Source organism: Notamacropus eugenii, chromosome 1 (genome assembly GCF_028372415.1).
Source record: "Notamacropus eugenii isolate mMacEug1 chromosome 1, mMacEug1.pri_v2, whole genome shotgun sequence".
Classification (NCBI taxonomy): Eukaryota; Metazoa; Chordata; class Mammalia; order Diprotodontia; family Macropodidae; genus Notamacropus; species Notamacropus eugenii.
This window is the reverse complement of record NC_092872.1, coordinates 472391053-472535231: the sequence shown is the minus strand read 5'-3', so window position 1 is coordinate 472535231 and position 144179 is coordinate 472391053. Positions and strand designations below refer to the sequence as shown.

The window sequence follows — 144179 nt, the reverse complement described above, 5'->3', positions numbered from 1 at the left end:
ATTATTTCTTTGATACCTACCTTGGGAAGACAACAAACCTCTTTATTGTTCTTAGGTTCACACAGGGTTACCTCAATACCCTTGAGCAGGCAATCATCAACCATTATCATTCTTTGCTTCTTTCTCTGCCCAATCCTCCCACCTGATAGCTTCTATAGCTCTATTGTATCATTCCTTAGATGCTAGACATCTTCATAATCCTCAAAGCACATAGTTCTCTCATTTTTAGGAAGACCCAGAAATCTTTTTTTTTAAGTTTCCAGGTATGCAGCTATTTCTTCCCTCCCTTTGCTTTGTATAATATTCTTCTGCTTTCCATTCTCCTAACAAGTGTCAACACATCCTATTAAAATTTTGTTCAATCTTATTTTCTTATACCCATGTATGATTTTCTTTTGTCCAGTAGATGGCATCAGTATCATAGAAAAAAAAATCATTCTGGTTCCCATTTAGTTTATCCAATGCTTATTAACTGTCTCTGTGCTTTCATTGAACTTATATTCCAATAAGGGGATAAGACACAAACACAAACGAAGATAATACAATGTGATAGGTGGCTATTTCACTAGAGAAGCATAAAGTGCAAAGTAAAGTGTGGTGGAGTTGGTGAAAGTAGAAATAAGCAGTTACTGAGTTGTGGAGATGTAAGGAGGTATTTCAAAATGAAGCATTTTATGGAAAACTTAATAGTTAATATCAATATAACTTCTTAAACTTGTTATAACCACTTAGACTTTAATTAATTTCAGTGAACAAAATATCATAACATCCTTCCATGTCTTTCATTTCCAGTCATCCAAACTATCTCCCCATCCTAAATAGAAAATTTCCCTTTTCACAAATATATATAATCAGACACTGGCTATATATAAGAAATCATATCTAGTCAGGCATCCCTTGTCTATCATCACATATCTGCCAAGAGGCAGAAGATATATTTCATTATAAAGCAATGATTGTTTATTCCTTTGATCAGATCAGTGAGAATTATTTCCTTTCATATTTTTCATGGTAAATGATCATCTGTTTTCTTGATTCTGCTAACTGTATTCTGCATTACTTCATCCAAGTCTCTTCATTTTTTTTATGAATCTATCATAATTTTCAATTTTTTTATTGCACCTCATGCCTCAAAATCCATTTGAATAAGATTTTCTTTCATTGGTGGAAACTGGTTACTCAATATTCCAATAATAGTGTGAGGAGAGGAGTTGAGGAGAATCAGAAAGAAAGAAACCCTGGTCTTCCAGATTCTACCTTTGAGAAAAAAACATATGGTTCCAAATTCTATTCAGGGCACTCTGGGAAGAAGTCCATACGTAGAAGAACCAGAACCTCAATCATGTTCTTAACCTCCGTTTAGCGTAATAGTCACAGATAACAGCTAATATTTATATAGTACTTGCAATGTGTCAAACACTGTGCTGACCACTATGCAATTATTTTTGCATTTGAACTTCATGATAACTCTGGGAAGGAGACATTATTATTATCCCCATCTTACATTTGAGGAAATTGAGATAGATAGAAGTTAAATGGCTTATGCATGGCCACATAGCTAGTATCTACTGGAGGCAGAATTTGGGCTCATGTTTTTCTGACTGTAAGCCCAGCATTCTATCCATTGTGCCACCCCTTGGGTGAGATCTGACATTCTCTCTTGATTGAGTTGAGAATCTTGTTCCCGATGGAAGAACTAATTTGCAATATATGTTTTCATATATTATCAGATGTTTACTTTTTTCTGATTTCTGTTTGCTATCAACTTGGATAAATACATTTTATTTGCTATCTTCTACATGTGTTCTTTGTTGAACTGGCATTTTGTGAGAAGACAGTTAAATCTTGGATACATAGCTTGGAGGTATGTTTTCACTTTAAGGGAGAGCAAGTAAGAGCTCAGCTAGAACCTAAAAAGTACATATCCTAGACTAACAACATTTAGTGGAGCACATAGATGTAATTCTAGTCTGGTGTCCCTCTCTTTTGGAAGAAGAGCAGAATGGCTATCTTCTTGCTCCAAAATTTTGCTTTGCCTCTTGGTAGAAATCAAACTTGAAGAAGTTAGGCAGAGGAAACTCTGCAGATATTTGTTCATATGTCCCTGGGAGTTAGATCCACAAAGACTTGTATAGTCACATACAACCTACATAGACAATATAAAACACTCTCCTTACCAGTGCTCATGGAGAAATAAAATTCCATTATGTTCATATACTCTTAATTTCTTGGACAATTCCCCAGTTCATGAACATTTATTTTCTTTAATAGGTAGCATTTGAGCTGTGTTTTAAAGGGCAGATAAAAAAATCAATAGGCAAAAGTGTTGTGGTTGTGAGGAGAATTATTAAAGAACTGGCAACAATTGGAGAGATCACAGAGGCATCCATTCATTTATTTATTAAATGCCTGTTGTGTTATGGACTACGGCTATGCTATAAAAAACAAAGAAACAAACATATATTCCCTGACTTACAAACACATATTGCATGTAGAAAGACATACAAAATATTTGAAGGGGGAAGTCATTACAAATTTGTGAGAGGGAAGGAATCAGGATAGCCCTCATGTAGGTTGTGGGGTACCTAAGGTGAGTCTTGAAGGAAGTAATGGAAAACAATCTGTGAAAATATGGACACAGGACACAGAATATCATGTATGGTTAAAATTCAGTAGTTTCACTGGCTTGTCCATAGACAATATGGAGCAGAGTACCATTCAGTCAAGGCATCAAGTGAATTAACACTTATGTGCCAGATAATTTGTTAAAATGGGGATACTAAAAAGGGCAAGAAAACTGAAATGAAACAAAATAAAACAAAACAAAACAAAAGCCAAACTTACACACACACACACACACACACTCACAAAAAAACTTCCCATTCTCAAGAAGCTCAGTCTAAATGAGACAACATGCTAAAAACTATGTAAAACAATCTGAGAAGGAAGTAAGTAAGATTAGGTGGGCCTGGAAAGGTAAAACTTTAGCTGAGGTTTCAAGGAATCCAAAGGCACCAGGAGGTAGAGATGAAGTAGAAAAGTTTCAGGCATGGGGGTCAATCAATGAAAAGATATGGTAACTGAGATGCAGTGTTATGTGTGAGGAAAGGCAAGGAGGTCAATGTCCCTGGATCACCAAATGTGTGTGGGGGTAGGGGTGGGACAGGTCAAGAAATAGATGGAAAAAGGCAGATAAAGTATGAAGTGATCAAGCTATTTCTGGGCAATAAGATTAGAAAGGGCATGGAAGAATAAAGTAGGAGTCCAGTACTTTGTGAACAGTATATTTTAGACAAAATGGCCACTTGGTCTTCTCTGAAAGTGGTAGGTCATTTCCTCCTTCCATGCCTCTGTACAGACTGTCCCTCTTCATCTTTCCTTTCTATAATCCACTGTTTTCTTCACAACTTGGTTAATACACCATCTTCAGTGGAAAACCTTAAAATGAGCGTAAGATATATTATATTATCTTGAAGTAGTAGTAGTCCAAAGGGAAGTAAAATAGCTTCAAAAGCAGTCAATCTTTATCAGAGATCAAATGGAGCTGAGATGGTTGTGATGGAAAAACTCTTCTATAAATTTTACTGCACACAATATTCCATTTAATTGTTGATCAGGAGAGAAGTAGAGAATCTCAAATAGAAAGATTAATAACACCTATAAACAGATAAAGACTTAGTTGGCAAGAAAACTGATGAATAGAAATACATTCTTGAAAATAAGTGTGATTATATAAGAGAGTGATGCCTCCTCCACATAACTGTTTCTTCGTAAGACCAAACCCCCCATCTTTCTAACTTCCCTATTTGTGTTGAGAGCCTTGATATTCTTTGAATCAACTGATATGATAATTTTTAGAGTTATAATTGATTCTTCCTTTTCCCTTACTACCTACACCCAGCCATTAGTTAAGTTTTAGTTTTTGTCTATATTCACTACATATCATAGTCTCCCCTTCTTTCCATTCATAACTTTATCACATCAGTTCAAACCAGCAGCACTTCTAGCTTAGAAAACTACAGAAGATTTTCTATTGACTTCCCTACTTCTAGTCTTTCTCCTCATCAATCCGTCACCACACAACTGCTATATTGATAGTCCTAAAGCCCTGATGTATCCCTGTCACTCATATGCTCAACATTCAACTAATTAGTGTAGTGGTGTTTTTGAAAGGTCTCGTTTGTTCCAGGTACTGTGCTGTGCACTAGGGATACAAATACTGAATTGAGATAGGTTGTGATCTCACAGAAGTTGTATTTTCTTAAAGAGTTACGGTACCTTTATAGATAAATAAGTAAGGAATATATATATATATATATATATATATATATATATATATATATATATATATATATATATATATATATATATATATATATATATATATATATATATATAATGAATATGCAGTGGTTTAGAGAAAAGAATAATGATAGCTGAAGGAATTAGGAAGGTGGTGGTGCTTCACATCACTCTTAAAGAGAGATTCGATTCTGAAAGGAAGAGCATAAAGGGCAACTTGTGTAAAAGTGTGGAGGGAGAAAGCAGAATGCTATTTAGGGACAAATAAGTGGGTCATTTGGGCTACATCATAGAGTACCTGAATTAAGGGTGATAATCTATAGTTATTGTGGGATAGTAGATTGGAAATAGACAGTGAAGGATTTGAAATGTCAAAGGCATTTTTATTTAACCCTACAGTCAGTGAAGAAACACAGGTTTTCTTGAGCAGGACTGTTATATAGTTAAGCCTATACTTTAACAATATCCATTTGACATCTTTTTGGAGGAGAAGAATGAGATAGGAGACAAGGAGATCAAATAAGAGATTGTCATAATAGTACAGGGAAAAGGAGATGAGGAGTATTGGGAGAGATGCTAAGGAAGTAGAATCTACAAGAGTTGACAAATGATTGCATTTAGGGGTGGAGAGCAAGGAATTGAAGATGATGACTCTGGCGTTGAGAAGGATAAGATTGTGGTGTTCTACACAAAAATGGAGGGGAGGAGGAGGAGTGAGTTTAGGGGAAAGATGGATTTTGTTTTGTACATGTTGAGTTTGATATCCATAGAATATTCAAATATAGAGGTTCAAGAGGCACATGGAAAAGTGGCAATGAAACTCAGAAAAAATGAAGGTGGCTGTATAGATTTGAAAGATGTGCATAGATATGACCATTAAATTTATAGGAGACTATAGCTTAACTGGGAAAAAAAATAAAGAAAAAAAGTGGACCAGAGTAGAGGTCTTCAGTACATAGTGTCAGAGTTAGCTCATAAAGGACAACTATGCCAAAATTAATGAGAAAAAGTAATCCAACAAAGTATGAGTGAATCCCTTTTGTTTCTAGAGTACCATACAGACTCCTTTGTTGGATATAGAAACTCTTCACAATCTCCAGCCTATATTTTCTAGACTAATTGCATATCACTCTGCCTCATTCCTTCCATGTTCTAGCCAAACTGGTTTATTTGCTCTTCTCTGTAACTGAATACTCACTTTCCTGCTGCAGAGTTACTTTTCCACAGGTTTTTCTCCTTTCTAATTTCTGTCTCTTGCAACTCATAATTTTACTCAATATTAAGTTCAAATTTTGCTGTCTACATTACTGAATCCCCTTGATAGAATCCCAATAAAGCTACCCAGAGCCCCAATATTTTAATTTCCTTATGGGCCTCACTGAACAACTGGCATTTCCTGATTTAACCACATAATGTGGATTTAACCACACTACAGGCCAACCTGCAGCCCCAGACTCAATCAAAAGTCTTACAGAACATCAGGTTCGCTACCCCAACTTAACTCCTGCTTCCCCATTCCTAACTCAATGTTCCAAAAAAACAAAAATAATAACTGGTGTGTCCCTGCACTCAACCACAACCATCTAACCTCAGACAGGACCACAATAGTCAATAAGAAATCAGCATAACCAGGATGCTCAAACAGTTTGTGGACATCAAAACGATAGACAGGACTTTCCCTAAGTAGGCACCTGCACAGTAATAGCAAAAGTTGTCCTTTAGGCTTTTTATTGGGGGGAAAAGCCAAGATGGCAGAGTGAAAGAAGGATTCACCTAAGTTCTCCCATAAATTCCTTCAAATATCTCTAAAAAGTGAATCTGAATAAATTCTAGAGTGGAAGAATCCACAGAGTGACAAAGTGAGGCAAATTTTCAGCCCAAGACAATTTGAAAGGTCAACATGAAAGATGTGTTGCACCAATCTGGGAAAAGAGTAAAATCTAATGTGTAGCCTGCACCAGTGCAAACTCATATGCTGTCATTGATGCTTTCACACATCTCAGCACAGGACAGAGGTCTGCCACAAGTGGGTTACAGAGGAGCATAGTTCTGCACAGGGCCTGTGGCAGTGGCAACAGTTAATTCTGGGACTGTTAGCCCATAGACTGAATGTTTGAAAATCACATATTTAAATTTCCAGGAGCCAAGATAGCCCAGTAAACAGCAAGTCACTCTCACTCATCCCTGTTGACCTTGGAAAACCCAGAGAGTATTGCCCCAGGAAAAATCTTGGAATAATAGAACCAGTAGAAAGATAGGGTACTCAATAGAGGGTTTAATGGGAAAGGTCATTCTTGCTGTGACTGAAGGAGACCAGTATAGGATGGGAGGCATCCCAACAAGCGAGCAGCAAGTAACTTCTCAGAAGAGGGAGATCCTGCCAGCAAGTGCCAACACCAGGACCCCAGGTGTGCCTTTGGATGGATGTGTGTCCTCTAAAGGCTAAGCGCTCGCATTCTCAAGGGTAGCCCAAGGAGAGGCGGAGACTTCCACTGGTTAGACAATTCCTCCCCCACAACTCATGCCATTAGCTTCAGTATAACCCCCAGGAAACATAGAAAGACCTCAGCATATACCAGTCAGCTCCAATTCAGGACCAGGTAACTTACAGCAATCTATAGCTTTCATCTGCCAGACTCAGAGGCCATAGCACACAAAGTCAGTAACCAGGCTGCAGTCTCCAGGGCCAAAAGCTTAGGACAGAGCCTCCTATGCCCCAGAATTCAAGATCCACTTCAGAAACCAGGAAAAATGCAATCACAATGAGTAGAAAGCAATTTAGAAAAGCAAAGATCATAGATTCTTACTGTAGGCACAGGGTCGATCAAAATATGAATTCAAAAGAGGACAACATTGACACTATACTCACCATCTGAAACCTCAAAAGGGATTATGAGCTGGTCTCAAGCCTCAAAAGCATTCTTGGAAGAGCTCAAAAAAGATTTAAAAAGTCAAATTAGAGAGAGAAGAAAAATTGATCAAGTCTTTTAAAAATACAATTGACAAAATGGGGGAAAATCACTGAAGAAAACAGTTCCTTAAAAAGTAAAATTGGCAGCACTCTCCTGCTGACACCACCTATGGTCTCATGGGAAATGCCCCTTCATGGGATTGTAATAAATTCCTTTTTGCCTTCTACCTTGAGAAGCCTCTGAGCGGGGGCAGAGACAAGATGGGGAGTGAGAGCAACTACTCACCTAAGCTCTTGGAAAACTCCCTCAGATAACTCTAAAAAGAGAATCTGACCAAATTTTGGAGGTACAGAATCCAATAGGAGACAGACTGTGGCAGTTTCACAGACCAGGACAGTCTGGAAGATCGACAGGAAGAATCTGTTCCACAGGGGATAGAAGAGCACACAGGACACAGCCCAGTCCTGTGTACAAGGACTGAGGAGGAAAGCCCTGGAGTGAACTGAGGAAGTGGCAGCATGATGGGATACCAGCTCAGGGAGAGAGTCAAGTGGAGCTGAGTGCGTGAGCAATATAATGAAAATCATAATTCTACCTAAATTAATTTACTTATTTAGTGTTGTACCAGTCAAACTAGCAGATAATTGTTTTCTAGAGCTGGAAAAAATAATATCAAAATTCATCTTGAAGAAAAAAAGGTCCAGAATACCAAGGGAACTAATAAAAAGAAATGTTAGGGAAGGTGGCCTAGCTCTATCAGATCTCATATAGTATGATAAAGAGGCAATTATCAAAACCACTTGGTACTGGCTAAGAAATAGAATGGTAGACAAGTGGAATAGGTTAGGTACTGAAGACACAATGCATATAGCAATCTACTGTCTGAAAATCCCAAGGACCCCAGCTTCAAGGATAAGAACTCACTGTTCAACAAAAACTGTTGGAAAAACTGGATAAGAGTGTGGCAGACACTGGGCATAGATCAATGCTTGATACTGTCCACAAGAATTAAGTTCAAATTGGTATATGACCTAGGTTTAAAGCAGGATTGTTAAAACAAATTAGTGGAGCAAGGAATAGTGTATTTATCAAATTTATGGTGAAGGGAAGAATTTTTTTTACTAAAAAAGAGATAGAAAGCATTACAAAGTGCAAAATGGATAATTTTGATTACATCAAACTGAGAAGTTTTTGCACAACCAAATCAAATGCAAACAAGATTACGGAGGAAGCAGAAAAGTGGGAAATAATTTTGGCAACTAGTGTCTATGAAACAGGTCTCATTTCTAAAATGTATAGAGAACTGAGTCAAGTGTACAAGAATACAAGTCATTCCGCAATTGATAATTGGTCAAAGGATATGAACAGACAGTCTTCAGAGGAAGAAATTAAAGATATCTATAGTCACATGAAAAAATGCTCTAAATAACTATTGATTGGAGAGATGCAAATAAGAACAGCTATGAGGTACCACATCTCACCTATTAGATAGGCTAACAGGACAGAAGAGGAAGATGATAAATCTTGTAGAAGATGTGGGAGAGTTGGAACAGTAATTCATTGTTGGTGGAGCTGTGAGGTGATCCAAACATTCTGGAGAATAAATTGGAACTATGCCCAAAAGCCTACAAAAATATGCAGATCTTTGACCCAGCAATACTGCTTCTAGGACTGTATCACCAGGTGATCATAAAAATGGGAATGGGCCCCACATGTACAAAAATATTTGTACTGGCACTCTCTGTGTTGTCCAAAAACTGGAAATCAAAAGGATGCCCATTAAATGGGGAATGGCTGAAAAAAATATGGCATATGAATGTAATGAAATACTATTGCCATATAAGAAATGATGAACAGGAAGACTTCAGAGAGGCCTGGAAGCCTTATTTGATCTGGTGCTGAGTGAAAGGAGCAGAACCAGGAAAACTTTGTACACAGCAACAACCACAGTGTACGAGAATTTTTTCTGGTGGACATAGAACCTCATTGCAATGCAAGGAGTTAAAAAATTCCTAATGGTTGTTTAATGCAAAATGCCTTCCAGAAAGAATTATGGAATTCACCTATAGATTGTAGCAGATCATTTTCTTTTGTATTAGGTTTTGTTTTGTTATATGATTTCTCCCATTCATTTTAATTCTTCTATACAACATGACTATGGTGAAAATGTATTAATAGGCCAACATAATATAATAAAAGTGACAATTCTACCTGAGTTAATTTACAAATTCAGTGCCATATCAAACAAAAATTATTTCTTAGAGCTAGAAAGAATAAGATCAAAATTCATATAGTGGAACAAAAGGTCCAGAATCTCAAGGGAATTAATGAAAAGAAATGCTAGGGAAAGTGGCCTAACCTTCCCAGAACTTAAATTGTATTACAAAGCAGCAATCATCAGAACAACTTGGTACTGGCTAAGAAATAGAGGGGTAGGTCAGTGGAAGAGGTTTGGTACACAAAACAGAATTGTCAATGACTAGAGCAATCAATTGTTTGATAAACTCAAATACCTTAGCCTCTGCGATAAGAACTCACTATTTTACAAATACTGCTGGGGAAACTGGAAAATAGTATGGAAGGACCTGAGCATAGCCCAGCATCTGACACAGTATACCAAAATGAATCCAAATGGGTACAAGATTTAGATTTACAACAAACACATCAGGGAGCAAAGAATAATTTATCAGATTATGAAGAATTCAGTAATTTATGACCAAACAAGTGATAGAGAACACTGTGAAATCCAAAATGAAAAATTTTTATTATATTACCTTGAGAACTTTTTTTGTACAAACAAAGTCAATGTAACCAAGGTAAGGGGGAATCAGAAAAATAAGAAAGAATTTTTCCAACTAGTATTTCTGATAAAGACCTCATTTCTAAAATATATGGAGAACTCAGTCAAATTTACAATTACGGGTCATTCCCCAAGTGACAAATCGTCAAAGGATATGAACAGGCAACTTCCAGAGGAATAAATTAAAACTATCTATAGTCATATAAAACAGTGCTCTAAATTATAACTCAATGGAGATATGAAAATCAAAACAATTCTGAAGTACCACATCACATCCTTCTGATTGGTTAAGATGACGAAACAGGAAATGATAAATGTTGGAGAAGATGTAGGAAAGTTTCAACACTAATTCATTGCTGGTGAAGCTGTGAGCTGATCCAACCCTTCTGGATATCAATTCGGAACTAGTCCCAAATGACTAGAAAAATATGCATACCCTTTGACTCAGCAATAACACTTCTAGGGGTTTATCCACAAGAAGATAAGAAAAGTAGGGAAATGGCCTACATTTACAAAAATATTTATAGCAGCTCTTTTTCTGGTGGCCTAGAACTGGAAATTGAGGAGAGGCCAATCAATTGCAGAATGGCTGAACAAGTTGTATATGAATGTAATGGAATGCTATCATGCTATAAGAAATCTTTGACAGGCAGACTTCAGAAAAACCTGGAAAGACTTATATGAACTTAGGCTGAGTGAAGTGGGCAGAACCAAGAGAACATTGTGCACAATAACAGCCACAGTGCTCAATGTCTGACTTTGGCACACTTAGTCCTTTTCAGCAATTCAAGGACCTGAAACAATTCCAAAAACTCGTGATGGATAATTCCATCCACATCCTGAGACAAAACTAGTGAATCTGAACACGGAACAAAGCAGATTATTTTCTGATTTATTTTTACTTTCTCAGAGTTCCTCCCATTCCTTCTAATTCTTCAGTGCAACATGAATAATATGAAAATATGTTAAATAGGAATGTATATGGGGAATCTATATCAGTTTGCACGCACTTTTGGAGAGGAGGGGATGGTAGGGAGGAGGAGAAAATTCAATACTTACGGAACTGAATGTTGGAAACTAAAAATGAAATTAATTAACTTCAAAAGAAAAAAGAAATAAAACTGCCATTTAAGTGAATTTATGATATGAAAAGGTTTACTATAACATCATTATTGTACATATATCCCCCTGAGTGGGTATATGTTATATGCATTGTGGGTGATTGCATGCACAGTTTACTGAGGTCAAAATCCTGTCTCTAGTACCTTGACAAACCCTTCCTGTCTTTTCAGTACTAATAATATATGTTGTGTAATCAGCATCATTACAATATGAAATTGACTGCTTTAATTTAATGAAGTTGACAGTTCCTCTTGGAAATCAGCCCTCTGGAGACCATAATCCTCAATATATTCCTTTTCTTGGATAAGAGATAGTATGAGTCTGGGAATTTGTTCAAGATGACCCCCACAACACACTATGAAACTGAAACTTCCCCATATACCAGAAAGGATTTTGTAAAATCATTTCTTATGTTTATTTTTTTATTTTTAGTTTTCAACATTCATTTCCACAAAATTTTGAGCTCCAAATTATCTCTCCATCTGTCCTTTCCCCCCATCCCAAAATGCCATGCATTCTGTTTATCCCTTCCCTTTATCTTCCCTCTTTTCTATCATGTCCCTCCCTTCCCTTTTCCCCATCGTCTCTCTTTTCTTGTAGGACAAGATAAATTTCTATACACGGTTACCTGTAGTTGTTATTTCCCAGTTGTATGCAAAAACAATTCTCAACATTTGTTCCTAAAACTTTGAATTCCAACTTCTTTCCATTCCTCCCTCCCCACTCATCCCCACAGTGAAGGTAAGTAATTTAATATAAGCTATGCATGTGTTGTTTTGCAAAGGACTTCCATAATATTCATGTTATGTAACACTAACTATATTTACCTCCATCCTATCCTGCCCCCTATTTTTTCTTTTTTTTTCTTTTTTTCTTTTTTAATGTTTAACAATCACTGCCATACAATTGAGATTTTATCCCCCCCACACCTATCCCCCACCACCCCACCCCCTCCCCACGACTGCATACAGTTCTGTATAGGTTCTAAATATACTTTCTTATTGAGTATATTTTCACTATAGTCGTGCTATGTAGTCAGACTAAAATAAATGAAAGTAATCATATAACAAATCAAAACATGATACACAAACACATACACATACACAAACATGATCTGCTACATTTTGCGAATGACTTCCATATTTCTTTCTCTGAGTATGGAAGGCATTTTGCCTTGAGAACCACCATTGGGATTTTTTTTTTTTATAAGAAGTTCTTGCGTTATTACAAAATTCCAAGTCTACCAGAAAAAACTCTCGCACACTGTGGTCGTTGCTGTGCACAAAGTTCTCCTGGTTGTGCTCCTTTCACTCAGCATCAGGTCATATAAGTCCTTCCAGGCCTCTCTGAAGTCTTCTTGTTCATCATTTCTTATGGCACAATAGTACTCCATTACATTCATATACCATAATTTATTCAGCCATTCCCCAATTGATGGACATCCCCTTGACTTCCAGTTTTTGGCAACTACATAGAGTGCTGCTATAAATATTTTTGTACATGTGGGACCTTTTCCCATTTTTTTGATCTCTTGGGGATATAGTCCTAGTAGCGATATTGCTGGGTCAAAGGGTATGCACATTTTTGTAGCCCTTTGGGCATAGTTCCAAATTGCTCTCCAGAATGGTTGGATGCACTCGCAGCTCCACCAACAATGAATTAGTGTTCCAACTCTCCCACATCCTCTCCAGCATTTATCATTTTCTTGTTCTGTCATGTTTGCCAATCTTATAGGTGTGATGTGGTACCTCAGAGTTGTTTTGATTTGCATCTCTCTAATCAAAAGTGATTTAGAGCATTTTTTCATATGATTATAGATATCTTTAATTTCTTCCTCTGAAAACTGCCTGTTCATATTCTTCGACCATTTATCAATTGGGGAATGACTTGTATGATTACACATTTGAGTCAGTTCTCTATATATTCTAGAAATGAGGCCTTTATCCCCGAGCTTAGCTGTAAAAATTCTTTCCCAATTTACTACATCCCTCCGGATTTTGGTTGCATTGGGTTTGGTTCTGCAAAAACTCCTCAGTTTAATGTAATCAAAGTTATCCATTTTGCATTTCATAATGCCTTCTATCTCTCCTTTAGTAAAGAATTCTTCCCTTCTCCATAGATCTGATAAATACACTATTCCTTGCTTCTCCAGTTTATTCATGGTATCAATCTTTATAGCTAAATCATGTACCCATTTGGACTTTATTCTTGTGTACGGTGTCAGGTATGGGTCTATGCCTAATTTCCACCACACTGTTATCCTGTTTCCCCAGCAATTTTTGTCAAACAATGAGTTCTTATTCCAGAAGCTGGGGTCCTTGAGTTTATCAAACAGAAGGTTGCTATATTGCTTGCCTACTGCATCTTGAGTGCCAAGTCTATTCCACTTGTTTACCTCTCTGTTTCTTAGCCAATACCAAGTGGTTTTGATAATTGCTGCTTTATAGTACAGTTTGAGGTCTGGTAGCCCTAGGCCACCTTCCCAAGCATTTCTTTTCATTAGTCCCTTTGATATTCTGGACCTTTTGTTTTTCCAAATGAATTTTGATATTATTTTATCCAGCTCTAGAAGATAATTGTCTGATAGTTTAATTGGTATGGCACTAAATAAGTATATTAATTTAGGTAGAATTGTCATTTTTATTATATTACCACGGCCTACCCATGAGCAACTACTGTTTTTCCACTTACTTAAATCTGACTTTATTTGTGCAAAAAGTGTCTTGTAATTGTGTTCATATAATCCCTGGGTTTGTTTTGGCAGGTAGACTCCTAAGTATTTTATACTGTCTACCCTAGCTTTAAATGGGATTTCTCTTTCTATCTCTTGCTGTTGGACTTTGTTGCTAATATATAGGAATGCAGAAGATTTGTGTGGGTTTATTTTGTAACCTCCAACTTTGCCAAAGTTGTTTATTATTTCAAGTAATTTTTTACTTGAATCTCTGGGATTCTCTAGGTAAGTCATCATATCATCTGCAAAGAGTGATAACTTAGTTTCTTCTTTGGCTATTCTTATTCCTTGAATATCTTTATCTTGTCTAATTCCTACAGCTAACATTTCTAGTACCATATTAAATAATAGTGGTGATAATGGACATCCTTGTTTCACCCCTGATCTTATTGGGAATGGATCTAGCTTATCCCCATTGCATATAATGCTTGCTGAAGGTTTTAGATAGATACTCCTTATTATTTTATGGAAAGTTCCCTTTATTCCTACGTTCTGCAGTGTTTTTAGTAGGAATGGGTGTTGTATTTTGTCAAAAGCTTTTTCTGCATCTATTGAGATAATCACGTGGTTTTTGTTAGCTTTGTTATTGATGTGATCGATAATGCTAATAGTTTTCCTAATATTGAACCAGCCCTGTAATCCTGGTATGAATCCTACCTGATTATAATGTATTAATCTCGTGATAAGACGCTGTATTCGTTTTGCTAAAATCTTATTTAAAATGTTTGCATCTATATTCATTAGGGAAATTGGTCTATAATTTTCTTTCTTTGTTTTGTCTCTTCCTGGTTTAGGTATCAAAACCATATTTGTATCATAGAAAAACTTTGGGAGGACTCCTTCTTCCCCAATTTTCAAAAATAGTCTATATAGTATTGGAATTAACTGTTCTTTAAATGTTTGATAGAATTCGCTCCTGAATCCATCTGGCCCTGGAGATTTTTTCCTAGGGAGTTCATTGATGGCTTGTTCAATTTCTTTTTCTGAGATGACGTTGTTTAAGTATTCAACTTCCTCTTCTGTTAATCTGGGCAATTTGTATTTTTTAAAATATTCATCCATCTCGTTTAGATTATCGAATTTGTGGGCATAAAGTTGGGCAAAGTAGTTTCTAATTATTGTTTTAATTTCCTCCTCATTGGAGGTGAGTTCACCCCTTTCATTTTTAATATTAGCAATTTGATTTTCTTCTTTCTTTTTTTTAATCAGGTTGACCAAAGGTTTATCAATTTTATTAGTTTTTTCATAAAACCAACTATTGGTTTTATTTATTAATTGAACAGCTTTCTTAATTTCAATTTTATTAATCTCTCCTTTGGTTTTCAGTATTTCTAATTTGGTATTTACTTGGGGATTTTCAATTTGTTCTTTTTCTAGCTTTTTCAGCTGCAAGCCTAAGTCATTGATCTCCTCTTTCTCTATTTTATTTATGTAAGCATTCAAAGATATAAAACTTCCCCTAATAACTGCTTTTGCAGTATCCCATAAGTTTTGGTATGTTGTCTCACTATTGTCATTCTCTTGAATGAAATTGTTGATTGTTTCTATGATTTCTTCTTTAACCCAACCCTTCTTTAGAATTAGATTATTTAGTTTCCAATTGATTTTTGGTTTCTCTTTCCATGGCCTTTTATTACATGTAATTTTTAATGCATTATGATCAGAAAAGGATGCATTGATTATCTCTACCTTTCTGCACTGTATTGTGAGATTTTTATGTCCTAGTACATGGTCAATTTTTGTAAATGTTCCATGTACCCCTGAGAAAAAGGTATATTCCTTTCTATTCCCATTTAATTTTCTCCAAAGATCTATCATATCTACCTTATCCAGAGTTTTATTTACTTCCTTAACCTCTTTCTTGTTTATTTTGAGGTTAGATTTATCGAGTTCAGAGAGGGGGAGGTTGAGGTCCCCCACTAGTATAGTTTTGCTATCAATTTCTTCCTTCAACTCCCTGAACCTCTCCTCTAAGAATTTGGATGCTATACCACTTGGAGCATACATGTTTAGTAATGATATTGCTTCATTGTCTATGGTGCCTTTTAGCAGGATATAGTTTCCATCCTTATCCCTTTTGATTAGGTCTATTTCTGCTTTCGCTTTGTCTGAGATTAGGATTGCTACTCCTGCCTGTCTTACATGAGCTGAAGCACAATATATTCTGCTGCATCCTTTGACCTTTGTCCTATGTGTATCCCCCCATTTCAAATGTGTTTCTTGTAAGCAGCATATTGTTGGATTATGGCTTTTAATCCATTCTGCTATCCGTCTTCGTTTTATGGGAGAGTTCATTCCATTCACATTCGCAGTTATGATTACAATCTGTGTATTTCCCTCCATCCTCTTTCCCACCATTTGTGCTTTTAGCTCTCCCGTCTCCCTTCCTCTCCTCAATAGTATTAACTTTTCTCCCCCTCCTCCTGCAGCCTTCCCCTCCTTCTTTTGACCCCCCTCCCTTTTAGTCCCCTTTACTCTTATTGCTTCTTTCCTCCCTTTTAGCCACCCTCCCCTTTCTTCCCCCTTCCCCTCCTACTACCTATAGAGCTAGTTAGGATTATCTACTTAAGATTATTGTTCCCTCCTTTAAACAAATCAGATGAGAGTACCTCTCAAACAATGCTCATCTCCCTCCCCTCCTTCCCTCTACTTCTTCCTGTGATATAAATTGCCATTTTCTGCTTCCCCCTTTTCACACCTCCTGTTACAATCCCTTCTGATACTTAAATCATATTTTTGACATGACATCATTTACTTTATACCCGTTCCCTCTACATATATCCCTTTTATCATAATAGCTGCACAGTTCTTAAGATTAACAGGTATCATCTTCCCTTATAGGGAGGTAAACAGTTTGCCCTAATTGAGTAGCAAGATTTTGTTTTTGTTTTTTTCCCCCCTGTTTACCTTTTTATGATTCTCTGGAGACCTGCATTTGAAGATCAAATTGTCTATTGAGTTCTGGTGTTTTGGTCAGGAAGCTCTGGAAATCCCTTATTTCGTTGAATGACTTTCTCCTTGCCTGAAATGTTATGCTGAACTTTGCTGGGTAGTTCATCCTTGTTTGAAGTCCCAACTCCTTTGCCTTACAGAATATTGGATTCCAATTCTTTCGATCTTTTAATGTAGAAGCTGCAAGGTCCTGTGTGATCCTGACTGTATGTCCTTGATATTTGAATTGTTTCTTTCTGGCTGCTTGTAGTATTTTCTCCTTCACTTGATAGCTCTGGAATTTGGCAATGATATTTCTTGGGGTTTTGAGTTTGGGATCCCTTTTGGGAGGGGAACGGTGGATTCTTTTGATGACTATTTTGCCCTCTGGGTCTAGTACTTCTGGGCAGTTTTCCTTGATGATTTCCTGGAAGGTATTGTCCAGACTCTTTTCTTCATCATGGGTTTCTGGCAGGCCAATAATTCTTAAATTTTCTCTCCTGGATCTATTTTCCAGGTCAGTTGTTTTTCAAATTAAATATTTTACATTTTCTTCTATCTTTTCATTCTTTAGATTTTGTTTGACTGATTCTTGTTGCCTCATTGAGTCATTAGTTTCTACTTGCCCAATTCTAATCTTCATCGTATTGTTTTCTTCAGTTAACTTTTGCATCTCCTTTTCCATCTGACCAATTTTTCCGTTTAAGGAGCTATTTTCTCCATTTAATTTTTGTACTTCTTTTTCCATTCGACCCATTTTCCCAGTTGGGTTTTGTGTTTCCTTTTCCATTTGATCAATTTTCCCAATTAGGTTTTGGGTTTCCTTTTCCGTTTGATTAACTCTTCCTTTTAGGGAATTATTCTCTCCAGTTAATTTTTGAACTTCCTTTTCCATTTGTTCAATTTTCCTTTTCAGAGTGATGTTCTCATCAGTGAATTCATTTTTTATAATTTTAAAATCATTGGCCAGTTTTTCTTTTATTTCATTCTTCAGCTGTTCCAGGTAATCTAGTTGAGCTTGTGAGAAATTCATAGTCCCTTCTGAGGTTTCAGATGGAAGTATAGTCTCAGCTCTGACCTCTTTGGTGTTTGTGTTTTGGTCCTTATCCCCATAGAAAGATTCTACGGTTTTTTCACTTTTCGCCTGCTTTTTCCGATTCATGATGTTGGCTGAGTGTTGTAGCTTCTGGTTCTTTCAGTTAGAAGGTACAGATCTTTAAGGCTAAAAGCAGGCTTTTTTTTTTTGTTTCCCAGATCAACCCTGGGATTAGCTTGTTAGGTGTGTGGGCGGGGTGGTCTGGTCTCAGGAGATCTCCTCAGCTGACCTGAGGCAAAGGCAAGGTCAGGGGATGGTGATCCCAGCTTCCCTATTGTCTTCCCTTTTCCCCTGAAGGGCTGGGGCACGCCTAGATGCTAATGCGTGTTCCCACCCCTCCTGGGGCTCGTCTCCCAGCTCTGAGGCTTGCCTGGGTCTCAGTGCGAATTTTCTCTGCCCTGGGTCGTCTGTCCTTCCAGATCGCCTCCGCTACAGTAGGAAGAATCCCCCTTTGCTATTTTTCTAGCCTCTGGTGTTACGAGACTATTTGCCCCCTTCTGCTGTTCCCGCTGATCCAAGATTTATCTGGGGAAATATTTTATGGTTCTTTCACGGTCATCAGGGGGGAGGAGAGAGCATTTACTGATCACTCTGCCATCCTGGCTCCCGGAAGTTCAAGTAGGTGACTTACCGAAGTTTAGTCTTCAGACTGAAGGTTTCAAGGGCTGCTGTGCTGATATCTGGCGCTCAGCGGCTCTCACCAGCTCGGTTTGGCTTGTCTCCTGCTCTGCTGGTTTCGCCCGCCACTCTCGGGCTTCCCAGGTCCCTTCCGCCCTGCTGCGCTGACCACGCTGCGCTGTGTGCTTGGGGCTTACCCCCGTGGAACAGATCCTTCCTGTGGACCTTCCAGTCTAACCTGGGCTCCGAATCTGTCAAAGTCTGTCACCCACTGGATTCCACACCTCCAAAGTTTGGTCAGATTCTCCTTTCAGAGATATCCAGAGGAGTTTGTCCAGGAGCTTAGGTGAGTTGTTGCTTTCACTCCGCCATCTTGGCCGTGGCCAGAAATATTAAATCCACGGATCAAGCTTTGGATTTCTGGATCTATGTTCTGTTTTTTTTTTTTCATGATTAAATAAATGCAAAGTTATTTTCAAAAAGAAAGAGATGTATATAAGTTAAAATAACCCAGGGAAGACTACTTGAGAAAGTGGCCCTTAAGCTTGATCTTGAATGATGAGGAAACAACATATTCCCACATATTCCAATTTCTCCCCATGGTAATCTTTTAAAATGCACTTGTTTTGTACAGTAATGCTTTTCTATATTTTTGACCATACAACAATTTTTTTTTCTGATATTCTCATCTACTTTGCTGAAATCAGTTGTAAGAAAGCCAGAAGTAATTGATTCAAAAGCAGCATTTCACTGGTGACATAAAGACAGTGTCCACAATTGTCCTTGCAATTCGGACGTTTTTTCTCTCTTGACCTTACCAAAGAATAAGGAGATGATGTGCCTGCATAAGCTATATAGAATTGACATAAAAATGAATTGGTTCTGGGTTGGGGAAAACATTCTAGCTTTACTACTATTTTTTTTTCTTCCAGAAATATGTGTTCCAACCTACAGTTTTGGATGGAGTATTTCCCCCCAAAAGTCCTAACGAGCTCTTGGATGAAAAAAAATTGGTGGCATTTCTTTCATTTTGGGAATCACCAAAGAAGAATTTGGTTGGTCTCTTTCAACTGTAAAGCATCGTGTTTCATCTGGAATTTTGTTTTCTTTTCTCTCCAGGACCAAAAATTCCCCATTAGTTAAGCTGAGAAAAGGCTCCATTCAAATTCCTCTGCTGCCAACTCTGAGTTAGCAACCCTATACTTCTCTCCCCCAGCACAGTCTCCATTTGTAAGGAACTGTTTCAGGCAGTTGTTAAGTTGTTGCAGAGGTGAAACTGGTGTTCAGCACTCTCATATTCAAAGAATCTGAGAACATTGGAGCTGTAAGGCATAGAGTCCAAACCTCTCATTTCCCAGAAGACATAACTAAGGCTCATAATGAGAAGAGATTGCCTCAGGTTGATGCACTGAGTTAATGTCAGGACAAGGATTAGAGTCCAGATTTTCAAATCTTTTTTATTTTTTATTTCACCCCATGACCCATAAAGTGTATACTCTCCTTGTTCTCCCTCGAGATTCCTTCCTGTTAAAATTTAAAATGTTTTTATGAGCTCCTGGATTTGACCCTTCCTGTCTCTCTCAATGTGGAACCAATATGACACTGTGGGAAGAGTACCAGATTTTGAGAAGAGCACACATGTGTTTGAATCTGTCACCAGCTCTTATGTGACCTTGTGTATACCATTTAGTGCTCCTCTGTGAACTTCCATTCCTTTATCTATAAAAGGATTGGTTGGACTAGATTAAAGAACTAGGTTAAGAAAATCTTGTGATAAATTAACTCACTGGGATTTGGATGTTAGCTATTCATGTGTAAATAGATCAAGGTTCCCTCTATTAGCGGGATCTACATTCTAAAAGGTGACATCCAAGTAAACTAATGGAATACGATTCAAGTATCAGTTAGCTCCCCTTTTGGTCTTATTGCCCAGTCAGGAAGCTAAAAGATGACCAACCCTTTGGTAACTATGAGAATCCTCGTTCTGTCTTTGTGGAAGAAATGACTCAAGTGCTGTTTTAGGAGTTGGAAAAAATAACATTTTTCTCATTTTTTCACTTGTCTGGTTTCCTGGGACATTTAGTGAACCAGGTTAGTCCATTGAACTAACCCCACTCAACAGAGAACTTTACTTCCAATTTGAAGATCAAATAAAATTGTTTTCCTCATTTGTATCAAATAGTCAGTTTTAATTTCTCTCCTTAAGTTCCAGTGTTTTATGAGGATCTTGATTCTTTTCTTCTCAGGTGATGGGATATCCTGTGTCAGAGGATGGATTGGATCATGAGACAGAAACAGCACTATTATGGAACTCCTATCCAGTTGTTATGAGGAATTTAGAGACATAGAATGTAAGATCTAGGACGAGTTTAAAACCTAAATCGCCAAAGTTTAAAAAAATCTTGAGAACATAGAATGTTAGAACTTAAGGGACCTCAAAGCCCATCAAGAGCAAAGCCCTCTTTTGACATATGGGGAAACTGAGTCCAAGAGAAAGGAAGCAATTTCCCAAAGGTCACAATCTAGCCTGTGATAGACTTGGGACTTAAACCCAGATTTCCTGATGCCCATTTCAGTGCAATTTCCACAGCAGCATTATTCTTTCCATCTCAGGGTACATATCAAAGGTGTCTCTTTAGGTTAGAAAACTGAAATCTTTGGTTTTTGTTTTTTATTTTTAAAGCAAATTTTGGCAGTTAAATATTCTAGCATCATAAGGGTCAGAGGACAAAATATTGTAAGCCATAACATTAAAAAACTAAATGTATTACCTGTATAGGAAAAAAGAGGTGTGATCCTCTCACCCGTGAAGGAACACCAATGAAAGAATGCATGTAGTGAATTCATCATATCTTCTCTATCCAACACCTCCACTAAGAAGTATTCTTGCTCATCCTGGAAGCAGTGCAATAGGATACTGTTTGTATCTTTTTTAGACATTTATCAAAAAATACTTTGTGCTACACTTATGTCTTGCTCTTCTACTTCTCTCTTACATTATAGGTTCTAGGAGGGCAGGATGGAGGTAGGGCTTGATGTGTGATTTCACTGGAAATTCCTGATGAGAAAAATTCTTCTACCAATTCAGGTTGGCAACTTGTCAGTTACTAATAGTTTTAGAGAAGAGCCTTTAGCATCAAGATGCTAAGTGACTTATCCAGAGTCACTAAGCCAGTGTGTTTCCAAATGCAGGATTTGACCCCAAGTCCTGCACCCTATCTATCATGTCATGCAGTAGGAAACCTGTCTCCATCTCTATGTACCGATAAATGTCTAGCACAGGGACTCAGAATAAAGTAATAGTACTTAAAATAGGCATTTTCCTCCAAAATCAAGAGTGTATTCCACAAAACTAAAATTTATGATGAGACATTTCATGTTTACTTAACATAATAAGCAATGTTATAAATAAGATATCTGCTTAAAAATTTATGACAGGATTCAGTAACACTATGAATGGTCTTGTTTATAATGCATTCACAATGTTGTGAAAGATGTCAGTGGGAGGAACTTTAGGTAAGACATCAACTCAATGGAGAGATGAAATGATGGATAAATCATCAAAATGAATGAATGTTTTCTTAATTGTATTTCACTCCTTTTTCCATGGACTATTTCAGGGATTCCCCAAAATCTTATTGCTGTGGTAACTCAGGAGTATCTGGAAGGGATGGATGATCCTGTCAAAACAAGTGTGTCCAGACTTTTTCTGGACATGCTAGGAGACTTGGTGTTTTGAATCCCAATTGTGATTTTGACTCAATATCATAGGGGTAAATTTCTGAGGAATATGAAGGAGGAGGGTCATGATACAACATAGTATATCCCTTCCAACTTTTAGTCCAAGATATTAGCTCATTCCATAGCTACTTGGGACAGACTCTAGGCAGAGGCATTGCAAACACTTGCGTATATAATGAAAGGAGTTAGAGGATTTGAAGGCCTGAATTCAAATGCTTGCTTGAATATTTCTTCAAAGGAAATGCATAGCATGAGGACATGAAATTTATCATGGAAAAGATATGAACAGATTGTGAGAAAGGGGCATTGCTTAACCTAGACCAGGGACATTGATCAGCTGAGGAGGAGGAGCACTCTGAGCAGCATCCCAACCTTAGCCATAGTTGAGAAATACTTTGTATTTGATATACAGTTTATTCCTTCTACATAACAACTTTCCACACCATGGTTTTGGTATATCATGGATAGGCATAAGAAATTAAATGGGAATTTGGGGGAGTTTTGCGGAAGCTGTAGATGACACAGGAAAAGTTTAGAAATTCAGAAATGCAGAATTATATATGTATAATATTATAAAATGTCACTTCAAATTTTAAAATAAGGTACTATAAACATCTCATAAAAAATAAAACAAAACAAAACAGACTTCTTGTCTGGTATGAGGGGAGGGCCAAAATGTTTTATTTTCTAGATCACAAAGGTAATTTTCTATATCACAAGATAGCTATACCCATTACCCCCATTATGTGGAAGGGATAACTATATAAGATTTTATAGCTGGTAGGGTTCATGTAGTTGAGTACCAGCCCTTTACAATTTGGGAAGCTGAGAGCAAAAGAGGAGGTTACATAACCTTCCCAAAATTATACCGGTTATGTGAAAAACTAGATCAGCCTGGCTTTATCAAGCATTGGGTAGATGACTATGTTGGACAGTAGCAAGGGGATTTCTACAGAATATAGAAGTCTGAAAACAGTGGCCTCAATGCTCATAGCCAAATCTAAAATTCTACATCATTAAGGCAGGGCACACACTTTTAGTGAATTACTTTGGGATAAATAATAACTAGAAATAACATATTTTATTCAAAGCAGGCCACTATGCTGCATGCTTCCACTGACATTTCCAGTTATATCATGTGCCCTGGACCTAGGCTTTCCAATTACTTAAAATGGCTTAATGTCCCAGAACACAAACCTTTTTTTAAAAAAAAAAACTTTCCAAAGGGAGTTTCAGGAGTTCCTTTTATGATAAAATATTTTAGAGGCAGCCAGGTGGTGCAGTGGATAAAGCACCAGTGCAGGAGTCAGGAGGACCTGAGTTCAAATCTCACCTCAGACACTTGACACTCAGTAGCTATGTGACCTTGGGCAAGTCACTTAACCACAACTGCCTCATCCTGGGTCATCTCCAGTCATCCTGAGGAATATCTGGTCACTGGATTCAGATGGCTGTGGAGGAGAAGTGAGGTTGGTGACCTGCATAGCCTTCCCTCACTCAAAACAAAGTCAAGTCCAAGTCATGTCATCATTTCATTCATGGCATGGTATTCTTTGACAATGAAGGAGGAACACACACACATACACACACACACACACACACACACACACACTCTAGAATTTTCCACTTTGTTTATCCTTTCAGATTCAGGTGCACTCATCTACCTGTATGAATTTCAGCATTGGTCAAGTATTTGGAGAAACATGAAACCAACTACAATCAATGCAAACCATGGGAATAATATCTTCTTTATGCTTAGGTTTCCATTTTTAAGAGGTAATGGATCTTTACTACATAAGCTTCATAAAAACATATATACTCTCCTTTTCTGAAAAATAACCTTTATTCCTTACATGTGTTCAACACCTTTAGGTTACCAAAGTGCCTTCCTATTTTTTATCTCATTTGGTCCTTACAACAACCCTGTGAGGAAGAAAGGGTGATTTATTATCCCCAGATTATAGATGAGAAAACTGAAAGGCAGAGAGTGAAGCAACTTGAGTAAGTTTAGTGTTACAACTGGAAGTAGAACAACCATCTGGCTCTTCACTAAAAGTACCTAGATGACCACTTGTGAGGAAGGTATATGGTGTTCTTGTCCTGGGTGGATTGAATTAGAGGAATCTGAGATTCTGGTTCTGAGATTCTCTGTTTTTGAGCAGAGGAGTCTTATTTCCTTTAATGGCTGCCTTGCATAGGAATGAGGTTAGGAGAGCAAAGACTCTCCTTCAGAATCAAAGAATTTATCAGTGCTATGAAGTTTCAATCTGTGACCAGGTGATTTCACTTCCTTCCATTTTAGACTTTTGACCTCTACACTTTTCTCCAGTTTTCTATTCAAGTACTGCAGATTCTCATTGATTTCATGATGATACCCAAAGATTCCTAAGTATTTCTCACACATGGAAAAATAATATGTGAGACCATTTTTCTTTTGATTATACTTTTTTGTTGTGAGTGCCATAAATAACCTTCAGGTAGAATGTTAATACTATTGATTCCTAAGGTTTAGATGCATAGCTGGAATTTAATATAATGGCAAGAAGGATGGATTTGAAGTTGCATTCAAATCCTAGCTCTGTTACTTATTTGATCTTAGGAAGTTCATGTAACCTCTTCTTTGGTTTGCAGATTCCTAAACTCTAAAAGGAAGAAACTCAACTAGATGAACTCTACCAGCTTTACAATCTTATATATCAAATAATCAATGTTTGTACACCATGGATAAGACTAAGGTGCTGTCAAGGAAGAGCACAGAGGAAAGAGGCACTGTGTAAAGGGGAGGCCCAGAAGTTTGGGAGGAGAAGAGAACTCCCAAAAGGCAATAAGATATTAAAGCAAAGAAAATAGCGTGGGCATTGAAGATCAACTTTGCAGTTCTGCTCATTAACATCTTCTAGTTATAGTCCTCATTATAATCCTCATTTTTCAGGTGGTTTCTCAAAAGAGGAGAAGGAACTTGACAGGAGGATGATGAAATATTGGGGCAACTTTGCTTGGAATGGGTGAGATTCATAACATAGAAAAGGAAATAATTTAATATTTTTTCTTGATATCTTTTGTTTTTATGTCACCTATTATTCCCAATGCATCCTTCCTTCCTTCCTGTCCCAAAGACCTTTCTCTGATAATTATCACAAAAGAAGGGAAAATATAGTTCAGCAAAATTAACCAACTCATGAAACTTATATGACATTAAATGATGAAATCCTTATTCATAGTCCCCCACTTCTACAAAATAAGAAGCAGATAGGTAAATTCTTACATCTCTTCTTTGAAACCAAGCTCAGCCTTTACAATGTCACAGCATTCATTTTCATCAGTCATTATTATTCTTTCCATTTACCTTTTTGTAGCCACCATATAGATTTTTTTCATGGTTCTGCTTTCTCCATTTACATCAGTTCATGTCTTCTCAGGTTTCTGTATATATATCATACTCATTATCTTTTTTTTTTTGCCCAATAATTGATATTTATTTAGAGAAACAGGATGGTTCAGTGTTGGAAAGTGCATTGGAGACAGAAGTCCTTGGCTCAAATTTTATCTCAAATACTCATCAATTAATCTTACAGAGCCTCAGTTTCCTCATCTCTAAAAGGGAACACTAAAATTTGCATTAATCATCTCACATAGTAGGTATAAAAGTGTTTTGTCCACCTTGAAGTACTATATGGATTGTGATTTATTAAGCACCCCTCCTATGCAGTAAGCACCAATGGTAGAGAATCAGAGATAAATACCAGTTATTAACAATAATAACAATGTAATAATAGCAATAATAGCTGACCTTAATATAATACATAGAATGTCATCTCCTTAAAAGTAAGGATTGATTCATTCTTTCTCTCTGTCTCTGTCTATATATACCTATATGTGTGTGTATGTGTGTGTGTGTGTGTGTGTGTGTGTGTAGTACAACACATATTAACCACTGAATAAACATATATTCATTGATTGTATAAAGATTTGCACAGCATTTTACATATTTGAGCTTCTTATTTGAACTTCAAAACAGCCCTAAGAGATAGGCTTTATTACAGATAAGGAGACTGAAGCTCAGAGAAGTTGAGACAGGTGGTAGAGGTTAAGTGATTGCAGTGTGCAGAAAGAGTGACAGACCTAGGATCAGTGAGACCTGAGTTTAACTCAGGCCTCAAATACTTACTAGCTATGTGACCTTAAGTAAGTCACTTATCTTCTGTTTACTTCAATTTCCTTATCTGAAAAATAGAAATAATAATAATGGCACTTGCCTCCCAGATTTGTAATGACCATAAAATGAGAAAATATCTCTAAACTGCTTTGCTAATCTTAAAACATTATATAAATGCTAGCTGTCATCATTGTCGATGGTCATACAACCTGCAAGCCTAGTAAACAAGATCTGATTATAGGTCTGTCAGACTCCCAGTCCAGCACTCTATTCACTACGTTAAATCATGTGTGTATGTAATGGAAAGAGAACACATCTGTTTATTTACCAGATATATAACTGATATATCCCATATCTGAAGTCATTTTTTCAGCAGAATGTGGTTCTTGGGTTTTAAAAATGTCTGCAAAACTCTACGTATTTAAATCATATTACTAATTCATAAGCTCTACATTCTAACGTCTGCCCTGTTATGCAGTGCTTGTGCAAGCTTTGAGGAACCACATTTCTGATCAACCCCCTGGTTTTTTCCTCTATAAAATATGAACAATTATAATCACCTACCTGGAAAGTATGTGTAATGAAACTAGATAATGTCTATAAAGTGCCTTGGAGGGCAGTACTTTATTGTCATTGTCTACTTGATTAATCTTAAAATAATTGCAGTTAGGGGAATTTTGTAGATTTCTTTTTCCATCCTTTATCAGATCTGCTTCTGCCAATCCTTTTCATGCTTCTCTTGATTCTTATGTTTGAAAGTCAAATTTTCTTTTCAGCTCTGGTCTTTTCATCAAGAATGCTTGAAAGTCCTCTATTTCATTGAAATACCATTTTTTCTCCTGACATATTATACTCAGTTTTGCTGGGTAGGTAATTCTTGGTTTTAGTCCTACTTTGTTTGACTTCTGGAATATCATATTCCATGCCTTTCAATCCCTTAACATAGAAGCTGCTAGATCTTATGTTATCCTGATTGTATTTCCACAATACTTGAATTGTTTCTTTCTTACAGCTTGCAATATTTTCTCCTTGATTTGGGAACTCTGGAATTTGTCCACAATGTTGCTAGGAGTTTCTTTTTTTGGATCTCTTTCAGGAGGTGATAGGTGGATTCTTTCAATATTTATTTTGCCCCCTGGTTCTAGAATATGAGGGCAGTTTTCCTTAATAATTTCTTATAGCTCATGACTTTCATGTACCACAACATATTTCACCATTCTCTAAAATTCTTGTTGGAATATTAACTTTATCCACCACTTCTTTGCTAATACCAAAAGTCTTACTATAAACATTTTTTTTTTTTTTTTTATGTTTTGGATCCTTCTTTTTTGTAATTAACCTACTGGAGACAAATGACTAGTAATGAGCTCTTTGGGTGATAAGACTATAAACATTTTGCTCACTTTATTTCTGTCATTCCACATTGTTTTCCAGAATTCTTGGAGCAATGTGCAATTCCACCAATAATGCATTAGTTCACCTATCTTTCTGCAACCTCTCTAATATTGATTGCTTTCTCCTTTTGTCATATTTGTCAATTTTATGGATGTGAGCTGAAACACTGGAACTACTTGGATTTGTATTTCTTTTGTTATAAATTATTTAGTCTTTTTCTTTGACTATTTATCATTTAGAAACTTTTTGGAGCATTATTCATATTCTTTGACCATATGTCTATTAGAGAATAAATTTTAGTCATATATTTGTGTTAGAGCCCTATGTATCAAATATTTATCAGAAATATTTGAAAAAGAAAGTATTATTTTCATAAACCTATGACATATTCTGTCATAAATGCATATGGCATTTATATGTAGAATCAGCACAAATAGCATACAATGGTAGAAAACTAGGGAAAAATACAGTCAAGACTACTCATTACACCAGTATTGTTAAGCTTCAATGTCCTTTCTCTCATTTGGAGTCCTCACAAATCTTCCACCCTATGCATTCCATCTCTGCTGGATATATTGTTGAACTGGGGTTCCAGGGCTACTGAGGACTATGTCATCCACAGGCTCTGAGGAATTAGTGTCACAGCCTCCCATCTTCTGTCTTCTGTTATAGATTTCTTTCTAGTAAACTCCTTTGTTTGCATTCCTTAAGTGGGTTTTGATTTCCTTTTAGCAGATGGTGGGAAACAAATTTTGGAAAGAGCAAGTACCTGGAGGAGTACCTCTTCTACATATCCAGGTCATTCAACATTCCCCTCATCCTCCACATACTGATTCAACATCTAGGAATAAAATGAGTCTTTGTTTGTTTGTTTGTTTGCTTTTTTTAATGCTCTAAGAATCTACACAAAAATGAATCAATAATTCTCTTTTCTTCAGCTTGATCCTTAGCCAGGTAAAATGACCTTGTATTTTCTGTCCTGGTTCTCTCCTCCATTTCTCCATGACCCTGCTAATGACTTTCCTCTACTGAATTTGACTAATGAAATAAATAAACCGCAGTACAGGGGTTCACTACATTTATTTTTGAGAAAACCATCTATCTAATGAAAAAAAAAACATTAAGCAAAAAATAACAACTCTTAAAAATGGAGACCGGGTAATCTCTCTCTCAAGAAAGGAGAATGAATATAAGAAAGAATGAGGATATAAAGTATTACCAGCTCTTTTCTAAGCAATCTGAAGAGTTCCAGCAACTCACTCTTTGATCCATGTGCCACCTATATTCCTTGGTCATTTCTTGTCTTGGGCTCCAGTCATTCACTCCTTCTGGCTCTTGTTTACAGTTCTCTTAGTACAGGTTATTGTTCCCAGTGATTTCTGGATCTCTACTTATTTCCATGCTAAGTCAATTACAATGGTTCTTTCCCCACTGTTGAGTTTAAGGGTGCTTAGGGCCCCAAAATGCCTACACACCAGGTACTTCCTGAATGAATTCAATTCAAACCTTCTTTCAGCCAAAGAAAAATAAAGTTTATTAAAGATCCACCATATTGGCCACAGTCTTAAGAAATCTCACCATTGACAAGAGTCTTAAGGAATCTGAGCACCTTCATGGAAACAGGTTGGGTCTATACACAGAAAGACTGCAGGAAGTATCTGGGGATGGTCTAATAATCTGGGAGGAGGAGTCTAGAGAGGGTCTTGATGGGACTGGGAGTGACTAGAAGTCAGACTTCTGGAACCAAAAGAATGGGATTAAGGGTAGGAAGCAAGCAGAAGCTACCTGGAGATAACAGACAATAGAGGGCTAGGCTCTGTTAAGGGTTTTTTGATAGATGGGAAGCAGCCAGATGCAATCTGGAGGTAACAGACAATGGAAAGGTAGGCTAGGTTAAGGGTAACTGATTTGGACATGAAAAGACAGATTAAATGGGAAGATTCAAGGATAGTTCAAGGGAATTCTCAGAGCCTATAGCCCATTATTACCAGTATTATCAGCAATTTAGTATTTTTCCTCCCTTCCAGCCCATGTCAAGTGACTCCAAATTTGATTTCTATCCTCTCCTCTTAGGATTATTGTGCAAGCTTGACAGTACAGGGGAAATATTAATTTATGAGGGATCAAAATGAGAAAGCTAGAGGATTTCCTTGTTCACCAGCAAGTGATCATTTCTAGCATCCATATCTTTCTGGAAAAACTGAGAGGCATTATAATGGAATTCAATATCATGTTCCCCATAAAAAAGGAGATCGGATTTGTTGGGATTGGAAGCTCAATTCCGTGTGGACAGTCTCGGGCGGGTAAAGGTGGGAGCTTCTAAATCTTAGAGCTCTCACGAGACCCTCCCAGGAAACGGCAGGGAATAGAGGTGAACCGAGCTATCTCGAGTAATTCTGCCTCTTCCAGTGAGAAACGTGATGGGAGAGAGATCTCCCCGCCCTCGAGATGGTCCCGGATCTGGGCACCCTATTGTTATCTAACAGCATGGTATTGAGAAGAAAACTGTGCGGCTGAAGGTTAAGTAGGATTGAGGAAGCCTGAAAGCTCTCTTAGCACGTGAGGAGCCAAGAGGACAGTAGGCTCCGTTTCTTTTCTTTCCTCTCTCCCCTCCCCCTCTCTCCCCGCTTGTACTTCTACTTCCAATCCCTTAAGATCTTAGCCTCCTTAGGAAATCTCCCCCTCTTCCTCCTAAGGAAGACCCCTCCTGCACTTGTAACTAGACCCTGAAATAAAGCTCAACCCTTGCTCGACTCTGGAACGTCCTTTCTCTCATATGAGCATTCGGTTTTGGCCAACCGAAGACCTCAGAGGTGAGGTAAGAAGACTTGGGGAGCCCACACAGGCCTCTAGGCCTGGCACGGATTGACTTCTTTTCTTTAGCTACCTCTCCTTGATAATTGTAACCAACTATATTCTTGCCCAATGTAGATACTAGGGACTGTGAGGAATAATACCTACTTTCAAGGGTGCTGGACATAGATATAATTTAAAAATAGGATATTAGAGCTAGAAGAGACCTTAGATATCATTTATTCCAACCTCCCCATTTTACAGATGAGGAAACTGAGACTGGGAAGGAGAGTTACTTTAGGGTATGTAACATTAGAACTAGAAGAAGCTTTGGAAATATTAGTGTTGGAAATACAATATAGGATATTAGAATTGGAAGGGAGCTTAGATGTTTCTTCCACTAACAAATGCTGAAGCCTCTACCATATTGAAACTTGTATATGTTCCTTTATTTATACAACAGTGTATTTTGCACATGATACACCTAATTATAAGTGCCCATTCATTCATTGAAAGCAGTAGCCCTGAAGGGTGAAATGACTTCCCCAAGGTCATACAGCTAGTTAGTAAGTATCTGATGCTGTATTTGAACTTGGGGTTTGTAAAAATAAAATTTTAAAACATTCTCAAATATTACCAAGATATTTTTTCTCAACTTGATGCTCCTACAATTTTTATATGGTAGACGAGACAGGGTTTTTAATCTTTACCTTGACACAAGAAGGCACAGAAGTGCTAAAACATTAAATTTTTTTTGAAGGTTATATGGCTAATAATCATAAAATTTAAGTTTAAGAATTAAGATCTTTTAAGCCCAAATAGCGTTGTGATGTTCCCTGCCCTCAATATATATATCTTCTGTCTTGCCCCCACCATAGCAGTGTCATGTTTCTACAAGTTTACAACCCATTTTTTCCTTATAAATCTGTGACATAAGTAATTGTGAATAGAATTGTTATTCCCCTTTTACACTGTTGACCAGAAAGTTTTGTTAAAGAAAAGGCAACAGGCTACATGCATACATTTTATGATTTAATTAATTAAATAACTCCCTTAAGGAAAAGGTAATATATATGGAACAAGAGATTATTTGACTACCAGGCAGAGAAATCTTCTGGTTTAAATACATTTTGCCATGAGAAAGGAGCTCCCTTAGTTGAACAAACCATAAATTTAGTAAAACAAGACAATTAACAAAGTAGTGTCAGTTGAGTTTTATGATCCCAAACTGTATGAATTTTCTCTCTGTATTATATGACTCTGTGACATACAATAAGGAGAAAATCCCACCTGCATCCTGCTGACACAGGAAAGGGTACCTTTAACGAAGTTTCAATTGAAATTACAACCCAGGACATCTGTGTTTTCCATTATCACTAGCATGCCACAAAAGAGTCTCCTAAGGAAATTACTAAGTCAGTCCCCTTTACTTTGCTGAGGCATTTTCTGAGTTTACTTAGGATAACAAAAGAGACTATTAGGTCCAGACTCTTCTTAATTCAAGCTTTGGCCCTTATTAAAGTCAAGAATTCATATTAAATATTATAAACATGTAGAAAAACTGAGTCTCAAAGAGGAAAATTTGCTCAAGGTTACCCAGATTGTATTAGGTAAGATTAGAACTCAAATTTCTAGAATCCACCTCACCACACAGAGCCATAGGGTAGACAAGGGGAGGAGGCATCTCATCATCTTTTCTCCAGTTCTATAAAATCCTTGTTCTCTCCCCACCTTGACTCCAACATACTCAGACCTTCCTGTCAGTTGTAGATGTGATTCAAGCTTTTAGGTAAAATCAGTTACTTCCAATTTTTTAAAACTTGATACAGCTTTAGTCAATATAGAAGCTGCAAAAAATCATAGGGACAAGTTGTGGACAATCAGAAGAGTTTTCTGAGAATATGGTGTCATTGTTTTCAGTTTATTTAATATGGGCAAGTTCTCTCAACTTTTTTCAAAATAGATACTTTTTTATTGTAATAGTAAATTTTAATCTTACAAAAGATTATTTTTGAAGAATGACTTTGGTCTCTACCTATCCTATAAAAATGGAAATTTATTCTAGTCAAGGAAGAATTCTGTCTGTTTTCAATATGCCCAGCAGAGGACAGTAGTGTTGGGATTAAAAAAAAAAGTTAATCTCTTCTTTATATGATTATTAAGTACTTGTGAACAAAGTACTGAGATTATAGATGTATGTCTGGAAGGGATTTCAAGGGACATGTAGCCCAATTCTTTCATTTTAAAGATGAAGTCCTGAGAGGTTAAGTAATTTGCCCACAGTCACACAGGTAGTCAATGCCCAAGCATGAATTGAACCAGCACTTTATCCACTGTATTATGCATTTCAGTCCTTGGGGACTGCATGAACAATACATAGAACTGCAGGAGTACAATAGGAATTTTGACATGGAAAGTTGTTCAATTCAGATGGAACAAAGAGCATGAGAACTTGAATTATATGAAATCAGGATGGGCAAATATGTGCAAAGGAAAGTGAAAGAAAAAAATAACTGATTTACAAGAAGACATACGTAGTTATGGAATAATGGCAGGAAATTTTAGTTTTGAAGAAATCTAACAGAAAATCAACAAATGGGAGATACAGAGCTGAAAAAATTTCTGGAGAAACTAGAACTAAAATACTTAGTATACCTATGTTCCTCAGTACTATGGAACTTTGAGAAAAATTGACTGTGTATTAACACAGAGATATTCTATACATGTATATGTTTGTATATGATGTGTACAAACATATACATATAGATATACAAGCAGAAATAGTAAATATATACTTTATAAACCACAATGCAATAAAAAAAGCTTTTTCTTTTCTTTTATTGTTATAATACATGTTAAATTATTATATAATTTAAGATATATTTATTATGTATTTCTTAATTATGCTATTTCTTATTTTTATTTTTAAAAATTATTTCATAGAGCACAAATAAATCTTATATACTTGGAAATCTTACATTAAAACCATAAATAATTTTTGGGTCAAAAGAAAAATCATATAAAAATATTTATCTGAAAGAAAAAGATAGGCCAAGATGGTGGAGTAGAAAGACGCACATATGCATAGCTCCGAACCCACAACCCATAGAACATCTGTAAAAATTAACTCTAGTTGTGCTTGCGAGAAATTCATAGTCCCATCTGAGGTTTCAGATGGAAGTACAGTCTCAGCTCTAACCTCTTTGGTGTTTGTGTTTTGGTCCTTATCCCCATAGAAAGATTCTATGTTTTTTTCACTTTTCGTCTGCTTTTTCCGATTCATGATGTTGGCTGAGTGTTGTAGCTTTTGGTTCTTTCAGTCAGAAGGTACAGATCTTTAAGTTGAGCTGATGTGTGTCTAGGCTAAAAGCAGGCTTTTTTTTTTTGTTTCCCAGATCAACCCTGGGGTTAGCTTGTTAGGTATGTGGGAGGGGTGGTCTGTCCTCAGGATATCTCCTCAGCTGACTTCAGGCAAAGGCAAGGTCAGGGGATGGTGATCCCAGCTTCCCTATTGTCTTCCCTTTTCCCCTGGAGGGCTGGGGCACACCTAGAAGCTAACGCGTGTTCCCGCCCCTCCTTGGGCTCGTCTCCCAGCTCTGAGGCTTGCCTGGGTCTCAGTGCGAATTTTCTCTGCCCTGGGTCGTCTGTCCCTCCAGCCGTCTCCGCTACCGTAGGAAGAATCCCCCTTTGCCACTTTTCCAGCCTCTGGTGTTATGAGACCACCCGCCCCCTTCTGCTGTTCCCGCTGATCCAGGATTAATCTGGGGAAGAATTTTATGGTTCCCTCACTGTCATCAGGGGGGAGGAGAGAGCACTTACTGATCACTCTGCCATCCCAGTTCCTGGAAGTTCAAGTAGTGACCCACCGAAGTCCGTCTTCAGGCTGAAGATTTCAAGGGCTGCTGCGCTGATGTCTGGCACTCAGCAGCTCTCACCGGCTCGGCCTGGCTTATCTCCTGCTCCGCTGGTCTCGCCCGCCACTCTCAGGCTCCTCTGGTCCCCTCCGCCCTGCCGCGCTGACCGCGCTGCGCTGTGCGCCGGGGTCTTACCCCCGCGGAACAGATCCCTCCCGTGGACCCTCCGGTCCAGCCTGGGCTCCGAATCCGTCAAAGTCCGTCACCCACTGGATTCTACACCTCCAAAGTCTGGTCAGACTCTCCCCCCGGAGATATCCAGAGGAGTTTTTCCAGGAGCTTAGGTGAGTCGTTGCTTTCACTCCGCCATCTTGGCTCCGCCCCCCTAAAAATTAACTCACAGCGAACTCTGGAGCAACAGAGGCCACAGAACAGTGGAGCGAAGGAGATTTCTGTTCCAGAGGGACCTGCAAACCTCTCGCAAAAGGTCCGTCATGCTGCGGAAGCAGAGCCCAGCCCAGCCCTGCCACGGCCCGGCACTGAGAAGAGCAGTTCCAAGCGGGCTTCAGGGACAGGATCTCCAGCAGCTGCATGGGTCCTGCCTTCCACAGGTGACGGGGGTCGGTGAGAAGGTATCTTTGGTGGGTCAAGAGGGGAGTGGGGTGCCCCCATAACTCAGGTTCCCTCGGGAGGCAACAGTGGAGGCGGGAGCAGACCGAGGCTCCCCAAACAGGTAGGAGCTTGGATCCATTGTTGAAGGTCTCTGCATGAGCCCCCTGAGGGAACTGAGCCCGTGAGGTGGCCCTATCCCCACCTGAGCACCTAAACTTAATCTCAGACTGAATAGCAGCCCTGCCCCCGCCCAAAGCCCTGAGGCTGGGTAGCAGCATTTGAGTCTCAGACCCCAAGCACTGGCTGGGGAGGATCCAGAGGCAAAGTGGGGGTAAGGAGAATATCCAGAGGTCAAGTCACTGGCTGGGAAAATGCCCAGAAAAGGGAAAAAAACCAAGACTATACAGGGTTACTTTCTTTGTGAACAGGTTTCTCCTCCCCTCCTTTCTGATGAGGAAGAGCAATGCTCACCATCAGGGAAAGACACGGAAGTTAGCACTTTTGTATCCCAGCCCTCTCAAGGGGATCAGACCTGGGAAAAGCTCAAAAAGGGCTCAGAAAATTTTGAAAATTATGTTAGAGGACTGGAGGAAAAACTGGAAAGAGCAATCAAAGACATGCAAGCAAAGTATGAACAGCAGATCAGCACCCTGCTAAAGGAGACCCCAAAAATGCTGAAGAAAATAACACCCTGAAAAATAGGCTAACTCAATTAACAAAGGAGGTTCAAGAAGCCAATGAGGAGAAGAATGCTTTCAAAAGCAGAATCAGCCAAATGGAAAAGGAGATTCAAAAGCTCACTGAAGAAAATAGATCTTTCAAAATTAGAATGGAACAGATGGAGGCTAACGACTTTATGAGAAACCAAGAAAACACAAAACAAAACCAAAAGAATGAAAAAATGGAAGAGAATGTGAAATATCTCATTGGAAAAACAACTGACCTGGAGAATAGATACAGGAGAGACAATTTAAAAATTATGGGACTACCTGAAAGCCATGATCAAAAAAAGAGCCTAGACATCATCTTTCATGAAATTATCAAGGAAAACTGCCCTGAGATTCTAGAACCAGAGGGCAAAATAAATAATTTTGGAATCCACAGAACACCTCCTGAAAGAGATCCAAAAAGAGAAACTCCTAGGAACATTGTGGCCAAATTCCAGAATTCCCAGGTCAAGGAGAAAATACTGCAAGCAGCTAGAAAGAAACAATTCAAGTATTGTGGAAATACAATCAGGATAACACAAGATCTAATAGCCTCTACATTAAGGGTTCAAAGGGCATGGAATAGGATATTCCAGAAGTCAAACGAAGTAGGACTAAAACCAAGAATCACCTACCCAGCAAAACTGAGTATAATACTTCAGGAGAAAAAATGGTCTTTCATTGAAATAGAGGATTTTCAAATTTTCTTGATGAAAAGACCAGAGCTGAAAAGAAAATTTGACTTTCAAACACAAGAATGAAGAGAAGCATGAAAAGGTGAACAGCAAAGAGAAGTCATAAGGGACTTACTAAAGTTGAACTGTTTACATTCCTACATGGAAAGACAATATTTGTAACTCTTGAAACATTTCAGTATCGGGGTTCTGGGTGGGAGTACACACACACACACATGCACATGCACATGCACACACACATAGAGACAGAATTCACAGAGTGAATTGAAGAGGATGGGATCATATCTTAAAAAAATGAAATCAAGCAGTGAGAGAGAAATATATTGGGAGGAGAAAAGGGAGAAATGGAATGGGGCAAATTATGTCTCATAAAAGAGGCAACCAAAAGACTTATTAGTGGAGGGATAAAGAGGGGAGGTGAGAGAAAAACATGAAGTTTACTCTCATCACATTCCACTAAAAGAAGGAATAAAATGCACACTCATTTTGGTATGAAAACCTATCTTACAATACAGGAAAGTGGGGGAGAAGGGAATAAGCAGGGTGGGGGGGATGATGGAAGGGAGGGCATGGGGAGGAGGGAGCAATATGAGGTCGACACTCATGGGGAGGGACAGGATCAAAAGAGAATAGAGGTAATGTGGGACGGGATAGGATGGAGGGAAATATAGTTAGTCTTATACAACACGACTATTATGGAAGTCATTTGCAAAACTACACAGATTCAGCCTATATTGAATTGCTTGCCTCTCAAAGGGAAGGGGTGGGGAGGGAGGGAGGTAAAGAAGTTGGAACTCAAAGTTTTAGGAAGAACTGTTGAGTAATGTTCTTGCTACTAGGAAATAAGAAATACAGGTAAAGGGGTATAGAAAGTTATCTGGCCCTACAGGACAAAAGAGAAGTTGGAGACAAGGGCAGAGAGGGATGATAGAAGAGAGAGCAGATTGGTCATAGGGGCAATTAGAATGCTTGGTGTGTTGGGGGGGAGAGGACAAAAGGGGAGATAATTTGGAATCCAAAATTTTGTTAAATGAATGTTAAAAGTTAAATAAATAAAAAAAAATAGGGAAAAAAAAAAAAGACCAAGGAAGGGACCTCAGCCAACAGCTTGCCTCTCCACACGATCACACTTCAATGCAATGATGTTTTTGTCTGAGAAGGTTCTTCCTGCTTTGAGTCCTAGCAACTTTTGAAAGGGCCTTTGGGGACAGAATTTCTTTTGTTTCTCAAATGCCCTTTTCAGCCTTTAGAGCCTATATGACCTTGAGCAAGTCAATTTTTTTCTGGCTCTTAGCTTCCTCATCTGTAAAAACGAGAGAGTTGGGCCAGGTATTTTCTCCCAAACTCAGGCACGATGTAATTTGAACATAACTGTTCAACTCTCTATGACCCCATTAGGGGGTATTCTTGGGAAAGATATTAGAGTGGTTTGCCATTTCCTTCTCTAACTCATTTTATACTTGGGAAAATGGAGGCAAACTGGGTTAAGTGACTTGCTCAGGGTCACACAACTTGTAAGTGGCTGAGACTGGACTTGAACTCAGGAAGATGAGTCTTTCTGACGCCAGGCTGGTGCTCTATGCACTGCAACATTTAACTATCCATGGCATTATAAATGAGATAATATTTGTAAAGCACTTTGCACAGTGCCTGCAACATAGTAGATACTATATAAATGTTTATTTCTTTCTCCTCCCTCCCCTCATTCCCAGTCTTGAAATCTGGAACATTTTAATTCATATCCTGCTCTTAAACACTGGGCAGGGAGTGGGCAGCTGTGAGACCCTGGGAAAGTCACTTCACCATCATGAGCCTCAGTTTCCCCATCTGTAAAATGAGGGTATTGGATTCAATGGCTTTTAAGGTCCTTTTGAACTCCAGATTTATGATCCCATGATCATTTATGAATATGGTTTTACAAATCACTTTTGTTTCTTCTTTTTATAAAAGAAAGTACCTGAGGTAAGGGAGAGGCAGTGAGTCCATAACTTTGTTCCTACCTCCAGCGTTCTTTGATTCTATCAAAGAAAGGTAGCCCTTTTGTGGAACGGAATGGAGAGATCACCCGCATGGAATCCAAGGATCTGATTTCCAATTCTGCCCTTCTTACTATCTCACTCTCTGGGTCTCTGCTTCCTCAAGTGCAAAATAAAATGATTGGATTATATGAAAAAAAAAAGATAATGAAAAAATATAAAATTTCTTGGATATAGTTTAAAGCTTTCAGGATGAAATCATGACCCTATAAATATGCATTAAGGAAATTAAAAAAGGAGAGGACTAAGTAAATGAATGTGCATTTGAAAATATTATAAAGTCTACATATTCAGACCTAAAATAATCATAAAAAGAAAAATAACGGAAAAGAGAGAAATATTTTGTGTGAAAGAAAAATAGACTGCAGAAATGACCAAGTAATCAATCTTATTCGAAAGAAAAGGACAGAAGAAGAAATCAGAAAAGCAAATGATCAAGGCAAAGTTAAAAAAAAGTTAGATTAGAATCATAAAAAAAAAAAAAAAAAACATGCAAAGTTGGATGGTACCAAAACTGAAAAAAAATGGAGAAATAGTTTTTTCATTTGCTTGTTTTGGAGGGGGATGGCAAGGGAATTGAGGTGAGGTGACTTGCCCAAGGTCACCCAGCTACTATATGTAAAGTGTCTGAGGCTGCATTTGAACTCAGGTCTTTTTGACTCTAGGGCTGATGGTCTATTCACTGTGCCACCTAACAGCCCCCAGAATATTTTAAAAAATACAAAATACACAAAGTAGGAGGAGATCTGGAGCAGTGGGGTAGCACAGTTCCGGGCCTGAAGTCAGGAAGATATATCTTCCTGATTTCAAATCTGGCCTCAGAGTATTATTGGCTGTGGGACTCTGGGCAAGTCACTTAACCCTGTTTGCTTCAGTTTATTCATCTGTGAAATGAACTGGAGAAGGAAATGGCAAACCATTCCAGTATCTCTGCCAAGAAAACTCCAAATGGAGTCAAAAAGAGTTAGATACAATTAAATGGCTCATTAACAGAGAGAGAGAGAGAGAGAGAGAGAGAGAGAGAGAGAGAGAGAGAGAGAGAGAGAGAGAGAGAGAGAGAGAGAGAGAGAGAGAGAAGAGAGAGAGAGAGAGAGAGAGGGGATCCAATAGAGATCTTTAAAAAACTAATCTCCCAAAACCAAAACAAACAAATAAAACTGTGAAGAAAGTATGAAGTTGAAAAAAGATCTTAATAGTATTGGATTCACAGGAGAATTCTATCAAAATTTTTTTTTTATTTAATTAATTTATTTAACTTTTAACATTCTTCTTCACAAAATTTTGGGTTGCAAATTTTCTCCCCATTTCTCCCCTCCCCCCACCCCAAAACGCCGAGCATTCTAATCCTCCCTATCACCAATCTGCCCTCTCTTCTAACATCCCTCCCTTCCCTTGTCCCCATCTTCTCTTTTGTCCTGTAGGGCCAGATAATTTTCTATAGCCCATTACCTGCATTTCTTATTTCCTAGTAGCAAGAACAATACTCTACAGTTGCTCCTAAAACTTTGACTTTCAACTTCTCTTCATCCCTCCCTCCCCACCCATTACCTATGGGAAGGCAAGCAATTCAATATAGGCCATATCTGTGTAGTTTTGCAAATGACTTCCATAATAGTCGTGTTGTATAAGACTAACTATATTTCACTCCATCCTATCCTGCCCCCCATTGCTTTTGTTCTCTCTTTTGATCCTGTCCCTCCCCAAGAGTGTTGACTTCAAATTGCTCCCTCCTCCCACTGCCCTCCCTTCCATCATCCTCCCCACCCTGCTTATCCCCTTCTCCCCCACTTTCCTGTATTGTAAGATAGGTTTTCATACCAAAATGAGTGTGCATTTTATTCCTTCATTTAGTCGAATGTGATGAGAGTAAGCTTCATTTTTTCTCTCACCTCCCCTCTTTTTCCCTCCACTGAAAAGTCTTTTGCTTGCCTCTTTTATGAGAGATAATTTGCCACATTCCATTTCTCCCTTTCTCCTACCAATATATTTCTCTATCATCCCTTAATTTCATTTCTTTAAGATATGATCCCGTTCTATTCAATTCACTCTGTGCTCTGTGTGTGTGTTTGTGTGTGTTTGTGTGTGTGTGTGTGTGTATGTAATCCCACCAACTACACAGATACTGAAAAGTTTCAAGAGTTACAAATATTGTCTTTCCATACAGGAATGTAAACAGTTCAACTTTAGTAAGTCCCTTATAACTTCTCTTTCCTGCTTAGCTTTTCATGCTTCTCTTCGTTCTTGTGTTTGAAAGTCAAATTTTTTTTTCAGCTCTGGTCTTTTCATCAAGAATGCTTGAAAGCCCTCTATTTCATTGAAAGACAATTTTTTCCCTTGAAGTATTATACTCAGTTTTGCTGGGTAGGTGATTCTTGGTTTTAGTCCTACTTCGTTTGACTTCTGGAATACCATATTCCACACCTTTTGATCCCTTAATGTAGAAGCTGCTAGATGTTGTGTTATCCTGATTGTATTTCCACGATACTTGAATTGTTTCTTTCTAGCTGCTTGCAATATTTTCTCCTTGACCTGGGAACTCTCGAATTTGGCCAAAATGTTCCTAAGAGTTTCTCTTTTTGGATCTCTTTCAGGAGGTGATGGGTGGATTATTTCAATATTGATTTTGCCCTCTGGTTCTAGAATCTCAGGTCAGTTTTCCTTGACAATTTCATGAAAGATGATATCTAGGCTCTTTTTTTGATCATGGCTTTCAGGTAATCCCATAATTTTTAAATTGTGTCTCCTGGATCTATTTTCCAGGTCAGTTGTTTTTCCAGTGAGATATTTCACATTATCTTCCATTTTTTTCTTTCATTTGGTTTTGTTTTGTGATTTTTTGGTTTCTCATGAAGTCATTAGCCTCCATCTGTTCCATTCTAATTTTTAAAGAACTATTTTCTTCAGTGAATGTTTGGACCTCCTTTTCCATTTGCCTAATTCTGCTTTTTTTTGGTTTTGTTTACTAACTTCTTGATTTAACTTATAGTCTCTTTTCCCTGGACTCAATTATCTCTTTCAATGAATTATTTTGTTCAGTGAACTTGTGAAACTTCTCCTCCATTTGGCTAATTCTGCTTTTTAAAACTTCCTTCTCCTCATTGGCATTTTGGACCTCTTTTTCCAATTGAGTTAGACTCTTTTTAAAGCTAATATTTTCCTCAGCATTTTTTTGGTTCTCCTTTAGTAAGCTGCTAACTTGTTTTTTGAGATCTTCTGTTTCCTGAGTCAAGTTTAAGTCCCCTTTGGAGGGAGGGCCCTTGACTTCTTCTGACAGTATGCCTTGTTCTTCCTTATCTGAAGGGATGGGGGGAGATACCTGTTCCCCAAGAGAGTAACCTTCCATGGTCTCTTTTTTTTTTCCTTTTTCTGGGCATTTTCCCAGCCAGTTCCTTGACTTATGAGTTTCCTCTCCACATCTACCTTGCCTCCAGTTCCCCCCAGCTAGCGCTAGGGAGCTGAGATTCAAATGCTGCTTCCCAGCCTCAGGGCTTTGGGTCAGGGAGGGGCTGCTATTCAGTTTGAGATTAAGTTCAGGTACTCAGGTTGGGGCAGGGCCACCACAAGGTACTCAGTTTCCTCAAGGGTTTTATTTTATTTTTAAAAGGAGACCTTTAAAATTGGATCCTTTAAAAGCAGGCTCCTGCTTTGGGAGCCTTTGTCCACTGCTGCCTCCACTGCTGTCTCCTGAGGGGGCCTGAGTTATGGGGACACCCTGCTCCCCTCTTCGCTAGCCCAAAAGACCCTCTCACTGACCTGTGCCGCCTATGGGTGGAGGGACCTGCGTGGTTGCCGGAGATTCTGCCCCTGAAGCCTGCTGGGATCTCCTCCTCTAGGTGCCATGTGGTCAAGGCAGGGCTGAGCTCTGTTCTGGGTCTTGTGCATGACAGACCTTTTTTTTTAGTTTTTCATGTCTCTCTGGAACAGAAATCTCCTCTGCTCCATTGTTCTGTGGCTTCTGCTGCTCTAGAATTTGTTGGGAGTTCTTCTTTACAGGTATTTTATGGGCTGTGGGTTCGGAGCTAGCGTATGTCTATCTTTCTACTCCACCATCTTGGCTCCTCCTATCAAAACTTTAAAGAAAAAATATTAACACTGCAAAAATTATTCTCCAAAATAGATAAATATAACGTACATAGGGAAGGAAGCATTAAATTACAAAATAATACCAAGTAACTTCTAGAAGATGAGAGTATTAAGAACCTGAGGGATAACAAAAGTTCTTACATAGGAGATGGCAACTGAGCTGTATTGTGAAGGAAGATAGGATGGATAATTGGGGGTTAGGGAGATTAAAGATAAAGACTGAATTTTGTTCCACACTTTCTCCACAAAGCCCCTAGCAGAGTGTTCTTCCTCTGGCAATCTGAAGAGGACAGGACTGTGAGGAAAGGTCAGGTGAGTAGCATGAAAAGATTCCAGACCATTGTGGTCATCAGATGTCACAAGAAAGGCTAAAGGGACCAAAGGGGAAGTTGAGCTGCCCTCCAAATTAACTTCAGATTTTTCTGTTAATCTGGCTGTATGTTGGAATAATGGAAAGAGAACTTGATTTCAAGTCATGAGACCTGGAAATTCAAGTCCTTTATCTGCTACTTCCTATATTAATTTGAGTAAATGAAAGCTTCTGAAATAGCCAGTTTCTTCATCTGAAAAAAATGAATAAAAATAGTACTTGCCCTATCTGTATTAAGGAGTTTTGGGGAAAGTGATTTGGAAACTTTAAAATAGTTGAGAAATGTGAATTATTTAATTCTGTTGTTATTTGTAATTATTTTCCTTCTTTGAGTGTTTTACCCTAATAAATTTTTCCATTCTCAAAGTTACACACTTGCTCTTCTGTTTTCTTCCTTGATCCTACTTAGTCTTCAATCAGCATTTAATATGCCTTGATAAAGGCATTTTAGAGAAAAAAAGATATTTCTTTTCTCTAAGAAACTAGATTGCTTCATGATTTTTGCACTGATGAAAAACCAAAAATGACAAAAAGATGAGAGTCCTTCAAGGTCACCCAGAAAGCCAGTGGGGTCTGGCAGTCAATGCAGTCCTTTTTAAGCCCATAGTTTGCCCACTGGACCTCATACTAAGCTGCATAACTGACATTGTGTATACTGAAGATAGTAAATTCAAACTTCTTTCAGGGTTAAAGTACACCTTATGTAACACTGCTGATGTGGGTATTTAGTTTTGTCATAAAAGCACATTATGATTAGGGTCGCTTGAATGAAAAGGATTAGTGATTTGTGGGTGGAGGATCAAGACACCAATCTTGGCTCTCACTAGGGTAAAATTTGAAGACTAATTTCTCGCTGGTGTTTCCCTGACTTGGCATTTCTATGATCCAGCACAGGGGTTAGTCACTCATTCAGATTATAGCTGTGAAGCACAGAAGCAACCTCAGCCTTTAGGACAGCACAGATTCCTGCACCAGACATGTGTCAAAGAACTGCTCTCAACAACATATGGCTGATTTCCCTGGTTCTCTGCTCCATTATTGTGTTTACCACATGGGGTAAGATTTGGGGTTTTGATTTTGTTTTAATTTATTTCCCCTTCCAAAAAGAAAAGAAAAAGAGCTACTTGGAATTCTTAGTGGTATTGACACAAAAAAGTCAGCAATGCCTGGTTAATTTTTTTAATTAATATTTTAAAGGATTTTATTATTAATAATCATACATATTTCAATATACAAAAATGGGTACCAAACTGATCATTTCAGCTATATAAAGACTGGTCTTTCTGAAAGAGTTCCATATCTTGAACTGACTTTTCTGTGCTTTTCCATTGAAATAAGATGCTGATTTTATGAATTCTGCAGCGGGTAAAGGGAATTGACACTGTGGGCTGGCTCCTGAATTCCAGCATGTCTCACTTAGAGCAGCCGCAATGGATTTGTCTTGTCAGGATTAAAGTCACTTAAAACAATAACCAAAAAAGGGAAAATCAAAATATTCTCTGTTTAAAGACAATGGGTCTAAGACTATGAAATGGAAATATTTCAGCAATTTTTCAGCTCTTTCAAGACAAAATTATAAAAATGCCCTTAATTTAGATAATTGAAATTCTGGAATGTCACGATTGGAAAGCATCTCAGAGATAATGTATTTCAACATTCTTATTTTATAGTGAGAACTAAAGCCAACAGAAAGTAAAGGGAAGGTCAAGTCAGTTGCAGAGAGTGAACTAGAAACCAGGTGCTCCATTTATAGCCTTTTTAGTACTAATCCATGCTGACTCTATCCAGAAGCCATTTCAAAAACTCTGTGTGTGTGTGTGTGTGTGTGTGTGTGTGTGTGTGTGTGTGTGTGTGGACTATACTGTTTAATTATATTAAAGGATTGGGAACTTGAAGGACATGTGGTCTTGCTCAATAAGGCCAAGGAGTCCAGAGAAGGGAGAGAATCAATGTTAATTGGTAGAAAGGAGAAGAGGACATTAGGAACAGTGCTAGGAGAGATTCCTGCTGAGAACCTACAAGCTTCCTCCCATGGTCAAATCATTGGCCCAGGAAGACTTAGAGTAGGATGAATGAGTGGGAATTTAGGGGTCTACCATAGACAGGTCTTAAATGTAAAACTTTCTGCTTAGAATAAATATGTAAACTTTCTGCTTAGAACAAATATGTAAAACTGAAATAACTGCCTAGAGAACTCATATGAAAAAGAAACTTGTCATTTGCTTATCTGAGTTTTGTGCTTCTCTTTTATCTAATTTGGTTCTTCAATTTGTGTATTAGTATGCATGGAAACAGATTCAGAGTTGGAGGTTAGGGAGGTAGAACAGAGTCCATTCCTGCCAGTTTTCAGTTCAACTAAGCTATCTGCCACTTTCTTTGGGAAAGAGGAAATAAGGGTGTATGAGGCCCTCTGAAAGGAAGTTGTTGGACCAGTCAATCAACTTGGTCCTTTCCAGATCTGTGTATAAGGTTCTCAGGGAGAGAATGGAAGAATCAATGCTGAGGAGAATGCATTTGGTGTTCTAGGAGGAGATCAGCTAAGAGAAAATCTTCTGGCCAGGACTAGAAACCTTTAAACATTTTCAAGGAAGCAGCATAAGTTAAGAAAGTTCTGACACTACTAAAATGCTATTTTCTGATCCAAAGTGCCATCTTTTGTATCATGAGGGAATTAGAAATCATGATCCCAAAGGTCTCTCACACTATACATTTTATGATTTTATGACTTTATTGGTCCTGGAGTCAGAACTAATGGGAACAGAAAAGCAAAGAAATGTTTAAGGTATAGGCTAGCAAAAAAAGATCTCTGAAGAGTCTTATTTTTTAATTATAAATTTAATAATCAACAAGACACCAAAATTTTACAGAAAACCCATAGTCTTTAATGAAGCAGACAAAAACAACTGAACAAGCAAAAAAAGAAAAGAAAATGTTTTTGTTCTGTTTCCTTCCATGTATGCCTTAAGTTCCTCTACCTTGGCCGTTTTCCTTCTTTCTTGTGTTTTGCTTTGTTTTGTTTTGTTTTTTTAAATACAGATGTAGTCAATAAATGTCTGATTTTGGAGAATGAAACCCATCTTAAGTAAAATCAAAAGTATTTCCAGGCCAACCCCTTTTAGAGCTCCAGGCTTTGTATTGCTCAACATTAACAGTCCAAGACCAGAAACTGCAGAAATGTCTTAGGTAAGAGAGATCCTATAATCTTCAAAATTGATAGAAGCAGGAGTTCAGCAAGAGGGAATAGCATCCAAGGAGCAGAAGGTGTCGGTCTAGGGTGGAGCTCTGATGAACTCCAGATCCAGAGACCAGAGAAAGACCTTATGCAAAGGCCAGCCAGAGGTTTTTCTGAAGCTGTTAGATTGCAGTATGAAAAAATAAAGTGATATTTTTTCAATATATTTTATTTATAACTATTTCTCAATTATATGTAAAGTTTTTGAACATTCATTTAAAATTTTTGAAGTCCAATTCTCTTTCTCTTTCCCCATGGTCCCCCTTACACGAGAAGTCAAGCAATTTGATATCAATTACATATGCGAAGTCATGCAAAATATATTTCCATATTAGCCATATTGCAAAAGAAAACATAGATCAAAAAACCCAAGGGAAATAAAGTGTAAAAAAAGTGTACTTCAATCAGCATTCATAATTCATCAGTTTTTTCTTTTGTTTTGTTTTGTTTCGTTTTGCTTTGTTTTGTTTTTGCCCCCCCCCCCCCTTCCCTGGGAGGTAATGTCTTTCTTCATGTCTTCTTAAGAAATATTTTGAATTGTCTTCATCAGAGTAGCTCAGTTTTTCACAACAGACCACATCATTATAATATTTCTGTTACAATGTGTGGTGTTCTCCTGGTTCTGCTCATTTCTCTTTGCATGAGTTCATTTAAGTCTTTTCATTTTTTTCCTGGTCATCATTCTCATAGCACAATAGCGTTCCATTGAAATTATAGACCATAAGATTCAACCATTCCCCAATTCATCAGCATTCCCTCAATTTCCAATATGATATGTGCAGTCCTGGGGAAAAAAAAAAACATCTCCATATTAGCCATGTTGCAAAAGAAGACACAGAATATCCCCTCCAAAGAAAAAAAGAGAAAGAGAAAAATAAATAAGAAGTATACTTCAGTCTCATTCACACTCCATCAGTTGTCCCCACGCCCTCTGGAAATGTGAACATTTTTCACCATAAGTCCTTCAGAATTGTCTTGGATCATTGTATTGCTATAAGGACTGAACAACTTGTGATATATTATTGTGATGGAATAGCATCCATATTATTATTGTGATGGAATAGCAAGTGAATAGCATGCTATAAGAAATGAGGAGCTTGAGGATCTTAGAAAAACATGGACAGACTTGCACAAAATAATAGATAGCAAAATGAGCAGAACTAAGAATATTGTGTACAGTAACAGGAATACTGCTTTAACAAGAACTTTGAGTGAATAAGTAATTTTGACTATTATGAATACACAAATTAATGACAAGGGACACAAGAAGGAGGCCATCATCTGCATTCAGAGAAACAACTGATAAGTAGAAGCATGTATAGATCCTATGATATTTGGTGCATGTAGATTCAAGATTGACAATGCTTTGTTGTCTATAGTATATTTTCAAGGAAAGGGCATAAGTTAAGAAAGTTCTGACACTTCCTAAATGCTGTTCTCTGACCCAAAGTGCCATCTTCTTTTATCAAAGTGTAGTTTGCATGTGAATGTGATGGAATACTATTGTGCTATAAGAAATGATGAAGATCATGCTTTCAAAGGAACCCTACAAAATGTAGTTACCCTGTTCATCCCTATTAATTAAATCTATTTTAGCCATAATTTTGTCTAAGATTGTGCTTGCTACCCCTAGCTTTTTTTTTTTTTTTTTGGCAACAGTTGAAGCATGATAAATTCTACTCCAACTTTACATTTTAAATTTCATTCTTAGATGTGTTTCTTGTAAACAACATATTGTTGGTTTCCAATTTTTAATCCATTTTGCTATCTGTTTCCATTTCATGGATGGGTTCATCTCACATGTATTCCCCTCTATCTTATTTTTACTCACTATTGTTATTTTCAGACTCATTTTTTTATATTATCCGTTACTGTATCATTTCCCCTTATCCTCCTATTCCTTATTCTACACCTAACTCTCTAAAAGTTCCTCCCTTATTCTTTTCCCTACCCTCCTAAATCTGAATCTACACATCATTCTAAAAGTCCCTCTTCCCACCTTTGCAACAATCCTAACACCTCTCTACAAGTCCAGAAGTCTTCTACACTTCTCCAGATGTTGCTTCTTCTTCAACTCAGATCTAAGTAGAGTAAGGTTCCAACATTAACAGCCCTCCATCTCCACATATTTCTTCTGCATTAGTTCTTCCTTTCATGCTCCTCTTCAAAAATGAAAGATGAACACAATTGTTTCATGCTTCAGTTTTGTGAGATAATTGTTCCTTTTCACTTTTACTATCCAGTTTTGTTATTTAAAATTATCCTATCATACACAGCTCAGCTCCAACCCTTCTTTCAAATTATCCCAGTACTGATGACAGTTTTAAGAATGTTGATTACATTTTTCAGGCATAAAAATTAAGAGTTTGACCTTAATAAGTCTCTTATAATTAGTTTTTGATGTATTCCTTGTATTTTTCTTCTGGATCTTTTACATCACATTTTCCACTGAGTACTGGTCTTCTTGTCAGAAATACCTGGAAGTCTTTCAGTTTGTCAAATACCCATTTTTTTCATTAAGGATTATATTTAACTTTGTTGAGTAAGTTATTCTTGGTCACAACCTCAGCTCTTTTGTTTTTCGAAATATAATGTTCCAAGACATATGGTCTTTTATTGTAGAAGCTACTAGCTAGGTCTTGTGAAATCATGATTGTATTTCCACAGTATTCAATATTTTTCTTGTTGCTTGCAATATTTTCTCTTTAACCTGTGAGTTTTGAAACTTGGCTATGACATTCCAAACCTACTCTTGACTGAAAAAGGAAAAACAAGTGAAACCCGTTACAAATATCTATAGCCAAGCTAAACAAATTCTTGCATTAGTTATGGCCAAAATAAACAAACAAAAATGCCTCATTTTAGTCTGAGTCAACCATCTCTCAGTCAAAAAGTGGATAACATATTTTATCATAGTTCTCTAGAGTTGTCTTTGGACCTTGTGTTGATGAAAATTTCTAAGTCTTTCAAAGTTGTTTGTCATTACAATATCATTATTTAATATTATTCTCCTGGTTCTACTCACTATATATCTTCTCAGTTTCCTTTGAAAGCATAATCTTCATCATTTCTTATAGGACAATAGTATTCCATCACATTCACACGCAATAATTTGCTCCATTGTTCCCAGTTGATGGGCACCCTTTAATTTCCAAATCTTTGCTACCATGAGAAGAGGTGCTACAAATATTTTCTTCCCCCACATTTTTTGATCCTTTTGTGGTACAGATGTAGTAGTGGATTTCTTTGGGTTAAAGAGTATATGAAATTTAATAATATTTTAGGGCACCATTCCAAATTGCTTCTAGAATGCTGGACTAGCTTATAGCTTTACCAGTGGTACATTACATTATCTGTTTTCCCAAAGCCACTCTAGAATGCATAATTTTCCTTTTGAATAGACTTTACCAATTGATTGATGTGAAGTAGTACCTCATATTTGTTTTAATGTGCATTTCTTTAAATAGTAGTGAATTAGAACAGTTTTTAAAATGTAGCTATTGATAGTTTAGCTTTCTTCCTCTAAAAACTATCTATTTATATCCTTTGACAAACTATCAAATGAAAAATGACTCCTTTGAAGGAATTAGAATAGACAAGGAAGAAATGAAACTATCACTCATTGCAAATGATATAATGGTGTACTTAGAAAATCACAGAGAATACAGCAAAAAATTACTTGAAATAATAAATTTAACAAAGTTGCAGGACATAAATGCACAAATTATTGGCATTTCTATATATTACTAACAAAGCCCAACATCAAGAGATAGAAAGAAAAATTACATTTAAAGTTCCCAAAGACATTATAAAATATTTGGGAGTTTACTTGCAAAAACAAACCCAGAAACTATATGAACACAATTACAAAACACTTTTTCACACAAATACTGTCAGATTTAAATAATTAGAATACTATCGGTTGCTTAGCTAACATAATAAAAATCACAATTTTACCCAAATTAATTCACCAAATCCAGAGAAGTCTTATTTCCACTTTTTCTGTTTTAATTTTGTTTGTTTGTTTGGCTCCTCCCCTCCTTTACCTTCCCCTCTCCTCTGCTCTCCTCTCTATCCTGGGTGCTCTACTCCTTTGGGTTTACTGGCTAGATTTTTTGCTCAAAGACCAAGTCTTAATCCCAATTTACTCTGGATCTCATAAGTTGGACAACAGGTCCCTGCCCACATAGCACAGAGTGAATGTAAATACTTATAAGCTACTGTTTCTCTTTTACCCAGGAACTCTGAAGGTCTTCCCCTCACAGTTTGATTTTTTTAAGGGGGCCATCCCTTCAGCAACTACTTAATGTGGTCTATTTATTGAAATGGTGCATCTTATACAAAGTGAGAATATGATAAGACCTTAGCCTAAAATTGCAAGGGTCTCACATTGTATTCTGGTTCATCCCCAGTCATCCTGATGAATATCAGGTCCCTTGACCCAGGTGGCTCTGGAGGACAAAGTGAGGATGGTGACCTTGCACAGCCTTCCTTCACTCAAATCAAAGTCAACTGCAAGTCAGGTCATCATCATGATGTCATGGTCCTCTTCAAGAATGGAGGACAAACACAACTATTTTGCTTGGTGATCTCGTCAGTTATAGTGATCCAATTGTCATTTCTAGGCTGATGATTCTCAGATCCAACTCTTCAGTTATCCGGTCCTTGCCTCTCTTGACCTACAATGTCACATATTCATTTGCCTATTGGCTATCTCTAATAGGATGTAGCATAGACATCTTAAACTCAGTATGTACAACACTGAACTTATTAGTTTTCCCCAAGACCTCCGCTATCTCTAATTTTCCTGGTAGGTAAAAGGCACTGTCATTCTCCCAGTCACCTAAACTCAAAACCTCAGTGCCATCTTCATCTTCTCCTCATTTACTTTCCCCATATCTAATCAGCTGCTAAGTTCATTTGTTTCTACCTTCACAATATCTGTCTTCTCATCTCATCTGTTTTCTCATCTCATCTTTGACACTGCTGCCATCCTGGTATGGATCTTCATCACCTCATCTCTGGACTATTACTATGACCTTCTTTTTGCTCTGCATTTCTCAAATGTCTCCTTACTTCATTCTGTTTTCCACTCAGTTGTCATATAGATCTTTTTGAAACATAGATACATAGAAGCATCGCTCTCTTACTCAATAAATTCAAGTGGCTCCCTACCATTTCCAGGATTAAATATAAAATCATTTGTTTGGCATTCTAAGCATTCTATAAGCTTCACCCATCCCACTTTCCTGTTTTCTTACATCTTACTTCCCTTCACCCCCTGCCTCCAATACTCTGAAATTCAGTAACCTTGGCCTCCTTTCTGTTTGCTGTTATGAGACTCTCGATTTTACAACTCCAGTAACTTTCAGTGTTTGTCATCCATGTCTGGAAATCTTTCCCTCTCTGCCTCTTCCTACTAGCTTCCTTCAACTCCCAAGTAAAATCTAATCATCTACAAAAAGCCTTTTCAGATTGTCTTAATGTTGATACCTTCCATTTGTTGATTATCTCCACATATTTATTCCATCTATCTATCTATCTATCTATCTATCTATCTATCTATCTATCTATCTATCTATCTATCTATCTATCTATCTATGTATCTATCTATCTATGTATCTATGTATCTATGTATCTATGTATCTATGTATCTATGTATCTATCTATCTATCTATCTATCTATCTATCTATCTATGTATCTATCTATCTATCCATGTATCATCTATCTTTTTTTTGGGTACATAGCTGCTTTCATGTTATGTCTCCCACTAAACTATGAATTGTTTGATAGCAAGGATTTTTTTTTTTGCCTGTCTTTATACTTCTAACACTTAGCACAGGTTTGACACATTGTAGGCACTTAGCAAATGCTTATTGACACATTGACTTGTTGATTGAATGACTTTACATAGACATATGCGCGTATGTATTTATTTGTATATATTTGAATATACACACATACACATACATATGTATGTGTACTTATCTGTATATCCATATATAGATATATGCTATAGTGGATAACATTTTGGGTGTGATGAGACAATATGGGTTCGAATCCTTCATCTAAGTAGCTAAGTGACCATGGGTAAATCATCAGTTTATCTGAATGAGATAGATAGATTAAACTGCTTTTCTATTATCAGAGCAAGAACTCAAACCTAGCGCTGCTATCTCAAAAGATAGCTGCTAGCCCAAAGATGTTCTTACCAAATTTTACTACCTCACTATTCCTTGTTCTTGCCCTCTACTTGATGGAAATACAGAAAAGAATTTTAGAAGAGTATACTTAAAATAATAACTTTTCAAAAATGGAGTTTACTACCCCAGGACCTCCACCGAATCTCTTCCAGTAGTGGCTGGATGACTTTTTTTTTTTCCAGCTAATGTAATGAGGATTCCATTTAGTGACCTGGATTGGACTATATATATATAGTTGTTGTCCTTCAACTTCGAAGAGGACCAAAATGACATCACCAGGATAAAATGAAACCTCAGTGTGTCCAACTGTGGCTGATCAGACCAAAATGAGCTCAGAATGCTCTACCACAGGTTGGACACAGATAGTCTGTATGAATTTTGGGGGTGGATATCCCACATTTTTGCATCCTGAGTTTACTTTGTGCTGTCTCGATTCTGCTTTACTCAAAGAACGCAGCATCCTCTCTGATGTGGGCATGCCATGCTGAGCAGTCCTGTGCCAGTGTCACCCATGTTTCACAGTCAAATCCAAAGTTTTTGAGAGAGACTTTGATAGTATCCTTATATCACTTTTTCTGGCCACCATGTGATTGCCTGCCCCATGCAAGTTCTCCTTAAAATAGTCTCTTTTATTTTGGCATGTGTACATTTTGCATTAGAACAACATGGCCAACCCATCAGAGTGGCACTCTCTGAAGCATAGTTTGAATACTTGGCAGTTCAGCTTGACCAAGGACTTCAGTGTCTGGTAACATTCTGCCAGGTGATCCTCAGAATCTTCCTTCAAATGGAAGTGATTCAGTTTCCTGGCATGGTGTTGGCAGACTGTCCATGTTTCACAAGCATATAACAATGACGTCAGCACAATGGCTCTGTAGACCTTCAACTCTTCTCTCTCAAATGTTTCTTTGGAGCCTCCCAAACACTGAGCTAGCTCTGGCAATGTGTGCATCAACCTCATTGTCAAAGTGTACATCCCTGGAAAGTACGCTACCAAGGTAAGTGAACTAACCCACAGCATTCAAAACTTCTCCATTTGTTCTAATTGATGGTTCCACATATGGATGGTGTGGTGGTGGCTGATGGAGCACCTATGTTTTCTTAGTGTTAATTATTAGGCCAAAATTAGCACAGGCGTCAGGGAATTGATCCATACTTTGTTACATCTCAACTTCAGAGGCTGCATTGAGTGCACAATCATCTACAAACAGAAAATCATGCATCAACACTCCCTCCACTTTGGTTGTGGGTTGTAGCCTTTTCAAATTGAAGAACTTACCATCGGTACAGTAGTTGATCCTGATGCCATGCTTATCCTCATTGAAAGCATTTGTCAACATGGCTGAAAACACCATGTTAAAAAGCATGGGAGCAAGCTCACAGCCCTGTTTCACTCCATTCGTGACTGGAAAGATGCAAGAACATTATCCATTATCCAGAAATTGAAATACAATATTGATGGACTTCTCCAAGCAACCAAATTTTGACATAATTTTCCATAAGTTCTCATGACAAAGGCCTTAGTCAGATGTACCAATGTTGTGTACAGACCTCTGTTTTGCTCCTGGCATTTCTCCTGGAGTTGTTGGGCAGCAAACATCATATCGACTATTCCTCGGCCCTTTCTGAAGCTTCACTGGTTCTCAGGTATATGATCATCTTCCGGGTGAAGGATCAGCCTATTAAAGAAGACACTAGCAAGAATTTTGACAGCAATTATTAAGAGAGAGATCCCCCATAATTCTCGCAGGACAATCTATTCCCAAAGACTTCCTCTGGCAGACTCTATATATACATATATATGCATATGTATGTATGTAAACATATATATACATATACATATATATGTGTGTGTTTGTATATTTACATATATATGTATACACACACATATATGTATATTTTATATATATATATATGCTAGCATCTCTTCCAAATCATAAATGAAAGGAAGGGAAAAGGATATGTGAGAATAAAGCTAAAACTACAATCTTGAAATATTTTTATTTACACAAATAGACTATGATTCACTGATTTTATTTTTTCTTGTTTTTCTTGAGTTGTTCTGGTGAGGATTGATTCTTAGTGACCTTATTTGGGGTTTTCTTGGCAAAATCTGGAACTCCAGGCCCTGTGTTCTCTCTACTGCACTTAATTGTTTTAGATGCTACAAAAGGTGATTGAATGACATTCCATTTTCTTTAAAAAATCAGTTCATTTAGATATCCATCGATTGGTTCAGTCAAACTAAAATCATTTATTAAAGGCTTTTTATGAACCAAGGATTGTATTAAGTTCTAGGAATACAAATGCAAAAACATAAGAGAAGTTGCCTTCAAGAAGTTTACAATCTAGCCTGGATAGCTAATATGTATATTTACAGGTGTTTACAAAATTAGATATAAGATAATTTGGGAGGAAGGTGCTAGTAACTAGGGAGAACAGGAAAGCCTTCATGAAGAAAGACACAACTGATTTTACCCATAAAGAAAACTAGGGATTTTATGAGACAGAGGTTAGGAATAAAGGTATTGTGGGCATGAAAGGGGACAAATTCCAAAACATGGAGACTGAATGATCTGTATGATGAATAGTAAGAATGACAGTATCTTGTTGCATTGTGTCACATGGTGTCTAAGACATAATGATTGATAGAATGATTCACTCACCATTACCTCAAGGATGAAATATAAATACTCTTACTTGGCATGTAAGTTTGACATTTAATTCCAAATGCATTTGGGATTGACGACAGACTCAAAAAAAGGACTACAGTGCTGTGACTCTGGTCTTAGCAATCCAGAGGTGATTTCATATATGAGAAAGACCACAAATGGAGAGGAAGTATAGGGATAGTAATGATTTTGGGAAAGAGGGATACTTCTTTCTTAAATATTGCCCTAGGACAAAAATCCATTTGTCCCATGCATCAAGGCCCTTATTGATGGACAATGAGTTTAGTAAAGCCATCATTGGCATTAATATTGATGACTATAAGAGTTACTTACATACCTGAAACAATCTGGAAAGAGCTGATATCAACTTGCCATGATATGGCAGGGGTGATGTCTTGGAGAAGGCTCCTCAGTAGGATGTGAATAGGAGTCAGTAGAACTAACACACTCAGCTTCAACAAGTAGTGATCTGGACCTCATCTTTTGTCCCTGACCTCCCCTGTCCTTGGACTCATTTCCAATCAAATTAAAGGGGCACTCATTATAACTGCTCATTTAGCTTGAGTTTCTTTTTGTCTCAAACAATAACTTTCTAATACAATAACATTTTGAAAAATATCTTTTAAATAATATATAAAATATAAGTAAAACTACAAAAGAGTGCAACGGCTTTAGAAAGTGAAACTTCCTCACGATGATTTTAGAAATAAGTTATAAAGTTTACTTCTGCATCCAAGTTATCTCCTGAACAAAAAATATTAGAGAAGATAGCACCTCTTACATTGTCTGTGTGATTTCCAAATAATGTTACTTATGAGAGAGGTGGAGGTTATGAAAAGTAACATTTGAGAATTACTGTGCTTAATGTACATGTATTGACCGAATAGGCTATGATTTCTTTGAGAAGTAGGGTTGAGATTCCCAGTGTTTTCATCCTTCTCCAAGCAGCTGTGCCTATGTTATTTACATAAAATAGAGGAGCATTGTAGAAAATGGTCAAAAACAGTTTCTTTACCAGAATTTCACTCAGATTCTTTTTTTCAGTTTGAGGAAGGCAAACACTAAAAATAATTATTTTAGAGAAGGGAATGTGACAAGAAATTAACATCAAAATTGACTTGTCATTATATCAGATGAAAATTGAACTGTGGGAATGAGTGAAGGTAGAAGAGGAGTGTTAAAACAACAACAACAAATTTGATCTGAGACTAGGCAGCTGCCTCACTTCTGTGAACAACCTAGTTAAGAACTTCATGGCCATGGTCTAAAACTGATGACTAAAGAGAAGTGAAGCCCTTTCCTGAAATGGAGAGACTTATTGACTTTCACAGATACAGTGGATGGTCAAGGTAGCTGAAAGAGCTCATTGACAGAGCTGTGGCCCCTGCAAAGAAGAGATTACTCAAGCCAACATCTGCAGTAGATAATAAACTGTCAGTTGACCCTAAAGTTATTTGCATAAATGAAGAACATTAGCAATGGGGAAGATTTTCTCCCATGGAGAAAAGGCTCAACAGAGATGTGGGACAATATTACCGGATGCATCAGTGGAAGTGCAGCATTAGAGACATAAGTTCTCCATACCCTGGACACATGTTTTCTCTCTTCATGATATCTATGAACATTTATTCTTTCCGTGGGTAAGATGTACATCTATGTGAGAATGACTTCCAGGTTTATGGAAGACATGTTCTGTTTTTTTCATTATTATTATATTATTAAAAGCCTTTGCTTGTAACTAATTATATCTTGTAACTAATGAGTGAAATGTGTGTGTGTGTGTGTGTGTATGTGTGTGTATGTATATATGTATATAGGGATTCATGAACTATGGTTTGGTGACTTTTATGACCCACAAAATAAATGTAACTTGGGGATAGCTATCTAAGGCCTTATGATTGAAAGAACCCCCTAAGTCCCAATGGTTCAAAAATTAATAGAATATCGGATAACTCTGATTCCTTTGAAAGTAACAAGCATTGATGACATGCCATTTGAAACACTGAATGAGGGCAATGAATCTATTCTTCCTCTAGACAATGTTTGTCTATATGATATACCTTAAATTTTTTTCCCCTTCTTTTTAAGTTCCCTTCAAATAAGGACCTCTTAGACTATTGGTGTACACTTATGATTTTCCTTTATTCAATTTGCTTGACAGAAAGAGCTTATTGACTATTTAATCTTTTTATATACCAGGTCCCCCGGATTCCTGGGTAGGTCTCTGGCTCAGCAAATAACGATATGCATTGTTAACTCCCCAATTAGGAGGTGTTAACAATGTTATCTAAGTGCTCACACCCATTTATTTCTGTATAATAAAGGTTACTGTTCTCTTATCTCTCACTGTGTTTCCGTGCAGGGACATATTGACCCTTTTATCTTCATGTGGTTTACAACCCATTTTGCATACCAGAAGCAAATATTCTGTCATGATTTTGTGCCCATTATTTGCCCTACTTTCTTTAAAATTCTTTGTAATCTGACTGTCGCTTTCACCTTTAAACTGAAATCTCTCTCTCCAAGGTTAATAATTGGCCTTTTCTCAGGCCTACTTGAAGTCTGTACCTTTGAAACTGGTAATCCCCTGCTCAAAATCCCACTGATTTCTTTTGGTTTTTCCCACTGCCATCCCTTTATTACAATTACAAATACCAAAATATCCTTGAGAAGTAATCAAATAAATTACAGAAACAAGTACTATCACAGACAAATCTATCAGCCATGTTAGCTAGGACATAACATTGATCCATAAAAAATCAAGAACAATGATTTAATAGATGTCACTGTATCAAATACTCATAGCTTTCAAACTGCCAAATCTAAACATTCAAAATGGAGAAGAGAAATAAATATAGAATAAATCAAAATCATGTTGGAACACAATGAAGTACATATCATCCCCGTCACCCTCTTTGCTACTGGGAGGGTGTCCTAAAGATGTTTTCAGTGGGCCTATAGATGATGAGCTTATATCCCAACACTTTTATAGTACATAAAGTAGTCCTAATTATCCACCTTTGGGATAATCCTCATAATATTCAATATAGTTGAATGATAGTAGGATAGCAATTTTTCTTAGCACTGTTTATATCTGAATTTCATTGGGAAAAAAGATGAGAATGAGATAATAAATAATACATTGCATTTAAATCATCCTTCAGAATTTACAGAGTGTGCTGTACACATTATCTTAGCTCATCTAACTGTTTGAACCTTACTTCTTAGTTTCCTTTGCTAGATCATCATTCTGTCCACTAAGGATGGACTTTCCCCAAGAATCTGTCCTAGGCCCTTTATTCCTGTTTCTACCTTCAATTCTCATCTCTATTAAGAAGACTTGTATCTCTTTTTCTCTGTCTCTCTCTATCTCTATCTCTCTGTGTCTCTATGTCTCTCTGTGTTTCTGTTTCTCTGTCTTTGTCTGTCTGTCTCTCTCTCTGTCTCCTCTCTCATTTTAATATTGCTCTCAAACCACAGTCCAACAATATAATTGTCTATTGTACATCTTTACTTAGATGTTGCAAAAGCACCTATAATTTGGGACCTATAGCCCCAAATAGAGCAGATTACTCCCAGAAAATCTCTACCTCTACCAAAAATCCCCATTTTTTTGTCAAGGACCCTACCCTTTAGTCCCTCATGTACAAAACCTAGGAAACATTCTTGACTGCTTGCTAACCTTATTACTCCATATTTCAAGTCTACTAGGTTTCCAAGTTTTGTCTAATCTATATTTGTGGTATTTCTCATGTCTATCCCCCTTCACTGTACATACAACCCTTTTTCAGGCTCAGGTCCTCATTACCCTGACCTAGGCTACAGAAAGTTCCTCCTAATTGATCTCCTCCATATAGCTGCCAAATTGATAGGCCTGAAATGCAAATCTGAGAGTGAGTGATTCACTCAAAATTCTTTAGTGACTCCCTATTACAACTAGGATAAAATATAAAACTTTCATCCTGTTATTAAAAATCCTAAATAATCTGGATCCCAAATACCTTTCTGTTCTTATTTGATATCCTTTCTCTTCATTCATTCTGATTAAGGACTTGTTGTCCATTCCTCATACACAATATTCTGTCTTGGTCTCTTTGCCTTTTTATAGATTCTTGGCTGTACCTTGAATAGGCACCTTTCTCATACCTGCTTCACAGAATCCCTACTTAGGCAGAACATAACTCAGATTCTGCTGCTTAAATAAGGCCTTTGTTCAACTCATCCATTAGCACATCTCTCCCTCCAATAACTTTATAGATAAGTTGCATTTATTTACTTATATGTGTGTATGTCGTATTTCGATAGAAAGGCAAGGTCCTGAGGACAATGTATTTCTATTTTTATTTTGTTTTCATATACTCAGTGTTCAGAATAATACCTTACACACTGTTGATGCTTAAGTTTGCAAGAGTGAAATAAACTCCCCCTGGGGAAGACATGAGTCTCTTCAAACTCCATTTAACCCCTCCTAAAATGATTTGGGTCCAATGTCATCCCATTTTGAGGTATCAAGGACAGCACAGAAATTGGATTCTGGACATTTATGGTGACCACCAAAATACTCCCATTAACAAACTTTCCTCAGATCTTTAAAAAAGGAAACTAGGGAGGTTACTGTGAATCAAATAATTTCAGGGTGTGTAGGAAAGTTCCAGGAGAAAGACATGAATAATTTAGTTTTATAATTTGTAGTACTTGAACTTTTGAGCCCAATCTATAACACCCTTTACAGCTACCATTGGGCTGTCTGTGGACTTTGCTTCTTCCCCTCAGAACATTCCGTAATAACCTAAGCTCTCATGTGACACAGGAGATAGGTCATCTGTGAAGAAATAAAATCCATGCTTCAGGGAATCTGTTTGGGAAAACAGACTAAAGGCAGTCATGATAATCTTCAACAGAACTGATCATGGCCTCTTGTCTATTATATAATTCCACTTCAGTTTAGTTTAACAAAAATATGCTGCCCAGGAACAGTTTAGCCAGGCTTTAGTATCAATGAAGGTTTCAGCTGGCTACACAGCTAGGTGTTCATGCTTCTTGGCTCCATGTCATAGCATGGTCCAATCATCCCAACTTGGAATGCCTAATGCAGCATTTCTAAAGTTCAGAGAAATACTATTACTCATTCTATAGGACTGTGAACAGTGTTTTGGTACCAGATAAATCTAATATTAATATTATTTGTTACTATTGTTTTATCTGCTAAGCATTTTAATGTGCATTTTCTCCTGTGAAACACGAAACAATTCAGTGTGGTTCTATTATTACCCTAAGGTTATAGGTGAGAAATCTGAGGCCCAAAGAATAGAACTTACTTTCCCAAGATGGACCTGCTACTACTGGTAGAGCCAAGTAGAGATGCCTAGGGCTCCTGACACCCAGCACAGTGATTCTACTTGTCTCTGTTGCCTCTCCATTGAAATCAAGTTATCCTCTTTCATTGTGACACAGGGCAACAGCAGCCTTCATTGACAGTAGTGGACACTGAATATGGGAAAGTCCAAGGAAAACGAATGAGACTTCAAGAATTTGACATACCTGTCCATGTTTTTCTGGGTGTCCCTTTTGCCAGACCTCCTCTTGGACACTTGAGATTTGCCCCACCACAGCCTCTGGAACCCTGGGAGTATGTGAAGAATACCGCTACGTACCCACCTTTGTAAGTTATCAGTTCTCAGATTCTTCTTGGAAAGGGGTAGAGGGTAAAGATGGAGAAGAACATGAAGGAGCATGTTCTTGTTCTCAGATTAGTTTCTAGTTAAACTCTGAAAATCCTTCATTTTGTTGTCACCACCCTGGAAAATAATTCTGTTTCTTTTTTTTTTCAACCCCCTAGCTTAAACCCTATTAGAGGTTGGGGGGTTTGTTGGAGAACCTCTCAGATTTTCAAAATGGGCTGCTTCTGAATTATGAAGTGAATCAGCTGTTCTGAGTACTTCGGGCAACATTAATAAATAATTGTCCTACTAGTAGCCAAAAAAAAAAAAATTGACCTAATAGTTGCCAAACCTGGATAGATGTTGTTTGTATCAGTTTCTTTGCTTGCTTGTATTCAAATAAATCCCTAGGCACACATTACCTAGCAAGAGGGCAAGAGCCCTCTGCCTTCATTGCTCAGTCATGCCAGGACCATCCCTAGTCCATAAACCAGGCTCTCTAGTGCCTTTAAAGCTTCTGGTGCATATAAAGCAAGTGGTATGGAAGAAAGAACCATGGAATTATAATTAGAATTCTAGATCTGGTTCTGCTACTTCAGCATTGTGTAATCCTGAGTCTGAGACAACTTCTCTGCTTCCTTATTTCTGTAGTGGGGATGGCATAACTACTCTACTTACCTTACAATCTTGGTGTGTAAATGAGATGAAGCACTGGTTTGTTGTTGCACAGCTAATAGCTATAACCAGATGTTTGGAACACCAGAAGCATGCATTTTGGTAGAATGGGGAGGGCACAGAGAGTGAGGGCCAAGCATTTTTTCTTTGGGGTCTGGAGGAGCAGCTCTAGGGACTCAGTTCTGCATATGAATGACCCTGCAGGTACTCCAATGTTTCACAGAGCAGAATGAATTTTATAGACTCTCTGCCTTAATATAAATCTCCCTTTTCCTGCTCCTTTCTTCCCAAGACCAGTGAGAATTTATTCACTGTGAGACAGAACCTAAAGAGATTCTAAATATAATTTTTGACAGGTGAGAGAACTTGAGGCCTAGGGTGGGTAAGTCCAAAGTCAAACAAAAAGTTAATAGGTCATTTAGGTACTGAAAAAAAAAATGAAAGAAACTGATCAAATATCCACTAGTGGTGAGGTGATGACCTGGGTCGAGGAGACAGAGGACCTGAATTGTAATTTTGTTTCTAATATTGATTTCCTCTGTGATCATTTATAGGATATTTTTCCTCTCTGAGTTTCCTTATTTTTAAAATGCAAGTCTTTGACTAAGTGACTTCTAAGGGCCCTACCAGGTTAAAATTGCTGGATGATCCTATGACTTTCCTAGAGGCTGCTGAAAAGAAATGATTTTCACGTGTTTTATTGGCCAGGTGCCCCCAGGATATAGGTGTGTCACAGCACCTCTCTAGGCTTTTCTCCATTCGAAATGAAAGCTTTTCAATGACATCTTCTGAAGACTGCTTGTACCTAAATATTTATACCCCATCTGACCTGGAAATGAAGACCAAATTACCGGTAAGAAAATTAGGGCTGCAACTGGTTATGACTTCGCAGTTGGTAAGTGAGTCATGATTCCTTCTGTCTACAGCACAGGACAGCAGGGAAAGAGCCCTTGGTCTAAAGGGGCTAGTAATTGGTTGATATCCTCTGTCCCCAGTGGTCAGACTCTATGACTTCAGAGTCTTTTAGTTTTGCCTACTGCACCTAACTTAGTACTTGGTACACAGTATGCTGATAAATAAGAACATTTCTTCCTCTATCTCCTTCCTTTCAGGATTCCTTTGAGTTCAGTTTTGTTCTTCAGGACCAAGCAGCTGTGGATAACCCAGCAGATATTTGAAGACAGTGACCATGTTCTTCCTGTTTGCTTTAGCTAAATTAATCATCTCATACCTTTAACTAATCCTTAAGTGGAGAATATTGAGTCTTCTAATCATCCAGGTTTCTCTCATTTAATCTACCTATGTTATCACCAAATTGTAGGGACCTTAGAAGTTATCTAAGTTAACCCATATCTACATAGGAATCTTTTCTATAATGTCAAATTACATTATAGAAATTTATCATTATAGATATAATGACAAATAGTCATCCATCTTCTTCTTGAAGACCTGCAGTGAGTCAGAACCCAGTAAAAATCAAGGGCAATTTAAGAGGGACAGCTCTATTTTTTAGGAAACTTTTTCTTCCATAGATCTGGAATATATACAAGTCTGATCCCTCTTCCTCATGACTTTTCTAATATACAAATTCAGCTGTCATGCCCCACCCTACCCTTTTCAGATCCTCAGTTACTTCAACTGATTTAAATGTGGGAAATTTAATTACTTACCAGTTTCTCTCACCACTAACTTTGCCTTCTCCAAATCAACAAGGTGGATTGAGAGAGTATTTTGATCTGTGGTGTTTTCTTTTCCTTTTTCATGTTTTAAATCAGTGATGTTAAACTCAAGTAAAAATGGGTTACAGCTGCAAATTGATTTAGCAAACCACAAATTAATACTATGTTGTATCATAGCATTAGTTATTTTGTTAAACATATCCCACTTCTATTTTAATCTGGCTCAGGCCATACTCAGGAATTTTGGGAGCCATGTGCAGCCCTCCAGTATTGAATTTAACATCTCTGCTAAATGATTCTAAGTGGTGATATAAAGGAGAAGAATTGGCATAGACATGCAATTAGTCTGCTCTCAAGACTTCCACAACCATCCTGCAGCCTCACTGTGTCCCAGCTTTTCGTGTTGAAGCCTCCTTCTTTCCTTGGAATTCATGCATCAGAAATACCCTTTATCCCTGAATTCTCAGTCTGTGATTGGATGGCTCCTCCCAGAGCCTCATTTAAGGACACCACATTCCTTTCCATGCTGCACTCAGGACTTTCTCTCCCTTTTCCCACCATAAAGTGGTAGTTTTCTTCTCCCTATCCCATCCACTTTTCATCTTCCTTTTACATGTTAAGAGGGAACAGATTTATTTGTCTCTAAGGCCAATGTGATCCATTCTGATTCCTGAGAAATCCCTAATACCTTTCAGTACTGGGCTCACACTCTGGTGACAGTAAAATCCAGATCTGGAAGGGAACTTAAGAGGACTTTTAGTCTAATCCACTAATTTTACAGATGAGGAAACTGAGGCCAAGAGTCACAGTCGCCCAAGGTCACACAGATAGTAAGTGGCCAAGCTGACATTTAAACCCAGCTTTTCTCATTTCAAAGATAGCATTTGTTTGTTTACACTGCTGCATATTCTGCCTCTCTAATAGTCAAAAACTGAATGAATGTCCCAAGGACAATAAGAAGGCCATAGTCATATGCAACTTCCCTGACAGTAACATAGTTCCCTGCCCGTACTCTTCACTTATCTCTTTTCTGTTCCTTCCTAGCTGCTGGTTAATGGATAATGAAAGTGTGTCTAAACTAACCTTTGCTTTCAGTGAATGTGCCTTCTAAGTGGTTCTTTGTAAGAGGTTTTCCTAGAAAAAATGAACCTTTTCTCCACTGAAGTGTATTTTGAACAAATCAATGAGGAAAATGTTTTACATATTGCTCTTTCCTTCAGTACTGGTCCTCACATCAGGAGCCAGAGTTTTTATTGTAAATAAAATCTTGGCTTGTGAAAGCATTGCTGAAGAATGTTCTGGAAGACTGGAGAAATGGTACATCCCCCAAGTGGACACACAGGAGCTTTCAGGATGGCCACAGAAATGACCTGGAGCCTGATGGGACTGATTCTTATAAACTTCATCTTCTGGTTATGGCTTCTACAAACATACATGTATTCAATATTAAGTGATGATGGTGTTCAATGAGCTGTGTATGTATGAACACATTCATAGATACTCATACTAAGCATACTCACACATGTGACCATCTATCAGGGATATTGTAGAAGGGATTCCTGCTCAGGTACAAGATTTGCATTAAATTTCTTCTTGGATCCTTCTTGACTCTGATAGTCCAAAAATCTAGCATTTTCATACACATTCCCCATTAGAATGTAAGGTCTTTGCAGGCAGGGTATGCTTTATTTCTCTTTGTATTTGTATTCCAAGGCAACTAGGTCACACAGTGAATAGAGTGCTGGGCTTGGAGTCAGGAAGACCTGAGTTCAAATCTGGCCTCAAGGACCTATTGGGTGTGTGACTCTGGACAAGTAACACAACTCTATTTGCTTTGATTTCCTTATCTATAAAATGAACTGGAGATGGAAATGGAGAACCACTCCAGTATCTTTGCAGAGAAAACCTCAAACTGGTTCCTGAAGTGTCAGTTATGACTGAAATGACTGAACAACCACAACAAAATCTGTACTCCTAGTGATTTGCAAATGCTTGGCATGTAGTGGTACCTAATAAATGCTAATTGATTGACTGACTGAATTGCCAATTAGGACCAGTTCTGGAGCCTGCACCAGTGGAGAATATGCTGTATACTATCATGATGAACACAGGTATTTGTGGTGGATAAAGACTGAGGATAGAACTTGATGACTACTTTTAATTTACCTGAATCATCCTTCCTTCCCCTCTTCCTCATTCTGGGTCTTTCTCTCTCAAAGGAATCATAGGGTCGACATAACAGAGGTGAAAGGGACCATAAATATCATTTAAACTTCATTCTTCAATTTAAAAATAGATGGAACTTTGGAAAGGAAGTAATTTACTTCAAGTCAGAGGAGAAGTTAGTGGTAGAGCTAAGATCCATAACCCAGGACTCCTAATTCCTCATTTGGTTCCCTTTCCACTATACCAGATCAACAATTCAAGTGAATAAGCATGTTCACTCTGTACCAAACATTGTACTAAGTAAAAGTAGAAAGAAAGGTAGTCACTGCCTCAAGAAACTTACATCCCAAGGGAGGATGACAATACACAAAAGGAGCTGAAAGGGGTGAGGGATGCCAATGAGGAGCATGGTATAAAGAGTACTCTGAAGATGAGTCAGTAGTTCAGCAGAGAAGAAGGAAGGCATGGTTAGTGTGGGCCTTCTCCCTAAAGTAGAGATCCTAAGAGAAACAAGCCAATCAGTGGGAGAGGCCTCAGGGAGGGTACTTCCAATGTGAAAAGTAGTCTTAGGGCAGAGTGAGCTTCCAGAATGCAGAGTTTTATATGACTTAGTAGAGTAAATCCCAAGAAGATATTAATAATGCAGCTTGGAAAGGAAGGAAGACCTCATCACTTTCCTAAAAATCACTGACCATATGGCCTGGGTAATTTAGAAAAACTCTTTCTAAGGCTTCTTTCAACTTTGGATTCCTTTGACCAAAACACTTTTTTCCTCTTACTCCTCAGGTGATGGTATGGATCCATGGAGGGGGTTTGATGATGGGTGAGGCTTCAACGTATGATGGACTGGCCCTCTCAGCCCTTGAAAATGTGGTAGTAGTATCCATTCAGTACCGCCTGGGAATCCTTGGGTTCTTTAGGTGAGATCTGGAGTCTGATAATTCAGCCAACACACAATTTGAATCTTCTCTTATTACTAGAGCCATTGGTATACCCCATGTCTGAAATTCTGATTCTTAAACACCTGTTCTTAAGAGTCTCTCAAAGCATGTAGTGATCTTTCCCTAGCAGAGAATCTTTCTATGTCCTGCTTTGCTTTTCTAGAATCAGGTATGTGTGGGTCAATCAGGATATTTCTGTAATATAGTCTCCTTGAGGTCAGAGATTGTGGTAAATCTAGTAGCTAATGCACTATGAGTATTTAAGTTAACTTTTATCAATATCAATGCCATCCTACTGTTGGACATATGTAGCCATAAGCATGGATTTAAGACCTTTTATGAATTCACTCATTCTTTCTGTAAATATTGAGTACCTTGTATGTACAAACTATGCAATTCAACTAAACGAACATTTAGTAAAGTGACTAATACATCCATGATTCACTATGGCATGAGTAGACAAAGATAGACATGTCAATCATCTTGCTTTCAAGAAGTTTACAATTTAATTGGAATGGGGGAACTCTAATAAACACATACTTATGATATATGAGTAGCTGGAGGGTGAAGTGGGTAGAGTACCTGGCTTAGAATCAGGAGTACCTAAAGTCAAACCCAGTCTCAGATAGTTGCTAGCAGGCAACTGTCACTTAATCCTGTTTGCTTCAGTTTCCTCATCTGTAAAATGAGCTAGAGAAAGAAATGGCAAATCATTCCAGTATCTTTGCCAAGAAAACCAGAAGTGGAATTGTGAGGGCATGACTGAACAACAAAAACAACAGATATGATGCAAAGGAGAAAAAGGTAAATACAAATGGGAGGTGTAGGTAAATATCCTATGAGAAATCTGAGCAGGGAAAGATCCTTCTGAATCTAAGAGGGAAGAATATTCAGGGAAGATTTATGAAAGAATTAACATCTGCTTTGAGCCTGAAAGGAAGAGAGACACTCAACTAGATAGTTAAGGAATGGGGTAAAATCCTTTCCTGGCATGGGAGATGACTAAAAAATTCAAAGAGACAGGGGAAAACAGAATGAGAAAGTAGGACATTGAGTTTAACAGTGAGTATATAAATGAGAATAATTTGAGAATAGCCTGGTCAGGTAGGCTGGACAGTTTGTCTTGAGCCTTGAATGTCGATATTTAATGAAGAGAATATTTTGCTTCCTTCAAATCTCATATTACATCCTACACAAGACATTTCATGATCTCCTGAGCAGCTCATGCCTTCTTATCCCTCCAAAACAAAATTTTATTTGATTTGTATATATTTTGTAATTCTATGTGTACATGTGGTTTTGACAAAAACAAGTTAATCTCTTTGGGAATATGAACTATTGATTTCTGGTATCAAATATATAATGGACAGACACTTATTCTTAGATGATGCATGTCTGTTGGGTACTGCATTGTTTTTGCTGGGTATCATGTTTCCACTTTTTACTGGACTTGTGTTGTCTGTTCCTGGAATCACCACCATGTTTGTGGCTGCTGAATGGTATATATTTTTCATTCACGTACTGGGTTTTACTTCTTCAGGGTCATCCATTGGGCTCTCCTCTCCTGTCTGTGAATATGAAGTTCCCTTCCTCATAAGAAGAATTCTTCTCTAGATAAGGGCATATTCAATTTTTTAAAATATTTCCAGTAATATAAAATATTTTTTAACATTCTTTAAAAAAATTTTGATTTCCAAATTCTCTCCCTCCCTCCTATTCCTCCCGTTCCTTGAGAAGATAAGCAATTTGATATGGGTTACACATGTGCAGTGCAGTCATGCAAAACATATTTCCATATAAGCCATGTTGCAAAAGAAGCCACAGACCAAAATACTCCCTCCTCCCCACAAAAGAAAAAAAAATAGAGTTAAAAAGCATGCTTCTACATTCAGACTCTATTAATTCTTTGTCTGGAGGTGGATAGAATTTTTCATTACATATCTTTTGGAATTGCCTCAGATCAGGGTATTGCTGAGGATAACTCAGCCATTTACAACTGATCATGCAGTATTGCTGTAACTGTGTACAATGTTCTCCTACTTGTGCTCACTTCACTTTGTATCAGTTCATATAAGTCTTTCTGGGTTTTTCTGACACTCACCTGTTTGTCATTCCTAATACCATAATAACATTCCATCACAATTGTATGCCTCAGGGAATGTTCAACCATTCCCCAATTGATGGACTTCCTCTCAGTTTCCAAATCTTTTCCACCACAAAGCGAGCTCCTGTAAATACTTAGGTACATGTGGATCCTTTCCTTTTCTTTGATCTCTTTGGAATATAGATCTAATAGTGTTGCTGGATCAAAGGGTATGGATGATTGATTTTATAGCCCTTTGAGCATAGTTCTAAATTGCTCTCAGATCAGCTCACAACCCTGCCACCAGTAAGTTATGTCCCAATTTTCCAAATTCACTGCAACAACTGTCATTTCTTTTTTTCCTGTCATATTAGTCAATCTGATAGGTATGAGGTGGTACTTCAGAGTTGGTTTAATTTGTATTTCTAAATAATGATTTAGAGCATTTTTATAAGACTACAGATAACTTTGATTTCTTCTTCTGAAAATTGGCAGTCTATATCCTTTGACTGTCAATTTTGGAATGACTCATATTTTATTGATTTGAGTCAAATCTCTATATTTTTGAGAAACGAGGCTTTTATCAGAGAAACTTGCTATAACCCCTTTTCCCACCCCCCATAGTTTCCTACTTTCCTTCTAAACTTTGCTGCATTGTATTTGTTCGTACAAACTCTTTTTTTTTTTTAAATTTAGTATAATTAAAATTGTTCATTTTATTTCCTGTTTTAAAGTTCTCTGTGTCTTGTTTTGTTTCTAATTACTCCTTTATACATGGATCTGATAGATATTCCGTGTTCCCCTAATTTGCTTATGGTATCTCCTTTCATGTCTTAATCATATATCCCTTTTGACATTTTCTTTGTATATGGTAGAAAATGTTAGTTCATATTTAATTTTTACCAAACTGCTGTCCAATTTTCCTATAAATTTTTATCAAATAGTGAGTTCTTTTCTGCAAACACTTGCATCTTTGTGTTTATCAAACACTATATTACTATGGTCATTTACTACTGTGTATTGTGTACCCTATCTAATCTACTGTTTCATTTTTCTATTTCTTAGGCAGTACCACATTGCTTTCAAGGTTATCACTTTGTAAAATAATTTTATATCTGGTGGTAGTAGGCCACCTTCCTTCATATTTCTTTTTCATTGAATCCCTTGATATTCTTTACTTTTTTTACTCCAGATGAATTTTAATATTTTTTCTAGTTCCATAAAATAATTTTTGTTAGTTTTATTAGTATGCCACTGAATAAATAATTTCGTTTGGGTAGGATTTTCCTTTTGATTACAGTGACTTGGCCTGCCCATGAACAATTAATGTTTCTTCAAGTGTTTAAATCTGACTTCAATTGAGTGAAAAGAATTTGTGTTTATATAATTCCCAAGTTAATCTTGGCAAGTAGATTCATAAATGTTTGACTACAATTATTTTAAATTCACTTTTTCTTCCTCTCTCCTTGTGCTGGGCTTTTTATTTATTTTCTCATTATTTCTCTCTTCTCCCCATGACAGGGCAGTGTGCATCTCAACCACCCCTTTCTCCAATCTGCCCTCCCTTCTTTCATCCCCTGCCCTCTCCCACCCACCTCCCCTCTGTTTTCCTGTAGGACAAGAGAGATTTCTATACCCAGTGCCTATATATCTTATTTCCCAGTTGCATGCAGAAACAATTTTTAACATTCATTTTAAGGCTTTAAGTTCCACATTCTCTCCCTTTCTCCCTCCCCACCCACCTTCATTGAGAAAGCAAGCAATTTAATGTAGGTCATACATACATATTCATGCAAAATACTTCCAGAACAGTCATGTTGAGTAACACTAACCACATTTCCCTCTTTCCTGTCCTGCCCTCCATTTATTCCATTCTTTCCTTTGACCTCTGCCCCCACAATAGTGTTTGTTTCCAATTTGCCCTTCCCCCCAATCTGCTGTCACTTCTATTATCTTCCCTCTCTTATTCCCTTCCCCCCTGCCTTCCTGCAGGGTAAAATAGATTTCCATACCCAATTAAATGTGTGCTGTTCCCCCTTTAAGCCAAATCCAATGAAAGTAAGGCTCACTAATTCCCCCCCCACACACACACACACACTCCTCTTTTCCTCTATTGTAAAAGTTCTTTCTTGCCAGAGAAAATACAAACAGAGAAATCAAGATCAACAGACACTTATAATATACTTTCAGGGCCTTAACTTCTCAGGGACAGTTAGGAGCTGGGCTAATCTACTCCAGCCCAGGCTCTGGCCATCCCCACTTCCTGAGGTTCCAAGGAACCATAGCCACCACAACTGGGAATCAACAGACAATTATTCTCCCCTACGTCATACTTTCCTTTTTGTTTATAGATCCTGCCAACTATGCCATAATGTAAAAGCAAGCACCTTGATATACACAGGAGGACCTTCTATACAGGTTCTTAGGTCTGCTTTTCTAAAAGCAAAGGCACCTTTTGAGGCATCAACAATCGCTTTAATCAAGCACATATATCATTCACTTAGCTCAGGGGAAAAGTCAGCACTTTGAACTCCAAAGAAAATACAAACAGAGAAATCAAGATCAACAGACAGGCTTTCCAGCTGCCTAACCATAAGTTATACCTACATCACAGAACAATAGACAAATCCTACTATTTGACTATTACTTACATATGTCGTTATCAGAGAGAGAAGCACCAACATCTGGATTTTCAAAGCCAGGGGACTTCTTAGTGACTTCCCAGAGTCTCAGCTGGCACAGAAACCTTCTTCCAAAAACTAAGCCCCAAAGTACAACCTCATCTTAGAGTATTTATACATTTTTTTAGAGCCAGAGGACAACACAACCCTTGAGAACCAGTGTATTAGAAATTAACCAAAGGTGTAGGTCTCCCCTAATCAAACTTTGCTTAATGGGTAGGCCCATTAATAGGTGGGGAAGATCTTTAGCTGCCTGATTAGCATTACATGCCACCACTGGCTCTGCCTTGCCAATGTTCTTCTCATCCTAGGACCATAACCCAGGATTGTGACCCAGATCAACTGCTCAATTCCCCCACTCACTCTCTGTAGGCCTGAGAGTTCCAGAAGCAGCTACCTCTGCAGCAGTGACTGCCTGTGAACTGGGTCTAGAGCTGAGGCTGGGACTGGATCTGGATAATGTTCCTCTCTCACCTAAGTGAGAGAGCTTTCCCACTGACCTTTGAAGTTGTCTTTGACATTTGTGGGTTGAGAGGTCTGAAAACTACAAAAAACTACTAGTGATTCAGCACCTTGACACCTGCTCCAGTTCTGTATGTGCCAATATGGCCCTCACTAGGCTGTGCTCAGTTCCAAGCCCAGTGCAATAGACCCTTCTTATAAGCCTTCCAGATTGTCTCGGACTGGAAATCTGTTTCACTCTGTCATTTTGTGACTTCTGCTGTGATAGAATTTGTTTAGAGTCATTTTTGCAGGTATTTTGAGGTGTTTGGGGGGAGAGCTCAGGCAGATCCCTGCTTCTACTCTACCATCTTAACTCTGCCCTCAAATTGTCCCTGTTGGGCTTTATTGATAATTATTTCAACTCATTTTCAAAATGGATTCTCTAAGTATACCATCATATTATACACAGTGTTGTAGTTTTTGTTTCTTCAGTGCTTATTCTAATTTTTACAATTTATTTTTCATCCCTAATTTTTCTGATATGATATTAATAATGTTGTCTATGATGGACATCATTGGTTCACCCCGATTTTATTGGGAAGGCTTCAAGTTTTCCCCATTGCAGATGACATTTTCTGATGGATTTAGATAACATTTATATTATGAAAAAAAGCCTCATTTATTTCTATTTTTGAGTGCTTTTTTATTTTAATAAAAATAAATATTGTATTTTGTTGAAATTTTTTCCTGCATCTACTAATATAATTATATGATTTTTTGCCCTTTCATTATAGATATGATGAATTATGCTGATAATTTTTCTAAAATTGAATGAGCCCTGTATTCCTAATATAAATTCACTCCCACCCCTCCATCATAGTATTTGGTCTTTGTGACATATTATTTTAATCTCTTTTCTAGTATATATGTATATGTATATTTATGTATGTATATATATAAGTATATATACACAAACATATGCATATATACATATATTTATTGCAAAAGTATTCATTAGAGAAATTGGTCTAGAGTTTCCTTTCTCTTTTTACTCTTCCTGGTTTAGGTTATCAGCACCATATTGTGTCACAAAAAGAATTTCGTTGGACTCTACCTATTTTTCCAAGTAGATTGTATAGTCATGGAATTAATTATTCTTTAAATGTTTGCTAGAATTCAACTGTGAATACATCTGGTTCTGTTTATTTTTCCCCTTTAGGGAGTCCATTTATCACTTGCTTAATTTCTTTTTCTAAGATTTTTTTAAAGACACTTGTTTAAGCATTTCCTCTTCTGTTAATCTGTTGAATTCATATTCTTATAAATTTTCATCTATTTTGTTTAGATTATCAGATTTATTGGCATTAATTGGGCAAAATAGCTTCTAATAATTACTTCAATTTCATCTTCATTCATGGTGAATTCATTCTTCTCATATTTTGATACTAGCACTCACATTCTTTAAGTGCATAGTTACTGAGTCAATGAGCACCTGTACTTAGGCAGCCAATCAAAACTGGAAGAATCTGCCCAGGCTAAGATTAATTCTCTGATTATGGGTCAGAGAGTCAATAACCTCCCTCCTTTATTTTTCCTGGAGCAGATTTGCAACTGATCATTCTAGACAATATGATGAAAAGTTAAAAAATTATCTGTAATACATTTCCATTACATCCTTGAATGGGACACTGTGTTCTACCAACCCATTTCATGGACTTGGTGGATGAAAGCTCCAAGAGCTGAAGAGCCTACTTGACGGAAGAAAAGCTACACATGGAAAATGAGGGCAAAACAAAAGGTTATGTGAACTACTTGGAGTACATCCTTTCCATTTCTTTAAAAGTAAAATTTGATCCTATTTTGTTCACCTCTGTCCAGTCTAAACATGCTGCCTTCCTACTGATACTGGACATTAAGCATCAACAAGTATTAACAACAACAAAAGAAATATGAACAGGAAAATTTGAGTATCAACAACAAAAAATGCTAATTGACAGGTGGAGAGTATAAAGTAAAAGTTCTTAGTTGCTGGAATTCAAAGGAAGGAAAAATCATTATGGGTTTTTGCATCCCTGTTTCTTGGAAGAGATAGGATATGAATTAGGTCTTTTCAGATAGGCAGAGAAAATTTGATTTTAACCTCAAAATACTTGCATATAATGAGAAAAGAAAATCTACACAAAAGTAACAATGTGGGAAGTTGTTCTGAGGTATGTAAGCTTATTACCAATTATTCAAAGTAATAATAGCTAGCATTTTCAGTGCTTTATCAATGCTGTTGGACCTCTCAACAGCCTCATTATGTAGGTATTATTAACTCCATTTTACAGATTAGGAAAATGAGACTCAGAAATTAAATGTTTTGATCCATGATCACATAGTTATGTATTATCACAAGTCAGATTTGAACCCAGTTTTCTCCTATCAGTAGTCCAGTTCTCTTGTCACTACACTATGCCATTTCAGCACCCTAGCTCCCCCCTTTCCAGGATTCATATTATTTTATGATAGTGCTTCTCTTTTTTAATCCATCTGTCTTTCTCCCCTCTTTTCCTCTCCTCTCCTCTCGTTCCTTGTAGCACTGGAGATGAACATGCTCCAGGGAACTGGGGTTTTTTAGACCAAGTGGCTGCACTCCGCTGGGTCCAGAAAAACATCGGTAATTTTGGAGGAGATCCAAACTTGGTGACCATCTTTGGAGAATCAGCAGGAGGTTTTAGTGTTTCAGCACTGGTGAGTTTTTAGGGTGCCAGGCCTTTATTGAAGAGGGTACTGCCAGTGAGGCTTAGCAAAGTGTGAAAGCCCTAGAAATGAGCAAAATTGGCCATGCATCAAGATTCTGATTATAGATACCTAATAATGAATATTTGTGGGGATACTGAATGTACTAATTTTTCAAAATGGTATTCTTTTATACTAACAATCACCCAACTCACATTTTTAAAGTACTTTAAAGTCATTTTCTTCACAGCTACACTCTCAATTAGGTAATACAAGCATTATTGTTCTAGTTTTATAGATGAGGAAATTGAGGTTCAGATAGAGGATCGAGCTGTAGTTTCACTGTCATGAAATATATTAGCTGGGATGTAAACCTAACTCCAGATTTCAAATCCAGTGCTCTTTCTATGCTTGCAACATACACCTTAGATGTTTTCTCTCCTCTTATTACATACCAAGCTCTCACATAATATGGATACTAATCTAATTACTAGACTGAAACTTCTTTCTACGATGTTACCAAAGATATCTTAATTATCATGTCTGATGGTCTTCACTTAGTCTCTTATCTTTCTTCACCTCCCCTGGATAATCTCTCCTCACTAGGTTACCATAACATGGCTTTCTATTGATTCTCAGCTTAACTGAGAGTTCCTCAGTTTCTCTTGCTGTATCCTCACACCCCCAAACTATAAATATTCCTCAATACACTTTTTCCCCTCTATATACTATTCCCTCATAGATTTAATTGGCATTTCCATGCAGTCCAATATATTTCTTTGAATCCAGTTCTAAGTCACCAATTGTCTATATAACATTTAAAAAATATTGTGCCATAGGGTGTCAAGGTCAGCATTATTAATTTATTATTGGTTCCCCCTACCCACCCTATTACTTTTAAGGGTATAATCATTCTTCTAAGCTCATAATTTTCATGTTATCATTTATTTCTCCCTCTTACTCAATCTGATTGTCCAATCATCTGCCAAATTTTTCCATCTCTACCTCTATAACATCTCTCATATTTGACGTCTTCCCTCTACTCACAAAACTAACTCCCTAGGTTAGGTCCACATTACATCTTACCTAGACTATTATTAGCCTTCTTATTCTACTCTGACTTAAGTCTCTCCCAACTCCAGGTGATACTTCATATAGTTTTCAAAGTGATTTCCTAAGGTACAGGTCTAATCATGACAGCACCCCACTCAATAAATTCTTTTTTTTTTCCTGTGACTTCTAGGTTCAAATATAAAATCCTTTATCTGATTCTCAGAACCTGGATCCTTTGTACCTTTCCAATGTTTTTACACTTACTTTGCTTCATATACTTTATAATTCAGACAATAATGGGATACTTGCAGTTTCTCAAGCATAGCACTCTCTCAACTTTCTGTCTTCACACTGGTTGACCCTTTTCATACTCACCTCTTAAAACCCTTGGTTTCCTTTAAAATTCAGCACCAATGCTACCTTTTACAGCTGACCTTTCCTAACTCTTAAAGTTATTACCTCTAACATCATCTTCTACCTACTCTGTATGTATTCTGTTACCAGTAATTTATGTAGATGTTACAACTTCCAATCAAATGTGAACTCCTCCAGTGTGGATGATTTTTACCTTTCTTTATATTACCTAAAAAATGTATAGTGTCTAACACAGTGCATAGCATATAGTAGATGCTTAATAAATGCATTTCAGAAAGCATTATGGTACTGTAGAAAATAGAAACATTAGATAAGACATGGTCTCTTCCTTAATGTAGCAAAGAGAAAAGATAGAGTTGACTTTAATTCTCAGTGTGACTTTCACTTGTTGTCAGTTAAATGGCAGACTTATAGTTTTATTTTGTTTTCATAAATGTTTTATTGGTTTTATTAGCCATTTCAATGCCCCCAACCATCTTGCTCCCAAACTCCTTTGTAAATTAGCAAGAGAAATAAAAACATTTGCTATAGGGATTACATTAGATAATACTAACAATATGTTGCTCTAGTCTCTTCTACTTCTTTGCTGTGCTTTCATCACCTGTTCTCAGGGATCTCCACTGATGTTTCTATTACTCTGAGATGAATTTCATTTAGTGATCTTCCACTGTCCATATTGTTTTCTGATTTCTGCTAATTTCATTCTGTATTAGTTCATATATAATCTTTGTATTTCTTTCAGCTCCATGTATAAGTGATTTTTTGTTTTTTAATATTATTTTTTACACATATGTATGCCTATATATGTATACTTTCATGTTCATGAATGAATATTAAGCAAAGTTGAGATAAAATGATTAAAGTTATTGTACAGACTATCATGAATTAATTTCAAAAATGTAAAGTATTTTAGAAAATATATAGCATTTTAGAAAGGAACAGTTAGGTGGCATAGTTGATAGAGTGCTGGGCCTGGAATCAGGAAGACTCCTCTTCTTGAGTTCAAATATAGGTTTAGACACTTAGTAGCTATGTGACCCTGAGCAAATCACTTAACCCTGTTTGTCTCAGTTTCTTTAAATATAAAATGAGTTGGAAAAGGAAACGGCAAACCACTCCAGCATTTTTGTCAAGAAAAACCCAAATGAGGTCATAAAGAGTCATTCATATTGAAAATCAAATTTTAATTCCTTTAGAAAAATTGGAATCTTTGACCCTAGGTTCACATAACACTATCTCAAGAGTGCTCAGATAATTTGTATGAAATATATATTTCCATCTAGATATTCACTCACAAATAATGTTATACACATAAGTATGCATATGTACATATATAATATAAACATAAGCATGTGTAAATTTGTGTATATAGATACACATATATTCATGCATATATGCATGCATAGCTTTTTTTGTTTTAATCAATCTCTAATTCATGGCCACCCGTTTTCATTCCAGGTATTCATTGTTGCTCTGAATATTGGTGTACATATTGGAAACTTTTTCATGATTTTTACTTATTTTAAGTATATACCCTGGAGTAGGAATACAGTTTAGTCACTTCCCTTCCACTGTTCCAAACTACCTCTTCATAGCTCCATGAACAAGGCATTATGTACCTTTTTCCCCACAGGTCCTCCACATTTTTTTGTCTCCTTTTCTCATCTTTGTGAATTTGCATGACTTGAGGAGAAATCTTATAATACTTTTACCTTGCATTTATCTTATGATAAGTGTTTTGGAGCATGTTTTTGAAGATTCTTTTTGAGAGCAATCTGGTAGTAGGTAGCAAGTTACAAAAAGAATTGTAGCCTTTGACTCAAATAATTCCTATTTAAAATATTCCTTAAAATTATTGTCAAAAGCAAACAAAAAGACCTTTTCAGAGATATTATGGTATTGTTAGACATTTCAAGAAACTGCAAACAAGTAAATGTTAACCAAAAAGGGGAATATTATTAAATAAATTGAGGTCAATCAGGCAATCAGCGAGAATGTATGAAGTTCCTTCTATGTGCCAGATATAGGTCAGGTGCTGAGGACACAGACAAAAATGAAATAGGGCCTGCACTGAAGGAACTTGGCATATAGTAAGTGCTTAATAAATGCTATTGACTGATATATACAAGTATATTCAAGATGTATGTCAAATAAATGCAAAATAACTTGAGATACAATGGAATTCTGTGATACAATTAATATTGACAAATCTAAGGAGTAGATTGAAATCTTAAAAGACCATTATAAAATAATGTAAAGTGAAAAAAAAGCAGAAACAGAGTGATGGAGTACATTTTTAGTAGGTTTAAATAATCCCAAAAATGAATGAGAATGAATAGACAATTCTAACGGAGACTTATGATAGCTGAAAAAAGACGATGTTTCAGTCAGTTATGGAACACTAATTAAGTTCTGTGCTTTTGTTGATGATATAAAAAAAGATACAAGATATAGAGTTTCAGCTCTCCACAAGTTTCCAATCTAATGGGAGAGAAAGTATTAAAACAATATTAAGGAAGGCACTAGAATTAAGGAGAAATGGGAATGGTTTCCTCTAAAAGATGGAAATTTTGCTTGGAATCAAGAGAAGTCAGGGAAACCTGGAAGTGGGAATGAGGAGAGAGAGCATTCCAGACGTGGGGGACAGTCAGTGAAAATACCTGGATTTGAATCATGGAGTATCTTGTCCAAGGAACAAAGAGAAAGGAAGCTATTGTCCTTGACTCACATAGTGTTTGAGGAATGGGGTTATAAGATGAAAGAAAACAACAGAAGGGGTGGTAATGGAAGGTTTTATCAACCAAACAGAGAGTTTTATATTTTGTGCTAAAAGTGATAGGGAGTCACTGGAGTTTATTGACTTGGAAGGGAGAAGGTGTAACATGATCAGACCTGTACTTTAGGACTCACTTTGACAGACATGTGTCAGGAGGATTAATCAGCAGTCTATTGCAATAGTTTAGGTGAAAGGAGATGAGGGAATGTACCACAATAGCTGCAGTGTCAGAGGAGGGAAAGGGGCATGTGTGAGAAATGGCTATGTTGATTGTGGGCTTCCCCATTTTGGCTAAATTTTGAACCATTCAGTGAATTAGCCAGAACTTGTTTGACTTACTACTTGACTTTAATCCCAGAAATTTATAATTACAACCATAGCTTACTAGTACCATCTGGATACAGAACTGTTCTCGACCTATATGCAGTCATAGTTTCTAGGACTTCATGATTTCCAGGCTTTTGTGGAATAGCCAAAAAGGGATCCAATCATTGGATTTCTGTTGTTTTAACATTACTATTTCATTACTTTAAGATTTATTGCTCACTTAAAATGTAAATTTTCCTTGGAGGAGTATCATATTAAATCTGATTGGCTATTGACATTGTATAAATTAGCCTTAATGATTATATGTTTAAAGCTTGCTTGATCTTCGGGTAATTATGCAACAGTTTTGCAAGAAAGAGTAGTCTGTAAATACCATTACATAATCATACTTAGACAAGGAAAAAGTTGATGCTACACAAACTCATTTCCTCCTACTTGTACTAATCAGCAATTTTTGCCTTTATATAGAAGAAAGTTCCTCTTGTCTACAAAATCTGTGCCAAAGTTTTCAGTCAGTACTGGCTGTATTCAAAGCATTAGGCTTCATCTGATTTCCCGAGTTTACCCTATTGACCAGGGTAAGGCCCAAACCAAGATTCCTTGGAACATATTTATCATAAGCTTTCCTAAGAGGAGATTTTGATAGGGAGAGAGGGGGAGATCCTGAGAACACAGAATTTTGGAAAAGCAAAGAATGGAAGTCAATAAACAAACAAAAAGGGAATAGACAGGGGAGTTGATGGGTACTAGGAGAAAACAATCCATCTTCACAGTTTTCTCAGGATTTTTATAATCCAGTCTGCTACATATTTCTGATGAAACTCATGATTCTTATGTTACTAATTTCAAATTTTGAGGATCTCATTGATAAGCTAAATTCTATGGTTATACACAAACAACACTGAAAATATTTCACCAAGGATTTTAAAAGAATTCTGAATTTATTTATCAGTCTCACTTCACTAAGTGGTCATTGTGTGGTATTTCCTGAGCCCAAGTGGGTTTTGCCTGATCCACCTAATCAGTTCTCTTAAATTATGCTATAAAGAGTCATTTGTCACCTGAAGTAGCATAAAATATGTCCTCAAATTAATATTTTAAGAAAACTGGAGAGGAAAGATACTAAGGATAAAACTCCCTATGAAGGGACACACCTTGATAGATTCATGTCTTCATTCTACAAGTGTCTATTAAATTTAGTCTATGTACAAGGCACTATGCTTGCTACTGGAATACAAAGGCATAAAGAAACAGTCTCAACCTTCAAGTTTTCATTCTACTGGAGGGAAACAAAACATACTCAGATAAATCAGAAACTGCTTCTGAGAAGGGCTCCATTGAGAGTAGGGAAAAATGGCAGAGCTAGGATAGAATATTGTTATGTTTGTCCCTCATTCTCAAAGATGATGACATGACTTGTAGTGGATTTTGATTTGAGGGAGGGAGGGCTGTGCAAGGCCAGCAGCCTCACTTTCTCCTCCAGAGCCATCTGGGTCCAGTGGTCTGATATTCATCTGGATGACTGGACATGGGGTATGATAGGCAACAGGAGGAAGTGTGGCCTATGTGTGGTTTTTTATTTCAACGCTTTTGTTAAAATTTGTGACTTAATTAGAATAGAGATCTCCTGATGAGAACAATGGAAATCATCAATTATTCTGTACCTTTTAGTTGAGAACTCCCTGAGGATACTAATAGCTTGTCATTTGTCCAGGGTCAAACAGCCAGTGAGTGTCAGAGGAAAAACAAGATTTAAAGGCTGATCTTCTGTATATTATACTGAGGCCTCTGTCTCTATTTTAACTATTTTTTTAAACTAGGTACTAAGCTTAGTTGTTGTTGTTGCTACTTTATTCTAGTGAAGGAAGACAGAATTTGTCAATAAGCTTTACATTTCATTCCCTAGGACAGAGAGATGATTGTCCTACCCTAATTACAGTTCTGTTCTTCAATCATAATTCTATATCCCCTCTGTTTCTCTCAGACACTGTCTCCTTTGACCAAGGATCTCTTCCACCGGGCCATTTCCCAGAGTGGGGTTCTCTTTATGGAATCTCTGTTCAGCTCCAACATCAAACCAGCTGCTGAAGTAGGTTCCTTTTATTATATGTCATTTCAAAATTTTGTCTCCATTTATAAACTTAGAGGAGTTAAAGTTGGAAGAGACACTGAAGAACAACTAATCTAACTAACCACCTCAACTGAGGCCCTGAGTTGCAAAGTAACTTATTCACATCATGTCAGAATCAAGGGGACAAAGTCAAAATTTGACCTCAAGTCTTCTGAATCCAGATTCAGCACATTGTCCATATACCAAGTTGTTCTACATGCAGGCACACCACGGTTTTGATAGATCTAGTCTATCCAGGTGGGCTGTTCACAAAAATGTGTTCTTTCTTTGTTTCAGAGAATAGCCAATTTTGCTGGATGTAAGACAACTACATCAGCCATTATGGTTCACTGTATGCGGCAGAAGACAGAGGAGGAGATCCTAAGTATAACTCAGAAGATGGTATATGACTTCATAATTCTTATCTCCTGCCCTTGAACAATTTTCATTGTATTTTATCTCTTCAGTCTCTCAGTTTCCCGAAAGAGACATAAATTGTCTCCCCAGTCTGAGATGCTCTGATATCCAGAATTATAAGTAGCTGTATTTGTTGAGGAAGGTGTTTTCATTAAAGCCGTTAGCTGGCCATCATGGCACTTAGTGGAAACAGAGAAACATACTACTTCAAACCCCAATATCACATGGACATGTGGGGACGAAATGTTTCTCCTTGCTAAGAAAGAGCTTACTTCTTATAATGCAATTAGCATACCATCTAGTAGCTGTTTTCCTCATTTATTTTTGTTCACTGAATGCTAGAGTTGGTTGTTTCTCTGTTGAAGGATGCTAAGTATTGTTAACATTGTATAAATTATCATATTATTTGTAAAAGCCCTGATTTCCTTATTATACAGCTCCAATTAACCTTACAGCTTCAATTTTAACAAAAGTCCCTTCCATTCATCCTAGTAAATTTGAAAAGCATCTAGTCATGCTCAGGTTTCTGGGTTTCATTTCTAATGTCCATCTTCCTGATCTCAATGATCTGTTGAGATGGTCTAGGTCAGAAGTGTTCTTGAGTCCTCTCTACTTACTGACATCACAGAGTCAGATATTTTTGAGAATTTGTTCTTATAATGATGGACTAAGGTAAGGAAGGAGGCAGAGAAGGGCCTGTGGGCCCTTCAGAGAACCTAATGGATAGTTGCTTTCTTTTGAAAAAGAAATGTTTACCACATGGGTCATCCCCCAAGGATTTCTCTGACTTTATCCATGAAGTCAATCTGTCCCAGGACTAAAATTATGTCTATATATACAGGACAAAACACAATCTTGGGATATTTATTTAGATTCACTGAAATTCCAAGCAAATTGGGGAGATTTCCTAGGCAAGTGAAGCCAAAGTAGTTTGCTGGACCTGAAATGACTTGCAAAATTGCTGTAATTCTCTGCTTTGTATATATGGAACCAGTTTGTCAGAGATGGATGAACTTAGGTCTTAAGTTCTTGGGTACAACCTTTTGCCTGAGTTCAAGTTTTAAAGAATAAATCCCTTTATTATGGGGAGTTGTTCCATAAAGTTTGGATTCAGTTCATGGGCTGCACTTGAGGACAAAGAGGGTCACATGTGGCCTGGAGGTCACAGTCTCCTCACCCTTAATTTACAAGAATTCAGAGATTGTAGTGATGTAGATCAAGGACCAGGACCTTCTGATGTGTTAAAAATGCAATGATTATATTGTTTCCGTATGAGTTTCAGGGATAATGGGATAATTTCCACTAAATACAATCTTTATTGCAGGCTTATGTGAATAGATGATACTGTTTTTTCCTCCTCAATTTTTCTTGAAAAGGAGGCAGTATGTTTTGGGGAGTAGGCATTGGCAATGAAAGATTAGACATGAAAAATTGAGAAAAAATACCATCTTTTAAAAATTATTTCTAGGAAAATTTCCTTCATATATATATGCATATACATATGTGTGCATGTATTTTTTTCCCAAAGGATGGTTTATATAAGAGGGAGAAACACGATTCCAATCTTGTTTTCCTAGGCTCCTTGTTACTTTTTTTGTGGCTCTTCTGGCTTGGCTTTGCCAGGCTGTATAGGGGCCCAGAAACCTATTCACTTCCTTTCTGAAGATCTTGAAAATACTGTGAAAATGAATCCAATTATCAGGGGAAGTAGCAAGATCAGCTTTTTCTAGGAAGCCTTTTCTCCCACCCTTCTTTTGTTTGCCTTTACAGGATTTTTTCCACATGGATTTCCTGGGAGACCCCACAGAGGTAAGGTATTTTTATTTTTTTCATTGCAGACTTCAACTTTTGGTTACTTTGAGCTCCAGTCAAACATGAAGGGCACCCAGGTGACACAATGGATAGAGTGCCAGACATAGAGTCAGAAAGATTCATCTTCCTGAGCTTAAATCTGACCTCAGACATTTACTATCTGTGTATGATTATAGGTGAAGCCAATTATTTTTAAAACAGTTATCAAAATATTAAAAATAATTAATGTAAGGCAGGTTAAGAACCTTTGATAAAACTTTGTCTTACTTCTCCTTTCCTGCCAAAATAAAATTGTCCTGAAGATGAGGATGGCCAAAAGAAACTTTGTGTATCCAAATTATTCAACTTGGGGTTGAAAAATATTTTAGACTAGAAAAATACTTGAACTAGGCCAGTGATACCTTCTACAGGTCTCAAATTGGAAGTCAATGCTCTAGGCAATGAAGATCGATCTTGATCTCATTAGTCTCCTAGTTGCTTGTAACTGCTATAGGAGACCTTTGGTTTGAACTAATTATTAAATGAAAAGAGTTGAGGGTTACCATCTGAGAATCCAAACCTTGTTCACTTAATTAAGCAGTAATCAAGATTCTCCCTAGCTCTACGTTTTTCATTACTATCACTTTAAAGGTAGTTGCGTCCTAGATAATTGAAAATAAAGACTCTTCAAGCCTGTCCTTTCTTCAATCTCTTCCTAAAATCCCACCTGGTCCATGGAGTCCTTTTTGGACTAATTACTCTATCATAGTAAATTCACTCCAACTCAACAATCTCTGTGTACAGACTCCTGAATCATTCCAGCTCCTCACTTCATTCCTGTATTAAGCCCTGTTTTGTATATACTGTAATGATTATTGTTATTGCTTCAGTTTCCATCTTTAAGTGAAAGTCTACTTGTGCAGTCTTGCTTGCCTTGGTAGCAGTATGCTTTCATGGAAAATGTCCTGGATTAGGAATCAGGAGAGTTGGGATTAATCCATGAGTCTCCCCTTGGAGACTCAATTTCTTCATCTGTAAAAGAAAGAGATGCAGAGTTTTTTACCATACAGATAAAAATGTAAACTTCTTAAGGACAATGACTGTTTGAGTTTTGACTTTGGCATCTATATATAATTAGTACATATTTATAGGTACTTGATATATACCTATAGAATATAATGTTTGGTGAATGAGAAGGTTAGACTATATGATCTTCAAAGTCCCTTATAGCTCTGTGTCCCATGATTTCTATAACCCTTTACAGCCTCATTTTCTTCATCTATAAAATAGTGGAGTAAAAGTGTCTACCTCTAAAGTGTTTTGAGAGCCAAATCAAATAATCTATGTTGATGCTATTTGTTAATATAAAAGTAGTTTACTTATACCATGGACAATTTTCTTCATTGATTCATGGAATCACAGAATTTAAGAGTTGGGAGGACCCTTAGCACACTTTCAGTTCAATCCATCCCTTAAAAGAATTGTAATCTAACCTCTTCTTGAAGACCTCTCCTAAGGGAGAAATTACTACCAGCCAAAGAAGCCCATTCCAATTTTGCACAGCTCTAATTATTAAGAATATTTTTTCCTGACATGATATCAAAATGATTTTTTTGGTCAAATTCCACTCATTGTTTCTGACTTTACCCTCCTCTTCTACCAGACAGTTATTCATATACTTGAACATTGCTACCATTAGAGTCCCTCAAAGTCTTATCTCTTGCAAGCTAAATATGTTCTATGACTTCAACCAATCTTTATATGATATTGATTTAAAGTCTTTACAATCATTGTGGAAACCCTTAGCTGCCCTTCAACTCAACACAAATATAGAAGCCCTGTGAAAAATATCTAATAATCTAAGAAGGATAGTGATCTTAATATGTCCATGCTGGCTCTGTTATCAGCTCTTTCTTTGTTAATTATCTCCTTAATAATCCATTCTAGACTTTCCCATGGAATGGAAATCATTCCTATCATCCTGTAATTTGCAGTTCTTTTCCATTTACTTTTTTTTTAAAGTAGGACTACCTTTTCCCTTCTCTATTTCTACAATACCTCTTCTATTCTCCCCAAATTTTCAAACATCATAGACAATGGTTCAGCAATCTCATATTCTAGTTCTTTCAGTACCCAGTGTCATAGTTCATAGGAACCAGGTTTTTTCACTTTGTTAGGGGTAACAGCTAATGTCCTCTTACTGTCTCTTTATTTCTGTCTATTACTTTTCTCCAGTATTATTTCACTATTAGCCACTTATTTCCTGTCATTTTTAATGCAAAGGTCATTCTCCTTGGTAGAGAAGAAAAGGAAAAAAAAAAGAATTAAATACCTTTTCCCTCTGTTTTTAGTTATTCTTGTCTCAACCACCTTAAGCAGCTATTCTAGCCTTCCTGTAATCCTTCCTTTCCCTGGAATAGCTTCAAAATACCAGTTTAGTTATTTATAATTTTCTTCACTGGCTTAAGTTGGAAATCTGTTACATGAAACTGCAAATCTATTATGTGCAAGTTGCTATTCCTTTTAAATATATAATAGTTGTCATGCAAATTTCTTTTTTTCTCCCCCCCTCCAGAGATGACTGTCATTATCCTCAGTTATCTGTACACACAGACACACATACACAATCATTCCATGTATAATTTGGAGCTCTTATAGGGCTATGCCAATAAGCTTCATTTACAGAGGCAAAACTTACAAGAATGAGGCAGTTATAGACTCTCTGCATTCTGCCCTGGGCAAACCATACTTAGAACACTTTGTTCATTCCTAGGGATGATCATTTATTAGGGAAATCAACAAACCTAAAATTTTTCAGAAGAGAGCATCCAGGATGGTGAAAGTGATTTAGCTTACACAGTAGAAGACTGGGTTAAGGAATGAGGAATGGTCAGCCTAGAAAATAAAATAGCAAGATCTTGGTAGCTGTGTTTGTGTAGTTTATAGACTCTCATGTGGGAGAGCATTTTTATTTTATTTTTTTAGTTTGACTCCATAGACCACATCTAAGAGCAATGGGAAGAATATGTACAGCAAAGGTTTAACATACTTAATAATTAGGACTACTCAAAAGTGTAAGTAGTTGATTGTAAAGGTAATGAGTTTCCCCTCATTGGAAGCATTGAGGTGAGGCCTGGATGAGTACTTTTTAGGTTGTTATAAAGGACATTCATATTAAAGTATAAGCTAGATTAGATAACATCTGTGCTGTTATTACAAATGCTCAGTTCTGACATTTTAGAATTCTGTGTTAGAACAGATGAAACAATTAGATGCAATGCACACATGTTGACTGAGTCTTAGATAATGTAAAAATGTTATGATACCAGATCATCATTGCATGTATGCGATTATTGTTTTTATTTCCTCATAATACAGAATACAGGTACATAATACAAGGATCACCCCATTTTAGAGATGAGGAAATTCACATTTAAAGGGAATGAATGATATGTCAAAGTGAGTTTACTGGAAATGTTGGGACCATGGGTCAAATTCTAGCCTTCTTCTTTCAAGTTCAGGGCTTCTCCCCACCTCCCCAAATAAATGTTAAGCAATTTTCAAAGAGAGAGAAATTCATATAAACTAGAGTAATTGAAAAAGTCTTTATGGCATAAGTGGCACCTAAACTTGATCTTGAAAAAAGAGGAAACAATGTATTATCATTCAATAATTACTTCACTTCATACAGAGTAAAGATAACACCTTAATAAGGATGAAGTTTAAGATACATCCTTTCCCACATACTAGCTATTGCCCATATTATCTACTATAGTGACTTTGTATATGTTCTGATCCATTGTTTTGAAATCAATTGTAATAAAGCCAGAAGTAGTTGACTAAGATACAATCAATTTATTGTCAAGATAAAGAAACTGTCTACTACTGTCCTTGCATTTTGGACACCTAGAGTAAAGATGCAGGTCTTTTTCCCCATTGACCTCACCAAAGGATGCTATGACTCTGTCCCTTCATAACTCAAAGAAAAACAACATAAAAAACAAAAACACTCTGGGTTGGGGAAAGAAACTGACTGTGTTACTATTTTTTTCTTCCAGAAATTTCTATTCCCACCTGCAGTTGTGGATGGAGTATTTTTCCCCAGAAGTCCGAAAGAGCTTTTAGCTGAAAAGCAGTTCAAGAACATTCCCTATATGATGGGAATCACCAATCATGAATTTGGCTGGTTTCTTCCAAATGTGAGAGAATTGTATTTGTTCTGTAATCTTGTGTTCTACACCTTCTTTCTCTAGAAACAGAAATTCCCCCACCCCAATTAAATCTTCAGTGTGCAGGGCCTCTTCTGCAGAGATGGTTTGCTCTTGATTCTGAGTTAACAACTCTACACTTCTCTCACCCAGAACAGGACTCCATTTCTAAGGAATTATTCTAAACAATTATTCAATTGTTGCAGAGTCAAAACTGGTGTCTAGCACTCTCAAAGAATCTTAGAACATTGAAGCTGAAAGACATCAAGTCCAAACCTCTTATCTTTCAGATGAAAAAAGCTAAGGTCCATAGAAAAGAAGAGATTGTCTTATGTTAATATAGTGTCCATGATATCAGGACAAAGCTTAGAGCTCATGTCTTTTCCCACCTGGTGTCCCACTCCCTCCCCATAAGATACACAATGCCCTTATCCTTCTTCAAATTTTGTTCCCAATAAAATGGGAAAGGTTTTGTATGAAATTCTGTGTTTGATTCTTCCCACCTCCACAAATGTGACATTGTGTGAGAGCATCAGATCTGAGATCTGCACACATAGGTTTGAATCCTGGCTCTGATACTACTAATGTGACTTTGCCCAAGTCACATAGTGCTCTTATGTGAACTTAAATTTACTTATCTGTAAAATAAGTTGGTTGGACTAGATTAAGGAGTCTTTCAGCTAACTCATTCAGATAAATGATAGCTATTCACATGTAGATGGTTCAAAATTGCCTCTACCAGTGCCATCTGTATTCTAATAAGAAGAATTCTAATAATCTAAAGGATTATGGTTCTCCTCTCAGTTAGCCCCTTTCAAGTCTTATTTCTAGGTAAGCTTTAATGGTTAAGAATCTAGAAGGTTATCATTGGCTAACCCTCTGGGTACTATAGGAATCCCAGTTTCAATGGATGTTTCTATCAATGGGGTAGAAGTGAGGCCTGTTCTTTTTAGGATTTGAAACATATTTTTATCATCTTTTTGCTCTTGTAGTTTCCTAGGACATTTGGTAAGTCATTTTAATCCATTTAATTGATCAAACACATCAGAGAACTTTACTTCAAAGTTAAAAGTAGAATAAAAACGTTTTTCCTCATTTGTATCTCTCAATGTTTCTTTCCCCATTAACCATTAATATGTTGTGTAAAATTTCATTTTTTATACAGATTCTGGGATATCCTTTATCAGAGAGTGGACTTGACCAAGAAATGGCTACAGAACTGTTATGGCATTCTTACCCACTTCTTGTAAGAAACCTAGAACCATCAAATATAAAATCTAGGAAGGAAACTTAAAGCCCATCTAGTTTATTGCCTTCATTTGATAATTGGAGAAAACTGAAGCCCAAAAAGGGGAGGCAATTTCCCAAAGGTCACATATCTAGTCTGTGGCAGAGCTAGGACTTTAAACCCAGGTCTCCTGATGCCCATTCCAATACAATTTCCACTGCACCATTTTGTTTTCAATCTCCAGTCAGACACAAAACAATAAAAGAACGGAGTTTAACTTGCACTTGTCTCTTCAGGTTAGAATATGGAAACCTTTGATGTGGTCCTCCCACCTCTAAGGTAAAAACCAGTGAGATAATGCATGAAGTGAATTTATCATATCTTCTCTAACCAACAACTCCAATGGTTGGGAATATTCTTGCCCACGTTGCAAACAGTAAAATAGCATATTGTTATAACTTTCTTAAGCATTTGTACAAATATACTTTACATTATGCTTATGTGTGTCATTGTTTTATCTCCTTCTTAGATTATAAACTCTGGGAAGGCAGTATGGATGTAGTACTTGATACATGATTTTATTGGTAGAAAAAAATCCAAATAAGGATAGTTCTACCAATTCAAATTGGCAAGTTCTCTGTAGCTTATAGTCTTGTAGGAGAGCCTAGAGTACTGAGAAGTTAAAGAAATAAAAGTTAAATAATTTGCATAGTCACACAGCCACAGTCATAGACATAGTATGTACACAGTAAAAGTTTCAGGACTTGAACCCAGATCTCTATGCTTTCTAGGTCAAAACTTCATCTATTGTGTCATGCTGAAAGAACTTGTCTAATTCATTCTTTTATTCTTAAAAATGTCTAGCAAACAGTCTCAAAAACAAAGTAATAGTTCTCAAAATAATCATATTTTTTTCCAAATTTTAGTAATTTATTTCATGAAAAACATGATTTTGGATGAAACATTTCTGAGAAAGTTAATCTAAAAAGCAACATTATGAATGGATGATTTGCTTGAAGAATTTTAGATGAGATTCAAAACATACCAAAGTTGGTTTATAATGCAATGACAATTTTATTATGAAAGATGCTACTTGTGGCAACCTTAAATAAGGCATCAAGTCAAAGAAGAGATAAAGTGATACATGGATGGATTAATTAATTGATAGATAAATAAATGAATGAATGTTCTGTCACTTTTCATTTCTTGTTTCATTGACCATTACAGAAAATCCCCAAAGTTCTTACTCCAATGATAACTGAAGAGTATCTTGGAGGGACAAATGATCCCATTTTAAAGAAAAGCCAATTTCTGGAAATGCTAGGAGACTTGACATTTTGGATCCCAACTGTGACTCTGGGTCGACTTCACAGGGGTGAGTTTTGGGTGAATATGAAAGAAGGGGTTGATGATAAAGCCAGGAATATTCCTTTCAGGTTTATTTAAGATATTAGATAATTCCAGAGTTACTTTGGACAGACCATACCCAGAGGCAGATTAGACAGCTACCCATGTAGTGAAAAGAGTACTGGATTTTGAAGACCTAACTTCAAATCCTTCCTAGATGAAAATATGCAGTACAAAGAAAGGAAACATGGTAGAGACAGGAACAGATTGTGAGAAGATACCATTAATCAGTCTATTGATTTATGGGTCAACTGGGAAGGGCAGTATGGTAATTGTACCTGTTGCATGGAAATCTAGATTGAACTGCCTTTGTTAAGCTGAAACTGGATGACTGTATATTTTCTTGGCACCAATGATATTTCTATATGAGAGAGATTGGACAGGATGACCTCTATGTTTGTGACAAGCTTTAATTTTTTATGATCAGGAAGTCAGGGATCAGGTTCTTAAAAAACTACCATAGGATAGATGGTAACCTTCAGAAAAAAAAGAGGACACCCCCTCTAATTTTGACCATCGTTCTGCACACTTCTCTTGGTAGCTCTAATTGTATTATATCCCAAGGATTTAGGTTTTCCAATTATTTAAAATGATATCTCAGAAAACAAGCATTTATTTTTGCTTTCCAAAGGTTACCCAGAATGTTCCATTTGTGTTAAAGAACTCTAGGATTTTCCTCCAATTTTTTTTCCTTTCAGATTCAGGTGCACCCACTTACTTCTATGAATTTCAGCATCGGTCAAGTGTTTGGGGAAAGTTAAAACCAGCAACGGTCAAAGCAGACCATGGAGATGACATCTTTTCTGTCTTTGGATCTCCATTTTTAAGAGGTAATGAATCTTTGCTTGCTACAAAAGCTCCATCAAAATATTACCTACTGGTCACTTCTGTAAGACAACTTTTAGTCCTTATATATGTTCAACTTCTTTAGATTACCAAAGTGCTTTTCTATTTTTATCTCATTTCTCACGATACTTCTATGGGATAGAAAGGATAATATAGAGGAGGTTACTCTGTCACCAAGAGTCAAGTTACCCCAGATTCATGATGTATCTGGAACTAGAACAAACTCTGTTTTTCAGCCTCAGACTCACAATACCAAAGTTATTGTCCCAAAACTCAAATGTCACAACTGAACCAGGATACTTTCTTTCCCTGAGGATGTGATGAGGGTGTGAGCATGGTGATTAGGATAAAGCATTTGTTGGTCCTGCTTTACTCACTCATGGTCATACCACATCTCTAGTATTTTATTGAATACTGAGAGAGTACACTGACAGCATAAGAAAATCAAGAATAGAGTATCCAGATTGGGGAGGTCCCTTAAGATCATACAATTTCAGAAAAGTTAAGGGATCAGTCAATGTTTCCTTTGAAAGGGAGAAGACTTTTCAAACAAATAACGAAAAGCTATTTTAAAGAACATACAGTAAAGGGTTATCATGTGGGATTAGATTTGTTCTGCTTGGGTAGAACCAAATGTAATAGGTAATATAACCAAAAGATATGCCTATCTGAAAGCATTCTTGTTCTGTCTTTTAAGGTAATGAGTTACTCAGCACTAAAAGTCTTCAAACAGAGACTAGATGACCACTTATTAGGACAAGAATGATGTTCCTGTTCCGAATTAGTTGAATTAGATTGAATTTGAGAACTCTTTTAGCTCTGAGATTCTCGTATGATGAGCAAAATGCTACAAACATTCCAGATAGTTGTGTTTTAGGGGTTTGATTCTCTTTGATGGTTGTTCTTTTATCAGAGATCCTGGTAATGAGATTAGGAGAGCAAATAATGACATACTTTTGAAAAATCTCTGTGCTTTGTAGTCAAAAAAGCCACCAGTGCTGTCAAATTCCATGCTATGAGCATAGGACTTCCCCTTCTTTCATATTGGAGCTTTTGCCTTGCTATTTTTCCCTACTTTTCCATCCATGTATAGTCCATAGAGAGTGTACAAAATAAAAGAGTACCGTGTAATGTAAAGGACAGGAAATTTGGAGGAAGAGAGGACTCCCAATTGGAAATAACCAAAGGCAGTAGAGGAGAGAGGATGCAGTAAGATTAAATAGAGGAAATATGGAGGGGACTGTTTTAAAGATACACAATCAGAATTTGGAGTAAAGCTATTTGAAACATTAAAGAGGTGGCAGGAGAAGATTTCACTCAAACTTCATTTTCATGTGTGCTGGTCAATGGTGAAAAGAACACACAAGAATTTGGTGTAGAACAATATTCAATTCAACAAAGATTTAGATAGGCACAGGAAGAGAGAAAGCATAATAAAAAAAAGGAAAGTGTATTGATAGAAGGTTAGGTATAAGCAAAAGAAACCTTTAACTTAGAGAGACAATAGTGAAGAATGAGTTAAAACAAGGGAAAAAAAGCCAAAAAAACTTGACATGAACAGGAAAAGAAAAGAATACAGAAAAAAAATAAGACAATAGAATGAAGGAATAAGCAATTAACTATAAAAATTCTGAATGTGAATGGGATGAACTCACCCTTAAAACAATAATTTTGCATGCATCTGAAAGCAAAATTCAAGATGTTTAAAAGAAACACATTTGAAACAGAAAGATAAACACAGTTCGAATAAGGCATTGGGCAAAATCGATTATGCCTCAAATATCAGGGTTGAGAAACCTGTGGCCTCAAGGTCATATGTGACCTTCTACTTGTTTAAGTGTGGCCCTTTGACTGAGTCCAAAGTTCACAGAACAAATCCTCTTAATAAAAGTATCTGTTCTGTAAAACGTGGACTCAGTCAGAAGGTCAAATCCAAGGACCTAGAAGGCCACATATGTCCTCAAGACCTCAGTTTCCCCACTTCTGGCAACTAAATGCCACACATACAAACACACACATACACACACATATAAAATAGAGGTAGCAATTGTTATTTTTTATAAGGCAATGGAAAAAATATAATTAAGAGAGGAAGAAGACTACATTTTCCTGAATAATAACATATACAATGATGGTTATATTAAAGCATAAACAAAATATGAAAGTTTATACATTCTTAATATGAAAACCAAATGAATTATAAATAGACATTCATAAAGTAAAAAACAAATGAATTGTAAAGATAAATAAACCATCATAATGAGAGGTCTTAATGTGCCCTTATCAGCACTACACAAATTTAAGCCAAAAAAAAAAAAATAAGAACAAAGTTAATAACATTCATTGAATTTTGGAAGCATTAAATATGATAGATCTCTGATCAATATTAAATGGGAATAGAAAGTCATGGCTTTACAAAAACTGATCTTATTTAAGGGCATAAAAACTTCACAAACAAATTCCCCCAAAGCAGAAATATTATATTCTTTATTGATAGTAGTCCAATACCATTATGTTAAATGCAGAATTAAGGGTAGAATTATTAAAAATCAACTGGACACTATGTAAGTTAAATCTAAAAAAAACTGTTGAGTCAAAGAAAAAATCACAGAAATGATATGAAATTTCACTAAAGATAATTTCAACAGTGAAACAACATAACAAAATTTTTGAGATTGAGTCAAAGTAATTTTTGAAGGAAATTTATGTATCTAAACACTTTTATTAACAATAAAAAAAACTTCATAGGTTGAGTTTAATATGATGGGCTAATATCAAAAAATAAAATTAAGGTTAAGAGAAGGTTGGCTAAAATTAAAGGGTGAGAGAAAAAAGAAAGAGGTAGAATAGAGCCAATTATCTCACATAAAAGAGGTGAGAAAAAGCTTTTACAATGCAGTGGAAGAAAGAGTAGATGATATCTAAAACTTAAAATTAAGGGGTAAGAGAGGAAGGTGTTGGAAGAAAGGGAAAAGGAGAAGTAGAATAGGATAACTTATCACACATGAAAGAGACAAAGGAAAGTTTTATAATGGAGGGGGAGAGGGGAAAGCAAGGAAAAGTGAGTGAACCTTACTCTTATCAGAATTGGCTTAAGGAGGCAATAACATATACACACAGTTGGGTATAGAAATCTATCTTACCATACAGGAAAGTAGGGGGTAAGGACATAAGAGAGGGGGCTGATATACGGGATAGCAAATAGGGGGAGGGAGTAATCAGAAGCAAACACTTTTGAGGTGGGACAGGGTGAAAAGAGAGAATAGAATAAATGTATGGTGGATGAGAAGTGGAGGGTGATAAGAGAAATGGGGAGTTATAGGAGGGAGGGCAGATTGGGGGAAGGGATAATCAGAAGCAAATTATTTTTGAGGAGGGACAAGGTGAAACAAGAGAGGTAATAGAATAAACAGGGGAAGGTGAAATGGAATGGGGGGAAAACAGATAGCAATAATAACTGTGAAAAAAAATAAAGCAAGTTTCTCTAATAACAGCCTCATTTCTTTAACATATAGAGAAATGTGTTAAATTTATAAAAAAAAATAAGTCATTCCTCAATTGATAGATGATCAAAAGATGTAATCCGTTTTCAGATGAAGTAGTTAAAGCTATCTATAGCCATATGAAAAAAAAAATTACTATTGATTAAAGAAATGAAAATTAAAACAATTCTGAGATACTACCCCAAATCTATTATATTAGATAATGGGACAGAAAAAGTAAATGAAAATGGTGAAAGGGATGTGGGAGAAATGAGACAGTAATGCACCATTGTGGAGTTGTGAACTGATCCAACAATTCTGTAGAGTAATTTAGAACTGTGGCCAAAGGGTTATAGAATTATGCATATGTTTTGACCTAGCAATACCACAACTAGATCTTTATCCCCAACGTGATAAACAACAGAAAGGAAAAAGACTTATATGGACAAAAATATTTATAACAACTCTTTTTTGGGGAGTAAAGAATTAGAAATTTGTCAGCACAAATGTGGCCTGAGCAGGCCTTGGGGAGACTGAATCACTGCCAGTGGTGGTGATTGCCAGACTCCTCAGCCCTAAACCATCGAGGACAACTTGGAAGGTCAATGGAAACAACCTGTTGGACCTGTGTGAAAGAGTAGTGTGGTCCTGCCAAAGACCTAGCATATGAGAGGGAGAGTAGGAACCATAAGAACTACAGCAGCAGTGGCAGTGGCTGTTCTGGGAGCTCTTTGCCCACAGATTGTGGGGAGAACAAGCATCTAACACTAACCCCACTGGAAGCAGAGAACTACCTTAACAAAGAATTAAAAAGTCAAGTGTTTGGCTAGGGAAATGAGTAAAAACTGGGGAAAAAAAGATATTAGACTACAGAATCTTATTTTGGTGACAAAGAAGATCAAAACATACAACCAGAAGAAGACAACAAAGTCAAAGCTCCTACATCCAAAGTCTCCACGAAAAATATGAATTGGTCTCAGGCCATGAAAGAACTCAAAAAGAACTTAGAAAATCAAGTAAGAGAAGTAGAAGAAAAATTGAGAATAGAAATGTAATGTTAATGTAAGGTTAATGATGGGTGGGGGAAAGAATTAAAGATCTTCCCTGACTATTAATAGGCCTCAAATACCTTTTGTTAATTTCTAATAAGGCACTGAGTCATGTCCTCCATCTCTGAAAAGTTTATTTTGGAGCTTATTTGTTCGAAGAAGGTTCATGCACCAGATGAGACTATGGGTAGCTGCTAAGGAGCATCCTCCTCATCTTTGAAAACCCACATGTTGGTGCTTCTTTCACTGTTAGCAATATATGTATTGTCTATGGTCAGACAGTTGGAAGCCCTGGCTGTTGGTTTTTTTGTTTGTAATTTATGCTTGTAATTTCTCTTTGTATTTTCTCTGAAGTTTAGGGTGCTGACTTTCCCCCCCAAACTAAGTGAATGATTTATGTACTTCATTAAAGTAGATTATTGATCCCACAAAAGTTGCTTTCCTCTTAGAAAAGCAGATCTAAGAACCTGTACAGCAGGCCCTGCTGTGTATTCCGGGTCCTTACTGTTAAAAAAAAATGAGAGTGTTGCAAGAAAATCATGATAAAGAAGTTAACTGCTTTCTAAAGAGGACTCAAAAAATGCTCAAGAAAATAGCACCTTTACAACAGACTGACCCAAATTCCAAAAGAGGTCCAAATAGCCACTGAGGAGAATATGTTAGAAAACAGAATTGGTCAAATGGAAAAAGAAGTCCAAAAGCTCCCTGAAGAAAATAATTCCTTAAGAAATAGAATAGAGTAGATGGAAGCTAATGACTTCATGAAAAATTCAAGAAATTATAAAGCAAAACCAAAAGAATGAAAAAAATAGAAGATAATGTGAGATATTTCATTAGAGAAACAACTGACCTGGAAAATAGATCCAGGAGAGATAACTTAAAAATTATTGGACTACCTGAAAGCCATGATCAAACAGAGAGCATGGACATCATCTTTAAAAAATTAGCAAGGGAAACTGCCCTGATATTCTAGAACCAGAGGGTAAAATAGATATAGAAAGAATCCTAAATACCTCCTGAAAGGGATCCCCAAAGGAAAACTCCTATGAATATTGTAGCCAAATTACACAGTTCCCAGGTCAAAGAGAAAATATTGCAAGGAGCTGGAAAGAAATAATTCCAGTACTGTGGAAGCACAATCAAGACAACACAAGATCTAGCAGCTTCTACATTAGGGTATCAGAAGGTTTGGGATATGATATTACAGAGGTGAAAGGAGCTAGGATTAAAATCAAAAATAACCTGCCCATCAAAACTGAGTATAATATTCAGAAGGGGATATGGTCATTCCATGAAATAGAGGACTTTCAAGTATTCTTGATGAAAAAAATAAAACAGAGCTGGATAGAAAATTTTACTTTGAAATACAAGAATCAAGAGAAGCATGAAAAGGTAAACAGGAAAGAGAAATCATAAGGGACTTACTAAAGTTGAACTGTTTCTATTAGTACTGTGAGTTTTCTCAGTATTAGGATAGTTGGAAGGTATACATACATATATTATACAGGGAACACAGGGTGAGTTGAATATGAAAGGATGATATCTAACAAAGTAAAATTAAGGGGTGTGAAGAATATATTGCAAGAAACAGAGGGAAAATACAATGGGGTAAATTACCTCTCACACACAAAAGGGAAGAAAAAGTTTTTACAATGGAGGTGAAGAGAGGGGAGATGAGACAGAAGGAGTGGACCTTACTCTCATTGAATTTGGCTTAACATGCACATTGAGTTGGTTATAAAAATCTATCTCACCCTATAGGAAAGTTTGGGGGAAGGGGGAAACTGAGTGGGGATTGATAGAAGGGAAGGCAAATGGGAGGAGGAAGTAAATAGAAGTAAACACTGTTGAGGAAGGACAAGGTCAAAAGAGAGAATAAAACAAATGGAGGGCAGGATAAGATGGAGGAAAACATAGTTAGTCTTTCGTAATATGACTATTGCGGAAGTGTTTTGCATAATTACACTTGTACGACCTATGTTGAATTACTTGTCTTTTCAATGAGAGGGAGTGAGGAGGGAGAAATGGAGAGCACTTGGAGGTCCATTTTAAAAAATGAATGTTAAAAATTGTTTATACATGGAACTAGAACATAAGACATGCAGGCAATGGGGTATAGAAATCTATCTTGCCCTACAAGAAAATAGTGGGGGAGGGTATAAAGGAGGGTACGTATGTGTCTGAGAGATAGGAGGGCAGATTGGGGGACAGGGTAATCCGAATGCATGCTGTCTTGAGATGGGGGAGAGGAAAGATGTGGAGAAAATTTGGAACTCAAAATCTTGTGGAAATGAATGTTGTAAACTAAAAATAGACTAATTAATTAGAAAAAAGAATTAGAAATTGAGGGGATGCACACAAATTGGGGATTGGCTGAATAAGGTATGGTATATAATTATGATGGAATATTATTATATTACAAAAAATGATGAGTAAGATGCTCTCAGAAAAACCTAAAAAGACTTACATGGGTTGATGCGAAGAGAAATGACTGGGTACAAAGCAATAGCCATATTGTAAGATGATCAGCTGTGAATGATTTAGCTATTCTCAGTTATACAATAACCTATAACTACTCTTAAGGATTGAGGATGAAAAATGCTATCTATACTCAGAGAAAAAACTGTTGGTGTCTGAATTCAGAATGAAACAACATTTTTTTTTCACTTTATTTTTCTTGAGCTTTTTTGTGTTTGTTTTCTTTTTTTTGTTCATTTTTTAAAATTAATTTATTTAACTTTTAACATTCATTTTCACAAAATTTTGGGTTCCAAATTTTCTCCCCATTTCTCCCCTCCCCCCACCCCAAAACACCAAGCATTCTAATTGCCCCTATCACCAATCTTCCCTCTCTTCTATCATCCCTCCCTTCCCTTGTCCCCATCTTCTCTTTTGTCCTATAGGGCCAGATAACTTTCTATACCCCATTACCTGTATTTCTTATTTCCTAGTAGCAAGAACAGTACTTGACAGCTGTTCCTAAAACTTTGAGTTCCAACTTCTCTTCATCCCTCCCTCCCCACCCATTCCTTTGGAAGGCCAGCAATTCAATATAAGCCATACCTGTGTAGTTTTGCAAATGACTTCCATAATAGTCGTGTTGTGTAAGACTAACTATATTTCCCTCCATCCTATCCTGCCCCCCCCCCCATTGCTTCTATTCTCTCTTTGGATCCTATTCCTCCCCAAGAGTGTTGACTTCAAATTGCTCCCTCCTCCCATTGCCCTCCCTTCCATCATCCCCCCCACCCTCCTTATCCCCTTCTCCCCCCCTTTCCTGTATTGTAAGATAGGTTTTCATACCGAAATGAGTGTGCATTTTATTCCTTCCTTTAGTGGAATGTGATGAGAGTAAACTTCATGTTTTTCTCTCACCTCCCCTCTTTTTCCCTCCATTAAAAAGTCTTTTGTTTGCCTCTTTTATGAGAGATAATTTGCCCCATTCCATTTCTCCCTTTCTCCTCCAAAAATATTTCTCTCTCACCACTTAGTTTCATTTTTTTAAGATAAGATCCCATTCTATTCAATTCACTTTGTGCTCTCTGTCTCTCTGTGTGTGTGTGTGTGTGTGTGTGTGTGTATGTGTGTAATCCCACCAACTACCCAGATACTGAAAAGTTTCAAGAGCTACAAATATTATCTTTCCATGTAGGAATGTAAACAGTTCAACTTTAGTAAGTCCCTTATGACTTCTCTTTGCTGTTTACTTTTTCATGCTTCTCTTCATTCCTTTGTTTCAAAGTCAAATTTTCTTTTCAGCTCTGGTCTTTTCATCAAGAATGCTTGAAAGTCCTCTATTTTGTTGAAAGACCATTTTTTCCCCTGAAGTATTATACTCAGTTTTGCTGGGTAGGTGATTCTTGGTTTTAGTCCTAGTTCCTTTGACTTCTGGAATATGATATTCCATGCCCTTCAGTCCCTTAAAGTAGAAGCTGCTTCTGTTATCCTGATTGTATTTCCACAGTACTTGAATTGTTTCTTTCTAGCTGCTTGCAATATTATCTCCTTGAACAGGGAACTCTGGAATTTGGCCATGATGTTCCTAGGAGTTTCTCTTTTTGGATCTCTTTCAGGCAGTGATCTGTGGATTCCCTGAATACTTATTTTTCCCTCTGGTTCTAGAATATCAGGGAGGTTTTCCCTGATAATTTCATGAAAGATGATGTCTAGGCTCTTTTTTTGATCATGGCTTTCAGGTAGTGCCATAATTTTTAAATTGTGTCTCTTGGATCTATTTTCCAGGTCAGTTGTTTTTCCAATGAGATATTTCACATTACCTTCCATTTTTTCATTCTTTTGGTTTTGTTTTGTGATTTCGTGGTTTCTCGTAAAGTCAGTAGCCTCCATCTGTTCCATTCTAATTTTGAAAGACCTATTTCCTTCAGTGAACTTTTGAACCTCCTTTTCCATTTGACTAATTCTGCTTTTGAAAGCATTCTTCTCCTCATTGGCTTTTTGAACCTCTTTTGCCAATTGAGTTAGCCTATTTTTCAAGCTGTTACTTTCTTCAGCATTTTTTTGGGTCTCCTTTAGCACGGTGTGGACCTGCTTTTCATGCTTTTCTTTCATCTCTCTCATTTCTCTTCCCAGTTTTTCCTCCACCTCTCTAACTTGATTTTCAAAATCCTTTTTGAGGTCTTCCATGGCCTGAGCCCATGGTATATTTATTTTGGTTGTGTGGGATACAGTAGCCTTGACTTCTGCATCTTTCCCTGATGGTAAGCATTGTTCTTCCTCATCAGAAAGGAAGGTAGGAATTATCTGTTCACCAAGAAAGTAACCTTCTATAGTCTTTTTTTTTTTCCCCTTTTCTAGGCATTTTCCCAGCCAGTGACTTGACTTCTGAGTTTTCTTTCCACCCCCACCTTGCCTCCACATCCACTCAGCCAGAGTTTGGAGTCTGAGATTCAAATGCTCCTCCTCAGCCTCAGGGCTTTCAGTGGGGGCGGGGCTGCTATTCAGTGTGAGATTAAGTTCAAGTGCTCAGGGAGGGGCAGGGCCACCTCATGGGGCTCAGTTCCCTCAGGGGGTTTATGCAGAGACCTTCAACAATGAATCCAGGCTCCTGCCTGCTTGAGGAGCCCTTGTCCATTGCCACCCCACTGCTGCCTCCTGAGGGGGCCCGAGCCACGGGGACACCCCACTCTCCTGTCAGCCACCCAAAAAGACTCTCTCACTGACCCTTGTTACCTGTGGGTGGAGGGACCTGAGCGGCTGCTGGAGATTCCGTCCCTGAAGCCTGCTCTGATCTGCTCCTCTTGGTGCTGCGCGGCCAAGGCAGGGCTAGGCTCTGCTCCAGGTCCGGGGTGCTACAGACCTTTTGCATCATGTTTTCAGGGCTCTCTGGAACAGAAATCTTGTCCGCTCCATTGTTCTGTGGCTTCTGCTGCTCCAGAATTTGTTGGGAGTTCTTCTTTACAGATATTTTATGGGCTGTGGGTTTGGAGCTAGCATATGTGTGTGTTTCTACTCCGCCATCTTGGCTCCTCCCCCTGTGTTTGTTTTCTTTCATAACATGAGTTATTATCAATATGTTTTGCATGACTCCACATATATAACCTAAGTGAAATTGCTTGTATTCTCAATGAGGAAACATGAGGAAAAAGGGAGAGAATTTGGATCTCAAATTTTTAAAAACAAATGTTAAATATTATTTTTACATGTAACTGTAGAGAAATTAAATATTAAATAAATACAAAAAATAGACATTTCTTTGTGAAGATAGTTGTGTTTCTACAGATGTGATATTTTGAACAAATTTTCACTCTATTAATGGTTTTGCTAAATTTTTAATGTTACAAGGGGCTTCTTACTAAGTGAGTAATCTGTAAATTTGGAAGGTTAAAAACAAAGCACAAATCTATTTCTAAAAGGAAACAAGTTGTGAAAGCAAAGCAAAGTGGAATAGACACTGAAGATAAATTTCACAGTTTTGCCCTTCAGCATCTCCTAGTAACATTCTAAAATCTGTAATTCTCATTTTCAGATGGTTCCCCAGAAGAAGAGAAGCAAATTAGCAGGATAGTGATGAAATATTGGGCCAACTTTGCTCGTAATGGGTAAGACTAGTAACAAAGTGGGAAAGATTTTTAAAAATATATTGATACATTGTGTTTTTACATCATCTATGTTTCCCAATTTATCCCTCCTTCTTCTCTCTTCCAAATACCTTCCTTTATAACAAAGAATCAAAGAGAAGGGGAAATATTTTAAGTAAATCTAGTCAACATATTAACCATATCTGACATAAGATACAGAATTTCATACCCATGTTCCCTTACTTCTACAAAGAAGGGAGAGATATATTCTCATCTCGTCTTTGGCCTAAAGACTCAGTTTCATATTGTTCATATGGTCAATATTCTTTTCATTTACATTGTTGAAGTTATTATGTATATAATTTTGCATAAATTCATGTCTTCTTATTTTACTTGCATTTGTCATATTTTTATTTCTTATCATTAATTACTATTCCATTCCATTCAAGTATTAAACATTTCCAGCTATTCTCCAATTGATTTCAAAATATGAACTTTCCTCCAGGCCTTTTCTATGACAAAAATGTTTCTACGAATATTTTGATGTATGCACTGATGTTTGTCATTGACCTTCTTGGGGCATATGCCTAAGAATAAGGTCTCCAAGTCAAAGCAAATGGACATTTAACTCTTGTTATTTGTGTTTCCAGAACGGATGGACTAATTCATTATTTGATCAATGGTGAGCTAGTTTGGCTATCCTTCCACAACTTTGATTAGTCCAGCATGGACCATTTTCATCTTTTGTCATCTTTGGAGTTTTCTGGGTATCAGATGAAATATTTGAGTTACTTGATGGTATTTCTCTTTTTCAATTCTTTCTAATTTTAGTTCCCACTTTTCTCTTTTTCACCTTTTCCCTCCTACACATGGAGAAAGTAAAAAACCTCAAACTCATTACAACATGTAGAACTGAGTAAAACAAAATCGTCCATTAACCATATCCCCAAAAATTATGCCCCAGTTTGCAGTATGACTTCATCACCTCTTTACTTGGAGGTGGGTTGCATCTTTCAGCATGCATTCTCTGGAATTACGATTGGTTCTTGTGATTCCAAGTCTTTCAAAGTTTTTTGTCTTTATAGTATTATTATTATTATATACATTTTTCTCCAGGCTTTCTTCAGTTTATTTTGTATCCATTCATATGTGTCTTCTCAGGCTTTTTTGAACATGTTCTCAGCATTTCTTATTAGTATTATTTCATCACATTCGTATACTCTAACTTGTTTCACAGTTCCTCTATTTAGGGCACTTATTCAGTTTCAAATTTTTTGCTACCATGAAAAGAGCTGCTATACAGATTTTTATGCAAATGGATAGTTTTCTTCTTTAAAAAACATATTTGGGATGTTGACTTTATAATGTTATTGTTCATTCAACACACACAGCTACTGTGTTATCATTGGTTAAAGAACAATATCATGACTTATTCAGTATTTTTCCAGATTGCTTTCTAGAGTGATTGGACCAATACATAGTTCTAGAGCATTAGTTATACTCAACCTCCCCATTCTCCCGGAATTTATGGCTTTCCTTTTTTGTCATCTTAGCCAATCTGATAGGTATGAGGTAATATCTGTTAGTGACTTTAATTAGTATTTCTCCAATCACTGGTGATTTACAACATTTTTTTATATGACTGGATTTCTTCTTCTGAAAAATGCCTCTTCATATCCTTTGACCACTTATCAATTGAAAAATAGCACTTAAAAATTTGACTTAGAGAGACCTTTATCAGAGAAAGTTAGTGCAAAGATTTTCCCCTCAATTTCTTGATTCTCTTAGGATTTTAGCTTCATTGATTTTATTTTTGCAAAAAACATTTTATATTCTATTTCATCAAAATTATCCATTTCATTACATGTGAACTTCTGCATCTTGTGTTTGGTCAAGAACTTTTTCTTTATGCATAAATTTGACAATTATTTTCTTTTAGCTTCCTCTAATTCATTAATTACATTATTCTTTATGTCTAAATTATTTACTCATTTGCGTTTTTGTCTTGATATGTGTTGTAAGATACTTTTCTATATCTAATTTCTGTTAGACTACTTTCAACTTTTCCCGGCAGTTTTCTTAAAATAGTGAGTTCTTAACCCAATATCTGGGAACTTTGCTTTTATGAAACACAAGGCTATCTCACTTATTTTTTTCTTTATGTTGTGTACCTAATCTTTTCCAGTGAGTCACCTTTCAACCTATTAATTAATATCAACTTGGTATCAACTAGGTGGTGGAGTGGATAGAACACCAGTGTAGGAGTCAGGAGGACCTGAGTTCAAATCTCACCTCACATACTTGATACTCACTAGCTGGGTGAAGTGGGGCAAGTCACTTAACCGCAATTACCTCATCCTGGGTTATCTCCAGTCATTCTGATGAATATCTCTTGTCACTGGATTCAGATGGTTCTGGAGGAGAAGTGAGGCTGGTGAGCTGCACAGCCCTCCCTCACTCAAAAGAAAGTCAAGTGCGAGTCATGTCATTATTTCTCTGATGGGATGGTCTTTGGAAACGAAGGACAAACACACAAATATCAGCTTACTTTGATCACTATTGCTTTGCAATACAGTTTGAGATCTGTTATCACTAGGCCTCTTTTCTTCCCACATTTTCTCCCCATGAGTTCTTTTGATATTTGACCCCTTATATTTTCACACAAATTTCACCAGTTTTTCTAGCTCTCTAAAGTAGTTCATTGGTAATTTGATTGGTATGGTATGAATAAATGAATTAATTTAGGTGGTATTGATATTTTTATTATACTGACTCACTCTGCCCATGATCAGTTAATATTTCCTTAGTTATATAGATAGCTTTCTGTAAAGTCTTTTATAATTGTGTTCATGAAGTGCTTGTGTTTCTTTACAGTTAACTAAATTTCTTAAAATTTTATTCAGGTCCTTTATTTATTTTTTTGTCTATTTTTGATTAGATAGTCCAAGCTTGAACAGGATGAATTCAGTTTTCTACCTGAACAGTTTTGCAATCATCTTCTATCTGTAATTCACTTAACTTTTCTTTAAGGAATTTATTTGAATGTGAATATAGTTTAGTGAATATATTTTAGCATTGATATTAATTTGTTGTCTGTGGTACTTTTCAGCTAAATATAGATTTCCTATGTTTTTTACATTAGGTATGTATGTATGTATGTATTGGTGTTGTATATAAGATCATGACTGCAAACTCTACTTTTATTTTTACTGAAGTTGAAGCGTAATTAATATTGCACCAATCTCTTGTTTAAAGTCTGTGTGTATCATTCTGTTTCAAGTATATTTGTTGTAAACAATATATTATTAAACTCTTTTTTCTAATCCATACTGCTGTTCTACTCCATTTTATTAAAGAGTCAATCCCATATCACATTAATTGTAATGATTTTTAATTATGTACTTCTTTCCATCTTGTTCACTGATACTTTTTCTTGTTTGTTTCCCAGTCCCACTTTACAAGATTCTTTTGCTTCGCATTAAACCCTTCCTTAATTTATCCTGCCTGTTCTTCCCAGCCTTTCACTTTCTCCATAACCAATTTCCCTCCTGTTTCCTTGTTGGATAACATTAATTTATGTACCCAAGTGTGTGTATATATATATATACATATATATATTTTGCCGTCCTTTGACCGATTCATATGAGATTGCCAGTCATTCATTCCCTCAATCTGTCTTCCTTGTATAAATTTTTATATGTGAGATAATATTCTTCTTTATTTATTTATGTATTTATCTTTGCGTCCCTTTCTATTTTTCTTTTAAGACCATCAAAACATAATAGAATCACTTCCCAGTCTTCTGTCTATTTAGATTCTCTCTATGACCCATCATGATGATGGAATTCCAAAGGGGTACATATATAATCTCCTCACATAGGAATGTATAAACTATAAATTATTTAAACACATTTAGTCCTTTATGTATACTTGCTCATGCTTACCTTCTTATGCTTCTCTTGACTTGCTTGTTTGCCAGATTTTCTGCTTTGCTCTTGTATTGGTCACCAGAAATGCTTAAAAGTCCTCTATTTCATAGAAGAAAGGAAAGAAAACTAGCATTTACATATATGCCAGGCAATGCTTTAAAAACTTTACAAATATTATGCCATGAATGGTCCATCTCACTGTTGGAATATTATATTCAGTTTAGCCTGGTAAGTTATTCTTGATTATAAGCCTTGATCTTTTGTCTTCTGGAATATCATATTCCAGGTTCTTTGCTTCTCCTTGTGGGTGCTAAACTATCTGTGATTCTGACAGAGGCTCCTCAGTGCTTAAATTCTTTCTTTTGGGTTGCTTGCTGTCTTCTTTCTTTGATGTAGCCTTTCTGGATTTTGACTTTGGTATTCTTGGAAGTTTTCATTTAGGGAATTCTTCAAGGATGTGATTGCTATATTCATTCAGTTTCTATTTGGCCCTCAGGTTATAAAAGATCTAAACATTCTTATTATTTCTTCAAATATGATATCAATGCTTTTTTTTTTTTTGCTATGGCCTGTAGGTAGTCAAATGATTCTTAATTTTTCTCATCAATATGTTTTCTCTGATCAGATGGTTTTTCTAAGAGATACTTCACATTCTCTTTAATTTTTCAGGTTTTCCTGACTTTTAAAAATATTTCTTGATATTTCATGTAGGTATTACCTTCTATTTTGAAAATTTTATTTTTCAGGGAGCAATTTTCTTGGGAAAGTTTTTGCATTATTTTTACCAGGATGATAATTCTCTTTCAATATTTTTGTTCCATGGCTTTCTTATGTTTATATTTTTTCTCTTTTGCCTCTCTTAATTGATTTTTACAATTTTTTCATGTTTTAAACTCTTGCTTTATCACCTCTGGGAATTATTGTCATACTTATGCCCAGGTTGTTTTACTCTGAGTCGTTATTTATAGATGGTATGGGGTCATATTCTTCAGTTTTGTTACCATAATAGTTCTTTATGGTGGTATTATTTTCTTGGTGTTGTTGTTTGATGCCTCTTCCAACCTACTTCTTGACTTTGATTTTATATTAGAATTGAATCTACACAGTTTTGATGTGTATATGTGGGGGTTATTGGGGGAGTAGATGCCTGAGCTGAGCTTCTACCCTTGTGTCCTTTTGCTGTTTTCATAGTTTAAGCAGAGGAGACTTGTAGGTCCCCTACAGTGATGTGATCAAGGTGGTGGCTGCTCACTGAATTCCCACAAGCTCTACAAATTCTGACCCAGGTTAGGGTATGTCAGCTTATCCATATTTGGAAATTTCATTAGACTACTGCTGGAATCAGCCACCTGGAAGTACTGCAAGTTCAGAATAATTGAACTGCAGATTTCTCTTTGATCTAAGATTCCGGTTATTTTTGCTGTATGTTTCAGACTGGCTTAGAAGCTAAAACTGGAATGACAGTCATATAGCTACTATTTGATTCTAAACTTATTTCTCAGAATACACAGATAAAACCCATAAAGTTTCTCTCTTCCACCCCTAGGGAAAGTTCTTTATTTTTTTCCACCTTGGCCTGTGGTCTGGAACTGCGTAGCAGGTGACAAGCATCCAGATGGTCCCTGCTTCTGTACCCTGCACCAGTTCAAAGATCACCTGGAAACTCTTGCTGTCCAGAAACTTCATGCCTTAATGCTTGGTATTGGCCCCTTTCCCTTGGGTCATGGTACTTTATGTCTATTAGGATCCTGGATATATCCATGGATATCCTGACCCCATATCTGACAATCTTTCTGTCTCCCTATGCTACCTGGGGATGGGAAAATGATTCCCTGTGACTAAATGGTTCAATGGGAAGAGCACTGAGCCAGGAGTCAGGGAAACCTGAATTCAAAATCAGCCTCAGACAGCTAGGTAGCTTAGCAGATAGATCACTGGGCTTGGTCAGGAAGACCTGAATTCAAACCCAGGCTCAGACTTTTACTAGCTATGTGACCCTGGACAAAACATTTAACCTATCTTTGCCTTAATCCAGTGAGAAAGAAATGGCAAGGCACTCCAGTATGTTTTCTAAGAAAAAACCTATGGACAATATGTTTTTAAAAGTCATGAATAGTTGGAGATGACTGAACAAAATAAAAGCAACTGATTTTTTTTCTTGGCTTTCTCAACCTGAATTTGAAACAGTACATTTTTTAGATTTTTGTGGAGAAAGTATGGTGGACCTGCAAGACTATAGTTCTTCCTACAATTTCACCATCTTCTTTTATTTTTTTTTTATAAGTAGCTGTTTAGAGCACTTTGATATAGATGTTAATTGCAGTTTCTTTTGGGGACTGTTCATATTTTTATTACTACTTTTCTATGGTAGGATGACTTGTAGTATTCCACATTTGCATAGTTTGGATTTCAAACACTTACTAGAAATAGTGATGCAAAGATTGTCCCCTTTCATGTAATACTTCCCATATTATGCAAGTTGTATCATCCTAGTCATATCTTTGTTTTATTATCCTAGCTGTATCCTGGTTACATTGTTCATGCAAAAGCATGATAAAATGTTTAAAGATTGATAACAAGTTCATGTAATTAAAAGTCTCTTTTGTAATTATTTCTATTCATTGTTTGGTTTACCTCTTAGCTATATCTACAAAAGAATATCTTCTAACTTTAATAGTATTTTAAAAAATGCTTACGTGCAATAATTTTGAGCTTGCTGAGGTAAATAATGAAAGATGTAGAAATTCTCTGGACTACTCACTTATTATTTTGGGATATCCTCTCTGAAATCATAAAATTTACATAATCATAAAAATCACCATTTATCAGTTCGCATCAGTATATTTACCATTAATATTTAGCCAGTAATCAAAATTAGCTTTTAGCAAAGGCAGGTACTTACCATGATGGTATTACTCCCATAGACCTCAAACAGTCTCTTACAGAAATATATGACATCTATATTAAAGGCAGACACATATTCAGAGCTCAGTAGTAGTGGTGTACACATGAAGGTAGTACATAGGGTCACAGCTACTTATATTACTACTGCCATTTTTCAATATACTTTCTCTTGTTTGAAATCATCACTAAACTTTCACCTTAAACTCCATATTTCTTCCAGGTATGTTGCTAGACTGAGGTCCAATGGTCTGCAGCCAGAACTTGCTTATTCTTGAGTCCATGGACCACATTACTTTTTTTTTGGTCTGCACTTGATTGACTGTCTTTCTGTATCTATGTTTGTCTAAAGATTGTATATCTCCTCACATCTTGAGGTGACTTTATAACTAATGCAAATATTTCTTTTTCTGGGCAAATAAATCTTCTGCTAAAAAATGTCCACTGGGAGGAAGGAAAGAGAAATCCCCTTCAGTGATTTTCTTTCAAAGTTTGAATTTTTCTCGAAGGACTGCAAAATTGGCCACCTAGCCTTTTAATGACCCTAAAAGCACTTCCAATTTTTACCTGGCCAATGACTGCCACTTCCAATTCAACCAGAGACAGTTGTCCCTTCTTTGAAAAGGGGTTACTAAGTGTCATCACTTTATTAATGCTTTAACATTTTTTCATTGGTCATTACAGCTTTTACTTGAATTATCTGAGGTAAGGGTATGAGAAGGAACAAAATTGACCCATCTCTATCCCTTTGCACTATCAAAAATTGGATTCTCCCCCACGTAATTTATCATGTATTCACCAAACACTAGGTTACTGAATTTTTCGTTTATAATTTTTTTTTATCTTTACCATTTAAATGATTTTGTTTTGTTTTGTTTTTACTGATAAAAATAATTGTTTTAATGTTAACTGGTTTATTTAATTGTATGAGGTATTGAACAGGTTTTTAGAAGGGGAAAATTTAATATTGTCCAAATATTGGGGAATTTGTCTCTGCATATTTAATGTGTTCCTCAGCTCCCCTCTTCTTTTTTGTTAACCCCTACCACCAGCTGTGATTAAAGGATCATCATTTAAAAGAAAATCTTGCTTATATTTCCAGAAACCCAAATGGTGAAGGGCTACTAAAATGGCCTATATATGATCAAGATGAAGAGTACCTCAACATTAACATCATCCCCAATGCAGCTAAGAGACGGAAGGAAAAGGAGATAACATTTTTGACTGAACTGTTAACAAAGAAATCAGCTGAAATGAAGATAGAGCATACTGAATTATGAGCTGTATGGATATGTTGGCTCTCCTTCACAAGAAATCTCTTTTTTCTTTGGCATTAGTATTTAGAACTCTGATCATGAGAGAGTTGTACCTCAATATAGAGATGAATGGGGCAGTTCAGAGTCAGAAAAAGATGCAAATCAGCCATTTATTAGCACATTTGGAATATAGGTGAAGGACTGAAGCTTTGATATGAGGCCATGAGGATTCTGTAGGATTTCCTTCTATTCATAGTACTTCAAAGAATCAGTTGATTTCTATATGTGGGATTGACTTGGATTGTATGACTATATTCTAATTAAAAACAAATATTTATTACTTCCTATTCCAGTTTTTAGTCTTACTTATGGGAATAAATATACAAATCTTTGAACCCACTCTTAGCCCTTATATTTGAATTACTTGTAACTTGAATTATTGTAACTTATTCTACAACATTCTACATTTAGGGATTTTGGGTTGGAGTGTACTCTACAGATTGAAATTTTGCAAGTTGCATCTAAGAAGCTTTACTTTCCATCATCTTTTTGTTTACTGACAAGAGCAGGGCATCCCATTTGATCACAATCACAACAGAAATGCCAAGGACCTCTTACATCTTCCTGTAATATATTTCTCTCTCTCATCTTCTGAAAGTCCTCTCCATGGAAAACCTGACTTTTCAAACAACACATTTTCCCACAGCACTCAATATAGTGAATAAAAATACATGTTGTTGATTGGGGAAAAAAGTCACAATGGTGAAACTGTAGGAAGAACTATAGTCTTGCAGGTCCACCATACTTTCCCCACAAAAATCTAAAAAATGTACTAGTTCAAATTCAGGTTGAGACATCCAAGAAAACTAGGAAAAACAGAAGCAGAAGATAAAAGAAAAGAAGAGAGACTAGAATGAAAAGATTAGATAAAGTGAAAGAAGAGAACCAAAAGAACAAGGCAATGAAATGAGAAAGAAAAAGAAAACCTAGAACTTCCCATCAAGCCAGCAGCAAGTCCCATCACAGATAGTTAGCAGTAGATTCTGAGTTCCAGTAAAATGGAGCAGGAAAACACTAGCACCAGGACCCACATAAGTCTCAACATAACCAGGGAAACAGGCAGACTCCAACTCTAAGAACCTCCACATTCTTTAGAATATCCCCAGGCAAACAGGCAACCACCAGAAACCAAACTGCTACATGATTCATTGTATTCACAAGGAAGTGCAGAAATACCCCCATTAGCATCAGTACATACCACACACAAGCACTAGGACACTGGGTTAGTATCAGGTAAACTGCCAGTCCCTAAAACCTCCAACAGCACCAGCTACCCCCCAAGAGACCCCTTAAGCACAGCACCAGACATAAGGGCAATCTTGTGAGCCTCAAGGCAACACCAGTGCAGCATCTGGTAAACAGTCAGGGCCTATATACAACTGGAACAAGAAGCCTGAGATAGTTCCCAATCCATCCAGGGATCAGAGTTCAAATATTTTTAAAAAATGTTTTAAAAAAATGAGTAAAAATCAGCAAGAAAAGCAGCTGAATATACAAAGTTATTATGGTGACAAAGAAGATGAAGACACCAATTTAAAGAAGAACAACAATGTTGAAACACCTATAGGCAAAACCTCAAAGAAAAAATAGGAAGTGGTCTCATGCCCAGATACAACTTAGAAAAGAACTCAAAAGGGAACTTAGAAATCATATGAGAGGTAGAAAAAAAAAAGAACTAGGAAAAGAAATGAGAATTATGGAAGAGAACTATGACAAAAGAGAATTTTGGAATAAAAGCTATTCCCAATAGCTTGGGAAAAGATAATTAGAAAGGTAAAATTAGCAAAGTGGAAAAAGAGATACAAAAATCCACTGAAGGAAACAACTCCTTAAAAAGTACAGTAGACTGGGACAGGGCCAAGGTGACAGAGTAGAAGAACGAACCTCTGAAAGCTCTCCTCCCACAGCCCAGAAAATATTTGTAAAAAGTGATTCTAAACAAATTCTAGAGCAGCAGAAGTCACAGAGGGACAGAGCAAAAGGGATTTCCAACCCAAGGAAGCATGGAAGGCCAACAGGAAAGGTCTGTAACACCCAGCATCAAGTCAAGCACAGCCCAGCATTGGTCGCTCTTTGGGAAGGACAGGATTGGAGCAGGCTTCAAGCTGCCACCAGAAGCAGCTACATATCCCAGATTCCTCAACTCACAAATGCCAAAGAGAGCTTCAAAGTTCAGTGAGAAAGCTCTTTCACTTGGGTGAGAAGAGAGCCCAGTGCTCTAGCCCCAGCCGCAGGAAGCTGTAACTTCCATTGTGTAACCCTGGCCTGAAGACCCTAAGGGAATTGACCTGCTGATTGGGATCTCAACTCTGAGCGGTGGCCCTGGGGTGAGGAGGAGTTTACTCCTTTCCCTGGATTGTGCCACCTTGGAGGAACTGAGAACTTACAAGTCCCCAGAGTATACCCTCCTCTTGACAAAGAACTTAAAAATTAAGTAACTGGCTGAGAAAATGCCCCCAAAAAGGGGAAAAGTAAAAGACAAGAAAAGGTTGCTTTCTTGGCGAGCAGGAATTTTCTTCCATCCTTTCAGATGAGGAAGAACAACACATATCATCAGAGAAAGACCTAAAAGTCAAGGATTCTGCGTCCAAAAACCTCCAAAATAAATATGCAATGGTCTCAGGTCATGAAAGAGCTCAAAAAGGATTTTGAAAATCAAGTAAGAGAGGTGGAGGAAAAACTGGGAAGAGAAATGAGAGCAATGCAAGAAAATCATGAAAAGTGAGTCAACAGCTTGCTAAATGAGACCCCCAAAATGCTGAAGAAATTAAGACCTTTAAAAATAGACTAACTCAAATGGCAAAAGAGATCCAAAAAGCCAATGAGGAGAAGAATGCTTTAAAAAGCAAAATTAGTCAAATGGAAAAGGAGATTCAAAAGCTCATTGAAGAAAATAGTTCTTTAAAAGTTAGAATGGAGCAGATGGAAGCTAATGCCTTTATGAGAAACCAAGAAATTACAAAAGAAAACCAAAAGAATGAAAAAATAGAAGACAATGAGAAATATCTCATTGGAAAAACAACTGACTTAGAAAACAGATCCAGGAGAGACAATTTACAAATTACGGGACTACCTGAAAGCCATGATAAAAAAAAAAAAGAACCTACACATCATCTTTCATGAAATTATCAAGAAAAATTGCCCTAATATTCTGGAAACAGAGAGTAAAAGAAATCTTGAAGGAATCCACTGATCACTTCCTGAAAGAGAACTGAAAAGAAAAGCTGCTAAGAATATTGTAGACAAATTCCAGACTTTCCAGGTCCAGGAGAAAATACTGCAAGCAACCAGAAAAAAAAAAAAATTCAAATGTTGTGGAAATACAATCAAGATAACATAGGATCTTGCAGCTTCTATATTAAGGGATCAAAGAGCTTGGAATATGATATTCCAGAAGTCAAAGGGGCTTGGTTTAAAACCAAGAATCACCCACCCAGTAAAACTGAGTACATCACTTCAAGGGAAAAAATGGTCTTTCAGAAACAGAGGACTTTCATGCATTCTTTTTTCTTTTATTTATTTTTAATATAGTTTATAACAGATAAAGCAATTCAGATTTTTGGTCAGGTGATATTATTTTTAAAGCATTTACAATATGAACCACAAAAGCAATTTTTTCTTTAAATATTTGCCAACTGAAACACAAATAATATTTATGTTGCTAACTTCACAAGCTCTTCACCTAATTGTCTCCACAGTAGTACTAAGAATTAAAGGACTCTAATTTATTGTTGTTGGTCTAAAGACCTATGCCTAATAGCTTAATTTTAGACAACCTCGGATGTTCCCCTACTCATAATCTATAATTGAATAGATCTGGTATTAAGCTTACAAACCTTTTGAATATAGGAAATTGTCACCAATAGTAGGGACATTGCAGGGAAACAATATCTCCCCAACTTCATGTCAATTCCAGGCAAGATTAGATTATCCACTTGCATTCAGTCAGGCTTAAAGTCTGCCAGAGTCAGTGGGGAAATTGAGTCCGGAGAATCCCACCTCAGCCCATGTTGAACAGCTGCTCTCCCACCCTTCCCTTGAGATCACCTATGCATTTTGTACCAACATCTCATCAGCTTACTGGCATCATGGAATGGAGGCTCAGATAGCCTTTCTTGCTACCCATACCTGGAGTTAGACTCAGGATAACAGTCATTTAATAGTCCCTTAGCGTCTAAAAACAGCAAGTTCCAATAACCATGTTTCAAATATAATTATAGTTTTACTTTGGCTAAGGAACATCTTTCGAGGCAAGTCTTAAGTGGCTTACATGCCTTTCTATACATGTTCTACTTCTGATTAAATGGCAATCATAAAATCAAATTTAGCATTAAAACCTTGACTTTTCCATCAATGTCAAATTTTACCCAAGGTTACCTTCCTCTAGGAAATTTAGACTGAAATTCTTTTCTCCAAACTAAGGATGTCATTGATTTATTCTCAGTAACTGATTCAGTCTATTGTTTTAATACTAATTGCTTTTACATCACTTTGTAACATGACCAATTTTTCTCCCCATCACCCTCTTCCCCCCACTTCCTAATACCTTGCATTCTGATTACTCCTTCCCTAAATGTACCCTCCCCTCCATCACACCTCACCCCTGTACTATCCTTATCTTCTCTCTTTTCGTGCAGGGCAAGGTGAATTTCCATACCCCTATCCCTGTAATTTTTATTTCCCAGTTATATGCAGTAAAAATTCTCAACATTCATTTCTACTACTTTGAATTCCAACTTCTCTACCTACCCTGCTCCCTCCCCAGCCCCACTAAGAAGGGAAGCAATTCAATACAGACTAAACATGTGGTGTTTTGCAAAAGACTTCCATAGTAATCATGTTGTATAATACTAATTATATTGCCCTCTAACCTACCTTATCCCCCTTATTTTCCCCCTGTACAATTGACCTTGTCCTTTCTCGAAAGTGTTTATTTCTAGTGACTCCCTTCTCCCATTTGCCCTCCCTTCTGCCATTCCCTTCGCTCCACTTGTTGACTCCTCTCCTACTTTCCTGTGGTGTGATATAAATTTTCATATCAAATTTATTGAGCGTATTATTCCTTCCTTCAGGCACATGTGGGGAGAGTAGCTTTATCCCCTCCCTCTTCTCCCTTATCTCCTCTATTGAATAAGATTTTTCTTATCTCTTTTATGAGTTATAGCCTGCCCCATTTCATTACTCCCTTTCTCTTCCCGGAATTTTCCTCCTTCACCCCTTAATTTTTATTTTATTTTATTTGTGTGTGTGTGTGTGTGTATGTGAATATCATCTCTTCTGATATAACACACCCTGTACTCTCTATCTATCTATGTGCATGTGTTTGTGTGTGTGTATGTACAATCTCTCCAACTACTCAAATACTGATAAAAGATTCATGAGTTAAAAATATTTTTTTCCATGTAGTAATGTAAACAATTCAGCTTTAGAGAGTCTTTTATGATTTTTCTTTTCTGTTTACCTTTTCATGCTTCTCTTGATTCTTGTCTTGGGAAGTCAAAGTTTTAAATATAGATCTGGTCCTTTCCTCAACATGAAGTCTTGAAATTCGACTATATCACTGACTGACCATTTTTTCCCTTGAAATATTATATTCAGATTTGCTGGGTAGGTGATTCTTGCCTTCAGTCCCAGTTCCTTTGACTTCTGAAATATCCCACTCCAAGAATTTCAATCCCTTAATGTTGAAGCTGCTAGATCCTGTGTCATCCTGATTGTATTTCCACAGTACTCAAATTGTTTCTTTCTAGCTGCTTGCAGTATTTTGTCCTTGATGTGGGAACTCTGAAATTTGGTCACAATATTCCTAGGAGAATCTCTGCTTGGGTTTCTTTCAGGAGGAGATCGATGAATTCTTTCAATATCCATTATGCCCTCTGATTCTAGGACATCAGGGCAGTTTTCCTTGATAGTTTCATGGAAGATAATGTCTAGGCTCTTTTTTGATCATGACTTTCAGGTACTCCAATAGTTTTTAAATTATTTCTCCTGGATCTATTTTCCAGGTCAGTTGTTTTACCAATGAGTTGCTTCTCATTATATTCTATTTTTTCAAATTTTTGGTTTTGTTTAATAACTTCTGGGTTTAACTTATAGTCATTGGTTTCCCTGAACTCAATTCTCTCTTTCAACAAGTTACTTTGTTCAGTGAGCTTTTGAACCTTCTCCTCCATTTGGCTGCTTCTGCTTTTTAAAACCTCCTTCTCCTCATTGGCTTTTTGGACCTCTTTTTCCAATTGAGTTAGCTTCTTTTTAAAGCTGTTATTTTACTCAGCATTTTTTGGTTCTCTTTTAGTAAGCTGCTAACTTGCTTTTTAAGGTCTTCTATTGCCTGAGCCCAGTTTAAGTTCTCTTTGGAGGCAGAGGCCTCGACTTCCTCTGACAGTATGCCTTATTCTTCCTCATCTGAAAGGATGGGTGGAGAAACCTGTTCCCTAAGAAAGTAACCTTCTATGGTTTTATTTTTTTCCCTTTTTAGGGCATTTTCCCAGCCAGTTACATAACTTCTGAGTTTCCTCTCCACACCCACTTTCTGCCCAGCCAACACTTGGGGGCTAAGTTTCAAGTGAGCTGCTCCCAAGCCTTAGGGGTTTTTGGTGGAGGTGGAACTGCTATTCAGTGTGCAATTAAGTTCAGCTTCTCAGGTGGGGGTAGGGCCACCACACAGGGCTCAGTTCCCTCAGGAGGTTTACGAAGAGACCTTCAACAATGGATGCAGCCTCCTGCTTGCTTTGGGAGCCCCTGTCTGCTGCTGCCTCTGCCACTGCCTCCTGAGGGGGCCTGAGTTATGTGGACACTCTGGTCCCCTCTCAGCCAGCCGAAGAGATCCCCTCATTGACCTTTAGGACCTGTGGGTTGAGGTACCTGTGCTGCTGTTGGAGATTCCATCCCTGAAGCTCACTCGGATCTGTTCCTCTCGGTGCTGGGTGGCCACAGAGAGAGAAGGAATAAATATAGACAGAAATTATGGGTATCAGGTGCATTTGAGGAAATGACATAAAAAAATTAGGGACGAGAAAGAGGAGCATACTGGTTATAGAAGGAAGGGACAAGTAGAATGGCATAAATTATCTCAAATAAAGAGGTGAGAAAGACCTATTGTAGTGGAAGGGAAGATGAGGGGATGTGAAAGGTAGTGTTTGAATCTTACTTTCATCAGTATTATTTCAAAGAGGGAATAATACACATAAGCAGATAAATATAGAAATCTATATTACCCAAAAAGGAAGTAGGAGGGCAGGAGATTACATAAAGTTTGAGGAGGGAACTGACAGAAGGGAGGACAGATCAGGTGAGGAGGTAGATGAAAGCAAAATTTGGTGATGTGGGAAAAGGTGAAAGGAGAGAGAGAACAAACAGGAGAAAGAATAGGATGGAAGACATTACACAAGTAATAATCATAATGTTAAATATGAATGGAGTGAACTCTCCCATAAAACAGAAAAGTGTAGCAGAATGGATCAAAAACCAGTATCCTACAATATGTAACTCACAAGAAATACACTTGAGGCCTGGAAACACACACAGAATCAAGGAAAACCTGGAAAGACTTGTACAAACTGATGCAAAGTGAGATGAGTAGAACCAGAAAAACATTACACAGTGTCAGCAACATCATGTGATGATCAACTATGAATGACTCAGTTTTTCTTCATGACACAGTGATCTAAGACAAATACAAAGATCTCTCTAAGAAAAATACTATCCATGTCCAGATAAAGAACTGTTAGAATCTGAATGAAGCCTGAAGCATATTTTTTTTCACTTTATTCTTTTTATGTGTTTTTTTTACCTTTGTCTTTTTCTTCTCCCAAAAGTGTGATCAATATGGAAATGTTTTACATGATAGTGTGCATATACATACATATATGTATATATAAGTGTATGTATATGTATATACATATATACATGTATGTACGTGCATATATGTGTGTATATACATATATATGTATATGTGTGTATATGTGTGTGTATGTATACTACATCAAACTGCGTACAATTTTGAGAGTAGGGGAGGGGAAGAAGGAAGAAAACTTTGGAACTCAAAATCTTGTAAAAATAAATGCCAAAAATTATCTTGATTTTTAATTTGGGAAAAAAACAAAATGCTCTTTAAAAAAAAGAGAGAGAGAGAGAGAGAGAGAGAGAGAGAGAGAGAGAGAGAGAGAGAGAGAGAGAAATGGATGCTGGAATTTATTGAATGGGGATTGGGAATGGGGCAGCTAACCTGGTCAGAAGTCTACTTTGGGAAGTTCAATTTGCATGCTGAGTGAAAAGATTAGAGTAGGATTGAAAGGTATGAATCCAGGAGACCACCAAAAGGATACTATAATAATCTGGGCCGGAATTGACGAAGGGATATACAAAATGGTGAGTGAGTCAGAGAAAAGAAGGCATTTAAAAGCAATGTTATGAAAAGGTAGTTCTTTGTTAAAAAATTTTTCTTGTGTACAAAATCTTCCTGCATGGAAAGCATTGGAATCATAAATCTAGTCCTAGAAGAATCTCAGAGGCCATTTATCTCAACTGCTTAATTTTTAAGATGAAAATAGTGAAGTCCTAAGAGATTGAATGACTTAGTAAATATCACAGAGGTTGTAATACAGCCAGAATTCAAACTTAGACTTTTCTTCATGCATCACATTATTTTCTTCCTCACTACACAACTAAAGTGAATATCAGAGTTGGAGTTTGAAAGGCTTGGGCCCTCCTCTCATAGAACTTGAACTCTATAAGGGGTACATAAAAATAATGCATAAATAAACTCCTCAAACTCATGGGGTACATAAAACAGTGATTGGTGAATCAAAGAGGTGTAAAACTAGAAAAAAATGAGACAGAATAGACAGGAGTCAGTGGTTGAGTTTGGTTTTATAGTATGGACATATAATGGGTAAAAGGGAGCAGTTTGGGGAAAAGTATAGTATCTTGGATTTAGAGTTGAAAAGGAATTTAATGGGGTCATCTATGGTTAACACTTCAATTTAAAGCTAAAATTACTGAGGTCCATAGAAGGTAAGTATCTTTCCCATGGTCACAAAGCAACTAAGTAGCCAAGCCAAAATTTAAACTTGTGTCCTTTGATGATAAATCCAGCACCCTTTCCCCTATATTGTGCATTTCATTCAGTGAGCATTGTGCAAAGAAAGACCAGAGCTACAAGAGTATGAGTTCAGGCCAAAGAGAAGCATCTAACTTAGCTAAAGCAAAGTTGAAATCAGGTTGGAAAATTGGGATGACACCAGATAGTGGAGTACCTTGAATGCCAGGCTAAGAAATTTCAGGTTGACTTTGAGGATAAATTATATCTATTGTAGATTTTTGTATAGATTGATATAATCAATGTATTGAAGTTGAGTAAAGAGGCAAGACAAAAAGTAGGCTATTGTAACAGTCTTGGCTAGTGTTAAAGAGCACTTGTATGAGAGTGTTGGCAATAAGGATGGGAGTAATGAGAGATATAGTAAAGATGAAATTGAATTTGGTAGCTTAGGTATGAGATGAAGAAGATAAATGGGGCAAAGAAACTTCCAAGGTTTATGTATATGATGCCCTCCCTAAACCAATACAATTGTTTAAGTGTTTCCCACTCCCCCTATTTTTTCCTCCATTGTATGAACTTTCCTTGTGCACCCTATTTATGTAAGATAATTTCCCTGATTTTCTGTCTCTTTCCCCTGCTTCTAAAGTTTTCCTCTTTATCACTCTCTAGATCATCTTTTGATATCGTCTCAGCATAATAGAATTAGACCTTCTGTTTAAGTAGACTTCCTCTACCAGCTCTAGTGATGACAAAATTCTGAGGTTACATGTATGTTCTTCCCATAAAGGAATATAAATAGTTTAATCTTTAGTCCGTTATGATTTCTCACTAATATTTACCTTTTTATGCTTCTCTTGAGTCTTGGGTTTGAATGGCAAATTTTCTATTCAGCACTGGTCTTTTCATCAGGAGCATTCTTTAGTCCATCACATGTCCATTTTCTCCTGTAGAACTACATTCACTTTTGCTGAATAGGTGATTCTTGATTGTAATCCTAGCTTCCTTGTCAAGAAGAATATTGTATTGCAAGCATTCTATTTCTTTACTGTGGTTGTTGCTAAATATTTTGTGACCCTGAATCTGGCCCCATGATTTTTGACATTTCTTCCTGGAACCTTTCGGTATATTTTTCTTAATTGATGATTTCCAGATTATATCCATAATCATGGGATTATAACCACTTTGGGATTTCTTTAAGGAGCTGACCTGTCGATTCTTTTTATTTCTACTTTGTCCACTGATTTTAAGACATCTGGGCAGCTTTATCATTTTTTGAAATGTGATGCTGAAGCTCCTTTTTGTTGTTTTCATGGCATTCAAATAGTACAATGATTTTTAAATTTTTTTCTTCAATCTATTTTTCATGTCACTTGTTTTTTCCAGGTCATTTTACATTTTCTTCTAACTTTTCAGTTTTTTGTCTGTTTCATTTTTAATGATATTTCAAGGAATCATTAGCTTTCACTTGTATATTTTAAATTTTAAGGAACAATTTTTTCTGTATTTTTGTATCTCTTTTACCAAATTGTAGATTATTTTTTGCTATTTTTCTTGAATAGTTCTTATTTTTCTCCAAATTTTCCTCTACCATTCCTTTTGATTTTTTTAAAAATCGTTTTTAACTTAAAACTCTCCTAGGTATTCCTGTTGGGCATGTGTACAATCTGCATTTTAATTTGAAAGTTATTGATGTTGCCAGGACACTGACTTCTGTATTTATATCTTCACCTTCTGTGTCACTAGATTAACTATTTATGGTCAGGTTCTGTACTGCTTTGTTCATTTTTTCAGGCTTAATTTTTTATGTTTTGATATTGAATTCTTCTTTAAAAATTTTTAAAAAATTTTTGAAATCACTTTTGATTAAACAGATGCAAATCAAAAGAAGCCTGAGATACCACATCACACCTACAAGATTGGCAAGCATGACAGAACAAGAAAATGATAAATGTTGGAGAGGATGTGGGAGAGTTGGAACACTAATTCATTGTTGGTGGAGCTGTGAGCTCATCCAACCATTCTGGAGAGCTGTTTGGAACTATACCCAAAGGGCTAAAAAAATATGCATACCCTTTGACCCAGCAATATTGCTACTAGGACTGTATCCCCAAGAGATCATAAAAATGTGAAAGGATCCCACACGCACAAAAATATTTATAGCAGCACTCTTTGTAGTTGCCAAAAGCTGGAAATCAAGGGAATGTCCATCAATTGGGGAATGGCTAAATAAGTTGTGGTATATGAATGTAATGGAGTACTATTGTGCCATAAGAAATGATGAACAAGAAGACTTCAGAGAGGCCTGGAAGGACTTATATGACCTGATGCTGAGAGAAAGGAACGGAACCAGGAGAACTTTGTGCACAGCAATGACCACAGTGTGCAAGAGTTTTTTCTGGTAGACTTGGAACTTCGTAATAATGCAAGAGCTTAAAAAAAAGTAATTTCCAGTGGTTTTCTAAGACAAAACGCCTTCCAGAGAAAGAACTATGGAATTCATTTGCAGAATGTAGCATATCATGTTTGTATATGTGTGTGTGTGTATTATGTTTTGATTTGTTATATGATTTCTTCCATTTATTTTAGTTCGTCTACACAGCATGACTACAGTGAAAATGTATTCAATAGGAAAGTATATGTAGATCCTATATAGAATTGTATGGCATCTAGGGGAGGGAGGGGGGCAGTAGGGGGCAGGTTAGGGGGTAAAAATCTAAGCTTTTTGGTAATTATTGTATAACATTAAAAAATTAACTAATTAATTAATTAATTTTAAAAAATACAAACCTCCATAAATTACCAAGCCTTGGAAACAGTTCAGTTTGGTCATGTAAGTGGGGGAAGCTGATGTTTAAGGACTCAAAATTTGAAAAAAGAATGTTAAAATTGTTTTTACATGTAATTGGTAAAAAATGAAGTATTATAAAAAAGAAAAAAATATTTACTTAGTATTTTATTTTCCCCAGTTACATTTAAAATAATTTTAATATTTCTTTTTAAAAGTCTGAGTTCCAAATTCTCTCACTTCTTCCCCCCAAACCCACCCCACTGAGAAGGCAACAATTCAATATAGATTATACATATGTAGTCATGTAAAATATTTCCAAATCAGTCAGGTTATGAAAGACAACAGACCTCCAAAAAAAAACCCTCAAGAAAAATAAAGCAAAAAAAGGATGCTTCAGCCTGTACTCAGACATTATTAGTTCTTTCTCTAAGAATGGATAACATTTTTTCATTACATTTTGTTATATTATATTTCAAAGTTCTTGGATCATTGCATTGCTGAAAATAATTAAGTCATTCACAACAGATCATCTTATAATATTGTTATTTTGCACACAGTACATTTCATTTTGCATCACCTCATGTAAATCTTTCTAGCTTTTTCTAAAAGAATCTTGTTCATCTTTTTTTATATCACAATATTATTCCATCATAATCACTTACTACAATTTGTTTACCCATTCCCCTCTGGATGAGTATCTCCTCAATTTTCAATTCTTTGCCACTATAAAAGAGTTGCTGTAAATAATTTTGTATGTATAAGCCCCTCTTCTTTCTTTCTTTTAAAACTCTTTGGGAATACAGACCTGGTAGTGTTATTGCCAGGTCAAAGGGTGTACATTGTTTTGTAGCCCTTTGGGGAAAGTTCCAAATTTCTTTACAGAATGATGGAATCAGTTCACAACTCCACTAACGGTGAATTGATATCTAATTTTCCCACAATCTATAAAACATTTGTCTTTTACCTTTTTCTGTCCCATTAGTCAATCTAATACATATGAAGTAGTATCTCAGAATTGTTTGAATTGGTATTTCTACAATCAATAAGAAGGTACAGCATTTTTTACATGGCTATAGATAACTTTTATTACTTTGTCAGAAAACTTTTCTTATCTTTTTATTATTTATTAATTGATGAATGGCTTTTTTTTTTGTAAATTTGACTCAGTTCTCAATATGTTTGAGAAAAGAGGCCTTTATCAGATAAACTTGCTTCAAGTTGTTTTCACTGTTACTATTGCTAACTGTATCTCTCTCCATCCTATTCCCCTGCTTTATTCTATTCTCTCTTTCCTTTCATGCTGTCTCTCTTCAAAAATGTTTTGCTTCTGACTGTCTGTAGCATCAATGTGAATTTCACAGTGTCGAGGGTAGTCGTGGATATGGTGGAGTAATTCAGAATTGTAAAATACCACAGATGCTCCCCATGGAAGGCAGAACTAAAGCATTTATGCATACCCAAATCCATCACAGCAACAAAAATCTATGCACAATAACAATGCAGAGAACAACACCATCTCCAAGCCTTCCCCCCACTAGGCTTGGTCCATTATACTCATCATAAGCAAGATCTCTTTAAAAAACTCACAATCACAAAATCACCCACACTAGCCAGGAACCTGCATGCTTTCTAGTTCTGACTGCTCTCAAGACTAACTTCCTCTCAGTTCTGCTCTAACTCTGCCTCTTCCTGTTCCACCCATTAAGCAAAATCTTCCTACCACAGGCTCCACGTGAATTAATGGGCCTATTAATCAATGGGAAAGATTTTCAAATTTAAATTCCCAATACACTGTCCTTCCCCCAAATCTGCCATCTCTTCTATTACATCACCCCTTCTTTTACCACTTTCCTCTCCTAATTTCCTATAGGGTAAGATAGATTTCTATACCCAATTGAGTGAATATGTTATTACCTCTTTGATCCATGTCTGATGAGAGTAAGGTTCATTCATTTTCCCTTGCCTTCCCTTCTCCCCCTCCAGTGTAAAAACTTTCTCTTGTCTCTTTTATGTGAGATAAGTTACCCTATTCTACTTCTTTCTTTCCCTTTCTCCAAGTACATTCCTCTCTAATCCTTTAATTTTATGTTTTAGATATCTTTTCATATTCAACTCCCACTTGTGTACTCTCTCTATATATACTCCTTTCAAATGCCCTAATAATAAGTTCTTATGAGTTATAAATATCATCTTCTCATGTAGGAATGTAAATAGTTTAAACTTATTAAGTTCCTTATGATTTCCCTATTCTTTTTACCTTTTTTATGTTTCTCTTGAGTCTTGTATTTGAAAGTGAAATTTTCTGTTCAACTCTGGTCTTTTCATCAAGACTTCTTGAAAGTCTTATTTGATTGAATATCCATTTTTTCCCTATCAGGATTTTACTTGGTTTTGCTGGGTAGATAATTCTTGGTTATAATCCTACCTCCTTTGCCCTTAGGAATATCATATCCCAAGCCCTCTGATCCTTTAAGGTAGAAACTGCTAAATTTTGTTATCCTGACTGTGACTTATGTGTCCACTACTCTCAGATATGTTAGCAAACACAGTCACTTTTTTCTGCCCTGGAAATATGAGGATGGTTCCCTCCTCCACTCTCAACATAAGTTCTGCTGTGCTAGTGTTCCTCCTCAACCTGAGACTGCCACCCAGTATTTTGATTTGCATCCAAGTATGGGCAAACCATAGAGTCTAGATTCAGTGCTAGTAAAGAGATCCCTATATCCAAACAATTTCCTTCTGACCAGTTGTTTGACTCCCTTATCATCTGTGGGTTGAGAGTTCTGGAACCCACTGCTGTCACTGATGAGTCAGTGGCTCCCAAGACCTGCTCCTGGTTTCCTGGGGCTGGGTCTGTATAGTAGAAATTTGAATGGAAAAATTTTTTTGCATTCATTAATAGACCCATGTGACCTACTTGAATCACCTGGAGGCCTAAGAAACGTGTGGTGAGAAGAGCATGCTGAGGAGGCTGAATAAGAAAGGTGGAGCAGGACCAGGAGGAAGAGAGTGAGCATGATCAGGACAGAGGGGAGAGGACACAGGCAGACAGGAAGGCTTGGCAAGGCTCAGGCTTATGAGTGTTTGTTTGCTTGTGAGGAGGCCCCAGCAGAGGGGAGAGGTTTGCAAATGGCTTTGACCCTTGCAGTGATCATGTTTATTAACTTCTTAGTCACTGTGATGGATTTAGCTTTCTGGTTTTGGAATTTGTCTTTCTGGTGCCTAAATAAATGTTTTTCTTCTACCTTCTGTATGGAGAGTCTGTTATACTTTGTGATTGAGAATTACACTGGCATATTCATAGTCACCACCAGTGCTGTTAACATTACCTTGGTGATACAGTCTATGCTGGAATGGCCTGCAGTGGACTGTGCTCCATTTTCACCCACATGTGATAAACCTTCCCTGATGACTAGGTTGCTTTTGACTGATAAATAATTTCATCCCCTCCTTTTCAGGGTTGATGCTCTTGGAGTTGTTTTATGGCATTATTTAAAGGTGTTTGAAGGAGTTTGAGAGTGATCTCAGGTGAGTCACTGCCTTTTCTCTGTCATCTTGTCTCTATGCCTACATTGCTTGATTTTTAAAAATCATTTTTGAGTTCTTCCATGACCTGGAAGCTCTGGTGTGCTAGTGTTTCTCCTTGACCTGGCAATGCACAGGCAATGCAGCAGTCTTGCCCCTGGTGCTAAGAAAGGGACCCTTTTAATCTCTTTCTGACCAATTGTCTGACCCCTGTACTCTCTGTGAGTTGAGAATTCTGGAAATTGCTACTTCTGTCACTGGTTCAGTTGTCTCCCAGGCCTGCTCTTGGTTTTCTGTGGCCTAATACGTGTTGGTACATCCTGCACTAGTCTGTATTACTGTGGTTCAACAGACCTTTCCTGCCGATCTTCTAAGTTCTGTTGGGCTAGAAAATTGTTTCACTCCATTCTTTTCAAGGTTCTCTTGCTCTAGAACTTGTTTTGAGGCATTTTTAAAGTTGTTTGGTAGGATGCAGGGAAGAGCTCAGACAAGTTCTGCTTTTTATCTCCCATCTTGTTTCTGAAATTTTATTCTCTCTTTTTACCCTTCCTCTCCTCAGGCATCTGATTTGTTTCTTACTTCTATCTCCCTAATCCAAATCCATTTTTTAAGAATCCCACCCTGAGGGGGGGGGGGGTGGAGCCAAGATGGCATACTAGAAAGACACACTTATGCAGGGTCCTCCCCACAGCCCATAAAATACCTGTAGAGAGGGTCTTTCAACAAATTCTGGAGCAGCAGAAGTGGAGAACAACAGAGTGGAGGAGATTTCCAGCCCATGGTGACCTGAAAGGCCCACAGAAACATCAGTTGCACCAGATGTGGAGCCGAGTGAGCTCAGAGCCCAGCCCAGCCTTTGCCAAGTGGCATGGAGCAACAAGACTCTGGAAGGAGGACATCTTGGGGGCAGAATCTCCAGTCGCAGTAGAGGGGCCCCAGATCCCTTGGCCCACAGGCGCCAAAGGTAAGTCATGGGGTTTAATCAGCAGACCAGGAAGGGAGAAAGGCTTTCCCATAGCTCCAGCAGCAGACAGTGGCCACAGAGCCTGCACAGCAGCCCATATGGAAGCTCCATTGTTGGAGCATAAAAACCCCTGGAGGCATTGAAAAGCTGAGTCTTGCCTCCACTCTGGGTGAAGGCCCTGGCTGAACTGGTCTTTGTCTGAAATTTAATGGTGGTCCTGCCCATCCAGCTTATCTGAAAATCAGCCCCCAGTGCTGACTTGGGAACTGGAGGCCAAGTGGCTGTGGAGAGGTATCTGTTAAGATTCTGGGCATAAAAATCCCTCTCTGTGTCCAGACCAGTACACACTTGATTGTGCCACCTTCGAGGAACTGAGATCTCACATATTCCCAGAGTATACCCTACTCTTGACAAAGGACCCAAAAGTCAAGTAACTGCTTGGGAAAATGTCCAAAAAAGGGAAAAAAATAAGACAGTAGAAGGTTACTTTCTTGGTGAATAGATATCTCCTCCCAGCCTTTCTGATGAGGAAGAACAATGAGGAAGACATCAGGGAAAGACAAAAAAGTAAAGGCCTCTGTATTCCAAACGTCCAAAATAAATATCCAATGGGTTCAGGCCATGGAAGAGCTCAGAAAGGATTTTGAAAATCAAGTTAGAGAAGTGGAGGAAAAACTAGGAAGAGAAATGAAAGAGATGCAAGAAAAGCATGAAAAGCAGGTCAACACATTGCTAAAGGAGACCCAAAAAAATGCTGAAGAAAATAACACCTTGAAAAATGGACTAACTCAATTGGCAAAAGAGGTTCAAAAAGCCAATGAGGAGAAGAATGCTTTCAAAAGCAGAATTAGCCAAATGGAAAAGGAGTTCCAAAAGCTCACTGAAGAAAATAGTTCTTTAAAAGTTACAATGGAACAGATGGAGGCTAATGACTTTATGAGAAACCAAGAAAACACAAAACAAAACCAAAAGAATAAAAAAATGGAAGATAATGTGAAATATCTCATTGGAAAAACAACTGACCTGGAAAATAGATCCAGGAGACACAATTTAAAAATTATGGGCCTGCCTGAAAGTCATAATCAAAAAAAGAGCCTAGACATCATCTTTCATGAAATTATCAAGGAAAACTGCCCTGAGATTCTAGAACCAGAGGGCAAAATAAGTATTCAAGGAATCCAAGATCACTGCCTGAAAGAGATCCAAAAAAAGAAACTCCTAGGAATATTGTGGCCATGTTCCAGAGTTCCTGGGTCAAGGAGAAAATATTGCAAGCAGTTAGAAAGAAACAATTCAAGTATTGTGGAAATACAATCAGGGTAACACAAGATCTAGCAGATTCTACTTTAAGGGATTGAAGGGCATGGAATATGATATTCCAGAAATCAAAGGAACTAGGACTAAAACCAAGAATCACCTACCCAGCAATACTGAGTATAATACTTCAGGGGAAAAATTGGTCTTTCAATGAAATAGAGGACTTTCAAGCATTCTTGACGAAAAGACCAGAGCAGAAAAGGAAATTTGACTTTCAAACACAAGAATGAAGAGAAGCATGTAAAGGTAAACAGCAAAGAGAAATCATAAGGGACTTAAAAAAGTTGAACTGTTTACATTCCTACATGGAAAGACAATATTTGTAACTCTTGAAACTCTTCAGTATCTGGGTAGTGGGTGGGATCACACACACACACACACACACACACACACAGCACAGAGTGAATTGAATAGGATAGGATCATACCTTAAAAAAATGATATTAAGTGGTGAGAGAGAAATATATTGGGAGGAGGAAGGGAGAAATGGAATGGTGCAAGTTATCTCTCATAAAAGAGGCAAGCAAAAGACTTTTTAGTGGAGGGAAAAAGAGGTGAGGTGAGAGAAAAACATGAATTTTACTCTCATCACATTCCACTAAAGGAAGGAATAAAATGCACACTTATTTTGGTATGAAAACCTATCTTACAATACAGGAAAGTCGGGGATAAGGGGATAAGCAGGGTGGGGGGGATGATGGAACAGAGGGCAGTGGGAGGAGGGAGCAATTAGAAGTCAACACTCTTGGAGAGGGACAGGATCCAAAGACAGAACAGAAGCAATGGGGGCAGGATAGGATGGAGGGAAATATAGTTAGTCTTACACAACATGGCTATTATGGAAGTCATTTGCAAAACTACACAGGTATGGCTTATATTGAATTGCTTGCTTCCCAAAGGGAATGGGTGGGAAGGGAGGGATGAAGAGAAGTTGGAAGTCAAAGTTTTAGGTACAGCTGTCAAGTATTGTTCTTATTACTTGAAAATAAGAAATACAGGTAATGGGGTATAGAAACTTATCTGGACCTACAGGTCAAAAGAGATGATGGGGACAAGGGAAGGGAGGGATGCTAGAGAGAGGGCAGATCGGTGATAGGGGCAATTAGAATGTTCAGCGTTTTGGAGTGGGGAGAGGGGAGAAAGAAGACATTTTGGAACCCAAAATTTTCGGAAAATGAATGTTAAAAGTTAAATAAATAAATAAATAAAACAAATAAAAATACAAAAAAAAAAAAAAAAAGAATCCCACCCTTATCCTCTCACCTACCCTCCTACTTCTTGATATACACACCCTTCTGAGCATTGCCTCACTCAAAGTAAGCGCCAAGAAAGAACTTAGCATGAAGGGGCCAAGATTTATCACTGTATCCTGGGCTATCTCCAGTTGTCTTGATTAATAGCTGGCCACTGGACACAGATGGCTTTGGAAGAGAAAGTAAGGCTGGTGACTTTGCACAGCTCTCTCTCAAATCAAAGTCAATTGCAAGTCATGATATTGTCTCCCTGCTGTTATGGTCCTCTTCAAGAATGAAGGACAAAACCCACAACCACAACCCTTCTAAATTGTGCCTCATTTCTCCTATTCCACCTACCATTCTTTTTCTTTATAGTTTTAAAAAACTATTATACCCATTTAGATGTATGTGTTGTTCTCTCTTTAACACAGTTCCAATTAAAATAAGGTTCCACCACAACCAGACCCTCCACCCTACCTGCTACCATTTTTAGTTTTCCTACTCACAGCCCATTTGTATGAGATAATTGTTCCATTTAACCCATCTGTACTCAAGTTTGTTTTTTAAAATCATCCCATTATATTTATCTGAACCCCACATTTTCAATATATGTTTGCCCTTTTCAACTACCCAAGTAATGATAACATTCTGAAGGGTATACATAATGGGGCAACTAGGTGGCACAGTGGATAGAACTGGCCCTGTAGTCAGGAGGATCTGAGTTCAAATCCAGCCTCAGATATTTGACAATTACCAGCTGTATGTCCCTTGGCAAGTCATTTAACTGCAATTGCCTTAACATTAACATAGATAACATTTTCCCAACTAAGAAGCAAGTTGTTTAACTTTATGGAATCCCTTATAATTTTTCCTTAATAGTCACTTTATGTTTTTCCTGGACCTTATATGTCTTTTTTTAAAAAAATGAGTTCTGGTCTTTTTGTCACAAATACCTGAGAGTCTTTGAATTCATTAAATATCCATTGTTCATTTAGGATTATACTGTCTGTCTGTCTGTCTGTCTTTCTGTCTGTCTGTCTCTCTGTCTGTCTATCTATCTCTCTGTCTATGGATAATCTCTCCAACTACTCTAATACAGAGAAAGTTTTCATGAGTTCCAAATATCATCTTTCCATTTAGGAATGTAAACAGTTCAACTGTAATACTTCCTTTATGGTTTCTCTTTCAAGTTTACCTTTCCATGCTTCTCTTGAGTCTTGTATCTTAAAGTCAAATTTTCTATTCAGCCCTGGTCTTTTCATCAAGAATGCTTGAAAATCCACTGTCTCACTGAATGTCCATTTTTTCCCTTGAAGGATCATACTCAGTTTTGCTGGGCAGGTGACTCTTGGTTTTAATCCAAGCTCTTTTGCCCCCTAGAATATTGCATTACAAGTCGTCTGATCCCTTAATGTAGAAGATGCTAAATTTTGTGTTATCCGGATTGTGTTTCCACAGTACTTGAGTTGTTTCTTTCTGGATACTTGCAATATTTTCTCTTTAATCTCAGAACTCTGGAATTTTGCTATATTTCTAGGAGTTTTCCTTTTGGGATCCCTTTCAGCAGGTGATTGGTTCATTCTTTCAACATCTATTTTTCCCCTCTGCTTCTAGAATATCAGAGCAATTTTCCTTGATAATTTCTTGAAAGGTGATGTCCAGGCTCATTTTTTTTATCATGTCTTTCAGCTAGTTCAATAATTTTTAGATTATTTCACTGGATCTATTTTCCAGGTCAATTGATTTTTCCAATGTGATATTCTACATTGTCTTCTATTTTTCATTCTTTTCATTTTGTTTTATTGTTTCTTGATTTCTCCTAAAGTCATTAGTTTCCATTTGCTTCATTAAAATTTTTAAACAATTATTTTCCTCAGTGAGCTTTTATAACTGTTTTTCCAATTTAGCTGATTCTGTTTTTAATACATTCTTCTCTTCATTGGTTTTTTTGGGTCTCTTTTACCATTTGGCCCTGTCTGGTTTTTAAGGTGTTATTTTCTTCAATGTGTTTTTTCTCCTTTACCAAGCTATTGACTCATTTGTCATGATTCCCTTGCATCACTCTCCTTTCTCTTCCCAATTTCTCCTCTATCTCTCTTACTTGATTTTCAAAATCATTTTTGAGATCTTCCATAGCTAAAGCCAATTCATCTTTTTCTCACAGGATTTAGATGTGGGAATTTTGACTTTGTGTCTTCTTCTGCGTGTCTGTTTTGATCTTCCTTATCACGATAATAAATTTCTAGTCAGAGTATTTTTTTCTAATTGGCTCCTTTTCCCAGCCAATTATTGGGTTTTTTTAAAACCCCTTTTCATTTTTTTTAAATATTATATTTCATTTCAGTTTTCCACAAGCACTTCCATACATCTTAGATATTTCCCCCTTCCACCTCTCCTTCCTCCTCCATCCCCACTCCCTTCCTGAGACACCATGAAATCTTATATAGGTTATACACATACAATCCTGTTAAATATATCTTCACCTTAGTCATATTGCGTAGAAGAGTTAAATGAGTGGGATAAATTATAAAACACAACAAATCAAAACAAAACATAACACAAGAGAAAATGTCCAGCTTCATTCTGCAATCCAGTTACATAACTCTTTCTCTGGATGAGGAAGGCATTCTGCCTCAAGAGACTATTGGGAATGTTTTAGATCCTTGCATTGCTGTGAAGGAATAAGTCTACCAGAAAAATTCCTCACGCATTATAGTTGTTGCTGTGTACAAAGTTCTCCTGGTTCTGCTCTCTTCACTCAGTATCAGTTCATACAAGTCTTTCCAGGCCTCTCTGATTTCTTTCTGTTCATCATTTCTTATAGCATAATAGTGTTCTGCTACATTCACATACCACATCTTGCTCATCCATTCCCCAACTGATGGGCATAGTCTTGATTTCCAGTTTTTGGCCACCATAGAGAGAGCTGCTATAAATATTTTTGCACATGTAGGACCTTTTCTTATTTTTATAATCACTTTGGGATACAGTCTTAGAAGTGGTATTGCTGAGTCAGAGGGTATAAACATTTTTGTAGCCCTTTGGATATAATTCCAAATTGCTCTCCAGAATGATTGGATTAGCACACAGCTCCATCAAAAATTAGTATTCCAACTCTCCCACATCTTCTCTAATGTTTATCTTCTTCCTGTTTTGTCCTGTTAGCCAATATGATAGGTGTGATGTGGTACCTCAGAGTTGTTTTGATTTGCATCTGTCTAATCAATAGGGATTTAGAGTAATTTTCATATAACTATAGATAGCTTTAATTTCTTCCTCTGAAAACTCCCTGTTCATGTCCTTTGACAATTGGGGAATGACTTGGATTTGTGTACATTTGACTCAGTCCTCTATATATTTTAGAAATGAGGTCTTTATCACAGACACTAGTTTCAAAAATTCTTTACCAGTTTTCTGCTTCCCTCCTACTCTTCATTGAATTGGGTTTGTTTGTGAAAAACCTTTTCAATGGAATGCAATCAAAATTATCCATTTTGCATTTCATAATGTTCTCTATCTCTTCTTTGGTTAAAAATTTTTCCATTCTCCCCAAATCTGACAAATACACTACTCCTTGCTTCTCTAATTTCTTTATAGTATCAGTCTTTACACATAGATCATGTTTCTATTTGAATTTTATTCTTGTGTATGGTGTCAGGCATTGGTCTACACCCAGTTTCTGTCACACTGCTATCCAATTATCCCGGCAATTTTTGTCAGATAATGAGTTCATATCCCAGAAGTTTGGGGTCATTAGGTTTATCAAACAGTAAATTGATACATTCATTGACTACTGTGTTTTGAGTACCTAACCTATTTCAGCTGTCTATCCCTCTATTTCTTAGCCAGTAGCAAGTAGTTTTGATGGTTGCTGCTTTTTAACATGATTTGAGATTCTGTAGGGCTAGTTCACCTTTCCTACCATTGCTTTTTATTAGTTCCCTTGATATTGTGGACCTTTTTTCTTCCAGAAGATTTTTTGTATTATTTTTTCCATCTCTAGAAAATAAGTATCTGGTAGCTTGATAGGTATGGCACTGAATAAGTAAATTAATTTAGGTAGAATTGTCCTTTTTACTTATTGGCTCAGGCAACCCATGAGCAACTGACAGTTTTTCTCTTATGTAGATCTGACTTTATTTGTGTGAAAAGTGTTTTGTTATTGTATTCATATAGTCCCTGGGTTTGTTCTTGAAGGTAGACTCCCAAATATTTTGTAATGTCTCTCATTGCTTTCAATGGGATTTCTCCTCCTATCTCTTGCTATTGAAATTTGTTAGTAATATATAGAAATGTAAATGATTTGTCTAAGTTTATTTTGTAACCTGCAACTTTTCCAAAGTTGCTTGTTTTTCTCAAGCTGTTTTTTACCTGATTCTTTGTGATTCTCTAAGTTTAGCACTTCATTTGCAAACAGTGATAACTTAATTTCTTCTTTTACTATTCTAATTCCTTCAATTTCTTTTTCTTCTCTTATTACTGAAGTTAACATTTCGAGTAACATATTGAATAACAGTGGTGTTATCACTGGATATCACTTTTTCAAACCGGATGTTATTAGAAATGCATCAAGCTTATCCCCATTGCATGTAATGTTTCCTGATGGTTTTAGTTAGGTACTCATTATTTTATGGAAAGTTCTATTTATTCCTATCCTCTTCAGTGTTTTCATTAGGAATGAGTGTTGCTTTGTTTTTCAAAAGCTTTTTCTGCATCTATTGAGATAATCACATGGTTTATGTAAGTTTTCTTGTTGATATAACCAATAATGCTGATGGTTTTCCTGATATTGAACTAGCCTTGCATTCCTTGTATAAATCCTACTTGATCACAATATATTATTCTCATGATAAGTTGCTATATTCTTTTTGCTAATATTTTATTTAAAATTTTTTCATCTATATTCATTAGAGAAATTGGTCTCTAATTTTTTTCTTTGTTTTTGTTCTTCCTGCTTTGAGTATCAGAACTGTATTTGCATCATAAAAGAATCTGGTGGGACTCCTTCTTCCCCAATTGTACCAAATAGTCTATAGAGTATTGGAATTAACTATTCTTGAAGTGTTTGATAGAATTGACTTCTAAATTCATCTGGCCCTGAAAATTTTTTCCTAGGGATGTCATTGATGGCTTGTTCAACATCTTTTTTCTGAGAGGGGTTTATTTAAGTATTCATCTGCCTCTTCTGTTAGTCTGGGCAATTTATAATTTTTAAAAATGTTCATCTGTCTCCTTTAGGTTGTCAAATAGATGGTCACCCAGTTGGGCAAATTAATGTCTAATTATTCTTTTGATTTCTTCCCCGTTGGAGGTGAGTTCACCCTTTTCATTTTTTATATTGATAGTTTGTTTTTCTTCTTTCTTTTTTTAAAGTGAAATTGACCAAAATTTGATCAATTTTACAGTTTTTTCATAAAACTCTTGCTTTCATTTACTAGTTCAATAGGTTTCTAAATTTCAGTTTTATTAATCTCTCCTTTAGCTTTCAGCATTTATAATTTGGTATTTACTTGGAGATTTTCAATTTGTTCTTTTTAGAGTTTTTTCAGCTGCCTGTCCAATTCATTGATCTCCTCTTTCTCTATCTTACTCATGTAGGTTTTCAAAGACATAAAACTTCCTAAGAACTGCTTTTGCAGTATCCCATAAGATTTCCTGGTTTGTCTTGCTATTGTCATGCTGTTGAATGAAGTTGTTCTTTGTTTCTATGATTTGTTATTTAACCCACTCATTCTTTAGGATTGGATTATGTAGTTTCCAATTAATTTTTGGTTTTTCTTTCCATAGCCTTTGATTACATGTAATTTTTATTGCATTATGATCTGAGAAGGATGCATTGAGTATCTCTGCCTTTCTGCACTGGATTGTGAGAATTTTGTGTTTTAGCACATGGTTAATTTTTGTATATGTTCCATGTACTGCTGAGAAAAAAAGTATATTCCTTCTATCCCCAATATATTTTCTCCAGAAATCTATCATATTTAACTTATCCAGTGTTTTATTCACTTTATTAATTTCTTTCTTGTTTACTTTGAGGTGAGATTTATAAAGTGCAGAGAGGGTGAGGTTGAGGTCCCACACTAGTATAGTTTTGCTGTCTATTTCTTCCTATAACTACCTTAAGTTCTTCTCTGAGAATATGAATGCTATATCACTTGCAGCATATATGCTTAGTAATTATATTGTTTCATTGTTTATGGTGCATTTTAGCAAGATAGTTTCCTTTCTGATGTTTTTTGATTAGATCTATTTCTGCTTTTGCTTTGTCTGAGATTAGAATCGCTACCCTTGCTTTTTTTTACATCCGATGCAGGGCAATATATTCTGCTCCAAACTTTAACCTTTACTCTGGGTATATCCCCTCATTTAAAATGTGCTTCTTGTAAACAACATATTGTTGGATTATGGTTTTTAATGCATTCTGTTATCCATCTCCATTTTATACAAGAGTTCATCCCATTCACATTCACAGTTATGATTACTATGTTTTCTTTCCCTCCATCTTCTTTCTCCCCCCTTTAATGTTTCAGTTCTCCCTTTTCCCCTCCCCTTCACAATAGTTTTAATTTTTGACCACCATGTCACTCAGTCTTCCTTTCCTTCTTCCAGCCACCCTCCCTTTACTCCCTCTTTCCCTTACTACTCCTTCCCTCCATTTTATCCTCCCTCATTTTCTTTTCCCTTTCCCCTGCTATTACCTATACAACTAGTTGGATCTGTATACTTAACTGAGTTTGTTGTTCTCTCCTTGAATCAAACATTGCTCATCTCCCTCCCCTCTTTCCCTCTACTGTAATATATTTTTAGCCTCTTCCTTGATGTAATTTACCCTTTTCTGTCTCCTCCTTTTGACATTTCCTATTACAATGCCTTTGCACCCTTAATTCTTTTCTATCACCACATTATTTATTTGATACCCACTCCCTCTATGTATATCCATTTTATATATCATAATAAATATACAGTTCTCAAGATTAATAAGTATTATTTTCCCTTATAGGGATGTAAAAAAATTTGCCCATATTGAATAACAAGCTTTTTCCCTGTTTATCTTTTTATGCCTCTCTTCATCCTTGTGTTTGAAAATCAAATTTTGTTTTTTTAAATCTATTTTTAGCTTTCAACATTCATTTCCATAAGATTTTGAGTTCCAAATTTTCTCCCCATCTTTCCCCTCTTCCACTCCAAAACACTGTGCATTCTGATTGCCCCTTCCCCCAATCTGTCCTCCCTTCTATCATACCCCTACCATCCCTTATCCCTATCTTCTCTCTTTTCTTGTAGGGCAAGACAGATTTCTATACCCCATTACCTGTATTTCTTATTTCCCAATTGCATGCAAAAACAATTCTGAACATTCATTCCTGAAATTTTGAGTTCCACCTTCTTTCCCCTCCTCCCTCCTTACCTATCCCCTCTGAGAATGTGAGCAAATCAATATAGATTGTATATGTGTAACTTTGCTAAAGACTTCTGTATTAGTCATGTTTTGAAAGACTAACTATATTTCTCTTCATCCTATCCTGCCCCCTATTTATTCTATTCTCTCTTTAGTACTTGTGCCTCCCCTAAAATGTTCACTTCTAATTATTCCTTCTTCCTATTTATCCTCCCTTCTATTATCTCCCTACCACATTTATCCCTTTTCTCCTACTTTCCTGTGGTGTAAGATAGATTTTCATACCAAACTGAGTATGCATGTTATTCCCTCCTTAAGTCAAATGTGATGAGAGTAAGTTTCACTTTTTCCCTCTCATCTCCCTCTTTTCCCCCTCCATTGAAAAAGCTTTATCTTGCCTCTTTCATGAGAGATAATTTGCCCCATTCCATTTTTCCTTTTCTCTTCCCAATATATTCTTCTCTCACCCCATAATTTTATTTTTTATATATCATCCCTTCATATTCAACTCACCCTGTGCCCTCTGTCTATATATATATATATATATATATATATATATATATATATATATATATATATATATATATATATATATATATATATATATATATATATGTGTGTGTGTGTGTGTGTGTGTGTGTGTGTGTGTGTGTGTGTGTGTGTGTGTGTGTGCGTGTACAATCCCTCCAACTACCCAAATACTGAGAAAAGTTTCAAGACTTGCAAATGTTATCTTTCCATGAAGGAATGTAAAAAGTTCAACTTTAGTAAGTCCCTTATGATTGCTCTTTCCCATTTGCCTTTTCAGGCTTCTCTTTATTCTTGTGACTGAAAATCATATTTTCTATTTAGCTCTATTCTTTTCATCAAAAATGCTTGAAAGTCCTCTATTTCTTTTTTTTTCATTTTTAATTCATTTATTACCTGTGCACAAGGGAAATAGACGATAAACCCAAAAGAAAGTTTTATTTGTACATGGTGTTTAAAAGTAATTGAAATATCATGACAGAAAAAGTAATATTTCTAATTACAAATCATAATGCTTGTTAGAATCACTATGGTAAAGCCGAAAAGCCTTAGGCAAAAGCACTTTCTGAGAATAATATAATGCTTCTTCAGTCTGCACAAAGACTAAAAGATACTTTATGGTTGATCTGTCAATGTCAAGACTGTTACAATGTAGTTTTCTTTACAATTAAATGTATACTTAAAGAGCTAAACAGGATCAGCATCTTTACTAAAAAGCACTTTTGCTGAGAGATGTTTACCAAAGTTGCTGTAAGATTCTACACAACTAGGAAAGTATCTCTTTTCATAGTAAATTATTATCTCTCTCTTTTTGGTTATAAGGGTCCTACTTAGTTAATTCTATTGCAACGGATGTTTCACAAAATAAACTGTTTCAGATGTGCATACTATATTTCATACAAATGAAGCAAAAATGTTCAATAAGCAGTATAAATCCTACAGCACTCTCCTAGCAAAAATGCATACCTAAGTCACAATATTCAATACTATACCACAAATTGTAGCATCAAATAATTTGTTTATTTTCAGTTCTTTTTATTCTACATAAATTATTGCCATAGGCTAATGTTTAAAAAGCAAATAGAACAGTTGTAGGACAAAACCTGTTCACCCAACTGGAAAAGCTGATATTTGTTTCCAAAAATCACAATAAATGCAGAACAAAGAGAAGTGTATGATGCATGCAATACTTTTGAGTGAAAAAGCCTTGATTCCCACTGTTGGAAAAACAAACAAACAAACTACTGCACTCCACCTTATAATGCATTGCATTGGTTTAGTTTTTAACAGGACAGAATTCCAAGAGTCAAAATGCAATAAAGCAGGTATTTTAAAGATTTAAGAGCTGTTATCAAAAATAAATTACAATTTTTCAAGATACAGAAATGTTGCTAAGGTGGCTGGGAGCCCAGTAGCCTTTCAATGGCTGCATTGATGTCTCCTCCTGTTGCTATCAGAGCCTGTAAGTTTGCTTGATGGTTCAAGAAGCCCATTTCTCTGAGCTGTTCCAGCTGCTGCTGAAATCTGACTTCTTGATTTTGTAACTGCTGAGAGTTTGCCCCTGCAAGAGCCTGCAACATTTCTTGAATAAACTATTGGTGTCCAGGATCTGTAGTTCCTGATGACGGACTTGTATTTTCGCTAGGTGCTGAACTAGATACATTAGTTCCTGTAGAGCTTCCAGGGTTTCCCAATCCCCCCAGGCCAGGAGTAAACCCTGGTATGAGCTCTGGTGCTTCTGTTGCTAATGCCTATAGACCCTGCTGAATCTGTAATAAGACCTACATCACTCTAGGATTTGACATCACTGTCAGGATTCTGCATTTGTCGGAGGAAATTTGGAAGCTGTTGTCTCATTTGTTCTTGAAGTTGAGGATTTACAGCAAATAGAGGATTATTCAGCATCATCTGTGCAGCAAGATCAGGATTCTGGCTTGGTGACTGCATCATGCTCCTCATGTAGGGTACAGATAACATGTTCTGCATAAGCTGTGGATTTTCAGTTATCTGTTGCAATAAGCTTTGCATTCTTGGTTTGTTGAACATACCAGCTCCCACTCCAGGTCCCAAATTTGGCATAGTATTACCCTGTCCAGTAGAGCTAGTAGTACTACTGCTAACACTGCTATCAGTGCCACCAACACTGCTGGTGGTGTTACTGCTGGTTGTTGAACTTTGGGTATCAGACTGTGGAGCCCATGGGTTAGGTAAAGGATCTCTGTTCTCTGTATGGGAAGGTTGGCATCCTTCACCAGAGGGTGAATTGCTCACCAATGAAGCAAATGGGTTACTACCAAACTGTTCTTGTGCTGCATTCAACATTGGTTCCTGAATATCAGTGTACATAAGCCTCAAAGTATTGTATCCACCTGCTATACTTTCAGAATTACTTGAGGCTCTGTCTTGATTTCTCATCATTTCCTGCATCATTCCTCAATTTCTTGCAAATTCTAGGGTTTGTCTCATTATATGTGGATTATTAATCATGTGACTATGTTGGGGATGGAAACTCAATTCCAGGTGGACAGTCTCGGGCGGGTAAAGGTGGGAACTTCTAAATTGTAGAGTTCTCACGAGACCCCCCAGGAAATGACTGGGAATCGAGGTGAACCGAGCTATCTCGTGTATTTCCGCCTCTTCCCGTGAGAAACGTGATGGGAGAGAGCTCTCCCCGCCCTCGAGATTGTCCCAGATCTGGGCACACTATTGTTATCTAACAGCACGGTATTCAGATGCAAACTATGTTGCTGGAGGGTTTAAGTAGGATCAGGAAAGCCTGAAAGTTCGCTTGGGCGGAGGGGCGCGGAGCGGTGAGGACAACAACGCTCCGCTTTTCCTCTCTCTTCTCTCCCCTCCCCCTGTCTCCCCACTTATACTTCTACTTCCAATCTCTTATTGTAAGATCTTTGCCTCCTTGGGAGATTCTTCGCTCCCTCCTAAGGAAGAATTCCCCTGCACTTGTAACTAGACCTTGAAATAAAGCTCAACCCTTGTTAGACTCTGGAACGTCCTTTCTCTCATACTAGCATCCGGTTTGGGCAACCGAAGACCTCGGGATAGAGGTAAGAAGACTCGGGTAGCCCTCAGGCCTTTAGGCCTGGCATGACTAATCTCTGGATTTTGTTATATTAACTGCTAAATTTGAGGATTGGCCACAATTAACTGTCTCATCAGATCCAGATTTGAAAGCATGCTCTGAACAAAGGGATTTTCTATAATCTGGACCATGATTTCCAGGCTGGATACAAGCTGCTGTTGCATTTGACTTTGTAGTTCAGAGAAGTTGGATGTATTGAACCCCAAGCTACTCAGACCTGCAAGACCTCCAAGGTCCACCAAATCAAAAGGGTTACTATTTGTTAGAAACTGGTGTGGAGTTACTATTGGGAGATGCTGATGTAGTAGAACTACTGCCAGTGGTGTTTGTTTGCTGAACTGGATGATCCTGTAGTCTGTTTTGTGTTTTTATGACAAAGTGAACAAGTAAGTCCATCATGTATTCCATGCTGGCTCAAAGTATTTTGATCTTTTAAAATTTTTCTAACAAATATCAACACAAGTTGATCAGGATGGGACTTGAATCCTTTGGAGATTTTTTTCCTTAAACAAGTCCAGACTCATATTTCTAAATTGCTTGATGTTTTATTTCTTTTGGGGGACTGAAAGGTCTTCATATCTCCAAAACCTGATGGACAGAGCTGGTCTCCAGCACCACAAACTCCTCCTTCTCCTTCTGGGTCTTCACAGTGACTTTGATGATCTTGGGGTTGCCTGAGGGGGTCTTGGCACCATCTACTGCAGTGGAGCTCCAGGGGCTGCTGTTCTCGCCACTCTCAGCCATGTCAGCAGCTTGGTGAGAAGAGAGAAGCAAGGCCTCGCTGCAGTAGCAGTGGCTGCCTGGCACAGAGGCTGAGTGGGGTGAAGGGAGGAGAGGGAAGATGGTGAAGGGGGATGGTAGGAAGCTCCCCCCCACCCCTCATGGGGTGAGGCACTGTAGGGACACTGGCCCAGGCCTACCCCTTGGCAGCTGTTGCTGCTGTTGCCACCACTGGGTTGTCCCGAAAGTCCTCTATTTCATTGAATAACCATTTTTTCCCCTGAAGTATTATACTCAGTTTTGCTGGGTAGGTGATTCTTGGTTTTAGTCACAGTTGCTTTTGCTTCTATAATATTTTATGCTAAGCCCTTCTATCCCCTAAAGTAGAAGCTGCTAGATCTTGTGTTATCCTTATTGTATTTCCATTATACTGTTTCTTTCTGGCTCCTTGCAATATTTACTCCTTGACCTGAGAACTCTGGAATTTGACTACAATATTTCTAGTTTTTCTTTTCAGCTCTCTTTCAGGAGGTGATGAGTGGATTCTTTCAATATTTATTTTAACCTCTGGTTCTAGAATTTCAAGGCAATTTTCCTTCATAATTTCATGAAAAATTAGGTCTAAGCTCTTTTTTTGATCATGGCTTTCAGGTAATCCCATAATTTTTAAATTGTCTCTCCTAGATCTATTTCCAGGTCAGTTGTTTTTCAAATGAGATATTTCACATTGTCTTCTATTTTTTCATTCATTTGGTTTTGTTTTGTAATTTCTTGTCTTCTCATAAAGTTATTAGCTTCTATCTGCTCCATGCTTATTTTAAAAAAAAACTACTTTCTTCGGTGAGCTTTTGAACCCCTTTTTCCATTTGGCTAATTCTTCTCTTTAAAGTGTCCTTCTCCTCACTGGCTTTTCCATTTCTTTTTGCCATTTGAGTTACTCTATTTTTAAAGGTATTATTTTCTTTGGCATTTTTTGGGTCTCCTTTCGCAAACTGTTGACTTGCTTTTCACGATTTTTTTGCATTGCTCTCATTTCTCTTCCTAATTTTTCCTCCACCTCTCTTACTTGATTTTCAAAATCCTTTTTGAGCTCTTCCATGACCTGAGGCCATCGCACATTTAGTTTTGGATGCACAAACCATGACTTCCTCTGATGGTATGCATTGTTCTTCCTCATCTGAAAGGATGGAAGAAAATACCTGTTCACTAAGAAAGTACCCTTCTATAGTTCATTTTTATCCTTTTTTGGGCATTTTCCCAGCCAGTTACTTGACTTTGAGTCCTTTGTCAAGAGGAGGATATACTCTGAGAACCTGTCAGTTCTCAGTTCCTCCAAGGTGGTACAATCAAGGGAGAGGAGTTTCCTCCTCTCCTTGCCTGTGCTCTGCTTTAGGAGCTAGTGCAAGCTTTTCTGACCAGGATCTGTGAGTATAATTCCCTCTCCAGAGCCTCTACCAGTTCCACCAGGCCTGTGATCCTCCTTGCCCCAGGGCCACCACTTAGGGCTGATACCTAGATCAGCAGCTTGATTCCCCCAGGAGCTTTATGCTGAGGCCTCTAAAAATGAACTCTGCTAAAGCCTGCAGTTGCCTGGGCCCAGGTCTAGGGCAGGAGGACCCTGCTCCCTTCTCACCCAGGTGAAAAAGTTTCTTTACTGACCTTTGAAGCTGTCTTTGGCATTTGTGGATTGATGGATCTGGGAACTGCACCTGCTTATGGGGATTCTGTCCCCTGAGGCCTGATCAGGTCCTGTTCTTGTCAGTGCTGTGTGGCCAAGCCTGTGCTCAGCTCTATGCCCCATGCAATAGACCTTTCCTGTTGGTCTTTCAGGCTACTTTGGGGTGAAAATCTCTTTTACTCTGTTGTTTTGTGGCTTCTGCTGCTTTAGAAGATTTTGAGTCATTTTTACAGGCATTTTATGGGTTGTGGAGGAGGAGCTAGAGTTGGTGTATCTTTCTACTCCACCATCTTGGCTACGCCCCCCACACCTAACATTTTTTGCCATGCAAGCTTTTTTTGTTCTATTCCAGATGTATTTTTCTTGTTTTCAGTCCAAGATTTCCACAATTCTCAATTCTCTCTTTACCAAATCAGAAACTTATTGCTGTGTTTCCATGGTGTCTTGTGAATTCAAAAGACCCTGTACATAATTAGATATGTATTATTTTTTTTTTTTTACCTTCTAGCATCCATTCATAGATTTCCTAATTAAGTGAGCTTCTGTGGAAGCCATGTTTCTTTTACTTTTAATTTCTTCCCTGTTGGACTATCTGTTTATGCTCAAGGTCTTCCTGTGAACTTTGTTCTTTTCAATTGTTTTCAACCCTTATTTTCCCCCATTGTTCTCCTTCTGATTCCTTCTCCTTTTGTGGAATTTACCCTGGGGGCTAGATTTCATGTCTTTCTCAGCCTCCCCCTGAGCTAAGAAAATCATGTTTCATTGGTTTCGTTCTGTTACAAGTGAAATCTCAGAGGATAGAACTGAACCCAGCAGCAATGATAGTTCCCCTTACTTCAGACTTGTTGGACTCTTGTGTGTGCACAGATAGATTCATGTGTAGACACATACACATGGATACATGCAGATGCCTTGCTCTAATTTCCTCTCAGTTCTCTAGCTAAGTACTTTCATAGTATAGAAGGTTGCTATGCTTCAATTGCACTCTCACAAACCTTTGTTTTTCCACAGAGAAGGAGGAGGTAGTAGGGGAGTAAAGTTGAGTTGTGATGCAAGTTTGTGAGTAAGCTTGTAAAGCCTTTCCAGAATACTGGTTAATGGGGAAACATGTGTTGATTAAATATATTAGAGGTTAAAGATTAAGGTAGAAGAAAAAGTTCTTTATTCACATGAAGAGATCTGAATTCAGATCTTGACCATGATATTTTGTATGTGTTTGCATAAATGACTTAACCTTTCTAATAAGCAAACTCTTTATCTATAGAACAGGAGTGATAATACTTTCCCCACATGTCTTAAAGAGTGGTGTCAAAAGTGGTTTGTTTGTAAACCTTGAAGTGCTAGAGAAATATGACTTACTATTCTATTACACTCCCATTATTTCTATTTGTTTCCCCAAATGAGTCTGTCTTGTCATCAGTAAACTTTATATTCCTTTTGTTTAGGCACTTCTCTTTTCTTTCAGTATCCACATTTAACATATATTCAGCATTCAACTAGCACTTAGTGTTCCTTGATGAGTTAGAGATAGTTTTTCTTTAAAGAATTCATACTTCTAAGATGGCAGAGTAGAAAGACACACAAACGCATGCTCTCCCCACACAGCCCATAAAATACCTGTAAAGAGGGACTCTCAAAAAATTTTGGAGCAAAAGTGGAGAACCACAGAGTGAAGGAGATTTCCAGCCCAGGGTGACCTGAAAGGCACACGGGAAACATCTGTTGCACCAGACGTGGAGTGGAGCCCAGCCTTGGCCACATGGCACATGGCTTGAGAACAGCCCTTGGGGGCAGAATCCCCAGTCCAGTAGCAGCAGTTCCTAGATACCTCAACTCACAGGCGCCAAAGGTCAGTGATAGGATTTTTTCAGCTGGCCAGGAAGGGAGAAGGGCCTTCTCATAGCTCCGATTTCAGGTAGTGGCCAGCAACAGAGGCCACATCAGGCAGGCAGTAAAATTCCCACAGCTCCTACAGTAGCCCGCATCCATTGTTGGATCATAAAAATCCCTGGGGACACTAAGGAGCTGAATATTACCTCAGCCCTGTGTAGAGGCCCTAAGGAAGCTGGCAGAACTGGAGGCCAGGTGGCTGTGGAGAGGAAATTGATAAGATTCTGGGCACAAAAATCCCTCTCTCCTCCCAGACCAGTGTACATGCTTGACTGTGCCACCTAGGTGGATTTGAGATCTTTCAGATTTCCAGAGTATACCTTACTTTTGACAAAGGACCCAAAAGTCAAGTAACTGGTTGGGAAAATGCCCAAAAAAGGGGAAAAAATAAGACTATAGAAGGTTACTTTCTTGGTGAACAGATATCTTATCCCATCCTTTCTGATGAGGAAGAACAATGCCTACCATCAGGGAAAGACATAAAAGTCAAGGCTTCTGCAACCCAAAAATCCAAAATAAATATTCAATGGTCTCAGGCCATGGAAGAGCTCAAAAAGGATTTTGAAAATCGAGTAAGAGAGGTGGAAGAAAAACTGGGAAGAGAAATGAGAGAGATGCAAGAAAAGTA

At 37.0% G+C, this 144179-nt stretch overlaps 1 protein-coding gene and 1 pseudogene across 2 annotated transcripts; one reads left to right on the top strand and one right to left on the bottom strand.

Annotated features, from left to right (window-relative positions):
* Positions 1 to 43732: 43732 nt before the first annotated feature.
* Positions 43733 to 120969, top strand: LOC140519350 (liver carboxylesterase 1-like). 2 transcript variants are annotated; one of them, XM_072632257.1, is made up of 14 exons: positions 43733 to 44013; positions 60520 to 60727; positions 62109 to 62253; positions 66032 to 66165; positions 73974 to 74127; positions 80631 to 80735; positions 81054 to 81158; positions 82944 to 82982; positions 87023 to 87163; positions 88338 to 88418; positions 89628 to 89775; positions 90506 to 90637; positions 101171 to 101243; positions 120283 to 120969. In XM_072632257.1, exons 1-14 carry the CDS (start codon positions 43935 to 43937, stop codon positions 120302 to 120304), a joined length of 1566 nt encoding a protein of 521 aa, XP_072488358.1. In that variant the 5' UTR covers positions 43733 to 43934; the 3' UTR covers positions 120305 to 120969. The 2 variants fall into 2 exon arrangements, with proteins under 2 accessions (XP_072488358.1, XP_072488357.1); XM_072632256.1 differs by lacking the exon at positions 120283 to 120969 and adding an exon at positions 109155 to 109655 and having other exon boundaries at positions 43735 to 44013.
* Positions 120970 to 137296: 16327 nt separating this feature from the next.
* LOC140519356 (ubiquilin-1-like) lies at positions 137297 to 140089 on the bottom strand (annotated as a pseudogene).
* Positions 140090 to 144179: the final 4090 nt, after the last annotated feature.

Coding starts and splice junctions, on each gene's coding strand:
- LOC140519350 (XM_072632256.1), top strand. CDS start 43,935: ATGTGTCAAAGAACTGCTCTCAACAACATATGGCTGATTTCCCTGGTT. Junction 66,166..73,973: donor GGAATCCTTGGGTTCTTTAG/GTGAGATCTGGA, acceptor CGTTCCTTGTAG/CACTGGAGATGAACATGCTC. Junction 89,776..90,505: donor TCTGGGTCGACTTCACAGGG/GTGAGTTTTGGG, acceptor TTTTCCTTTCAG/ATTCAGGTGCACCCACTTAC.